This window comes from Mustela putorius, unplaced genomic scaffold, assembly GCF_011764305.1.
Source record: "Mustela putorius furo isolate JIRA1106 unplaced genomic scaffold, ASM1176430v1.1 tig00000127_pilon_pilon_pilon, whole genome shotgun sequence".
Taxonomy (NCBI): domain Eukaryota; kingdom Metazoa; phylum Chordata; class Mammalia; order Carnivora; family Mustelidae; genus Mustela; species Mustela putorius.
In genome coordinates this window covers 6,777,500-6,913,751 of record NW_025421288.1, presented here as the reverse complement: position 1 = coordinate 6,913,751, position 136,252 = coordinate 6,777,500, and the positions used below count along the sequence as shown (strand labels likewise).

General features: G+C 54.0%; 8 protein-coding genes and 1 long non-coding RNA gene across 16 annotated transcripts in view; 4 read left to right on the top strand and 5 right to left on the bottom strand.

The window, feature by feature from the left end:
- Positions 1-36,564, bottom strand: part of CD6 (CD6 molecule) — a 38,358-nt gene extending 1,794 nt beyond the window's left edge. Inside the window, exons 1-11 of one of the 3 annotated variants that reach the window (XM_004770379.3) lie at positions 36,306-36,563; positions 10,414-10,482; positions 9,459-9,809; positions 8,505-8,816; positions 7,532-7,834; positions 6,296-6,361; positions 3,776-3,916; positions 3,326-3,424; positions 2,150-2,272; positions 504-575; positions 43-297 (exon numbers count right to left, since the gene is read on the bottom strand). In XM_004770379.3, the coding sequence (XP_004770436.2) occupies positions 43-297; positions 504-575; positions 2,150-2,272; positions 3,326-3,424; positions 3,776-3,916; positions 6,296-6,361; positions 7,532-7,834; positions 8,505-8,816; positions 9,459-9,809; positions 10,414-10,482; positions 36,306-36,366 (1,852 nt within the window). In that variant the 5' untranslated portion in view covers positions 36,367-36,563. Of the gene's footprint in view, positions 1-42; positions 298-503; positions 576-2,149; positions 2,273-3,325; positions 3,425-3,775; positions 3,917-6,295; positions 6,362-7,531; positions 7,835-8,504; positions 8,817-9,458; positions 9,810-10,413; positions 10,483-36,305 lie in introns of all 3 variants that reach the window. The other 2 variants (XM_013044698.2, XM_045063152.1) reach the window with 2 other exon arrangements.
- A 12,709-nt stretch (positions 36,565-49,273) lies between these two features.
- SLC15A3 (solute carrier family 15 member 3) lies at positions 49,274-62,589 on the top strand. Its single transcript, XM_004770463.3, has 8 exons — positions 49,274-50,515; positions 53,452-53,741; positions 56,038-56,185; positions 57,578-57,688; positions 58,398-58,566; positions 60,194-60,352; positions 61,711-61,866; positions 62,305-62,589. The coding sequence occupies exons 1-8, from the start codon at positions 49,976-49,978 to the stop codon at positions 62,457-62,459; spliced, it is 1,728 nt and encodes a 575-aa protein (XP_004770520.2). The 5' UTR covers positions 49,274-49,975; the 3' UTR covers positions 62,460-62,589.
- TMEM132A (transmembrane protein 132A) lies at positions 62,509-75,584 on the bottom strand. 3 transcript variants are annotated; one of them, XM_013044606.2, is made up of 11 exons: positions 75,444-75,584; positions 72,322-72,536; positions 71,862-72,080; positions 70,787-71,118; positions 69,369-69,518; positions 68,054-68,252; positions 67,813-67,956; positions 65,681-65,883; positions 64,733-65,012; positions 64,200-64,391; positions 62,509-63,784 (listed from the first exon to the last, which is right to left on the bottom strand). In XM_013044606.2, exons 6-11 carry the CDS (start codon positions 68,111-68,113, stop codon positions 62,750-62,752), a joined length of 1,914 nt encoding a protein of 637 aa, XP_012900060.2. In that variant the 5' UTR covers positions 68,114-68,252; positions 69,369-69,518; positions 70,787-71,118; positions 71,862-72,080; positions 72,322-72,536; positions 75,444-75,584; the 3' UTR covers positions 62,509-62,749. The 3 variants fall into 3 exon arrangements, with proteins under 3 accessions (XP_012900060.2, XP_004770440.2, XP_004770439.2); XM_004770383.3 differs by lacking the exon at positions 75,444-75,584 and adding an exon at positions 74,925-75,214 and having other exon boundaries at positions 68,054-68,249; XM_004770382.3 differs by lacking the exon at positions 75,444-75,584 and adding an exon at positions 74,925-75,213.
- A 683-nt stretch (positions 75,585-76,267) lies between these two features.
- TMEM109 (transmembrane protein 109) lies at positions 76,268-89,167 on the bottom strand. 3 transcript variants are annotated; one of them, XM_013044607.2, is made up of 4 exons: positions 89,076-89,167; positions 79,354-79,598; positions 78,362-78,464; positions 76,268-77,922 (listed from the first exon to the last, which is right to left on the bottom strand). In XM_013044607.2, the coding sequence occupies exons 2-4, from the start codon at positions 79,588-79,590 to the stop codon at positions 77,531-77,533; spliced, it is 732 nt and encodes a 243-aa protein (XP_012900061.1). In that variant the 5' UTR covers positions 79,591-79,598; positions 89,076-89,167; the 3' UTR covers positions 76,268-77,530. The 3 variants fall into 3 exon arrangements, with proteins under 3 accessions (XP_012900061.1, XP_004770442.1, XP_044919072.1); XM_004770385.3 differs by lacking the exon at positions 89,076-89,167 and adding an exon at positions 84,322-84,476; XM_045063137.1 differs by lacking the exon at positions 89,076-89,167 and adding an exon at positions 84,039-84,168.
- A 118-nt stretch (positions 89,168-89,285) lies between these two features.
- PRPF19 (pre-mRNA processing factor 19) lies at positions 89,286-99,813 on the top strand. The gene is made up of 16 exons (XM_004770386.3): positions 89,286-89,530; positions 91,216-91,365; positions 91,542-91,618; positions 92,605-92,746; positions 92,830-92,903; positions 93,022-93,084; positions 94,157-94,198; positions 94,324-94,398; positions 94,693-94,768; positions 94,926-95,035; positions 96,636-96,791; positions 97,015-97,084; positions 97,312-97,397; positions 97,741-97,911; positions 98,035-98,140; positions 99,298-99,813. The coding sequence occupies exons 1-16, from the start codon at positions 89,512-89,514 to the stop codon at positions 99,393-99,395; spliced, it is 1,515 nt and encodes a 504-aa protein (XP_004770443.1). The 5' UTR covers positions 89,286-89,511; the 3' UTR covers positions 99,396-99,813.
- A 10,055-nt stretch (positions 99,814-109,868) lies between these two features.
- On the bottom strand, positions 109,869-117,661 carry ZP1 (zona pellucida glycoprotein 1). 2 transcript variants are annotated; one of them, XM_004770464.3, is made up of 12 exons: positions 117,137-117,661; positions 115,876-115,997; positions 115,349-115,664; positions 115,069-115,212; positions 114,084-114,271; positions 113,916-114,013; positions 112,374-112,501; positions 112,096-112,285; positions 111,871-112,015; positions 110,547-110,628; positions 110,291-110,410; positions 109,869-110,041 (listed from the first exon to the last, which is right to left on the bottom strand). In XM_004770464.3, exons 1-12 carry the CDS (start codon positions 117,327-117,329, stop codon positions 109,887-109,889), a joined length of 1,881 nt encoding a protein of 626 aa, XP_004770521.3. In that variant the 5' UTR covers positions 117,330-117,661; the 3' UTR covers positions 109,869-109,886. The 2 variants fall into 2 exon arrangements, with proteins under 2 accessions (XP_004770521.3, XP_044919055.1); XM_045063120.1 differs by lacking the exons at positions 114,084-114,271; positions 115,069-115,212; positions 115,349-115,664; positions 115,876-115,997; positions 117,137-117,661 and adding an exon at positions 114,936-115,054.
- LOC123387161 lies at positions 116,177-119,956 on the top strand. Its single transcript, XR_006601495.1, has 4 exons — positions 116,177-116,524; positions 116,834-117,008; positions 117,208-117,371; positions 119,639-119,956. It is a non-coding gene; the product is annotated as an uncharacterized LOC123387161 (long non-coding RNA).
- Positions 119,957-123,699: 3,743 nt separating this feature from the next.
- Positions 123,700-128,568, top strand: PTGDR2 (prostaglandin D2 receptor 2). The gene is made up of 2 exons (XM_013044534.2): positions 123,700-123,864; positions 125,963-128,568. The coding sequence occupies exon 2, from the start codon at positions 125,971-125,973 to the stop codon at positions 127,168-127,170; it is 1,200 nt and encodes a 399-aa protein (XP_012899988.2). The 5' UTR covers positions 123,700-123,864; positions 125,963-125,970; the 3' UTR covers positions 127,171-128,568.
- CCDC86 (coiled-coil domain containing 86) lies at positions 128,421-133,857 on the bottom strand. Its single transcript, XM_004770387.3, has 4 exons — positions 133,021-133,857; positions 131,073-131,202; positions 129,407-129,481; positions 128,421-129,243 (listed from the first exon to the last, which is right to left on the bottom strand). Exons 1-4 carry the CDS (start codon positions 133,770-133,772, stop codon positions 129,124-129,126), a joined length of 1,077 nt encoding a protein of 358 aa, XP_004770444.1. The 5' UTR covers positions 133,773-133,857; the 3' UTR covers positions 128,421-129,123.
- Positions 133,858-136,252: the final 2,395 nt, after the last annotated feature.

Below are 136,252 nucleotides of genomic sequence, written 5' to 3'. Positions count from 1 at the left end.
GGGATGCTGGGGTGTGCACGGAATCCTCCCGGCCCAGCTTACCTGAAAAAGTACCTCGGGAGCCAGCCAGCTCCAGGCTGGGGGGCTGCTCCACGAGGGGGCTTCTCTCCGCAGAGAACACCTGAGGCGTCCACGGAGGGATCCTCCTGCTGGGGCTATTACAGTAATCTTCCCCAGAGGAGGTGCTGGACCCACTGTTGCTCCTGGGACGGTGCTGAGAGCCCACGGATGGGGCGTCTGCCGTGTGGTGTCCGGTGCCGACCGGTGGGATCTCGGAAGGACGCATCTCTTCCAGTCCTGGCCCAGGAAAGGGGGAATGGTGAGGAAAGCAGCAGCAATGCCTCCAGAGGGCTTTCAATTAGACTCAAGGAAGAACTAACTGTCAAGAGGAACTTTTAGAATCAGGAAGGACCTGCTGGACGGAGGGACAGGGGTTCCCACTGGCATTTGTCGGGGTGAGCTGTTATCACTGTCTCCATGCGCCCCTCCCTGGCCCCACTCACCTTCCTCCAAGGGGGGCATCCGGAACCGGTTCTGCTGGGCCTCCTCCTCCGTCACGCGGTGACGCTGAGAATCTACAAGCAGGGGGTTGGTGAGGAGGGGTGCAGGTCTACCTCTTCCAGGAGCCCGGAATTGAGACGGTGACTTGGGACAGTGCCCTCAGGCTGAACAGTGTGCAAGGACCACCCCAGGGGTGCAGAGGGGCTTAGCATTTGCCATCAGACCCCCAGCTCTTGTTCTAGACCAGTCTCTAACCAGCCTGGGGTCAGGCAGCCACCCCGCCTTCTGCTTAAGGAAACAGGGCGAGTCCTGGCTTTGCGCCCCGGAGGTTCTGGGCAGATAGTGCCCCGTCTAGGATCCTTCCTGGAGCAGAAGCCAGAAGGTCTGGAAACCTCTCCTCCCAGGCTCTGGGGTACCCTCGCTTCAGAACAGAGAAGATGCCGTGCATTTGTTGCATCGTAAGGACTTGAGTGTCTGGGATCTTGGAGTCTGCTCTTGGGCCTGTACCACTGAATCTGAGTCACAGGGTTGTAGGGTTTTGGACTCTTGGTCCTGCCTCTTACAGGCCTGGGCGTGGAATAGCAGGTTCTCGGGACCTGCTTCATGGCGTGGCTGATGGAATTACTCATTTCCCGCCCCAGAGGCCCTGGTTCAGCAGGTGAGGCACAGACGGCTAGCTGTCCCCTATATCCATTCTCCCCTCCTGGAGCGGGAGAGCCTCTGGCCTTTATCTGGGTACATAGCTGCTCAGGACGGAGGCTTTGTCTGCCGGCCTCTGTTGCAGCTGGTGTGTTTAAGTTCTGGCCTGTGTGTGTGTGTGTGTGTGTCTATGAGTGGGAGTGATGTGAGTGTCTCTGGCATCCTGCCTTTTGGGGTACGCCCTACCCCACCTTCCCTTGCCCTCCTGCTGCCCAGGATGTGGGCATGGCAGTGAACCATTCTGGACCATGTGGAGGAGGGCGAGGTCCTAGGGACTGCACAACAACAAGAAAGCCGGAGCCTGGGGCCCTGCCGACTGCTCAGGGCACTGCCGTTTGGGGCTTCGGTCACACACAGTCAAACTCTCATCCCAACTTACATCTTGGGTCCTGGGGCGAGCTGGGAAGAATTGGACAAGCTCCCAAAGGAGTCACACCATAGGTGTGAGATTCTCTGCTCTAACCTCTGGCATTGCGGGGGCCCTGCCTTGAGTTCCGTCTGTCCTGCTCCGATCCCCGGCGGGCAGGGAGGAGAGCTGGAAAAGCCGGCTAAGAGGCTCAAGCTGGGCTCGCCATAAAGGGAGGGGGAGGGCTGAGGCGAGGGGCAGGATGGGACACAGAAGGGGTGTGAGCACGTGAGAAGCCATCTGAGTGTGGCTCTTTCCTGGACTTCCTGGTCCGACACAGACGCAGCCCCCTGTAGGTGAGGTCGGGGGCGGGTCTGAAGACCCCACATGGCCAAAGACAAAGGTAGAAAAAAATGAGGCTAGAGACATGGAGTTGTCTCTAGGGTCACAAAGCACTTGGAAAGCTTCCGTGCAGGACCATGTCTAGGTCACTGGGCACGCAGGGGTGATGAGGTGGACCCCACTGAAGGCCCTCAGCCAACAGGACCCTCTCCCTGGTTGGGGCCGGTGGGCCCCCTGGGGAGCCCCGGCCCAGGCACTCACTGTAGAAGGTGGTCAAGGCCACGGGAGGCTGGGCGCTGAAGTCATAGTGCTCATAATCTGAGTCCGAGCTGGAGTCCGAGTCCTTGGGAAGTGGGGCCTGGACCTGGACGGGCAGCTGGGGAACTGAGGAGAGAGCAGAGTCGGGGGCGTGGCCAGGTGGTGGCAGAAAGGCACAGGGAGAGGCAGCGGGGAGTGGCGGCCAGGGACAGAGGGGCAGGGAGAGCCCGTCTTGTACAAGACCATCCAGCCTGGGTTTTCCAAGCTCCCCCCACCCATTTCAAACACGGGGAACTATTAACATCTGTTTCTTTCCCAAACACAGAGCCGTCATCGCATGCAGGGCTCTGTTCTGACATTTAAGAAACCGTCTCATTGGGATCTCATAGTGACTCTATGAAGTCCATACATCCGTGTCCCCATTTTACAGCTGAAGGAACTCAGGCACCGGGGGGCCCTGGCCTTGCCCAGAGAGGCAGGCAGTGTCGCTCCTAACCCTTAACCTGTAATAGTCACAGAGCAGGTGCCTTGAGTCCAACCTGCGGGCAAGGTTCTGTGTTCATATTCTCCCCTTGAATACTTGGACACCATGCACGGGGGATGTTTATATTATTTGGCTGAGTTTTGTATTGGTTTTCCTGTCATTGAATGCTTTCAAATACGGGTGACTTCATACAGTCACAATGAAATGTGACTGAGCTTGACTAAGTTCCTTTACAAGAATTGCAAGAACCGCAAACCCCCATGTTGTAAAAGATGGATGACCGATTCCATTTTTCGTTCATTCCGAAGATATGAAATAAAATTATGTTCCAGGAAAATCTTGATGGGGCTCTGCAGGAAGGCCGATGGGGCGGGCCATTGGAAGGGGTCATACTGTCCCAAACCTACCAGCCGAGGAGCAGGGCGGAACTGTCCTCTGAGAAGTGCCCTGAGCCTGTATTGTTCCAGAACTCTTCAAAGCCTAGCCTGGAATGACTACCCTGGAAGGTCCTCTGCCCCTCAGGGCCCAGATTGAGACATGACACGTTCAAGGTCCCACACAGGCCCCAGTGGGCTGGCTAAGGTCTCCTCTCCAGCAGGGCTACTGTTTGGACCTAAACAGTACTAACCCTCCAGAAAGGATACCCTTCCTGTCCTCCCCAACCCTCCCCACACCCAGGGTGGGTGACATCTTACCTTCTTCTTTGGGAATGGTGATGGGAACATCTTGATAACTGTTGATCCCATCTGGGGTGGTGTTGAGTAGGCGCTGGTCGTTCACCATTACGGGCAGGGCTGAGGGAGGAGGGCCAAAGACTCTACAAGTCATTTTTTGCTCTGTCTCAGCCTTCTTGGTCCTATTCTCATTTAGACCCCTTCCTCCTCAGCCCTCACCCCAAACACACACTCATGTACACCCAGAGTCTGGTCGGTCCCTCCATGCACGGACCACTTCTGCTGGGCACGTGAGAAAATCCTTCCCATCAGGAGGTGCCCTTTGGGGCCAGGGCTGGGTGGCCATTGCTGGATCACGACCACTCCTGCTGGAGTCCCACAAGGCCCACCTCCCCCTGAGAGGGCCACACCTCAGGCCTGCTTCTTTCCCTCTCTGCGTCTTTCCCGTGGCTCCCAGAACTCTGAACCTACCGTATTTCCCCTTAACTTTCAAGAAGATGATGGCTGTGAAGATGAGTAAGCCAAGGAAGAGAATCCCCAGAATGATGCAAAGGATGAGGAGTATTAGTTCCCGTGATTTCCAGTCCTCTGTTTTCACGGTCACAGAAGATTCTGGAAGCAAGAACCCCACGTCAGGGAGAAAGAGGAATGGACATAGACTTCTCCTTGCCCTTCTTGCCTCTCCAGCCTCTCTGCAGCTCACCCTCTTCCTTTTTGGACCTATCTTCCACCCCTCTTCTTTTTTGCTTTTAGGAGCTTGGCCTATAATAGGTGCTCAAGAAATGCATAGTGAATGAAGAGTTGACGGAAGGAAACTTTCCCCTGGCCACCAGCCCACAGGGCTCTCTCTTTCTGCTCAACAGTTATTGAGTGCCTACTGTGTGCCCTCCAAGCCCTAGGGATACCAATGTGACATCGGCATCACAGGCCTTGAGGGCGCTGCCTAGTGGAGGGATCGATATGTCGGCTCAATCCACTATGGTGCCACACTTGCAGGGAGGAGGTATGGGCGGCCATGAGGACCTACAAGGGGCACCTACTTCTCTGGGGGGCGGACCAAGGCTGGCTTCCCAGAGAAGGTGACTTGTGGACATCTCTGGCAGTGAACAGGCCATCAGGAGAGCAAGATCTCCTTTCTGTGCCCTGGATGCCTCTTTCCTACAAGACCTGTATTCCCTGAGGGTAGGGGTGACGGCTGTGATTCTGGACCTCCCAGCCCTGCAGCCCTGGTGTGGCTCACTATCTCCTCTCTCAGCTGTATCCCTGCTTCAAAGAGCCCAAAGCCTGGACAGAGGCTGCAGGGCACAGGTGCACGGAGCCCTGGTCAGAGGGGAGACGGGAACCACCTCCTGCTCAGGAAATAAGGCCTGGGCTATGTGGCCCACAGGGCTGGACGGAGGGTAGTGACAGCATCACAGGGGGCCAGAGGGATGAGATTGCCCTGACTCCCTGGCTGGGGACAGTGTCTGCTCCTCCCCAGAAATGACCCCCTCCTTCTCATTTTCTTCCCTCCTCTCCGTCGGCCAAGGGGGTGACTTGGACCAGCCTGGGAATTGGACTTAGCAGCAGGAAGTGGGTGCACGAGAGAGGTTGGGCTGTGGGGGATACAGGGAATGGGGGCCCAGAAGGACCAGGGTTAAGGGAAGGGCTGTTGGGCCAAGGGCTAGATAGAGTGTGGTCTGGGGAGATGGGCTCCCTGCCCTGACCTCGGTGAGAGAGAGCATTCCAGCGGGTGCCTGTGGTCCTGGCTGGAGCTCCCTACAGACTGTGCCATGCCCAGCATTTTGTTCCCTCTCTGTGCCCTCATCCACAACCAGGTTCTCTGTCAGGACTAGGTGCCCCTCCACTCCACACACCCAAGCCCTCGTCCACCCTCCTCTGGTGGAAGCAGGGGATGGCATAGAGCCCGTGAACCTGGGCCAGCCCCTGTGGCCATCCTGGGGTTGCTGAAGGGCTCCACGCCTGGACTCAATAATCAAGAGAATAACTAATGCTCAGACACGGCTTATTGCGAACTCTGCCCTGTTCCAAGGGTTTTAGAATAATTAATTCAGGGGCGCCTGGGTGACTCAGTGGGTTAAAGCCTCTGCCTTCAGCTTGGGTCATGATCTCAGGGTCCTGGGATTGAGCCCCACATCGGGCTCTCTGCTCCGCAGGGAGCCTGCTTCCTCCCCTCTCTCTCTCTCTCTGCCTGCCTCTCTGCCTACTTGTGATTTCTCTCTCTCTCTGTCAAATAAATAAAATCTTAAAAAAAAAAAAAAAGGAATAATTAATTCACTGGAGACTCAGAGCAGCGCTAGGAGAAAGCTACCATGATTATCACTCCCATTTTACAGTCATGGGATCTGAGGCTCAGAGAAGTGGAGACTTGCCCACCATCCCCAGCTAGTGGGAGGCACGGCTGGAATTTGAGCCTCAGGAGTCTTCCTGGGAGGCAACCAAGCGACCAAGCCGCAGCTGGTAGGCAGACAGCGTGGTGCACACTCCAGCCAATGCTGGCTGGCCATGCCTTCACCCCCTGAGCCTGAACCTCTTTCTCTGTGTAAGGGATCTAAGGAGACCTCCCCCATGGGGACGCCAGGAGGGTTACAGGGCCAGGAAAGAGTGTCGGGAGAGCTCTGGGCCAGTGCCTGGGATGTGAGAAACACACTGCCTGTTACCCTTGGTGCACCTGCCACTGGCCAGGGGCAGACCAGACCAGCTCGGGCTTTCTTCAGCTCTATCCTCCCACCCCTGAGCAGGAGCTGACAGGAGAGTGGGCTCCTGTCCGTGAAGTACCAGGATTCGGGGAGCTGGGGCTCTGACAATGCAGGAAGGTGAGGGGAGAGAACCAAAACAGCCGTGCAGCAGGGTGGGGGCCATGGTCTGTAGCTGGGGGATGGGGAATCAACCTCCGGGCCCCTCCCAGGTGCACACACACACTCACACGCATGTGCACACTTGCACGCATGCACCCACCTCTCTGAGAAACCGAGAACAAGTGACGCTCACCTACAGTGACCGGCTCAACACTTGCAGGGACTTCAGGAGTGGACAGGTTGAGCAGACTCCGGGAGCCTGTCAGAAAGCACAGGTCATGCCCTCAACACATATTACAGAGCACCTACTGTGCACCAGCCCTTGTGTTAGACACTGAACAAGACAGACACATGACCTGGAGTGATGGGCATAGTTCCATGGGAAGCAGGGCCGTTGGGGGGGCATATAGTTAAGGAAACCTGCCTTTTCCACCCCTCAACAAGAAGGAAGAGCTCATGGACTAGACGCTGGGAAGTTTCTTTAGTTAGAATAAGAGGTAATAAAAAGAAGTATCTCTTCTTTCTGTAAAACTCTGCTACAGACCACAGATCCCTTTCTCTGTTAAGTCTTGGGTTCGCTCTTCCCATTGGCCTTGGGAGCCGCGAAGCCGACATGAGGATCATTACCACAATCATTTCACAGGCAAGGAAGGCATGGAGCTTACAAAGTCCCTTGGTAGATATTCCCTGATTTTCTCGCTCCCCTGCGGAATGGCTAGGATCGGTGTCCACATACTCATGGCACGGAAGCCTCCCCCTGGGTGAGCGACACAGCAGGAGTTCACGGCCACGTGCCTCAACTCCACAGGGACATTAACGCCATATTTCTTTGGGTCTAACACATTTTAACATCTCTGAAACTGGGGAGATGACATCAATTGCTACAATCGATGACATGCTGTGACTTTATTTTGGCAGCATTTTTGCCCTTTATGGTACATAAAATAATAATAGTGTGACATACCCATGCCCCCTTAGATCTAGTGAAATAGGGCAGGATCCAATTCATAACGTGGACATGAGGCTTTGATGAGGGAAGAGGTATCAGGTGCTCCCCCAGGGCCTGCCACGTGATCGGGGCTCCAGACTCTTGTCCCCCAATATTATTTTCCTATACCCACCTACGATCACCAGCCCAGCCCTGGCACAGCAGCTGGTTTCATCTCCTGAGCCAATTCCAGTCAACAGAGGCCACTGCTTAACATATGATAAAGCCTTAGTAAATATCTGGGGGCTGAGTTGAGGTTCTGTGGGCAAGAATGACCTGCTTGATTAGCCCTGTCTGCCTGCTCGTGGTAAGTGCCGGCAAACAATGGCCCCTCTAATGTGGGCACCCTTGTCATTCCTGACCTAGTGCAAGTTCTCAGGCTTCTGATTCAGGTGCAAATCTGGGGGAGGGGGTGAAGCGGGGGCGGGGAGGAGGGGGTACCTGAGCAGAGGACTCGGGCTGCGCTTGACTGGCTACAGAGGTTGGAGTTGTTGAACCGCCAGGAGCAATCCGACAGGGTGGACTCCTTCCCCGTGCAGGAGTAGTACATTCTGCCCGGCAGGGAGTGGGGCTGCCCGCTGGGGATTCTGACCACGGTGCCACAGCCCAAGGCCTGGCAGAGCACGTGGGCCTCCGGTGAGTACCACTCACTGTTACACACTGTGCTCCAGACCCCACGGAAATGTACCTCCACCTGCCCCTCGCAGGGGTCGCGGCCCCCAGTCAGGCGCCAGGACTGGTGCTCTGCAGGGGAGAGGTGGGGCACGGGGGCAGAGTCAGGTCGGGGTGCTTTGGGCCGAACCCCGCACCAGACCGGACTCATGAATGCAAACGCCCGCAGCCGGTCTGCCTCTGGATCCCGAGTGCTTTCCCTCCTCCGTCTAACCCCCCCCCCAATCTGCTCTGCCCACTCTGGTCGGCATGGCAGGCCGGCCAGCTACTCAAACTGTGGGCCGCGGACCAGCAGCGTCAGCATGGCGTGGACTCGTGTGAGAAATGCAGTCTCAAGCTCTGCTCGGACCTCTTGAGTCAGAATGCATCTTTCCCGAGACCCCCACTCCCCATTCCTACGCACATTTAAGAGAAGGTCTCACCGGACCGGAACTGCATCTGTCTCCCCTTGTTGTTCTGAATCAGGTGACCAACTCGCACTGGGGAAGAGTCTCCCCTCTCATGTCGTTTCCTCCAGGAGGTGGACAGGTTTGTCCCTCCAACTCTGGATCCCCCGCCACCTCTAAACTCCACCCGGCTTCCTTTCCCAGGTTCTGTCCCTCGGATTGCGCTTGCCTGGATCTTACCCTCCCTGGGGGACTGGACCTCTCATCAGCAGGGGCCATCCCTCCCCTGCACCCAGACCTTCCCTATGGGTTGGGGGCTGCCCCGAGGTTCTGACCCCCACCCCCCTCTTGCTGACCTGAGCACACCACTCCAGCGTCCTCCTTGTGGCCACAGTACCCGTCTCCTGGCAAGCCCGGGCAGTCCCACAGGTAGGTCTCTTCCCCTGAACAGTTCACCTGGTCCCGGTGGATGGGTCCTTGGCCAGGGGCGAAGTGCAAGCCGGGCACGGCCTGAATCGCCCAGCCGCAGCTGAGCTGCCTGCACACCACGTGGGAATCCTCCAGGTCCCACGTGTCGTCGCACACCGAGCCCCACTGGCCTTGCTCCAGCATCTCCACGCGGCCTGCACACCGACTGCTGCCGCCCACCAACCGCAGGGCGCGGTTCTCTGCGGGAGGAGGGGCAAGGGTTAGCAGGCGGTTGAGGAGGGGAGGGTGGCGGCTGTGGATCCAATGAGAGGAGCGGGTAATTCGGTGGGCAGGACTGGGGAGCCCTGTTAGGACTGGGGTCCTGATGGGCAGAGGTGGGGAACTCCTCAGAACTAGGGACCTGGGGGCGGAGCTGGACACCCATGGGTGGGCGGCCGGCGCTGGTGGGAGGGGCTAGTAACCTGGTGGGCGGGGCCTGAAGAGCAGGTTGGGGCTGGAAAGTGACAATGCTAAGGGACACTGCGGAACCTGTACGGGGGAGGTAGGGGCAGAGATCGAGGTCCTATCTGAGAGAAGGCGCAAGACCAGTAAGGACCAGAGACCCAGTAAGGATTGGGGACCCAAGTGGTCAAACGGAAGATCTAGTAGGGGAGTGGTCTGGGGCCTGATCAGAGGACGTGCTTGGAGTGGAGATGAGGCAATGCTGCAGTCCTCCAGCGTGGGAACCAGCTCTGTTTGCGACTGGGGTGGGGTGGGGGATGGGGGAATGTCTGGAGGGTAAGGCTTGGGCGCAGTGGCGAGGACTGGGGACAGGAGTGAGGGACAGTGGCTGAAGGCCTGAGGGTGGGGCGGGCAGGGCGCAGGGGGCGGTCCGCGGGTACCTGCACAGGTGACCTTGGCCGGCATCCCGCTGCTGTTGCACGCATGTTCCACCACTTTGCACAGCTTCCAGTCGGGACTTCTGCACAGGACGGCGGGCGCCAGGGCCAGCGTGGAGTTTGGGGCCGCACTGGAGTTCCCCACGCCTGGCCCAGGCAGCTTCTCCAAAAACGGCAAGGTGGGCTGTGTGGTTTCCCAGGCCCCCCCGCAGCCCAGTGCAAGACACACGGCTTCAGAGGCCAGGCTGTCCCAGAGCTCCCCGCACACGGGCTCCCAGGACAGCTTGAGCCAGACCTCCACGGTCCCGCTGCAGTGGTTGCTCCCATTCACCAGGCGGATTCCGAGCCTCTGTCCTGGAGGTGTAGGATGCCAGCTGAGGCCTCCACCCATCGGGACAGCAGGTCTCAGGGATGGGAGTGGGCATGCCCGGCTGCCAGGGGCGCCACTGCCTTATCTTGGACAATATCCCCTGGGCTCTAGACCTCAGCCTTCCAATCTGCAAAATGGGGCTGGGCTGGTTCATCCCTGAGCCCCCTTTTAGGCCTGAACCTGGTTCTCCTTAGAGTCAGGGGAAGGGGGCTAAGGGCAGCTATTGTGGCGCACAGCTTTGTTCAGAGGAGGAGCTTAATAGATATCTGTTGAGTTAATCAAGGACGCATCCCACCCGCACCAAGAGTCCTTTAGCTTGTTCGCAACAAATCCCTTTAAAAGGCTCACTGAACCTTATGCCCCTGCGTATGTGACCCTTGATCAGTGGCTTTTTGAAAATGGTGGCTTTAAGCTCTCAGAGTGAATGGAACTGTGGCACTTTGGGCATTGATTCAGGAAGAAGTGTTGTCTGAAGTTAGGGAGCCTCCCTGATCCCTTCAAAGTCATCTCCCTTTCCCATCACCCGGGACACCATCTGCTTGGTCTCCATAAGCGGGCTGCGGGCCCCCAGAAAGATTCTCTCCTCACCTGGCTCCAAGCGCTGGCTCTCTGCTTGGCTGGTGCTGGGCTGGTCAGATGGTGCTGGAGATGGGTGACCTGGAAGCAACCAGCAGCAGGCGTGGTGGGTGAGCAAGCTCAGGGGTAGAGGGCACAGAGGCCCCTTGAAGGTTAAGGGCCACTTTCTGGAGCAGGGGCTACAGGGGATTTTGAAACACCTCGGGCAGAGTTGCCTCCATTCAGGGTAGGGAAATTCTCAAGCTCTGTTGTTGCTGCCACATCTACTTTGTCTTTGAATTGAATGAATGCACTCGGAGATCTGAGTGGAGGAACAATGGTGGGCTTTGGGGACAGACCTACTTACTGGCTGAGTGACCATGGATGGGTTACCAACCTCTCTCGGCCAGAGTCCCAGTTTGTTGGCCACAACACCTAAGGAAGTTGTGTTTTGCTAAGAGAAGTCAATGTCTGTACTATCCTTGACATACAGAAGCTCCAAAATGGGGGTTATTGTTAGGAAACAATATAGTTAGGAAAAACATTTTCATTTGGGAAATCTGTTTGAGACACTCATGCCAGACTTTAGGGCAATTGGTGCATCCTGGGGTGGCACCATCCCGCTGTACAGCACTTTCAGATACAGAAAAACTCACAGTCACTGAGGGCCGAACACATGCCAGTACATGTGTTTTTTGCACGTATCATTCCATTTCCCTTCAACCACACCATTAGATAGGAACATTCACTTTTTACAAACGCAAAGCGAGGCCCAAAGACAGAAGTCCATCTCCTATGCCAAGGGATGTCCGTTCTTCCCTCCAGAGCCTCTGTCCACATGGCCATGATGGGCTGATTTTTTTTTTTTGGACTTTAGTTTCAGTTTGGCTCAGCCAATGGGGAGCCACAGCGGACCTAGGAGGGAGGGAGGAGAGGGGAGTGGCGGTGCTCATTCCCCTGACTCCTTCTCTGTGAGGTCCCCCACTGAAGGTGGTGGCTCCTCGCCTTGACTCTCTCCTTCTGGTCTCACTGACCACTCCCTGCTCTCGCCTCCTTGGGCCCTGGGTGGCAAGAGCTCCTTGGCTTCCAGTTCCTGCGGACCTCACCCTTTGTAAATAAGCCCCTTCAAATGCTCCTATCTTGATCGTGCCACCCATTTCCTCGTGGGTCCCTAACCAGTCCATGGCCTGAGGCCACCCAGCTCAGCAAGAAGCAGAACCTGGTTCTGAACTGTCTCCAGGGGATCGGCTCCACACTGGGCAGGGACCGTCCAGAGTGGAAGCACAAAGAGGGATCGACCGTGGCAGAGACCGTGGTGCTCCCAGAGGAGCTCGCCTGCACGCAGGGTCTCTTACTTAGGCGGGGCCATTGCTGTCTGGGAAGAAGGACGTGCGCTCCCTGCCATGTCGATGGAGGTAAGAGGTGGTGAGTGTCCTCCATCTCTTTTTTCTCAGATGTGCCCCTATTTGAGGCCCTAATGCGACTGCAAGAGGGCGGGGGATGCTGGCCACGCTAGAATCTTGCATAAGAAGTGAACCTGTATTCCAGTTCAGATCTGGGTGCCCCCCAAATCCCCCCAAACTAAAAAAGAACCCAAAAAAGCCTAAAACCAGAAAGTGAACCTTTGTGGGGTTAAGCCATAAAGATTTCAGCCTGTGCTTGTTACCGAGCCCAGCCTGGCCTGGCCTAACGGAGAGAAGCTATAGGCTCTGGCGGCTGCTACTAGTCTCAGCCCCTCCCCCCACCCCGAGCTGATACTTTGCGCTCAAACCTAAATGTGCTGGCAGGAGCGCCCACACCCCTGCCGGCTGGCGCAGTTCCCCTACAAGCATCCATCGGGGCCACTCCATCATTCAGACAGAAAGTAATCAGGCCTAGAATTGCCTGTCCTCACCAACTCCCTGGTTGGCTGCCCAGGCTGACCCCCTGGAGGGGACTCAGAATTCAGAGCACAGACTCCATGGCTAATGCAATATTCAGAGCAAGAATTCAGAGGCCCACAAATTAGGATGGCAGAATCCCGGTTCCCACAGCAACGGCCCCAGAGCCCCAGAGTGGTTTTCAATCCACGCACGGGGTGGGCACGGGGGAGACTAGGGTGCTGGCTGCAGTGTGTTTGCACATGTGTGTGTGGTTGTGTTGGGGCGTGTGAGTGCATAGCTGTGACCATTTGTGTGTGAGTGTCTCTGTGCGTCTGTGTGTGTGTGTGTGTGCGTGTGTGTGTTTCTGTGGAGGGCTCTCTGGGTCTGGGGAACCACTCTCTTATAGGTGAAAACTTACGCACCTTCTGCTAGACCACAAAACTCTAGAGAACAGGGCCCAAGGCTGAACCAGCCCTGTGTCCCCTCCCCTCACCCACCCCGCATGCCCACCTCAGTGATTGTTGATTGACTGACTGATGGAGGAGCCAGCAGGAACCATCAGTTGCAAGGAGAGCTGTCACCAAAGCTGTTTGTGCATACTCAGGGGTTTGTTTTTGTTTTTCTGGGTCACAGGCATTTTCCTGTCCCCATCCCAAGAAGGGATCCCGGCATTTGTGTTTTCTGAGCCCTGTGCCTATAGGAACAAAAGCAGAATTTACCTTCCCCTCCCCTTCCATCCGGGCCTCTGTTCCCCGAGGGCCCAATGTAGGATGGGCGCTCCCCCAGGAGCATTACTGCCTTTGCCGGCTTGCATACTTTACAGTTTTCTTTAGATCGAGTCACTTTTTGATGCACTAAATTTATTTAAAAAGGAACCGCTACCTTTTCCTGGGAATTTGCTTTACAGCGTTAAGATACTTGAATATAGAAACATTCATTGCAGGGGCATCTGGGTGGCTCAGTTGGTTAAGTGTCCGATGCTTGATTTCAGCTCAGGTCATGATCTCAGGCTCATGGGATCAAGTCCCATGTCAGGCTCTGCGCTCAGCCCAGACTCTGTTTGATATTCTCTCTCCCCTCTGCGCCTCCCCCGCAAATAAATTAAAAAAATGTTTTTTTAAGTGTTCATTGCTTTAAAAAAGCGACCATGGTTCTCAGATAATTAATCACTGGAAACAGACTGAGTGCTCATTCGTTGGGAAAATGGAATGAATTATGGTCCATTTACAGCATGTCAGCTTCTGTAGCCTTTATAAAGAGTGAACTGGAGTTACACCAGTTGGAGGGATTCCCATGCTATGTTGAGGAATGAAGCAAGATACAGAGAAGAAAATGTAGTCTGTTACAACTTTTCTAAAGCAATGGTCGAGAAACCCCAACCAGCGGAGCCACCAGGCACCCCTAAATATTTTTCTTACCACGCATTATTCAATACTAAATTCATCTACTAAGTTCCGTTATCCTGTGTGCCCCAGAAAATCATCTTGAGTTGTGCCCCCCATTCTGCAAAGGATAGGAAATGCAGGGGTGGGTGTCCACATGGGAGAAGAGAAAGCTTCCCCCCAGCCCAGGGGAGTGGCAACTTTTCAGGCCACAGCCCCAAGCAGAACAGAACAGGACCTCGGACTGGGTAGCCTGGGCAAGATGCCAAGGGGACATGAGACGGAGGTGAGTGAGGACGGGAGAAATGAAGTCACCTTGCCTGGAGCCTAAGAAAATGGGACACTCATCCTCTAGTGTCTCCCAGGCCCGTGGGATTCCATGGAAAGGAAGGAGGCATCAACACTGAAGGAGAGGCTGAGGCCCCCGTTGGCTGGCGGGGAAGCTGTCAGGGGCTGTCAGGGGCTCAGCTGAACACCGCCCTGGGGCCCTGTACACCACACCCAGCATGGCCATCCAGGGGTGGGAGAAGCACTTGCTGCCCCTGCTCCAACAGACGTGCTCAGGAAAGCATAGGCACATAGTCAACGCTTGCCGAGTGGCTGATGTGGGAGGGATGCTGCTGGGTTGCATTTGGGGGGCAAGGCAGGGTGCACAGAGTGGACTTACAGCCACGCGGAGGGAGGGCCCCACAGGGAGAACCAGCGTGCAGAGCCTAGCAGGCATCCCCTGCCACCAAGCATGTTTTCTTTTTAACATTCGTGTGGGGTGTCGGGAGCCCGTAAGTCAACAGCCCTAAGGACCGCAGCAACAAACAAAGCCCGTCTGAGCCAGCAGTTTCACTTCTGGGAACCTGTCCTCCAGAAATAACCGTGACGGCTGCATAGAGATTAGAGTCCACATGTCAGAACTGGAACGTTCTAGATTCCTTTCTCCAGCTGGATCCCTCTCAAACCGTGTGACTCAGGCAGATCATTTAATGTCTCCTAGCGCTGGGCACTCGCGCTGCAGACCGGGAACAATAGGCTCCCCACTGCAGCTCATCATAAACATGAAATGAGATGACTCCCGGGACCTTCCTGCGGCCAAGACTTAGAGACACTGCCCGGTAGACAGTCTTCCCCTGTCATTTCTAATAGTAAAAACATTACAAATCTCCCAAGCGGAGACAACGGAATTATCTTAAAAGCATGTGGGGGATTGCTTAGGAAGATCCACATTTAAAGTATTTGCAAAAAAGGTTCACAAAAAGGGACACCTGGGTGGCTCAGTCGGTTAAGCATCTGCCTTCGGCTCAGGTCATGATCCCAGCGTCCTAGAATCCAGTCCCGCTTGGGGCTCAGCGGTGAGCCCGTATCTCCCTCTCCTTCTGCCTCTGCCCTGCTTGTGCGTGCTTTCTCTGTCTCCCTCTCTCTCTGACAAATAAATACATAAAATCTTTAAAAACTATATTCACAAAGAGTTTTTAATGATGTGGGGAATGCTATAAACGGTTACGCTCTCCCCTCCAGCCCCTGCCCCCGCCCAGCCTGGTTTCAAGCTTCTGAAGGTCTTCCGGGACCTAGAGGGAGCCTGAGTTCGGTCCCCCATTCTGCCCTCTCCTCGAACCCTGGGACCTTTTCCCTCTGTGGCCCCGGCCACATACAAGTACGTTTCTTTGGGTGATGAACCGTGGATTCCCATCTATCCCGCTGGATTCTCAGGGCCACGGGGAGAGGGACTGTTTCTAGTTTCTATTTTGTTCACTCCCATATCCCTGGCACCTGGCACAGTGCCTTGCCCAGAAGAGATGCTAAAAGGATATACATAAATGAAACCCAATCTCTCCTACAGAAAAAAAAAAAAAGCTTCAGAAAAATATAAACACTAGTAAGAAATATACCCATACAGTGAGTTTTGGCGTTCTCCTTTTGTTGCTCTAAATTTTTAACATCTACAATTAAATGAAAATTAAAGGTCTCCAAAGAAACAAATGGGCCTTTTTTCCTGGGGATACAAGGCTATCCAGCAGCACTGGTACAATGAGTTTTAAGTCAACCGTCCCCACATTCTTCTCCCCCGAGCCTGCAGAGAGGGCCTGGCGGATGGTGTGGCCATGTCAGCCAGAGCCATCCTTGCTCCTGGGAGGTGAAATGAAGAGCTCAGGTGCTCAGTGGGCCAGAGTGTTTCCTCTCCTGTAAATATCAGCATAGGCAGAGCGGAGAGGTCACCGGGCTGAGCATTAAGGAAGTGGGTCTCAGCTGATTTCTATCATTAGTTTTCTTTGTGACCTTGGATTGGTCTTTTATACACCCCAGACCTGTTTTCTCACTTGCAAAACAACAGGCTGATAGCTTTCTGGTCTCTTCTAGTCCTTCTGTCCTTCTATTATAATTAAATAAAATATATAATGAAAGATGACGTCTGTTGAGCACTCACTGTATGCCCCTATAGAGGGTAGCCTTGTGCTTTATCCGCTGTACTGGTTATTTGAATCCTCACAACTCCTTGGTGAAGTGGCATAGGAGAGAGAACTCCAACACAGAGAGGTTAAGTAAGTCACCCAAGGTCACCCAGCTGGTCAGTATTGGAGGCAAAACTAGAACCTGGGCAGTCTGGCTCTAGAAGCCACTCTTTTAAACCACTACATTGTACAACTTCCAACATCTTATGGAGATAGATGGGAAATCTGTCCTCTTCCCTCAGTCTATCAGTTCAGGGGTGGGTTCATCATATGCAAAGAGTTTTTATGTATAAATGCAGCAGAGATATAGAAATCTGGACATGTTAGAGATTGTTTTGTCTGAAATGGAGGATTGTGTAGTGCTGGGCTGTCCAATATGGTGGAAATTTTCATTTTATTCAGTTCAATTCATTTAAATTGAATTTTAAAAACTGATGTTCAATCCAGTCATTGGAAAACGTCACTGAAATGTTCGAGCCACATTGACCTGCAAATCTACCTTTCCCATAGTAAATTTTATGAAATCTAAATCCAGATTAAGTCCTGCTGATGAAACTTTAGTGTCTGGATTGAGGTGGGCTTTAAGCACCAAGCATACACCATGTTTCAAAGACTTGGTAAGAAGAAAAACCAATACCACAAAGAATGTAAAATAGCTCATTGATAACGTTTTATATTGACAGCATGCTGGAAAGATATTTTGGACATCTGGGTTAAATAAATATATCATTATGTTAACTTCGTCTGTTGGTTTTTACTTTTTAAAATGTGGCTCCAGGAAAATTTTAAATGACAAATGTGACTCATCATATTTGCACCAGACAGCATGGTGTGTTGGAGACCATGGGCCTTGACAGCTTAGCCATGAGCTGCCCAAGTCCCTTTGGCACCAGGTCTCCAACACAGGCTGGCCCTCGGAAGCCCCTGTTTCAACTTGGAGGAGAAAGGGACAATCACGAGAGAACCAACCACCAACAGAAGCAGGGGCATTTGGGGGAGGTGTCCTGACAGGGAGGGGGCCGGGACCATGTGAATGTTTTTCTTTCAAGAACTTTCCTTGAGGTTGCTAATGGGGGGTGATCCATGGAACTGGAAAGAAAAAGGAACAACGTATAATTCCATTAAAATTGGAAAGAAGCGTGGTACAGGCTCACACAAGTAACTTCGAACCTGATCCTGAACAGCCAGCGGGGTTCTGTCTTTGAAGGAACTTGGAGGAGTTGTAACACCCAGCAGGGCTGAGTTTACTTTGTCCCAGAGACTGAGGCTGGCTGGGAGGCTTGGCTGGACGGCATGGCCCTCGTTCACAGAGGTGACTGGTGTTGGGCGACTGTGAGGAATGGACCAGGCTGCACCTGCTGGGAATCTCCAAGCCCAGGAAGGTTGGGGTGATCTCTCTCTCCTTGGAACCTGGAGACAAGTTAGTGACTTGGTGTTTTGGCCCTAGGTTACTTTATTTGACAGTTTTTGTTGTTTTCATTCTTTCCTCTCCTACTTAGGAAAAGCTTGGGGACACAAAGGAAACTCAATATGCATGCTATGAACGGGACCTTCGTGCCCCTCCCAATGCATGTATTGAAGCCCTGTTCCCCAGTGTGATGGGACTGGGGGGGGGGGCTTTGCTCCAGGGTGGAATTCCCATCCCCTCCCCCACCAAATCCAAGGAGATGTCAAGGGGAGGTCAAGGGCAACAGCAACTCATAACCTCCACTGAAAGAGAAGAAGAGCTATCATCAGAATAAGGCAACATAACCAGCTCCGGGGTCTGCCAGAGTTCTGGAACTCCCCGTCTCTCTCTTGCTCAAGAAAGCGAGGGAGTGTGAGTGACATTAGGCTGCGAGCCGAGAAATGAGTCTGCGGCTGACCTGCATTCAATGCCATGAACGCCCGCGGACCATTCACCACGTGTGTGACTAGAACAGGTGCCGGGGAGATGCGTGAGGCCGGGAAGATTCTGGAAGTGGGAGGGTCTGTGGCCTTTCCCACGCACGAGGACACCTCTCCTGAAATCCTTTTTTCATTATCCAGAATGCAGATTTGGGGGATAGACAGAATCGTGCCCCGAGCCCTCTCTGCTGATCACCGGCTATGTGACCTTGGGAAGTTCCCTGAGCCCTGCCAGACTTCTGCCAGGTATGACACCGTGTATGGACAGGGGAGAGCATCTGGTCCTCGAATGCACATTCCGTCCCAGGCGTAAAGATGACTCCAAGGGCCCTTCAGCCTTCTCCTCGGCAAAAGGACTATTCCAGTTCCCCCAGAGACTGCATTCTTTCCTCCTTCCTCCCCATCTTTCTTACAAACCTTCGCAGAGCTGTCCCACACTCACGTCTGGTGGCCCTCTTCCCTGGCTCTATAAGCATGGTGCCCGGTCGTCCTGGAGATGAGATGTGGCCTGCAGTTGCCATGGGAACAGGAGTTCCTCCAAAAGCAAAGGCTTCTGCGGTTCTGACCCCAAAGCTCGCTCACTCAGGCTCCCATACCAGACTATACCTTCTCTGCAGCTTCCAGACAGTGAGACGAGACACTGCTGAGCATAGAGAATCATGGGCAACTCAATATAAATCCCAAGGGAGAACAAAAAAGATGGGGTTCCAAGAGAGACCAGCAGGCCAGAAACACTGACTTTTCATGGGCTCCCACTGCTTGATTTCCCATAAAATTTGACCATTGAGTGCAGGAGGTAGAAGTCGAGCCCCTCCTCTAGAATTCTGATTCAGCAGGTCTGGGGTGGGGTGCTTGAATCAAACTTGCCCGGGTTGAACACCCAGTTTCCTCTGCACTATGGGGCTATCAGGCAAATCTCATTACATGCCAAGCTTGCTTCACAGGTGTGAAACCCTCCCAGGACTGAAGTCCCATGACAAGAAAGACCCAACACCCTGCCCACAGTAAGTCCCCAAGATCTTGCTGAGTCAACGTGTACAAAAGCGTGTGTGTGATAGACTTGGGTATGTGCACGTACACGTAGTAGATGGATAAAGCAGATTACAAAGAAATTATACGTGATGATCGTATCCTTAAAAATAGAATGAATAGTAACACGGCCAATAATACCTTAAAAAGTTGAAGACGGTCATGCCTGGACCCCAAAATTATATCTTTCCGTATATATCCTAGAAAAATTTCTCTGGCATATTCACATGCAGACGTGCACAAAGATTTTTACTGTGGCTCTGTTTGTACTGGAAGAAAATTAGAAGTAATCTAGCAGGGGTGCCTGAGTGGCTCAGTCAGTTAAAAGTCTGTCTTTGGCTCAGTCATGATCTCAGGGTCCTGGGATCAAGCCCCGCATGGGGCTCACCTCCATGATGGGGAGTCTGCTTCTCCCTCTCCTTCTGCCCGGCCCCCCGCCCCAGCTCATGCACTCTTTCTAAAATAAATAATCTTTAAAAAAAGAAAGTTAATCTAACAGCCCACCAGCAGGAAAAAATTAAAGATACTGTATTATATTCATAGACCGGATTGTTTAATTAAAAGCATGAACTATATCTGTATCCACTCGGATAGACCTTGGAAGCATAATGTATAGGAAATTCTCAACAAATCCTAGCTACCGTTATTTTTAATAGAAGTCTCTGTAGAGACTCACCTCCACCCACAGTTCTGGGATCGTGCCATGGCCAGACCTGCTCTGGGGTCTGCTGCGGGAAGGGGGCGGTGATGAGGGAGCCCCAGGCTGGCCTGTAGCTTGGAGACCAGCCAGGAAGCCCAGGTGCCAAGAACTGGCTGAAACCCTATCTCTCCGGCGGCATGAGGGTCCTCAAGGAACCCAGAGGAGAGAGAGTCTGGAAAGTGACTGCTGGGGAGGCGACCTGTGGCCCAGACCTTAATGGTCAAGGCGTGTTTCACAGGGGCAGGGGGAACCGACCCGACCCACAGTGACTGAGGATTTCCTCTGTGCCGCGTGTTTCACAGACATTGTTGTACAGAATCCTTGTGACAGCCCTGTGAGGTCCCCGCCCAAGGATCCAAAGCTGGGACTTGACAGACCCAGAATTCAAATCCAAGTTTGTTCCCCATATTCTGTCTTTCCCCTACTGCGGGCAGCCTCGCTGAGAGAAGGCAGAAGGGCATTCTGGGTAGGATCTCCAGCATGAGCAGAGGCCTGGAGGCAGGACAGGGACTAGTGTGCTAAGCTAGGGAGAATTCAAGAATAAAATCCCCCAGAGCTCAGCCCCCTGTGCAAGGGGCAGGACTGGGTTTCAGGGTTTCAGTGGAAGCCAAAACCCTGCTGGGCCACACAGGGTTTTCCAGGGGGCCTGTCCCCACCCACTGGCTCTCTGGAGGGACTCTGGTTCGAGTCTTCGAGAGCTGCTGGAGCAGCAGTTTCTGGGTGAATGAAGCTCAAGTGTGGGCACGGGATGAAAATCCCCCCCGCTCCTAGGGGCAGGGCTGGAACTTTCAGAGGTGGGCTAAAGCCCCCTAAGATAAGGGAACCTTGATATCAGGCCCCAGAGTTGCTGGGAGTCATCAGCCTCCCTCTGAGGAAGGAACCAGGGTTTCCCAAGCAGGTGACTTCAGGCTGGGACCAGAATACGATTTCAGGTCCAAGTCCAAGCCCACATTGTTACCTGCCAGACCTCACAGTCGCCCCATGTCCCCCTCCACAAGTCACATGCAAGGTGCTTTTTGAGGTGGCTCATTAAGACCTCCCACATTTCTGCCTATCTTAACCCTTAACCAAGAACATGCATTCATTCATTCCTTTATTCATTCTCACTCTCGGCCTGGCTCTGTGCCAAGCCTCCCACTGTGGTGGGGGACACAGATGTCCTCACAGCTGATTATAGTCAAGTATAATGGCGATCGCAGGGGTCAGAGCAAAGGGCGCTGGGAAAAGTAGAGGTGCGAGAAAATAACTTTGAGTCCAAAGAGGGGGGCACAATTGGAAAGGGTCTTAGAGGATGAGTAGGAGTTCGCAGGGATGAGAAAGTGATGGAGACAAAGAGTTATCCAAGCCTTAGATGACCTGGGAGACCTAACCGGCCCCTTTCCAGAGGTGAGTGGGTCAGGAGGAGCAGCGGTGACCCTCCTCTCTCTGCACACCACTAGTTCTCCCTGCCAGTGGCCTAGCATCACGGGGCTTCCCCATCATTCTCTGCAAAGGTGCTCGAGCCCTGACTTTAATAGGGGGAAGCCTCAGCCCCCTGCCCCAGTGATGGCTAAGATCTCCAGTCAATGCCTGTCTGCATGGTGTCAAGGCTTTAGACTTCAATCGAGGATGAGTAGAGGACTGGCTGAATGTTTGATCAGTACCAAGGTATGATGGACTCTTGGAAAGTTTTGCAGAGGTTTGACTCGAGCATCCCAGGCTCTGGCCACCAGCACCCACTGCTTTGGGCAGAGGGTCTGGCTCAGCCATCTCATCTCACACCTACTCACTCCCAGCTGCGCTCCGCCCTCCCAATCCATTCCTCTGGCTTGTGACTCGGTTTCCAAACTCCAGAGTCTTGGGGATCAGAGAAACCCAGAAGTCACCCCCATAGGGTTGGGGGGCAGCACGGCAAAACTGGAGGTGGGGGAGCCGTGGAGTCAGACGGATGTGTGTTCAAATCCCATCTCTTCCCCTTCATACCAGGATCTGGATTTCTTAACCTCTCTGAGCTCCGGTGGTCTTTCTCCACATAAATGGGGGTGGTAATATCACCTTCATGGAGCAGCCAAGAGATTGGCAGAGAAAGGGGGCACAGGTTTGCAAGCACAATCCCTTACTGCCATTCAAAAGCCCCAGAGACCCTCAAAGTAAAAGAGTTTTCATAACTCTGGTGGCGGCGACACGGGATGCAAGGTGCCCGTAGTCTTTGTTTACTCCACGTGGTATGGAAAATCATACATTTTGCTGCAGAAATATTAACGTATTTGGTTCCAGTGGCTGACCAGACTCTGGCCGTGACATTACAAAGTACCATGTCCCCTCTCTGAGATCCAAATATTGTAAATTCTGCGTTGTACCTGGCTGCGTGGACTCCAGAGAGAGAGTTGGAGGACCTGATGTGGTTTTCTGTTTCACAGTTACTGAACGGGTACCTGTGCGGGTCAGTCCTCCAAATCTAAGGCCAGGAAAGTTGTCCTAACTTCCCCTCCCTCTTCTCCTCTCCTTACCTTTCCTAATGCAAACCCTCCTCCAAAAAGAAGCTTGTGTATAAATCAATAAGGAAAAGGCAAGCAATAGAAAAATGGGCAAATGGCCGGAAGAAGCCTTTCAGGGAAGGGAAACACACAAGACCCATAAACTTGTAGAAGGGATCCAGCCTCACAGTCATCAGCCAAATGCAAAGTAAGGCCACAGGGAGATACGATCTTACACCCACTAGATTGTCTATAATTAAGAAGTGGGGTAACACTGAGTGTTAAGAATGGAGGTCAGCGGGGACTCTGAACATTGCTGGAGGAAGCAGAGTCAGGACAACCACTTTAGAAAACGTTGCCATAGTCGTGGCCCAGAAATCCCACCCTTGAGGTGTGTGTGTGCGTGCACACATGCACACACACACTGCTGGGTTGAATTGTGGTGTGAGTTGTGTCTCACAAAAAAGATATGTGGGAGTCCTGACCTCAATACCTAAGAATGTGACTTTATTTGGAGAGAGGGCCTTCGCAGAGGTAATCAAGTTAAACTAAGTTCATTAGGGCGGGCTCCAATCCGACAGGACTGGGGTCCTCATGAAAAGGGGTAATGTGGACACAGATGTGTGCACATAGGAAGAATGCCGTTTGAAGAAGAAAGCAGAGATCGGAATGGAGCTTCTTCAAGCCAAGGGATGCAAGGAACACCAACAAATCACCAGAAGCAAGCAGAGAGGCCAGGAACAGACACTCCCTCACAGTCCTGAGAAGGAACCAACCCAGCGGATGCCCTGATCTCGAACTCTTAGCCTCCAGAATTGAGACAATACCTTTCTGTTGATCACACACTGATCCGTGGTACTGAGTTATGGTGGCTCTAGAAAACTGAGTCACCCACATTTGTGACAATGGTTGCCTGCAAGAGGCAGGTGTTGGGGAGACCCTGTGAGAGCGTCTAGAGAATTCTGGGAGGGAGAAGAGGGGAACATGCAAGATATATGCATGAACCCCTCCTTCACTTCAGATGGCCAGACTCTGACCTCCCAAGTGCTGCCTGGGACCAGTTTCATGGCTTATGCTGATGTGGCTGTACCGGAGACCAGAAAGGTGGCTGGAAAGGGCCTGTGAGGCTCTTCGGGGAGGATATAAAGTCCATCCAGAATGTAAGAACGGAGGCGCTGGCATTTGGGTGGACCCGTTCTTCCTCAAGAGGGTTCAGGAGGTGCTGGCTCTTGGGATCAGACGCTCGCCTGCCAGACCCCAGCGTCCACGTTCTCACTGCCACCCTGACAGACATGGCTCAAGGCCAGCACCATGCCTGTCCGCACACCCCGCGCCCCCCCACCAGGCTGAAGGGACTGAACGCCCCCATCGCTCGGGGAACTTGCAAACTCCCGCCATCCAGAATGAAAGGCCGAGCTGTGCGAGATCTCTTTACAAGTGGTGGTGGGAACGTTTTTCCAATCAGGATGATGGGGGCACCTGGGTGGCTCAGTGGGTTAAAGCCTCTGCCTTCGGCTCAGGTCATGATCTAAGGGTCCTGGGATCGAGCCCTGCATTGGGCTCTCTGCTCAGCAGGGAGCCTGCTTCCCCCCGCCCCTGCCTGTCTCTCTGCCTACTTGTGATCTCTGTCTGTCGAATAAATAAATAAATAGATAATCTTAAAAAAAAAAAAATCAGGGGACGCCTGGGTGGCTCAGTTGGTTAAGCAGCTGCCTTCGGCTCAGGTCATGATCCCAGCGTCCTGGGATCGAGTCCCACATTGGGCTCCTTGCTCCGCAGGGAGCCTGCTTCTCCCTCTGACTCTGCCTTCCACTCTGTCTGCCTAGGCTTGCTCTCGCTCGCTCGCTCTCTGACAAATAAATAAATAAAATCTTAAAAAAAAAAAAATCAGGATGATGGGTGTGTACGGCGGGTGTGAATTTTCAGCTGGAATTGGGTGGGAGCCACCAGGGAAGATGGTGGAATTGAGACCAGCCTTTATTAGGACCTTAGGGACATCCCTGCCCCTTTCGGGGGCCTCAGTTTCTCCAGGCTAAAATGGGCCAGCTGTGGGCTGACTGCTGAAGTGGGAGGAAGCTCTCCGGCCTCTGCCTGCTCCTGGTTTGGGGGTCCTCCACGGACTGCCTTTCCCTCTGTCACAGCACTGCCCCCTCTGTCCACACGGCCCCCGCCCTGACCCAACTCTGCCACCAGCGCCTCGTTTCCCAAACCAGACCACTTAAATGGGTGAGCAAATAGCACTGAATCCCACGGCAAGCGGCTTCATCCTTTTGCAGCAATCCAGGGCTTGGGGTGTCAAGTCCGGGCTGATGCGGCTCAGCTTTGAACACCCAACACCCCATGCAAGGGGAGAGTGGCCTAGGCTTGGGGAGCAGGCTCTTTGACACCACCGTGTTTCCAGTATTTTGTTTATCACGGACATATTCTATTTACTGAAGTAATATTTGTTGGAGCGGTACAATGGTGATAGAAGGTTTCTAGGCTTAAACAAACTGACTTAGGTTGAAATATGGAGTTGATCATAGACAAAGGTCATTCAATAATTGTATATGCATAAAGGCAAATCAGATCATGTCCTTCGATACCTAAAACTCTCCAGTGATTTCCCGTTTCCCATGGGTTCATTCCAAGCCCCTATGTGCTCTGTGTTTGCCGACACCAGCAGCCTGTCCACCTCCCTCCTGCTCCCTCTCTGCAATCTTGTCCCGCATGCCCATGAGCCAACCATTCCACTTCAGGGCCTCCACGCCTGTGTTCCCTCCACCTGGAAGGTCCGTCCGCTGGATCTCTCCATCTCTCGGGATTCCAGACTAATCTCATTACTCACATCTCTGCTCAATGCCTCCCAGAAGCCTTATGGGGACCCCCATCCCATTCACTCTCAGTCTGCCTTGCTTTGTTTTATTTCCCTTGCTGCATATATCTCTCTAATATGATACTATTTTTTAAAAGATTTTATTTACTTATTTGACAGAGAGAGAGAGAGAGAGATCTCAAGTAGGCAGAAAGGCAGGCAGAGGGGGAAGCAGGCTCCCCGCTAAGCAGAGAGCCCAATGCAGGGCTCAATCCCAGGACCCTGGGATCATGACCTGAGCCGAAGTCAGAGGCTTTAACCCACTGAGCCACCCAGGTGCCCCCGATATGATACTGGTTTAAAACATGCTTGCTCATTTCTCTATTTTCCCCACTAGAATAGAAGCTCCTTGAAGTCTGAGGCTTTGTCCTGTATCTTTAGTGGCTGAAAAATGCTGCCCCACATGGAGCTGGAGCTCAACAAATCAATGGCAGGAATTGTAGGTGGGGAGAGAAGTGGCCCTGGGAGCAGAGAGGAGTGAACCAAACTCCAGTGTCTGAGGCCGGGCAAGATGGCGGCCGCTAGAGGCTCAACCCGAGGGGCCTCATCAGCTCCAGCCTTCCAAGCACTGAGCCAGTTGGCGCCTACTCCTGAATCAGCAAAGCAAGCCAAGTCAGCGACTAAACTTGTATTAGGAGTGATGGAGATCTAACATCACCATCCAGAAATGGTGGTGATAATAACCAGCTCAGGCCAGAATCACCCATCATGTTACAACTAGTGGGTAAAAGTCTGCAGGGGGGCTAAAATTTTTACATAGTCCCAAAGAATGTGCCCACAAGATACATATGTGTTACAAAGGAGAAAAGAGTAGCTTGACCTAGCAGACATCTTCTTAGCCAAGCACTCAAAATTAGAACACCAAGATGGGACAGGCTGATTCGGCGTGCCTCTTGATACAGCGCACTGAGAAGAAGAACACTGAGCATGTCTGTGCTATTCCTGCCACAGGAGGCATGACTAATCATGAGGAGCCATCAAACCAAATATGACTAGGGATATTACACAGATTAACTGGACTATTAGGGGCGCCTGGGTGGCTCAGTCATTAAGCTTCTGCCTTTGGTTCAGATCATGATCCCAGGGTCCTGGGATCCAGCCCTGTGTTTGGCTTCCTGCTCAGCAGGGAGTCTGCTTCTCCCTCTGCTTCCCCACCCCCTACCCCCGCATGTATACTCTCTCTCAAATAAATGTATAAAATCTTAAAAAAAAAAAAAAAAGGAGTAACTGGTCTATACTCTTTAAAAGGATCAATGTCATGAAAGAGAAAGAAAATCCTAGAAAATGGTCTAGGTTAAAGGAAAATAAAGACAAGAATAAAGCATGGTACACCAACTAGAATTTTCTTTTGCCTCGATGGTCATTATTGGGACAATTGGAAAAATCTGAAAAAGGTCTGTGGATTATCTATTAATATTGTATTGATGTCAACTACCCTATTTTGACATGTGTATTGCAGTTAGATGAGAGACTGTCCTTTTAAAAAAAAAAAAAAAAGACAGATGGAAGTATTTAGGAGAAAGGGGCCTTATGTCTACAACCTACTCCCAAAGAATTCAGGCCAAGAGTAAGAGACAGACAGACCCAAAAAACGGGTAGGCTGAGAAAATGTAAAGCAATTGTGGTAAAATGTTAACAGTTGGGGAATCTGAGTGACGAGCATATGGAAGTTGCAACTTCTCAGCTGGTCTGAAATTATTTTGAAATAAAATGTTGGGGAGAAAAAAAAAACAGAGAGAAAAAGAAGACAGAGGCTGAGAACGGGTTGCCATCGAGGTGTGCAGGAAGAGTGGGTGTAGGAAGCCAGCTCCTCGCCTCACCGAGCTGACATCTCAGAGCCCAGGTCACCTGTGCTCGCCTCAGACCATAGTGGACCACAGCCCGAGGCAGCAAGAGCACAGGAACCCCCTCCCACCCAAACCGCCCCTGCCCACCAGGCTGCCCACCCCAGCTCTGGCTCTGTGACCTTGGGTGGGTCATCCCCACTTCCCCCCCACCACCACCACCAACCCCACACTCTGCACCTTGGTTTTCTCCTCTGACAAAAAGGAGTCGATGACTGGCAGCCTTCTGGGGTTTCTTCCAACACAGATACTGTCATGATATTTCTAGCATCCTGTCTGGAGAGTGTGGCACATTTCTCCAAGGAGTTTAATTCGTTTGGAGAGTGCCTTTACTTTAGTTCAGCCGATGGAAGGAGGGGAAAGTGAATCTCCGGGCGCAGAGTGGGGGATGGACTTCCTTCCCGTCCGGGTCATGGTTTCCCACCTCTGCCCCCGGCCCAGCCCAGCCCAGCTCCCGTGCACTCCTCCCAGGCAAGGTAAGCACGCTACCAAAATTCATACTAAAGCATGGATAAAATCCTTCCCCTAAGCTCCATTTAGAAAGAGGCAGTGGGGTGGTGGGAGGGTGGGCCGTGACCAGAACGTGACTCTGGTCCCACTTCTGACAGGGCTGGAGCTCTCTGAGCACCGGTTAGTGCTTCTATAAAGGCTAAAGCTGTGCTAGGCTTTGTGCAGAGCTGTGAGGACAGGGTGACTTCTCTGTGTCCTGCCTCGCTCAGGGGTCCGCAGGTAACTTCCAAATTAGAGGTGGGGTGCTCAGGTGAGACCCCCAAGACATGTGGAAGCTCCTTGTCCACACAGCCTGTGGCCCCCAGCATAGGCGCCCTGGGCATCTGCCAGGATTGCCGGGAGAGCCCAGACCAGCTTGGCTATGATGGAGTGGTTGGGGGAAGCCTGGAACACAGGGTGGACCTCCTAATGTGCCCTACCACCTCCTAACACAGGTGGAGGCCAGGGAAAAGCCAGGGGGTCACTTTCCTATAATGGGATCCCAGTCTGTGTCTCCCCAGGGCTCTCGCAGCCCCTCCATGGTGCCTCCCTCCTGAGGCCGGCCTCCTCTCGGAGGCTCCCTTGGCGGCCATTTTCTGGCAGAAGGCATTCAGGCCACAGAAATCTACAAAATGGTGGGCGGAAACTGGGGCTTCCCTCTCGTCTTTCTCTGCTGTCCCCATGAGCTCTTACCGTGGCCCCAGGCCCATCAGCAGTTATGGCTGTGGGACTTTTCAATACCCCCAAGGAGCCCCAGATTTCCCCCCAATTACCTCATGGCCAATGTCTCATGGAGCCTCATCTCAGACCTGGTTCTGGAGGTTTCCATCAACCTTGTTTTACAGCTGGGGAAACTGAGGCTCAGAGAGGCTATTCATCCAGGAAGTGATTTCTGACTCAAGAGTAGCTTCATGGTTTTTTGTTCGTTTGTTTGTTTTTATCCCGGTTCCATGACAGCCCAGCGCGCAGTGGGTGAGAGGAAAGCCTCCAGAGAATGCAGAGAACTTTCCTGAGAAATCTTAAGGTGGATGGGGTCCATGGCCCAAACCCTGCCTATTTTCCAGGGCTGGGAAAGAACATAGATTAGGAGTCATAAGGTCCGATTAACCACCTACCAGCTGGGTATCTATTAGCTGTGTGATCTAGGAAAAGTCACTTCACCTCTCTGGGCCTCCGTGACTCCCTCAATAAAATGGAGGTAACGACTCACATGTCATAAGGCTGCATGAAGAGATACTTATGAATTTACAGAGTGTGGCCCAGGAGGCCGTTACCCCTATGATCGCCCAGCAAACCTCTTGAAAGGTATGGTTTATGTGTGTAATTTCTATGTGCCGGTCACTGTGCTTGGCATTCTCACGAGTATTAGCTCTGCGAAGCTTCCTCACACAGCAGTGCGGGTGAGTCAGGAGGAAGAAAACAGGCCGTACGGGACCAGCGGGGCGGGCCGGTCAACCCCTCCCTACAGCCAGCCTCAGTTCCGCTTTTCCATTGCCTGTTGAACCTCCAGGCTTCTACTCAAATCAGCCCTTCTGCCTGGAATGCTTTTCTCCCCTCTTGAACTGGACTCCCAAGAAGCTGCAAAACAGCACAGAGAAGGCCTGTGTACCTATGGGCCGGCCTCGCCGGAGAGTGACATATTAGGTAACTAACTAGAGTAAATGACCCAAACCAGGAAGTTCGTGTTGATGAAACACAGCTAACTAACCGATACACGTCCACTCAGACCCCAGCAGTTTCTGTGCGCTCTCATTTCTAACCGTCTTTGTGCCGTCCTTCTCTATCTGTCTAGCCCCCTGAGACATCCGTGTCCCTGTCTGGGAGGTCACCCTGTGTCTCCAGGAGGCCTGAGCTCTCCCTCCTCGGACCCCCAGCCCCTGAAGGCACTATAGCCCCGTGATGGACAATGTGGGTTTTGGAGACCTACGGACCTGGATTTAAGCTCCACATCAGCCACCAGCCTGGGACAAAATACATAAATATCTGAGCCTTAGTTGTCCCACCTGTAAAATGGGGGTGATTGTCCCAATGTCAGGGCGGGACGGGCTCAGCTTAGCTGCTGCTCAGAGAACGGAGAGTCCCCTGCAGTGGGTGGTGCTTGTAGCTGTCATTGGATTGTACCTGTCGCCGTTACCTATCCCAGGCTGACCCTTGGGTGTTTTATCGTCTTCCTCACGACACTTCAAGTGTTCAAGGGCAAACCTTCATATCTCACATCTCACTGTCGAATGGGGCCTGGCATACAGCAGGTGCTCAATAAATGGACCTAGATGGCGCTTCCTGCCGGGCAGGCTTTCCCGGGGCTCATAGCGCCTCTCTAGCTATGGTCTCGTTCATTTCTGGCCCAGGTAGGCAGGGTAGGTGCCCAGCAGACCCTGTGAGGGCTGGGCCTTGGTAAGAACAGCCCTGTTTGACCCCCTTTGTCCCCAAGAAGCCTTCCAGGGGACCTCAGAGGCCCCTCCGGCTGCAAGCAGGGGGCCATAGCAGCTGGAGGAGGTGCCTCATATTTGCATGGAGCCCCCAGGGCAGCCAGCCCCGAGACAAGCCAGGCCACTCCTTGTTAGGAAAGACTCAGAGCTGCTAGTCGGGACACGGGACACGTAAGCTGAAGTCCTGACACTAGCTACAGACTTTTGGGCCAGTCTCTCAGCCCTGAGAGCCCCTCCTTTCCTCATCTATACATGGGGTTGTGATGTGGGTAAATGAGCTTGCCGTGCAAACTGCGTGTTAACCACTAAATCCTGTATTCACACACGCAAGAGCCTTTTCCTTGGTCTGTAGCATTTATAAGCTAACATTTTAAAGCCCTGCTATGTTTGGGCACTTTCCGACGCATTATCTAAATTAACTTTCATACCATGGAGAGGGAGAAGCAGAATTTCCACTGAGCAGGGAGACCCACGCGGGGCTTGATCCCAGGACCCTGAGATCATGACCCAAGCTGAAGGCAGATTTTAACTAATTGAGCCCCCAAGTGCCCCGAGGTGGGTGTGTTTAGCTGCAGCAGGCAGGCAGACAGAAGCTAAAAATCACCCCTGGGTCACACAGAGCTGGGACTGAGAACCCAAATCTGATGGATGCCAGGTTCCCTGACTTCATGTGGCAAATGCAGGTTGGGGTTACCATGTTGTGCCAAAACGGGCTGGTTGGTTCCTTCCTTCCTTCCTTCCTTTTTAAAAGATTTTATTTATTTGAGAGAAAGAGAATGAGCAGAGGGGAGTCACAGAGGAAGAGAGAGAGAGACATAGACTCCCCGAGGAGCAGGAAGATGTGTGGCTCCATCTCAAGACCCAGAGACCATGACCTGAGCAGAAGGCAGATGCTTAACCAACTGAGCCACCCAGACAGCCCCACGGACTGGTTTCTAACAGCCGGATCTCCAAAGCCCTGCCCATAAATGGTAAAAACCTTATGGAACAGACACAGAGTACAAGGATTTTTCGGCTGGGTCTTTAGTGTTCAATGAAGAAAGCAGGGCCAGAGAAAGGAAAGGAATGAGCCTGCCCAAGATTACCCAGCAATCGAGAGTGAGAGTGAGTTCTAAGAAGCCACCCCCACCTCACCTGTCCTCCAGGTTCTTTCTCCCCATGCTACAGGGGCTCAGTTCCCAGAGCTGAATTGGGGGACGTGAGTCTGGGCACCCTCCCTGACTTCAAGGCTCACCAGGAATCCAGGGGCTGCCTAGGGGGTCTGGGGACAGCCTGATATGGGGCCCCCGTGTCCAGGGTGTTGTGCCCTGGGAAGGTGAACAGAAGGCTTCCCAGGGCTGTGTCCGGTAAGGGGAACAGACTGTCTAGCCCCATTGTCCTTTCTCTGGATCCGTGTTTCCAAGGTGTGAGGCACACGCACAAAGGTTTGAGAAAAGGTTTAGGGGGTTGCTGACCTGGTCTTACATTAGCAACATGAAGGAAGTTATGCCCTGTATTTCCTTTTCAGTCGTTCTGAGTATTTGGAGGAGAAAATCTCCCAGGGCACTTGTCCGTAATGCCTGACATCAAGAACCCCTCCCGTCTGAGCAAAGGGAAAGCAGCCACACGTCTGAATTTAGTGACATTGTTCTGTTTCCATGACATTTATTTTCACCATTACTACCATGAAGGTGATGTACAATGGCTTTATCTTTAAGGGAGCAACATGACGTTTTCTCTAAAAATGAACGTATTTACACTTTAAAAAAACCATTGAGAATATTAAGTCAATAGTCAGATAGATGGCAGATTTCGAAAATACTGGGGAGGGGCAGGAATGAGGGCCCCCAAGAAGTGCTGCCCTTAGTAGCTCTGGTTGCCCTGGCCCCGGAGGGTCGGGGTTGGTAGGTGGGAGCTATGCCAAGGGTGTGATGGAGGGTCTGGGGGACACGGTGAGCAGACAGGAGGTGGGCCTGGGGACTCCAGACCCAGTGCAGGGCTGAGCATGGCATGGGTGGTGGTTGATGGTTTCATGGCTGTCGAGGAAGCCTGGTCTTTTCTTTCAAGCCCCTGCCCCACAGCCTCGGTTAGCTGAATCCCTCCCTGTCTCCAAGGAAACAACTGATGCTTCAGTCTTGAAATCCAACAGCTGGGGACCTAATTTAATTCCTGAGGTTTCCTATCAGAAAGTGAGGCTGGCTCAGAGTGGGCCTCCATCAATACAAAGGAAACTACTACTTTTAAAGTAGTCAGTAGTCAGTCCTCGATCAATACAAAGGAAACTGTGGACAGTGTTTCTTACTCGCTCTAGATCCCTCTGTAATAACCCACCGTAGCCCAGGAGCTGCCTCGTCAAATCACCACGGTGGTGACCGCCAAACTAATGCCCCCGCCGGTCACTGGCGAGGGACCAGAGATCCAGACTGAGCAGGAAGAAATATACAAACGCCGGTCAGACATTATTTACACATCTGTCCGTTGCAGTCTTGCCAGCAGGGAAAGTAGTGAAAGGGTAGAAGAAAAGAATCATAAACACATTTGTTTCATTTAACCCAATGAAGTGGTCACGCCCCTTGAGTTGGACAATTAGGTCTGTAGAACTTGGGTCCAGAGGTCATGGGTTGAGGGACCAGCCCGAGCTGAGGGCAGAGGCTATCCAGAAGCACTGGGCACACCCGTCAACTGCACATGGGAATTATTTCTTACATTAGGGCAAAACAATAAAAAAGCTGACCTCACAGCAGTCCACAGTGATAGAGACACTCCCATTGGCTGGCAATCAGCCAAGTTAATGGCTATGGACAATCCTTTTCTCCATGGTAAGTGGCTTTGAAGCCTAAGAAGATTTGATTTTAAAAATAAAGGTGGTGGAAGTACATAAAACCCCCTAGTAATTACACATTCATGCTCAGTGTCAGATCAATTGCGTGGATCCCTGGATCGGTGATGTTTACCAACACTTGGCTGCTGGCATTTCTCATGTGTGTGACCGAGTAATTGACCTCGGTTGAAATTTTAATTTAAAAATTTAAGAAAATTTGGCAATGTCTGTAAACATTAGAACACTTAAGAGAACTTAATATTCCCTCCATTTAAACGTCAGTTTTTTAGATCGGAAAGTATTCCCTGAAATCCTTAGAAAAGGCTTGTTTCTTGGAGGTATTTGCAGCATTTATAGGAGAATCAGATTAATTAAATTTGCAAATGCAGTTCAGACAATCTAAGGCAGTGCTTGCCAGTGGAAACATAACCACAAGCCACATAGGTCATTTACAATTTTCTAGTGGCCATGTTTTTTACAAGTCAAAAAGGAGAAGGCAAACTGAATTTTAATAATAAAATGTGTTTAACGCAACCTATGCAAAATACCGTTTCAACACGTAATGCATATATAAGTTATTAATGACACACTTGATGTTCTTTTTTTGAACACAGCTTCAAAATCTGCTCTGTATGTCACCTTCCCAACCCTTGTTCAGTCGGACTACCGTGTTTCAAATGCCTAATCTGTTGGTCGCTGTACGGGATATCACAGATCTAAGGGCACTTAATTAGCTGCCTTTGTGAGCAGTATTTATTATTTAAGGACGCTTATTCCGTTCGAACTGATCTGCTGAAATATTAATCAAAGGCTCCCTGAGAGTCACTGTTAAAAATTACTGGACTTATAAATAAAAATGAGTTTCGGATTGTGAATTTACAAGTGAAGGAAAAAGCCAGATTTTTAAAAATTTGATTGTTCAAGAAACTTTTAAAGTAGTCACAAATGGCCTTCTTAGTGCCCAACATCGGCCCCCCAGGACCTCACCAACCACGGTTCAGATGGAATTATAGTCACCAACCTCAGCATGGCCCTCAGAAGAAAGGTCTGGTTATTTGTTACTATTTCACACACAGAATGTCAGATCTGATGAGCCCTTAGATGTTTTCTGCCCCAAGCAACCCATTTCACTGGTAGAAAAACCAGATCAGAGAAGAACGCGTGGTGAATTAGAGGCCAGGCCCAGGCAATGCCCCGGTCTCCTGACTCCACCCTGTCCTACCCAACCAAGGGCTTCACGTCTGTTCTCTCGGCCTCTTTGTCCCCAGTTGGCTGATCAGGAAATGGATGCACACACCTGGAGGGTAGGGGGACCAACTGGTCCTGGACCCAGGCCTCTAGGGAGCACCAGCAGAATGAGACAGTGTGGTCCCCCCAACCCCGCATCATTCATCAGTCAGCACACACCCGAGCCCAGAATCCAGGCCAGCCTGGCCCAAGAAATAGCTGTCGTGAGGCCCTGGGTGGAGCCTGGCACTGGGACTGCAAAGGAGAGCAGGCGAGGAGAGGCCATGACCGGGTCTGCCAGGGCCCCGAGGTCCAGGATAACCTGCCCAGGGCCCACAGCTCTCGGGGTCACACAGAGTCTCTCTCCTTCTCCCAGCTCCCTTTCCTCCCTCTTCTCTGTTGTTTTTCTTTCCTTTTTTTTCTCTCCTGGGAAGCCCTTGCTTCCTTTAGGCAACCTGATCTGCCCAGCACACTGATTTCGCCAGGAGGAACCCCACAAGCAGATCTGGGGTCCACCTTGCCCGCCGAGGGCTGGGTTCCGTTGGGGTTGGGAGCCTGTTGGACCTGGGTGGAGGGGAAGGACCGCCCGGGCAGGCGGGAGGAGCGGCCTCCCAACAGCGGCCCGCCCTGGCCTTCCCTGCCTCATTCCCCGGGCTCTGGAGCGCACGGTCCTGCCTTCCCGGCCCTTCCTGCCAGGCTGTAGTTCCCAGCAGGAGACACACACCGCTGGGGACCCTTCAGAGGCTTTAAAGAAGCAGCATTTAGTGCAATGAAATCTCATGGTAGGGAGGCTCCTCCCTGCTCCGAATGCTATCAGTCCCCCTGGAAAGTCAAGAAGAAAATGACAGTTTGGGGACAGGGTATCTCTATCGCCATCCTCCATGTCCCCTTCAACAGGGAGCTCAGGTGTCGGCTTCAGGGCCTTTGCATCCTTTTAACTTTTTGCTAGCACGTACTAGAAATCGGTTTCCATCCTCATTTATTTTTATGTTTACCTTCACCTCTTACTTAGGACATATGATGTCAGTTTTCCACTTACAATAGTGACATGAAGTTTCCTCTCAACACTTGTTAGTAATAAGGAAGGCCATTGACTATAAACATAGTTTCAGAAACATGAAGTAAATGTCCGTCCAGGGAGTGGGGTGGGCCAGGCAGGAGTGTGAGGAAGGAATGAAAAGGACTGGGGGTTAGGGACCGCGGCTCCAGGAGACCCTTCGTCTCGCCCTCCTGAGCTCTGCGGGGGCCCTGGGTTCCCACTTGCTGTCAGGCACCACTCCAGGCCAGTTCCCCGGGGCTCTGGCAGCAGACCCCTATGTCCCAGACTTCATTCTGAGCCGAGGCTGGCGGCTGGGGCTCATAGAAAAGGACAGAGGGTGGCAGTGATGGAGGTGGGGAAGGAGGGACGCCCCTCTGACCATCTGTCTGTCTTAGCTCGGGGCAGAAGATGGTTGGGTTCCAGGTGCTCTTGGCAGAGCCAAAGCCAAGCCACCCCACATGGAGCCGAAGGCTCACATGTTCCCGCTCCCACAGTGAAATGGCTTTCTCCGAACGAGTGTCGGGTCAGGAGCTCATGCCTCTAGATAGGGGTGGAGAGAAGAGCTGCCCGCACCCTAAAAATCTCCCCAGTTCTCCCCATTCTTCTAGTCGACTTGGGTGCCCCGCCTGATGGGGACTCTCTGGGTCTCCTTCTGAAAGCAAAGTGAAAACACTTGGTATCTCCACTGCCAGGTGGGCCCAGACTCTTGGGTCCAGAATTGTTTCCATGCATTCCCCCCATCCCCAAAATGCAAGCTTCTAACAGAGGCAGGATGGGCCCCTGCTCAGTTCCTGCCAGACTGGACCCCACAGAGGCCAATGTCCTCTGATGAGCACAGCCAGCCCCTGAACTTTCTGGCCACCTGATGTCCCAGCCCAGATTGCAAAGGAGGAGCCCAGATTGCACCCAAGAGGAGCTCAGGATGGGGGAGGAAGAGCTATCCTGTTCATTTTTGCCCTAAACTACCCCTACTCTGGCTGCACTGGAGCCATCGGCTGTCTTTAATGTCCGTTGGCTTCCCTGAGTTGTGTTTCTGGACAGTTCTTCTGTGAATGTAGAAGCCTAGTGAATCGAGAACCTCAGCTTCGGGGTTGAAAATACAATCCCCAGTGGTCCTACTTCTCTGAAAGGCAGTCTGCTCCCTCCTGAGAGTTGCCAAGAAATAGGGCTGGGGAGTTCCCAAATCTATGGTGGGAGGCGTCTCCCTCCTCAGACCCTGGGGCCCTCTGTGGAGACACCACTTCTGCTGCCCACACCATCTCATGCCTGGGAGTCTTCTAGCACTGTCCAGGCAGAGCCCTGGCCCCTCCGGGAGTTTCCTGGATCCTCTCCAGGTCCCAGTCGCCATTGCCAGAGCTGGGGCCTCCCTGGGACAGTCTTGGCTAGAAGGCTAGAAAGGTGAGTGAGAAAATGACCAGCAAGGGGGCCAAGAGGACATGACCCAGATCCTCCAGCACGGGTGGCAGGGGTGGGAAAGGGGTCCTACCTGAGAGGGCTGCTGTCAGCAATCCAACGATCACAGAGAAGAACCACATGTCTGGTGCCATCTCTGACTGCTATGCGTGCCTGCCCACGGGAAGGGCCATCCTGGGGTCCAGAGGGGAACGTGGCTGCTATGAGCTCCTCGTACCCACTCGGACCTTTGCTGCTCCTGTTTATAACTTTCTGTCTGAAAGACGGAGAGCACTCCTTTGCACGCATGCGACCAAACCCAGCCTGTGAGTGTCTCTAACGCCTCTGCGCTCTACTTGTGGTTTTGGTCTCCAGGAAGCCAGGCTGATATCACAGGGGCTGAGAGGGAGAGCCCAGCTGCCTCTGCTGTGAGCCCACCCAGCCTGGCTGAGCCCAGGAGTCACAGAGTAGGACACACACATACACATACACACACACATTTCCTCCTAGTGTCTCCTAAGGAAAAGGGAAGTGAGGGCATTCTTCCTTTCTGGAGACCTGATTCATAGTAGATGCTCAATCAATACATGTGGGAAGAGTGGACACATGACCCAAGGCCTCTCCCGGTCCCTGGAAATCCAGCTCTTCTGGGATAAAACCCCAAGACTTAACTTTAGTCCTTGGGTGTATTAATGGCTGGGCAGGAGGGTGTGGTCTTATACTTTTGAGAAGAGAAAGCCTCAGATTCCCTTAAGAGAATTGTAAGTGGAGAAGATCTGAGAGATGGTTGGTCCCCATCTCCTTACAGGCTGGAGGTGTCCCCTGAGAAGGCACAGGAGACTATAGGACCCCCCATTGGTGAGCACTGGGCTGGGTATTCGTTCCTCAGGCATGGGGGCTGGTCCAGGAAGGACAAGCAGGGTTTCAACAGACAGAGGTGGTGGAAGGCCTCTGGAAGGGCCAGAAGGAATAGCAGGAGCAAAAGTCCAGACTTCTGGGTAAATGCTGAGTTGTTAGGTTGGTCTGTCGTGGATGCTCTGTGGGTTTTTATTTTTTTAAGGTTTTATTTGTTATTTTAAAGAGGGGGAAAGAGCATGAGTGGGAGGAGAGGCAGAAGGAGAGGGAGAAAATCCCAAGCAGACTCTGAACTGAGCATGGAGCCCGAGTCAGGGCTTGATCTTACAACCCTGAGATCATGACTTGAGCCAAAAACCAAGAGTTGGACGCTCGCTCAACAGACTGAGCCACCCAGGTGCCCCTAGTATGTTTAATTTACCACTGTACTCCCTGTGAGGCACACTGTAGATGCTGTGTGAATGTTGCTGAGTGAATGAAGGGACATATAACTTAGTTTGGTTGTATAAGCAGGACCCTCAAAGAAACTGAGTCCAGAGGAGACTGGTTCCGTCCTGGCCCTTCCCTATAGGACCTCATCTCAGCTTTACCTGTCCTGGCCTGACACTTGCTTCCTCCTCGTTTGACTTCATTTCCCCATCTGTGGAATGGGAAGGATTTCTCCACTGGGTCCCAGTCCAAGGGGCCATCTGATGTTGCAGGTTTGGGAGCCACAGAGAGCTAAGCCCCTCTACCTTGAACTTGTGGGGTGAACCAGACTCTGGCACCAGTGGAGGCTGCCCTCTTGTGGAAGGTTACTGGTAGCACAAGCCGCCCATGGGGACCTCCATCCCCTGGGTTCGCCTCCATTCAACTGATGCTTAGGGGAGACTTTGGTGTGGGGAACTCTGGCATGGGCTCTGTGGATGGTGAAGACAGGAGGCCGTATCCCTGCCCTCAAGGAGCATGGAGTTCACAAACCCAGGTGACCAAACCACAGGTCAGTGTAAGAGAACACAGCTAAATGGGCTGGAGAGGATAGCTAGGCTTCCATTTCTGACAATATGATAAGCAGCATATACTGAAAGTTCTCCTGATACAAAACACACAAAAAAGAGTTGGGGGGACAAAAATATTTGTAAAACTTTTTAGAAATGCAAAGTTGAGGTGGCAAGAAAGTAATGATAATTATCAGAGCCTAAAATAACAGGAAAGCACAAATCCAAAGAGATCATTGAGAGCAGAAGCAGAGGTTGCCCTGAGGTGCCTGCTGATCGCAGGTGGCCAAGGTTTTCAGTGTAATGAGACAAAACCTATAGCCAAGCAAATGAAAAGCAAAATCAGAGGCCTATCTCCTACAGCAAAACAATGAAAAACAACACCCACAGTGAATGAATGAAGAAAGAAAAAAACTCTCAAAGGGATCAGACACAGAATGTGCTTGGTTCAGCATTGACTCTGAGTGGAAGAAAAAGAAATGCTAACCCTAAATGCTCTTAACCACAAATCCACCTGCAACAGGGTCTGAGAAGGAATTCACAGCCCTTGTGATCCAGAAACACCACCACCACCACCACAGAGAACAACAGGATAGTTTAAAGCAGATAGCATGGGGAGCCTGGGTGGCTCATTCATTGTCTGCCTTTGGCTTGGGTCATGATCCCAGGGTCGTGGGATCAAGCCCTGCATCAGTCGCCCTGCACAGTAGGAAGCCTGCTTCTCCCTCTCCCAGTACCCCCTGCTTGTGTTCCTCTCTTGCTGTCTATCCCTGTCAAATAAATAAAATCTAAAAAACAAAAATAATAATAAAGCAGATAGCAGTTCCCAGGGCACTTTGTAGAAATAAATGCAGAAATCCTTTATGAAGTAAAGTAACTCACCTTAAACTTATGCCTCAAAGAATTCCCACAGAAAAGTTCCCAGGAATATAAGCTCACATGTACAGGAAGAAATAAGTAAGTAAATAAATAAATAAATACAGGACACAAGTGTATTAATCAGGGTTTTCCAGAGAAACAGAATTAATGGAATTTATGTGAAAATTTTTTTAAAAGATTTATTTATTTGAGAGAGAAAGAGAGATTGTGTGTGTGTGTGTTTGTGTGTGTGTGTGTGTGTGTGTGTGTGTGTGTGTGTGTGTGTTGGAGGCAGGTGGAGGGAGAGAATCTTCAAGCAGACTCCCCACTGAGCACAGAGTCTGACACAGGGCTTGGTTCCATGACCCATGAGATCACGACCTGAGCCAAAACCAAGAGTCAGATGCTCAACCAACTGAGCCCCCATGGACACCCCATATGAAATATATTATAAGGGATTGTCTCAAGTGATTTTGAAAATTAAGTCCCAAGATCTCATTTGGCAAGCTGGAAACACAGGAGAGTTGGTGGTATCATTTCAGTATAGGTCCAGAGGCCTGAGAACCAGGAAAACAAATGGTAAGTTCCAGTCAGAGTGTAAGTCGAAAGGCAAGGGGAAGACAGGTGTTAACCTGCAGACAGGCAGAGAGAGACAATTCTTTCTTACTCCTTTTTATTCTATTCAGGCCTTCAACGAACAAAGTTTATCCACAGTGGGGAGGGCAATCTGCTTTATCCAGCCTATTGATTCAAGGCTAATCTCACTTCAAAAGCCCCTCACAAACACACCCAGAATAATGTTTAACCGGATATCTGGGCACCCCACAGATCAAACTGACACATTAAAGTAACCATCACAACAAGGCATTTTAAGTGAAAATTGCACAAAGCAGTAAGTAACAGATCCAGGCCATCAAACACTTTGGCTACTGGACTTACAGTATACATAATATAAAATAAGGATGTTTCATATGCTTAAAAAAATAAAGTTGGTAATTGAGGCTGCAGATAAGGAACAAGAGACTATAAATAAGGAACTAAGTGACCAGGAAGATTTAGAAAAAAAATACTTCTACAAATGAAAAATATAATCTTCAAAACTAGCAATCCCATGGACAGATTAAGCAGCAGATTAACATAGTAGAAGAGAAACTAGTGAGCTGGACAGTAGGTATGAAGAACTCTCCCAGAATGCCACACAGAGTGACAAAGAAGTGTCTAAGAGAAGACTATGAAGCAGAAGTTAAGAGACACAGAGGATGGAACAAGGTGAGTAGGTCAAATCCCAAACTGATGAAATAAATACATAGCCCTCAGATCCCAGAAGCTTCCCCCACTCCGCCTTGTTAAATAAAAAGAAATCTCTCTCAATAAAACTTTGGGGGGGTGGAATAATTTTAAAAAAGGAATAAAAATGCTTTCATACACACATCAATCAGTAAATAGATCTACACCAGTCACTTGTGGAAACAAGATTGCTACTCCCCGGAAAGAGGAACTGCAAAGTAGACTTACAGCTGACTTTTTCATCTTAGATAGAAGCTGGAAGACAATGGAACACCATCTCAAAGTTCTACGAAAACAGTCGACTTTAACTATGCTCCAGGAATGAGATAGAAAAATCTACAGAAAGGGAGAACAGATGTGCAAATCATATATCTGGGTTAATATCCATAATATGTTAAGAATTCATACAACTCAATAGCAAATGAAATAAATCTGATTTTTAAATGGGCAGAGGATTTGAAAAGACATTTTCCAAAGAAGACATTTGAATGGCCAACAGACACATGAAAAGATGCCCAACATCACTAATCATCAGGGAGATTTAAATTAAAGCGACAATGGGTTATTATCTCCCACCTGTCAAAATGCCCATTATCAAAAGGACAAAGGATATAGAGGATGTAGGGAAAAGGGACTGTCTGTATACCTTTGCTGGGAATGGAAATCGGTGCAGCCGCTATGGAAAACAATACGGAGTTTCCTCAAATAATTAAAAATAGAAGTACCATACAACCCAGCAATTCCACTTTGGGGTATTTTTCTGAAGGAAATGAAAACACTAACTCAAAAAGGTATATGCAGCTCCGTAGTCTTTGAGCGTTATTTACCAAAGCCAAGATACAGAAACAACTTGAATGTCCATCTGTGAAGGAATGGATCAAGAAATGGTTGGGTGCCTGGGTGGCTCAGTGGGTTAAGCCTCTGCCTTCAGCTCAGGTCATGATCTCAAGATCCTAAGATTGAGTCCTACATTGGGTTCTCTGCTCCGTGGGGAGCCTGCTTCTCCCTCTACCTCTCTCTCTGGCAAATAAATAAAATCTTAAAAAATAATGCCCTAAGAAGTCAGGACAGGAAAGGAAAAGAAATGAAGGACAAACAGAATGATGGTAGGTTTCCCGGCAGAGGGCACAGAGTAAGTCGAGGTGGGACAGCATGGGGGGAGTGTCCCTGGGAACTGATATGACACCCCTCAGTCACCCATGTTTCATGGATGTGACCCTCTGAGTAGGAAGAGTAAGACACACCCGGCTGGGTACCCAACTCAATGAGCTCTTATTTTTCTGAGAAGGGAGTGACTGGGGAGGGGCAGAGGGAAAGACTCTAAGTCTTAAGCGGAGTCCACGCCCTGCATAAACCCAATGTGAGGCTCAATCTCACGAACTTGAGTTCACGGCCTGAGCGAAATCAAGAGTTGGATGTTTAATGACTGAGCCACCCAGGTGCCCCTTAATAAGCTCATTTTTATTTATAACTTTTAAAGCCAAGACTCTTTTTTAAAGATTTTTTTTTTTTTTCAAGTAAACTCTGGGCCCAACATGGAGCTGGAACTTACAACCCCAAGATCAAGAGTCACATACTCTGACTACTGAGCTAGCCAGGGGCCCAGGAGCCAAGCCCTTTTGAACTCAATTTGCAAGGACACCTAGTGCTCCCCCATGCTGTAGACAGCCCAGGCATCTTTCATCCAGACTGTGTCTCTCTTCTGACCTTGGTTGAGCAAAATGAAACATGCAACATTATTGAGGGATGTAAGTCTGCCTCTCTGGCCAGAAGGAAGGGGAGCCCTAGACCTGCATCCCCCTCCTCCATATGGCACAGGGGAAAGCCTCCTGCTGACTGACCCTAGTGAGTGCACCCTATTATGACCCATGCTTCGAGTGGAGTCTGCCCTGATTCTCACAGCAGCACAGGGAAACAGGGGCTCTTTCTAACACGCCCATGCAGATCAGGAAACTGAAGTTAGAGACACGATTCGCTCAAGATCCCACAGCTAAGATGTGGAGTAGAGTTAGGCTCCAAACTCAGGTCTGTCCACCCCAAGACCCTGAACTCTTAACCACAGGCAGTTCAGCCTTCAGCATGAATGCTTTGGCTGAACCATGGCCTCTCAGACAGGAGGGCTCTGGCTGTATGGGGCTCTGAATCTTGGACCAGCCCTGCCCCACCTCGAGTCAAGCCCAACTCCTGTCTCTGGAGTCCTGAAACTGTCCCCACCACAGCACAGCCAGCTCCTTGTCTTTCCTGAGGTCCAGCATTTTCTTCCACGGTCTGAACATCCAGCGCCTAAATGTACATACATTAACTGTCGTCACTTGGTCACTCATTCAACAGAGATATCATGTGTTCTAGGTGCCGGGGACACAGCACTGAACAAAACACAAATGTTGCTGTCCTTGGTCACACCATAAACAATAGATGTAACAGATAAGTAAATTAGACAAGAAAAGGAGTGGAGCTGAGTCCCGGGTACTAGGAGGGCGTGTAAACAGGGGGTCGGCTTGCCCCTCTCAGAAGAGCCTTGCTTGCAGGCGGGTCACTAGGGAATGCGATCTCAGGGAACAGAGAGGAACACAGAGGGGTGACAGAGGAGGACAGTCAGCAAAAGGGCACACCATGGGGTTGGCCCCACTCTAGAGGGTACTACTGGATATCAGACTTAGGAGATGGTTCTCAGAATGGTCTGCCCCAGGGATAGCCCCATTCCTGCCCCCTGCTGCACCGCAGCTGAGGGAGAGAGAAGTTGGCATCCTGTCCCCCCGCTTTCTGGTGCCTCCCATGGGTAGACCTTCTCTGCTGGGCATTAACATAAGACACAGAGCATTGCATGCTTGGTCCCCAGGCCCCACCCAGGGGGTCATGAACAACCATGTCTTCAGCCCCTCTTCCACAGGCAGCAGAGGACCCCACGTACTTTCACATCTCTGCCTTGTTCTCCCACCCCTGGAGGACTTCCATTTCTGGTTAGGAACCGCCTACTCCACTGTCCCATTTGTGAACCAGGCCTGAGGTTTTCCTCCTCCGTCAATGGCAGCTCCACCGCAGCCCCTCAAGTCACATGATCTATGGGTCAGAGCAGAATTGCTAAGGATAGTCTATGCTCCAAATTCTAAACAGGCCCACTGCGTACTGTGCCCTGTTCTTGGTGCGAAGGGATGCAAGGCGCAAAGTCTGGGTCTTCTCCATAGAGGCAGTGTCTCGGCAGGCCCCAGACCTTCAGATACCTAAAACCTTCCCCAATACAGCAACCACCTTAATCTCTGTGGGGCGTCTCTCCCCCTTTCAGCCCATAGAGAGTAGCCGTTCTCCACCTCGTCAGTCTCAAGCCTCCTCTATATTCTTAAAAATTATCAAGGGCTCAAAGAAATTCGGCTTTTGTGGCTTGTACCTATTGATACTCATCATATTGGAAGTTAAACTGATAAACTTTGAACATTTATTCAATTCATTTGAAAATAACAACAATCGGGGCACCTGGGCCGCTCAGTGGGTTAAGCATCTGCCTTCAGCTCAGGTCATGATCCCAGGAGCCTGCGATCAAGCCCTGAGTCAGGCTCCCTGCTCCGCGGGAACCTGCTTCCCCTCTCCCTGACTCCCTGAGCACCACCCCCACCTCTTGCTATCTGTGTCTCTCTGAACTAAATAAATAAAATATTTTTAAAAAATAAATAAAAATAAAAATAGTAACAGGGAACTCACCACGTGTCAATGTAAATAGCACTTAAAGAAAAATCACTATATATTCCGAACCAAAAAAATTATTGGGAAGAGGAGCATGGTTTTACACATTTTCAAATCTCTTCAATGTCTGACTTTATAGAAGATGCTTGGATTCACATATCAGCTTCTTCAATCTGGTGAGAGGTGTTGTTTTGGTCAAAGTATACAGTAAAAAAATCTGGCCTCATAATATGCAATTGGGGAAAGGAGGAATATTTTCATACCCTTTTTAGGTAATTTTAGATATTCTCTGATAGTGCCACAAAATTTGACAAGTGATGTTTTCTAAAGGTTAGTTGTAGTATGAGATCTGAAACTGTATCAGTGAACTTTAATCCACTGTTAAATTAAAATCCATTGGCTTATCTTACACTTTGAATGGGTCTTTTATCCACGCGTGTTTCTGTAATAACATGCGTCGGTCATTCTGGAACATACTGGCTCGAAAAAGTTACGCGGATCTTCCGAAGGTTGACGTATTTCATTATACGGTATCAAAACAATCACAGTCATTAATATCATCGGTGAGCTCATCAGAAAACTTTTAAGTCCTGGGAAGCTGTCAAGAGCATGGTGGCAGATAAGAGTTTTTCTAAAATTCAAATTTTCACTTAAAAGCTCCAATTTCATCACTGGCAGCAAGTACTGTCTTGTGCTTTCTTGGAAATAACAGGCTTCCTTTGCTCGGTTTCAAAAAATTATCTGCCAAATTCTCCAGTCTGAATAACCATAGTTTTTGAGTAAAGATGGTCTTCCATGGGGGGATGAAAACCCCACAAACCCGGCCAGCTAGCTTGTTGGCAAACCAGAGAGCAGCAGCAGAATTCTGCTTGGTGGTGACAGCGGCCAGCGGAAGAGCACTCTGGCTGGTCTCATCCTGTCACACCGAATCCCAAGAAACTGGGCACACAGGGTTGTGCTCTAATCATGTTAATGATTTTAACTGCTTCATGGAGGCCATATTTAAGTAAAACTAGACGTTTTTCCCCCTGCTTGTACTCTGAGCAGAGGGTTGAAGAATTCAGTGGCTTCTAGAACAATCTTATGCCACTGCAGCTAGCTTTACCCATTACGGCTTTTGTACCAGGCAAATGAGGTCATGGAAAAGGCAAACGGTGTCTTCAGATTAGTACGAAAATAGTTCTGACCTCCTAGAACCCAGAAAAGGTCTCAGGGACCCATAGGATGCCCATGGACTCGACTTTGAAAACTTCTGGTTCCGCAGGAAGGGCTGTGGGGCTCAGAATCCAAACCTCACGCACCCTGAAACACTAGCTCTTCTCTGAAGTGCTGCCTGAGACACAGAATCCTTCTTCGTGGGGCACCTGGGTGGTACAGTCAGTTGAGCATCTGACTCTTGGTGTCAGCTCAGGTCCGGATCTCAGGGTTGTGGGATCGAGCCCTGAGTCAGGCTCTGTGCTCAGTGCAGAGTCTGCTTGAGATTCTCTCCCTCTCCCTCTGCCCTTCCCCCTGCCCTCTCTCTCGCTCTCTCTCAAATAAATAAATAAATCCTTAAAAACAAAAAATAAAAAGCCCCCTTAGAGGGGCAGCCTTGTGGACATTTGGCAAAAGGGACATGCTGCCAATTGTCTCTTCTCTCCCATGGGCAGGATTTCAAGATCTTTCCTTCCTCTGATCACTCCCCATTGGACTTTCAAGTGTGGTACCCGCTGGACACAACACTCTGTTGAACCCAACCTGGAGTTGAGCAGAAGGATACCCCCCAAACCAAATTTGATCTTTGCATAACAAACCCTTAGAACCACACTGAAGCAACTCTGGAAATTTAGGAAATGAAAACAAATCATTATACTCTCATCACATTGACAACTGCTGCTCTGTTGTGACCTCAGGTGGCCCAAACAATGTTGACTCATCCTGAATCTGTTGATGAAATCCCCAAGGTTTTTATTTTTTCCGTCCTGTTACCACTAAGCCATGTCATCTTGACCCTTTGCATGTGGGGCCGGGTGAACCATAAATAGACCCTGACATTCACATCTGTCCCCTGCCCTGTGGACATCTTCTGGTGTCTGGAGTCTAATGGCCAAAGTTTTTGTTTGTTTGTTTGTTTTGTTTTGTTTTTGTTTGGGTGAACTTTTTCAGCTTCGTGTGATCTGCAAATGAGTTCACTCTTATCCAATATCAGCAAGCTCTTTCATAAATTCTCGTATGGCCATTTGAATCTAGCATCAGAACGTTCAATGTTGAAACACACTCACTGATGATGTATACCTTCCCATTAGTTTCCCAGGGCTGTTATTAACAAAATACCACAAATCTGGTGACAGATGACAGAAGTGGATCCTCTCACAATTCAGGAGGCCAGAAGCCTGACATCAAGATATCAATAGGAACAAACTCACTGCAGAGGCCCCTTGTCCCCACATGTTTTATGGTGGCCCAAGTACCTTGGCATTCCTGGATTTGCAGCTGCAACATCTGCTGTCAGCCTCTGTCTTCCCAGCACCTTCTCCTCTTGGCAGCTCTGTGCTCTCTCCCTCTGCTTTGCTCTTATGAGGATGGTTGTAGATGGCCTTTAAAGCCCACTGGGATAATCCAGGATAAGTGCCTCTTCTCAAGATCCTTAATTTAGACGCGCCTGGGTGTCTCAGTTGGTTAAGCATCTGCCTTCAGCTCAGGTCATGATCCCAGGGTCTTGGGATCAAGTCCTGCATTGGACTTGCTGCTCAGCAGGGAGTCTGCTTGTCCTTCTCCCTCTGCCCCTTCCCCACTCCTGCACTCATTCTCACTCTCTCTCTCTCTCTGACAAATAAATAAATAAAATCTCAAAAAAACAAATAAAATCTTTAAAATAAATAAATAAATAAAATTAAAAAGCCTCCATGTCTCCATGTCTCATTCCAACTTTACCTTTCATTATAGCCTTTATTATATGTGACACTAAATGCACCTTCTGTTCAGTTTTATTCCCCTCTCTTTGTCTCCATGTCTCATTCCAACTTTACCTTTCATTATAGCCTTTATTATATGTGACACTAAATGCACCTTCTGTTCAGTTTTATTCCCCTCTCTTCCTTTGTTCCTTGTCTGTCTCCCTAAGCACTGGGACATCACTGCCACAAGGGCAGAGGTTGTGTCCTTTTTGGTCTCTGTTGTATCCCCAGCCCCTTGAACAGCACCCAGCACATCGTAAGCAATCTCTAAACACTTGTTTTCTTTGTCAGCTAATTAAGGTGCAGACATTTCCTGAGCTCTTATGACGCGTCAGCCACGGGCCTTGATTATCTCATTTTAATTTTTTCTTTAAGATTATTTATTTATTTATTTGACAGACAGAGATCACAAGTAGGCAGAGAGGCAGGCAGAGAGAGAGAGAGAGAGAGGGAAGCAGGCTCCCTGCTGAGCGGGGAGCCTGACATGGGGCTCGATCCCAGGACGCTGAGATCATGACCTGAGCCAAAGGCAGAGGCTTTAACCCACTGAGCCACCCAGGGGCCCCTATCTCATTTTAATACAAAAAAGCCTGTCATCAGTAAGAGACCACTTCATAACTCTTAAAATGGCCAAAATCTAGAGCAATGACCATAGCAAAGGCCAGCAAGAATATGGAGCAACAGGCACTCTTCATTCATTGCTGGGGAGAATGTAAAATGGTACAGTCACTTTGGACGACAGTTTTGCAGTATCTTATACAACGAAATATACTCTTACCATATAACCCAGCAATCATGCTCTTTGGTATTTACCCAAAGGAGTTGAAAGATTACATCCACACAAAAATCTACATGAGGAAGCGGATAGCAGCTTTATTTGTAATTGCCAAAGCTTGGAAGTATCCAAGATGTTCTTCAGTAGCTAAATGGATCCACTGTGGTCCATCCAGACAATTATTCAAAAGAAATGAGGTCTGAAGCCATAGAAAGACATGGAGGATTCTTAAGGGTGTGTTACTAAATGAAAGAAGCCGAGCTGTCAAGGCCACCCACTGCACGCTTCCAGCTATGTCATGACCTTCCAGAAAAGGAGCAAAGATAGTAAATTCAGTGGTTACCAGGGTTTGGAAGTGGTGGGGGTAGGGAGTAGGCACATAAGGAAGAGGAGCACAGAGGATGTTTAAGGCAGTGTAAAATATACTCTATTGATGTTAAAATGACGGCTAGGTGTCGTCATACAGTTGTCCACGGAATGTACAACACCAAGAGTGAACCCTAAGGTAAATGATAGACTTAGGGTGATTATCATGTGTCCGTGTCAGCTCATCCTCGGTAAACAATGTGCCATTCTGGTGAGTGACGTTAGCAGTGGGGAAGAGTGGGACAGGGGGTGTATGACGATCTCTGTACCTCCCTCTCAATCTGGTTATAAACCTAAAACTGCCCTAAAAAAATTAATTTTTTTAAAAGATTTTATTTATTTATTTGAGGGCAAGCAAGAGCAAGAGAGATCACAGAGGGAGAGGGAGAAGCAGACTCGCCACTGAGCAGAGAGCCTGATGCAGGACTCGATCCCAGGACATCAGGATCCTGGCCTGAACCAAAGGCAGATGCTTAACCCACTGAGCCACCCGGGCGCCCCTAAAAAAGATTAATTCTTTAAAAAAGAACAAAAAAAGACAAAGTCCTTGACTCAGTGGAATATTATATTCTATCAGGAAAGACAATAAATCCGTAACTGGATGAGTATTGTATGCCCTGAAGACACGAACACAAGACAGAGTGACAGATGGAGAGTGCTGGGGATCCAGCAGGCAACTACTTAGGACCACCAGGAAGGTCTCTATGAAGAGGAGACATTTCAGCTGAAATCTGAGTAAAGAGAAGAGACCAGCCATGCGGAGATCCGGAGGAAGAGCAGTTCTGGGAGAGGGCAGAGCTCAGCAGTCAGGGAAAGAGAAGGAAGGGGCCTGGGGCCGGACTTGAGCGGCTGTGGGGCTGTCCTGAGGTTGGAGGAGGGCAGAGGCACGCACTGCAGGGCTCTGCTGAGCCTGGGAGTGCTGAGCCTAGTCTAGATGAAGTCTGAGGGCCGACCCTTCCCAATCTCAACTCACTTGTGGGCCCTCTATGATGCCACATGCTTCCTGAAGGTGACCCCACTTCCTTCCTCCCAATAGCAGTTACACAAGGTGAATTGCATTGGGAGAGCTTCCCATCACTCAAGAGCCCCAGCAGGGGTTTACCCTCAGCTCAGTCATCAACAGTCATCCGCACCCTCCCTTCTTACAGGTTCTCTGGGCCTCGGTTGCTGCATCTGTAAAGTGGGCAGGGACAGGGAGGGGGGAACCAAAAAACCAAAAAAATGCAAATGGCCTTTCCAGTTCTGTTGCTGTTGCTTTGGACTGTGATTGGAAGAAGATGCAGCCAAAGCGGGATGGCGGGATGAAACGAAAGTGAAAGATAGAAACAATTCCTCAGGCTCCGGAGGCGGCGGGGGTAGGAAGAGTAGGCTGGGGAAGAAGGGCAGTTTTTAGAAAGCTGGGCAGACAGGGACCCTGTGACCCAGGCTTTCATTTCTCCTGTGCAGCCCACGGCACCATGTGACACAGCCCAGCCACAGAAAGGGGAACCGAGAAGAGACCAGAATTTCCCAAGAAGCAGAAAGCTGGACAGAGGCTGAGCGGGACAGAGAGCCAGAGGGGGCCAGGGAGGAGGGGGGGCAGCGGGGGAAGCAGAGGGGGGGGGCAGGGGAGGCAGTGGAGGGGCCAGGAGGAGGCGGTGGGGGCAGAGTGAGCCCTGTGGGAGGGTCCCCTCCCCAGAGTGTAGGCCAGGTGTCACAGGGATAAGGGACGACACTTAAGCCGGGGCGACCGGGGAGAGCAACAGGAAAGGAGGGGGAGGGGCAGAGAGGCGGGGCGAAGAAGGGTCGGCCGCGAGGGCAGCGGTGTTGAGAGGAGGGGGAGAGAGGGTGGGGGGTCAGAAGAGCCAGGGGGCGTGGAGGAGAGAGGACAGAGCCGAGGGTCAGGGCCGGGGAGGTAGAGGCTGGGTGGCCACCGAGGCCGGAGGGGGAGAGAAGGCGAGGCAGAGAGGGCAGAGGGGCAGCCACAGGGGCTGAGAAAGGAGGGCGGCCCGTCCGAGGGTGCGGGGCCGCAGGGCAGGGCCGCAGGCGGAGGATGGCCGCGCGGGGAGCCCGGGAGGAGCGCCGGCCGCTGGTGGCGCGCAGGCCGCGGGCGCCCCGACGGTGGCGGCGGACCGCGGCGGCCGCGGTGCTGCTGGTGGAGACGCTGGAGCGCGCCGCCTTCTTCGGCGTCTCGGCCAACCTGGTGCTCTACCTCAACGGCGCCAGCTTCAACTGGGACGGCCAGCAGGCGTCCCGCGCCGCGCTCGTCTTCCTGGGCGCGTCCTACCTGCTGGCGCCCGTGGGCGGCTGGCTGGCCGACGCGTACCTGGGCCGCTCGCGCGCCATCGCGCTCAGCCTGCTGCTCTACCTGGTCGCCTCCAGCCTGCTGCCCGCCACCGCCTTCGTCGACGGCCGCCGCTCCTTCTGCGGGGAGATGCCCGTGTCGCCGCTGGCGCCCGCCTGCCCGTCGCCCGACTGCACGCGCGTCTCGCCCACCCCGTACTGCGCGCCCACCCTCTACTCCGGGCTGCTGCTGCTCGCCCTCGCCGCCAGCTCCATCAGGAGCAACCTCACCTCCTTCGGGGCGGACCAGGTGAGTGGCGGGCCGCCCCGCGCGCCCGGCGAGGTCCAGGGAGGGCGCAGGGCCTGCGCGGTTCCTGGAGCCGAGACCCAGAGCCAGCAGCGACCTCAGGCAAACCACTTCCCCCCTTCTCTGCTCCCGGTTTCCTTACTGGAAAGAAGAGGGGGCGCTAAGTCTAACAACAATAACGATGGCCGCTACGGTAATAACCGTTGTTGGCTTCCTTGGACCATGTGCTGCTTTCAATGTTTTAACTCCTTTAATCCTCTGAACTACCCAGGAGGAAGGTGGTGTTGTTATGCCCACTTTACAGATGAGGACCCTGAAGTTTCAGTATATGAATCAACCCGTCCAAGGTCGCATAGGGAGCAGGTCAAGGGGTGGGAAGGGTAGCTGGAATTCAGGCCCCTCCAGGAGCCCCATCTTTAGGTGTCCTAGGGAATCTGGGGGCTAGGGAAGGAGTAAGCTCCTTCCTAACCAGCAGAGCCAGAGGTGGGGTCCCATAGACTGGTTCAGATCCCAGCTCTGCCTCTCACTAGCCATGAGCACTTGGGCAAATATCTCAGCCTCTGAGGCCTTTCTCTCTGCTTTTGGACAGAGCGTCGCAAACAGGAGAAATTCAATAAACATTTACCAAGTGAATGAGTAAGTGCCTAATGAAATGGCTATATAGTTTTTCTTTTTTAGAAAAAAAATGTTTTAAAAGATTTTATTTATTTGACAGAGAGATCACAAGCAGGCAGAGAGGCAGGCTTGTGTATGTGGCGTGGTGGGGGTGGGCAGGGAGCAGGCTCTCTGATGTGCAGAAAGGCCGATGCTGGGCTCAACCCCAGGACCCTGAGATCATGACCTCAGCCCAAGGCAAAGGCTCAAGCCACTGAGCCACCCAGGCACCCCTGATATGGCTATACTTTGATAGCTTCACTCAGTGGGATATTAGACAATAAGTTTAAGTAATATGTAATATGATTAAAACAACCACAGAGGGTGTTAGGAAAAGCAAGGCAGTACTGAGTACAGAATATGATTACAGCCCTTTGAAAAGACTAGGAGTCAGCTAAAATGAGAAACAGGAAAAGGCTGTCACAACAGTGTGATCAGGCCACAGAACTTGCTGTACTTCTTCTCCCTTATTGCCTCTGTTGTTCAAATGTTCTTTAATTGTATTTATCCACCATCATAAAGGGGATATTTTAAAAGAATCATTGCATCCTACCCAGTTTCCATTGTCCCTGCCAAGGACTTACTCATCCAGGCTATTGGGGTTCCTTTGATGACGGGGGACTTGGTGCCCCCAGGGCACCCTCTCCATTCCTTGGCTACTGTTGACTTTCCTTCAGACTAGGAGACTCCCGACATCTGCCGATAAGAATCTCTCTCCTTCCCTTCATTCTGCTCTTTCACTGATGTGCACTACACCCCCGGGTGCCCTAGGCTGCCCTTGGGAGTCTGAACCTGACCCATAGGACAAGATTGGAAACACTGAAATGATTCCAGGCAGGGGTGGACATCACTAGATTTGAGTTCTTTAAAAATGTCTCTGGCTGCAGTGGAGAGTGGGTGGGGACAGCAGGAGCAGATACCCCCAAGCAGTGAGGGACTGCTGCAGAATTCAGGAGGGCAGTTAGATGGAGGGTGTGTGGGTGGGAAGGGTTCGCACCATCTGGCAGATAGCCATACCCAGAAGCCGTGTTTTTAACACACTTGCTGATTTCAGAAAGGGCCATCATCATTCTTGACAAAGTGCTCATTTTGGGAGAGCTCATTTATATCCTGAATGGGCTGCCTGGTCTTCCCTCTTAGAGCTGCAATTGTCATATTAATTTACATCCAATTAATAAATGGAAGTGCCTGCACATAATGGGGCTTATTCAATTTTCTGTTTGAAAGTCAACAGCAAAAATTCTCATGCGGACATGGTCTTTCCCCTCTAATGTCTAGAGGAGCCCTCAGAATCTCTAAGACTATAATTTTACCTTTAGAAAGGCAAAACAAAAACAAAAACAACTTACCTTTTCCCCAACACCATCACAGAATGTCAAGCTTAACAGAAAGGAAAACCAGTGGATTTCGAGATGTGGTGGTTTGTTGAAAAGGTGACGGACGTAACAGAGTACAGAATCACCTTGAAAATTGACCTCTAGTCTTCACTGCTTTTTAGAAATGCAGATGCCTGGGCCCAGCCCCAGACCTGCTGGGGCAGGAACTGAGACCAGGGTCTGGGAGAAGTAGAATCAGCCAGCACTACTGACCTGAACCAGCAGACCGGAAGGGGGCCTGGGGCTTGACAGTTGCAGATTGATCCAAATCCTGGGTAAAGATTTTCAGTCTTTCTGCCCTTGCTGGGGGGGACTGATTTCTTTTGTTGTCAGGCCAGAACCCGCTCTTGGGGCTGTGTCCGAGGCTACGTCTGCTTTCCCTGATAGGCCCACCTTGCTTGACTGGCCTTAAATCAGAAGGAGCAAGAGGATGGGAAGGGACGGGCCGACGGGTCACAGGAGAAAACTCAGCATTTCCAAATTGCAGAGGAAATTCTCAATTAGACTTTTAACTGTTCACCACATTTAATAATGTGAAATAGACCTGATCTTTATGGGCTTTCTTCTAATTATAAAGGTGATGCATACTGTAGGCCATTCAGTCAAAGACAAAGGAATAAACCAACCAGAAATGAACAAAGTGACATCAGAGACATCTGTTGGGTGCACTTCTTGGTGAAAATTAAAAAAGCACGGTGTGCCATGGGCATGAAAAAACAGCTGTGCCAAACTATCTTGGTCATTAACAAGTGACTCCCAAGGGAAAGGCTTATTCATTCTATCAACCAATATTTATTTAGTGTCTATTTAGTGATCAGGGACCAGGAAAGTGCCTCTGTGGGAGAGGGGGTGCAGGACCTCGTGGCAGGGTGCCCCCGGTCCTCCCTTATTCTCACCCCTGCCCTGCAGGTGATGGATCTTGGTCGCCATGCCAGCCGTCGCTTCTTCAACTGGCTTTACTGGAGTATCAACGTGGGTGCCGTGCTCTCGCTGCTGGTGGTGGCTTTTATCCAACAGAACATTGGCTTCCTGCTGGGCTACAGCATCCCCGTGGGCTGCGTGGGTTTGGCCTTCTTCATCTTCCTCTTTGCCACCCCCATCTTCGTCACCAAGCCCCCCACAGGCAGCCAAGTGTCCTCTATGCTTAAACTCGCTCTCCAAAGCTGCTGTCCCCGGCTGTGGCCCCAACACTCTGTCAGGTGAGAAGGGGGCTCTTGGGGAAGAGCGCCATGGAGCATGGACATGTGCTGTGCTCCTCCGGGGGAGGCATGGGCCAGTTGGAAGGGCGTTTGGGGTCAACTCCCGTGGTAGTCCTCTAGGACGGCCTGCTGTGCTGGGGGCTGGAGTGGCAAGGGTGACTCGGGATGGTGACCGAGGTCAAGGTGGCAGCAACAGTGGTGCGGCTGATGGGCTCACTGTAGAAAGTGGGAGGCTGTTTGTGGCCCTGATGGTGATGATCGAGGTGGAGGTGTTTGTTAGCAGCCTCGGTGAAGTGAAGTCGGCGGCGACTGACGAAGGCAGCAGGGCTGGCTGGTGATGGAGACAATGGTACCAGTGCAGGCTGTTGGGATATAATATAAGTAATCCAATGCCACACTGGTATTAGGTGTAAGAAAGTCTAAGAGGGCACCTGTGTGGTTCAGTAGGTTCAGTGTCTGCCTTCGGCTCAGATCATGATCCCAGGGTCCTGGGATGGAGTCCTGCATTGGGCTCTCTGCTCAGCAGGGAGTCTGCTTCTCCCTCCCCCTTCACCCCTCCACCTGCCCATCCTCGCTCTCTCCTCTCTCTCTCTCAAATAAATAAAAATATTAAAAACAAAAGAAAAGGGGCACCTGGGTGGCTCAGTGGGTTAAGCCTCTGCCTTCAGCTCGGGTCAAGATCTCGGGGTCCTGGGATCAAGGACATCAGGCATCAGGCTCTCTGCTCAGCGGGGATACTGTTTCCTCCTCTCTCTCTCTCTCTCTGCCTGCCTCTCTGCCTGTGTGTGATCTCTGTCTGTCAAAAAAATAAATAAATTCTTTGGGGGAAAAAAAAAAGAAATCCACCAAACTTGCTCCCCCTGAGTTAGCCGGCAGCCCAGGGAGGAAGGTTCTCAACAGCCTCTCACAGGCACACCGGCTTGCTTCAGCACCTGTCCTTCCTAAAGTTAATTGACGATTTATGCTAAGCAAACCTGTGTCTAGACCCTGGAACCGGTTACGGAGCCTGTCAGTAGGATCTAGATGGAAAAGGGGCAGCACATGTTTGTCCGAGCTGGTGCACTGCTTTGCTGTGGGGTTTCCTTTTAACAATCCAGTGTATCCCAGCAGACTGTCCTGGAATTCAGTGGCTGAAGCCACCGTGTTTTCTTACCTGTCACAATTCTGTGGCGACTGGGCTCAGCCGGGCAGTTCTTCTTCTACTTGTGATGTCATTGTGTGTGTGTGTGTGGGGGGGGGTCGGTCATCTGGCCAAAGGGGTTATAACATCCAAGATGGCTCACTTACGTTGCTGGTAGTCCACATCTCTTCCCCCATCATGTGGCCTCATGCCTGTGGCTGGAGCTCCTCATGGCAAGGTGGGTTGTAAGAGAGGGGGCTTTCAAAGAGTGAACGTTCTGAAGGAAAAGAGACAGAAACTATTGGTCTTAGAGTCTGATATCGGGCTTGGGGTCCCCGAGCCACCATTTCTGCTCATTCCGTGGGTCAGCCACAAGGCCAGCCTGGATCCCAGGCAGGGGAGCGAACCGGCCGTTGGTGGAGGAGTGGCATCCCACCACGGGAGGGGAGAGGCTAATAGTGGCCATCTTTAGAAATGACTGCACTGGTGTTTCCCTTTTTGGCATCTCAAAGGATGAGGCAAGGCTCTAGATCAAGAAGGGATTAGAAACATGCCCAGACAAAGGGCAAAGGGGGAAGGTCGCAGCAGTGGTTAATCTATCCTGTTTCCTGACCATTTCCCCTGCACCCCTACCCCTCCGCTGCCTCCGTCCGTAGGGAGAGGGCTGTAATGTTGCCTGTTGAGGAGGATGGACTTGGTGATGGCAAATGGGGGTGCTTTGGGGTATGTCAGATCTGGGCCACCCTTTCTCTCTGAGTCAGGCTTGGACTGGGACTTTCCTGCTGCCCACGGGATGCCGGCTCTGAGGCCAAAAGTCCCTCCACACTCCGCTGGCCGCAGTCCCTGGTCTTCCTTCTCCCAGACCGCTGGGCTCCAGCTCCAGGAGGGAGGGCTCTTGATCAGCCACCTGTGCGAGAAAGGAGGGGACAGTAAGCACAGTGACAGGGAGTGTAGTGAACAGTTGGCAGGAGGTTGGCTTTGGGGGGAGATCGCCTCATCCACGACGATGATGGCGAAGATGGTGATGACAGTGATGACCGAGAAGGAGATGCTCCTGGTGGAGGGAGGAGATGGGCGGGCTCAGAGGTGACCACTGGTGATGGAGGGGCAAGATAATGGTGGCCGTGGGGGTGGTGATGGCTGCTACTTTATCTGCTGCACCCCATCACCCCACAGAGACCCTCAAGGCACCCAGCCACTGCCTAACCAGAGGTCTCCCCAGCCTGGTCCTTCCCCCCAAGAGGACATGGCCAACTTTCAGGTGCTGGTGAAGCTCTTGCCGGTCATGGTGACCCTGGTGCCTTACTGGATGGTGTATTTCCAGGTGAGCATCCGGGTCTTAAGCTCTGGGAGCGCAGGCTCCCTGGTCGCCTGACAGGCCTCCGCTCTCACCATAGAAGCCCAGAGCTTGTGGAAGAGGAGGCAGGGGGTCGCAGCATGACCTGTGGCTACGCAGGGCCTGGCACAAAGCCATCCCGGTAATGAATAGCATGAGGAACTCTGGAGACGGGTTTGAGGCCCAGTGCCCCGAAGGTCACCCCGTCTGTCTGGGCCTCATGTGCAAAACGGGGGATGTAGAGCCCCCCCGCCCCCAGCTCAAGAGCAGTCAGATCCTCTGATGTGGCAACGGAGGCCCAGGGTTGCCCAACGCCACATAGCCAGTCAGGGACGAGCTCTGTGGGTTGAGTCCCCCACCCGGGCTGTGTCTCAGAACCGCCTGCAGAGTTTTTGAAACTGATTCCATGTCCCACCCCAGACTGTGGGGGGAAGGCTCTAGAAGGGTAAACTTCTCAGGTGAGACTGGTACCCAGCCTGTCTGAGAGTTCTCTGCTTCCCACCATCTCCTCAGGGGAAGGCTGGTGGTGCTGGGGGCAGGGGGGGCGGTGGGCAGCAGCTTATAGCCCCAACTTTTAGCCTCCAGAGGACAAGGCCTTTGCCTTCCATACCCCCTTCCTAGGAAGCTTGTTGTGCATTTACCGAATATGGGTGTCGTGTGGGGCCAGCCTGCTACTTGGGGTGACACAGAGGCGAGGGGACAGGGACATGAGGAGGGTATGTGCATGCGTCCGCGGCTGATTCTCAGAATACGGACATCCTCACACATCCAGTTGGTGCATAGCTGCTGTCCTGAGCACCCTGAGTGCCCTCTCCTGCCCCAGGCCCTCCTGGGGGGATTTTCCCGGTCCCCCAGTTTTATAGAGCAGCTAAGAGGGTGATGCCCAGTGTGGCAGTGGGTCCCCTAGAGCCTGCCCAGAGCCATTCCGGTGGGCCAGGGCCTACCTGGGCCCTGTGCAGTGTCAGCCCGTGGGATGCAGCTTGGTCTCAGTGTCAAGGGACAGCTCCCCGTGGGGACAGCCATGTCATTATCTTCCCCATGTCAACAGACATTTCTCCACACCTCCTCTGTGCCAGGCCCTGGAGACACCAAATGTGAGTCAGACCAGCTGTGCCCAGGCTCTGGGATAAGGCTGCACACAGGGCTCATGGGCCTGGAAGCAGAGAGAAGGAGGTTCCCTGACCTGGCCTGGCTCCTGAGAAGGAAGGAGAATGGGGGAGGGGGTGGGGTTGGTCACATCCCCTGAGGCTGGGAGAGAGGACAGCTGTCTGCCTGCCCGGTGCTCCTTCTGAAGAAAGCCCATGGAGGAGCTGGCCGGCTCCCGGGCTGAGGGGGAGGCGGCCAGCTCTGTGCCAGCCACAGCTCCGCCCCTCTTGGCAGATGCAGTCCACGTACGTCCTGCAGGGTCTTCACCTCCGCATCCCGAACATTTTCCCAGACAATCCCGCCAACAGCTCCGCGGCTCTGGGAGCTCAGCTCGGCGGCTACAAGGTAAGAGGCCGGGGGGGGGGGGGGGTTCAGCCCCCACGGCAGGTGGTACAGGGTGTCTCCTCTGTAAACAGAAGGCAATGAAGCTGTTTCCACGCCCAGGGGTAGGGGGTCCTCAGGGAACATAAAAGCACCTGGAGGATGGGTCAACTTGTGCCCCAGCCCAGGCATCCTGCCAAATTGCTCAGCTGTTCCAGAGAATTCGGGGCCAGCTTTGCTCCCACTCACTGCCGCTCTGAGGCAGCCCTCAGCACCTTCAAGGTGCACTTGGGTCCCTCAATTTCACCTTGACTTCCCTCACTCTCTGGGACGCCTGGATGCCCAGATGTCTGTCTTTCACCAGAACTTTCCAAACCAGTTCCTTGGTGTGTCAAAGACTCATAACATCAAAGACCCTCAGAGCTGAGGGTGTGACATTTGCCACTATACCTTCATTCCTTGCCCAGGGCAGACATCACTAGTCCATCTTCACATGTTTTCATGTGGAGCCCGAGAATGTTCCAGACAGCCGTTACCCACTGATAGAAGCCAGAGGAACCGATTTGCCATCCTCTGATTTAATCCCACCCCTGACTTACCCAGCGGAGGAAAGTGCATTCCAGAGAGGGGAAAGGGGCAGATCCTGGATCACCCAGGAGGCCAGCACTCCCCACTCCTGTCCAGAGCTCCTTCTGCACTGCTAGCCTGTCTTGCTTGGCCCCCTCTTACCCAGATCCCAGAAGCCTGGCTCCTCCTGGCCAACGTCGTGGTGGTGCTCATCCTGGTGCCTGTGAAGGACCACCTGCTGGACCCTTTACTGCTGCGGTGCAAGCTGCTTCCCTCGGCCCTGCAGAAGATGGCCCTGGGGATGTTCTTCGGCTTTGCCTCTGTCCTTGTGGCAGGTGTGTGGGCCTTAGTGGAGGGACATGGGGAGGGAGGCTGGCTCTGCTTTGGGCTGATGCTGGAACCGTGGGTCTAGGCCATGTACACCCTCTCACCGTGGGTGTCAGTCTTGGCTTCCCAGGGGGTGTGAACTGAAGGGGACCTTCCTCCTCTAGCCCCGTCTCTGCTCGTCAGATGAGGGAACTCAGGCCAAGAGATGCAAAAAGATTTTCTCCAGTGTCGTGGAAGCTCCCTGAAGACAGGTTTTTTTTTTTCTTTTTCATTCATTGCTATGAATAATGCACATGGCATCCAATCAATGTGTTGGAGAATTTTTCAGACACTCAGACACTTGAAAAAAAAGAATTTATTATTTATTCTCTTCCTTCTTCTAGTTCAAAATGATTTGAAGCCATTTATGACAAAGGGGTCCTGGTGACAAAGCCTTTCATGCTACTGCACAAACCTCCGTCCCTTTCACTCAGCAACTCAGTGATCCCGAGGTTACTAAGCATCTTTGAGCTCCGTCTTTGCAATGGGGATAATAATTCGTTCAGCCCCAGAGCAGGACCCGAGTTCTGCCTCATGGAATGTAGTCTAGCCGGAGTGTTGTGCGGATTAAAAAAAGGCGAAGTCTGTGAGACACCCAGCACTGTGCCTGGATTATGAGGAGCCAGGGGAACCAAAGCTCAAAAACCAGGATTGTGTTGCAAGGACAAAAACAAAACTAGGTTCTTTTTCAACCCCTGCTTTAATGCAGTTTGTCCTAGTTCATTCCCATAGCAATCCTGGCTTTTTTTTTTTTTTTTTTTTTTAAGATTTTGTTTATTTATCTGGCAGAAAGAGACAGTGAAAGAGAAAACACAAGCAGGGGGAGTGGGAGAGGGAGAAGCAGGCCTCCTGCTGAGCAGGTAGCCAGATCCGAGTCTCAACCAGACCTGGGATCATGACCTGAGCTGAAGGCAAAAGCTTAATGACTGAGCCACCCAGGCGCCCCTTATCCTGGGATTTTTATTCCTACTTTTTGCATAAGAGCACTGGGTCTCAGGGAGCTTAAGTGATTTGCCCACGGTCACACAGCTAGCCAGTGCCCGGGCTCAGGACTGGAACCTACACCATCACCTCCTACCACATCCAGTGTTCATGCCACAACAGCACAGCTGCCTCCTAAGCAACGAAGGGGAAGGAGGTAAAAATAAGCTTGAGAGCCAGGTTAAAAACTCTTCTGGATTTCCCGTGGTATCAGGGAAATGGGGCTAGCTGTGATACCAGATGCTGGCTGTGACATCAAATCCAGTGCCAACTCCTCATCAGCTTGGGTGACCCTGGGCTGGTTGCTTAGCCTAAAATTGTCTTTCTTCATTTGCAAGAATGCATATTAAATGCCCAGCACATAACAGGCTCTCAAGTAACACAAGCTGTTCCTGTTTATGAGTGCAAAACTGCATTCTTAGCAGTCATGGCAAAAGTCGAAGAGTTGAAGCTCAAATCTCGGACCTCCAGCCTGCTCCCAGGCCCGTGTGCTTTTCCTTTCCTGCCACTAGGTCCCTGGGGACTTAGTGAGTACCAGCCACGAGACAAGCTCTGCCCTGGGCTAAGCTGGGCCTGGCTATTTATATTCCCCACCCCCACCCCCTTCCACCCAAGGAGGCCTGGAGATGGAGCGCTTACAGTACATCCATCACAACCAGACGGTGTCCCAGCAGATCGGGAAGGATATGTACTACGCAGCTCCGCTGTCCATCTGGTGGCAGATTCCTCAGTACCTGCTCATCGGGATCAGTGAGATTTTTGCCAGTATCCCAGGTACCCTGGCCCCCTCCCCTGCTCTCGCGCCAATGACGGGCTCTGCCTGGTGCTGCCTCGAAGTCGGATGTCTCACGGGTCCAGCTTCTGGAGTTCATGGGGGTAGAGGAAGGCCAGGTTTTCTGGGTGGGGCCGAGTTCACCCAGGGGAGACTCACCAGCTCCTGCTTTGTGCCAGGCAGTAGACTAGGCACTGGAGGTTTGCAGGTGGTTAAGACATTCCCTACCGACTTCCCACATGGTCCCTGGTGCTGTGTTCTTCATCCCCCATGTCTGTGCGGGTGCTGTTCCCTGTGCCTCAGGTTCAAAGTGAACCCTGCTTTCCCCATCACTGCTGAGCCGAAATGCCAACTCCTCCATAAAGCCCTGGGCAGAGGGAGTCCTTCGAACCTTCTTTCCTTCATCTCTGTTGCGGGTCTCTGTGCTGTAATAACGCAGGACGTTTGCAGCCCCCCGCCGGGCTGTGAGCCAGAGCTGTGGAGTGGAGGTTGGCTCTTTGCTCAGCCAAGTAGCAGGAGCAACTTGGCCGGAGGCCCACGGCTAGGCTCTTGGGGGACTCACTCAGAACTGGGTAGGGGGGCGGTCACGAAGACAGTAAACCCAGGGGAGGGCTATAGTGGTGACTCCAGGGTGTAGGGAGAGTCCCTGGGTCGAGGTGGGGAGCCGGCAGGTGGGGAGGGAGGGCAGAACTCAGCTGGTAGCAGGAAGGATGTTTGCAGGCAGGGGGAACAGCAGATGCGGAGAGCTAAGCCTTGTGGGGAGTGTGCAGGGGCTGGGGAAGGTCGGGGCCAAACCTGGATGGATGTTGCCGTCTCTCCCGAGGGCAATAACAGACCCCCCACCCCCCCCAACAGGGGACTATGGCAGGCAAAGGATCCCGATCCCATTAGAGTTTTTTTTTTAGACAGACCCATCTGGCTGTGTGAGGAGGAAGACAGGAAGCAGGGGGGTGGTTTAAGAGGCATTTGCAGGGGCCGGACAGTAAATGACTGGGGGCTGCGCTTTGGCCTGGGGCAGAGGGAACAGAAAGGGGGGCCGACAAGAAGTTTCTCAGGTTAAATCAAAAGGATTTGGCGATGATGTTGAAGGACGGTGGAGAGGGCGGGGGAGAGAGAGGTGCTGTCCCTGAAATGGGAGACCCAGGAGGAGGGGCGACAGAGCAATGTTGGGAGGGCATCCAGGCGGAGGTGTTCAGCCAGGGGACTAGATGAGCAGGGCAGAGGCAAGGGGGCACGGGGGCACGGGGGTCATCCTAGCCTCGTGGTGGGCAGTCATGCCGGGGAGGCCAGGATGGAGGCTGGGCAGGCCCCATCTCTGCTCCTCCAGCGGACGCTTGGGTCTCCCCCCATCCCTCTGCAGGCCTGGAGTTTGCGTACTCGGAGGCTCCGCGCTCCATGCAGGGCGCCATCATGGGCATCTTCTTCTGCCTGTCCGGAGTGGGCTCGCTGTTGGGCTCCAGCCTCGTGGCACTGCTGTCCCTGCCCAGGGGCTGGCTCTACTGCCCTAGGGACTTTGGTGAGTGTGGGGCCCTCCCTGGGGAGTGGGACCTGGGTGGTGGGAGGCTTGGAAAGGAGGTGGCAACTAAGTGCTTTGACCCCAGGCCCAGTGAAATAGCAGCCTGGACTCAGAAGAACCGGGTTGTAGCCCCACCTTGGCCAGTTGCCCATGTGGCCTCCCCGCCTCGGGCCTCAGTTTCCCTAACTGTCAAAAGGGAATCCGTGTACTCGACAGACCTCCAAGCTCCTTCCTGCTTCTGGAAGTCTGTCGTTCTGGCTGAAGGGTCACCTTTCTCTGGGGTCTTAGTGTTTTAAACCCCGGAAAGAACATCTGATGGGGACTCACAGGCAGCACAGGACGAGAGGGCTGTCTGTCCACCTACTCCCCACATGGCTTCAGCCGCCAGTCCCTGGGGAGCCCTGCTTGACCCAAATGCCAACCCCTCCTTTCCCCCAGGGAACATCAACAATTGCCGGATGGACCTGTACTTCTTCCTGCTGGCCGGCATCCAGGCCGCCACGGCCCTCCTGTTTATGTGGATCGCTGGCCGCTACGAGAGGGTAGCTCAGGCCCCAACTTCCCAAAGCTGTCCCAGCAGGGACAGGGGCTGAACACCTTCCCCGCCCTGCTCTCCCCAGGACACAGACAGTCCAGGCCCAGTGGAGGTTCCTTGAGTTTATTCTGTACCCAACGTTAGGATGAAATGGTTCATAAATAAGGGGCATAAGCCCTTCCTCACGAGCATGGTCCATGATGGGGGTGGGGCAGGGCAGAGGGGACCTGGGTGGGCGTCCTTTGGAGAGACCAGATGAGGGACTTGGATCCGCAAGCACCAGAGGGTGCTCCGGAGGCTGCCTGGGCTGGCGGCTGACGAGGCGGAGCCAGGCAGGCTGGGGAGGGGTCAAGAGCTGCCCCGGATCCTTTCCATGTAGCTGCGCAGCTCCTCGGGGTCCTTCAGTCCCATGTCCTCACATACCCAGCGGATGTCCTCCTCGCCCGCCACCAGGATGGACTGCACGGCAGGGGCCCCTACGGGCTCCTCAGACGGCTGGGCTGGGGGGGCTGTCGCAAACGTCACGAACTCTACGCGCTTCCGCCGCCCCCCGGCTTCCTTCCGGGCCAGGGTGCTTGAGGAGCTGGTGGTGCCCCCAGAAGGGGCCTGGGCCATGGTCAAGGCTTCCCCTCCTGCCCCAGTCTCGCAAGGGCAGCCCCCCTCCCCCTTGGGCAGGCCGGGGGACTGGCGGTCCAGCTGGCGGCTCAGTTCCTCCTGGTCAGTGCCCAGCCAGACCCAATTGTGGGGCTGGGGGGAGGCAGGGTCGGTGGCACCGTCAGGAGGCTCCTTGCGCTGGTAGCGCAGCACGAAGACCACACCGTTGACCAGGAAGATGAGGATGGCCAGACAGAAGATGCCCAGCAGAGCGTACATGCCCAGCTCTAGGTCGGTGACCCGCTGAGGGGCAGGGACCATCTCCTCCTCTTCCTCCTCCTCTCCAGCCTCTGCCTCCTTCCCAGCCTCCTCCTCCGCCCGCTCAAACTTGCCCCTCACACCCCCCTTGTCCCCAATTCCACCCGCCTCCCATCGTCTCCCTCCCGTGCTGGCCTTGGTGTCTGGTGAGCTACGGGCAGGGCTGGATGGGAGGGCAGGGGCCAGAGTAGGAGCAGGGGGCAGCCCCAGCCAGGCAGTGCCAGAGGCCAGGGGGACTCGGTGGCGGCCCCGGCGGCAGGGCTCCGGCGGGTGCAGAGCCACGTGCAGAGGCAGCCCCTCGGCCCCTGCCCCACTCACCACCACCCCGAGCTGGGCACCCCGCTCCTCGGCTGGCAGGACGGCACCGGGCTCCTCGGCTGAGACAGACAGTCCCAGGTCATGGTGGTCGTAGAGCTCAGCGGGGGCCAGGGTGTGATCAGAGAAGGACAGCCAGAGGGAGAGGGCCACCTCCTGTGGGGCACACGGACACAGGCAGAGACACGCGAAGGCACGCACGCATGCACACAGAGACCACTCCCACAGAGACAGGCCACACGGAGGAGGAGAGATCAGAAAGAAAACAGACACAGGCAGATGGACAAAACACAGGGAGAGAGGGGACGTGTGTCAATCACCTGTCTGCCACTCAGCCCTGGGGTCTGAGTTATCGGGAGGGTCCTCAGAGCCATCTAACCAACCTCCCACTGCCACACTCCAGCCGGCCACTGCTTGATCACCTCTATCCACAGAAAGCTCACTACCTCACAGGGCAGTCAGTCCTCATTCTGAAAAACCCTAAGGTGAGGGGTCCAGGTGCCTCCCATCCCCCTGTCATTAGCCCCCACTTGGAGATGTTGACCTCATCCCCCTGACCCCTGGCTGTCACCTGCTTTGGGGCGGGAAAGGCTGACTGTGCCCAGCATGTGGCCGTGACCTCCCCGGGGTGGGCAGTGCCCCGGCTCAGGGCCAGTGAGATGCCCATCACCGGCTGCACCCGCAGCTCCAACACCGAGACCTTGTCATCCGTCACAGCCAATGCCTGCTCTCCCAGAATGGAGTCAGTGAGTGGGGAGCGCACCTGAGGGTGAGAGGGAGCTGCAAGTTGTGGGGGGCCAGGAGAGTACACAGACAGCCCCTCCCCTCCAAGCCCCATCCTCTGTACACTGCGTTTCCCCACCCTTTGCCCTCCATACGACCAATACATACCAGGACCCCGATCCCATGCCTCAGGAACAGTTCCCTCCTCTCTCAAGTCCTGGCCCCCACATATCCAACCCCAGCCCTTCATGCTTTGAGGGTGTCCCCCATTACACGGGCCATCACTGGGTTCATACCTGCTCAGGTACACCCGGGGCCCATTCTGACATTCTTCACACCTACCCATGAACATTCTGGGGGCCTTGGGTGGGCTCTACCCACCTCAATGGAGGTGACACCAGGCTCCCGGCCCACTAGGATGCGGCCGCCCTCCAGCGAGGCTACGCGTGGGTCCTGCACATGTGCGTGTGGCGCCACGAGGTGGGACACGTCCAGCAGCCAGTCGGGGCCAAGCAGGTGGGTGAGGCGGCGACCGCCGTCCAGCGGGTGGGCCGCGAAGGGGACAAGGAAGCGCACGCTGGCCCGCTGGTACTGCAGGCGGCAGCCACGGGCTCGCCGTTCGGCCTCCTCTGCCACCCCAGCGGCCTCGGGTTCCGGTACCCTGGGGGTGGGGGTAGGGAATGGACAAACCCGGGGGAGGGCTGTCGGCTCAGGCTCCACCCCAGCCGCAGAGGGTCCCGGTCTCTGGAGACACGCAGCTGCCCCTCTACTGTCCCTCTATGTGTGGGTGCCCTGCCGCAGTCCTATTCCTAATTGGTGCTTTTGCCTGTCCATCAGGCCACCCTCCTCTTGCTCCTAATCTGAATTCCTGTCTCCGGGGGAGGTGGAGAGATCATCTCTGAGTGGGGAGACCTTGGGGTGCTCATTGTCCAGAAGGCCTGGCTCAGATTCCTGAGACTGCCTCACCATTGGGCTCTGGTGGGACCCTCTCGACCTTTACTGAGCTAGGTGCCATCTTAGGCTTTGAGGACCCAGCAGTGAACAGAATAGGCAAAATCCCCCGCCTTTAAGGTCTTACATTCTCAGGGAGGAGAGTGAAGACAGGTGGGGTTAATCAGGCTATCCAGTAATTAGGAAATGATCTGGACTTCGGAGAAGGGGGAGAGGGAGCGTGGAGGTCCGTGATCACAAAGTGGTCATAGGCCGGTTGGTGACAGGCAGGTGGGTAGGAGGAACCAGAAACAACGGGGCTGGTTTTTTAGACCCCTGGCCATGTTCCCTGCACCATCTCTCCGGTCCCAGTGCGACTTCACCAAGGCCTCCACTCACCCTTCAGCTGCGCCGGGGACCCTCCAGCCTCGGACCTGCTCCAGGGTGGTGTCGCTCAGCTCCACACGCAGGGGCAGCAGCGGGGCCCACACTGTCAGCCGCAGCGAGGCCCTCAGCCGGCGCCACCAGAAGTCCACCCGCACCCCGCGGGCGCCCCGGCTCTCCTTGCCAGACACAAACACAGCATCACAGGTCTCCGACACCTACGGGAGGGCAGGAGCTGGGCTAAGCCTTGGAAGACAGGGCTTAGCCATGAGGGGCAGGGCTGAATTTCATCCTGCATTTTACTGGCATGTCTTAAGAGTAGGAAGATTTCAGCAAGGGGCACGTAGGTGTCTTAGTTGGTTAAGGGGGTCTGCCTTCAGCTCAGGTCATGGTCTCAGGGTCCTGGGATTGAGCCCCATGTGGGAGCCTGCTTCTCCCTTTGTCTTTGCCCCTCGCCCCTGCTCATGCTCTCTCTCAAAATCTTGGAAAAAAAAAAAAGGTGGGGGGTTCACCATGCCTCCAAGATTCAATCTGGAGGAACCACCCATTCCTCAAGTTCACCCAGGGCTCAGCTGGGGAAACCAGCTATTTGCCTACAAAATCATTCTCTTGGTAGTGGAGAGTTCAAACCACGAATTTGGCTCCTCGTTAGTGCTGACCTCTGACTTTTGTGTGGGAGCCGCCTGGCAACCATCTGCAGGCAGAGGGCAAGACAGACCTACCCACCCGAGAGCCCTCAGGAGGGAGTCACTCACATAGGGGCAAAGTGCCATCGTAAGTGGCAAGACATCTTTTCCAGACTGGCAGCCAGGAGCTAGGACATGCAAGCTCTGGGTTTCCCCTCTTAAAACTTCAAAACGGGGGCGCCTGGGTGGCTCAGTGGCTTAAGCCTCTGCCTTCAGCTCGGGTCGTGATCTCAGGATCCTGGGATCGAGCCCCACATCAGGCTCTCTGCTCAGCAGGGAGCCTGCTTCCCCCTCTCTCTCTGCCTGCCTCTCTGCCTACTTGTGATCTCTCTGTCAAAAAAAAAAAAAGCTTCAAAACGGAGTAAGTTGCCTACCCTTTTTTTAATCTCATGGATCATTACAAGGCTCTAATAATTACCATTTTTAGCATCCTATAAGTATTACATTGCATTAAAAGCTGCCGTGGCTTCAGCTGCTGCTCTCTGCTGCTTCAGTGTCTTAGGGTGATTTTAATTCATCTTTTTCCTTTTTTAAGAGAGGGAGAGAGTTAGGGAGCGGCAGAAGGAGGGGGAGAATCTTAAGCAGGCTCCATGCCCGGAGCAGAGCCAGATGTAGGGCTCAATCTCACGACCCTGAGATTTTGACATGAAATGAAATGAAATCAAGAACTGAGCCATGCAGGCACCTCTGGGAGCTTCTAATTCTTACAACAGTCTAATACATTCCCATTTCAAAGCTTAGAAACTGAGGCTCAGAGAGGTGAAGAGACTTGCCCATGATCACACAGCTAATTGATAACAAAGATGGGTTTTCTCCTCTCTCTCTCTTTCTTTCTTTCTTAGATTTATTTATTTGACAGAGAAAGCGAGAGCTAGCGCACAAGCACAGGGGGAGCAGCAGTCAGAGGGAGAGGGAGAAGCAGACTCCCCACTGAGCAGAGACCCCCCCCCCCAGTGTGGGGGCTCAATTCCAGACCCCCAGATCATGACCTAAGCTGAAGGCAGATGCTTAACCATCTGAACCACCCAGGCACTCCCAGAGATGGGTTTCAAACTAAAATTTGTGGGTCCCAACATATATACTCTCCCTCTTTTTTTTAAAGTAGGCTCTAGCTCTGTGTCCAACATGCATCTTGAACTCAGGACTCCACGATCAACAGTCACATGGCCTACTGACTGAGCCAGTCATGTGCCTCCAAAGTATGCACTCTTAACCCTCCCACATCCGATCATTTGTCAATGAACGTGGAGGTGCCTAACCTGGGTTGCTGGGGCGACACAGCTCCCACCTGACTATGGAGAAAGGTGGTGGGAACGAATGAAGTTGAATCTGTTGCTTACCTCCACGAAGTTTCTGGTGTGAAGAAACAGCTGTTCTCTTGGGGACCCGAGTGGGGAAGGGGTCCATGCACCCCCGTGCACACAAGGGTATACTCACACGGGGCTGGCACTCGCTACTCACCTGCAGGACCTGGGTGTTGGCTGACTCGCAGCCGATCTGCTCTGTCACCTCCACCAGCGCCCCCCCGCTGTCCACCGTGACCAGGCGCACGGGTACACGGCGCGGCTCTCCAGTCAACAGAGCTGTGTTCACCAGCTCCTCGGCCTAGGGGCGGGTGGGAGGGGTGCAGGAGGAGCTCAGCTCCTAGCTCTTCCCCTCACTTGGCCCCAAGCCTGGCCAGGCACAGGAGGGGACTCCTTACCTTGGCCAGTGGGACAAGGGCTCTTATATCCCGCTCTGACACCAGGATCTCCCACACCATTTTGTCCTTCTCTGCTTCGGGGGCCTGGCCTGCATACTCCAGCTGCCATGTGACAGGGCGAGTGACCGCCACACCCCCACTCGTGCTATTCTCCACCAAAAAGTCCACCCACAGGAACTCTGATAGTTCGAGGGGGCTGCTGGCCGGGAGAGAGAGAGAGAGAGACTGAGCACTTGCTAGTGGCCAGGTGCTGTTGTCAGCACTTCTAGATTGTGAGCTAGGTCCTAGGATAACCCTCAGTTTGCTGGGGAGAAAACAGAGGGACGGAAGTCATATAACCTGCCCAGAGTCACAGAGTGAAAAGTGGCAGGGCTGGGATTAAACTCAAGCAGCCCGGCTCCAGACCCTCAGCGCTCATACACCCTCGGCCTCTAGAAGATCCACGTAGCCACTTTGCCACCCTCCCTGGAAAGCCTGCTTGCCTTCCTGTCTCCCTACTCCCCTCCACTCAAATATCCACCTTCCACAGCCATTGGGTGGTCGGGGAAGGCATAAAGCAGCCGGGGTCAATTTCTACCCAGGAGGAAGAGTCACTTCTAAGGCCCAGGACTGGCACTTGACCCCCTGAATCATAACCCTTGCAGGTTCCTTTGATCAAACACTGGCTGGGTGCTTGCTCTATATTTTATTTTCACAGACTCTAGGGTGTATATTATCATCCCCACTTTATAGGTGAGGAAACTGAGGCTCCGGTCAGGAGAGGAAGTTATCGGGGGAGGTTAACCAGCTTGCCTGTGGTTATTCATCCAAAATGTCAGAAACAGGATTCAAACCTGAGCTACCACAGTCATGGCCTTGGCCTAGGCTCAGAGCACCAGTAAGAGTTCATAAAGTTTAACCATAGCTGAACTGTTTCTGAAATAGTAATGGCCCCAAAAAGGGGACCCATTTCATGTGGCTGTGGGAGACAGGGTGGCAGCTGTGAGGGCTGTGACTGAGCGGTCAGGATGGGCTGGCATCCCCTGGAACTAGATCATAGACACTTGCTGTCCAGGGGCATGGATACACAGTAGCTGAATAACTTCGCTGTACTGGGGCATGGATACACAGTAGCTGAATAACTTCGCTGTACCCAGACATGGATACACAGTAGCTAAATGAATTAGTATCTGCTCTGTGCTGCTTCCTTGAAGGAGTGCTCTGTGCATGCTCAGATGGGAGGAGGGAGGGAGGCAGCCCGGGAGCCCCCTTCCATTGGGCCCCAGAAAAAATCTGCTCTCTCCTTTCTCTGGCACCCAGGGAAAGAGTTGCCCACCTGGAGTCTGGCCCTGTGGTTCCGGCACGGTGGCAGGTAATGAGGGTTGTATGGTGCTTGGAGCCCTTAAAGCGGTCCAGCTTGGCAGTCCAGAGGCTGGGCTGGGCTGGGCGGGCAGCCGTCACATGCAGCCCCTTCTTCACCTTGATCCTGGGAAGGGGACAGAGGCCCAGTGTGTCAAGCTGGGTGCTGAACCACGGACTGAATGAGGGACACAAGTGTCGAAAGACATCTGCCTTCCGTCTGGGCTCCCCAACTGCGCTCTGAATATTCTCATCACCGTCCTCCGGTCCAGAAGGACCCCATCTCAGTGCAGGTCAGGGCACAGAGCTCTCCCTGCCTCAAAGACCCACTGCCCACAAGGTCAACTCTAATCTGGGCATCGAAGCCCTCCAGGATCTGGTGAAGTTTTGTCTTTAGCTGTGACATCCCTCTGTCACTCTGCTTCAGCTACACCAAGTTCTTGCCCCTCCACACAGCTCATTTACGTCTCTGAGTCCTTGCTCAGGCTGTGCCTTCAGTCCACCCTGCCCTTCCTTTTTTCGACTGCTCATTCTTCAAGCCTCCAGCAACTCAAATACTGTTTCCCTTAGAAAGCTTTTCCTGTGCAGGATGAATTTCCCCTCGCCTCCAGCCCTCACCCAGGCCCCACCACACCTGGGACCTCCACCAGAGCACATAATCCAGTGCGTGCCATATAGCTCCTTCCCCTACCGCTGGGGCCCTGCAGCACCAGGTGGGGACTCGGCCTTGTTCCTCTCTGTAGCTCCAGAGTAGAAGGAGACACAGGGCTGGGCACGTTTTAAGTGTCTGAGAAAGATCTAATGAGTGTGCAAGTGGGCACAGGAGAGTGGGAGAGGCACCTGACACAGGACACACACAAACCCAAACATGGGAGAGGAGATTCATACTCTGCAAATCCTTGTCAGTGGAATTGGGTTGGGGGGCCACTTTGGGAGAACTTCCTGCCAGGAGGGACACAAAAAGGAGGGCCTTCCTGTGGGGAGGAGTGAAAACGACGTGCAGCCAAGGGGCAGGCGGGAGAACATGCAGATGAACTTGACTGGAGCAAACACTGTTCCTGGGGCATTAGAGCATTAGTCACTCCCAGGTACCGCACTTTCCAGTTTCTAAGTCCTCTCCTGTTTTCCCTCCCCGGAGCCTCAGAGCTGCCCTATGAAGCAGGCCGTGTTAGCCAGGGGAAGGGGAGCTTCCTATTTCTGACTCCGAGTTCAGGGCTGTGCCCATGGCCAGGTCTTGCCGGGCCTGGAGAGACTGGGGTGGGCCCGTCTTTGCAGAGATCAAGGATTCCAGTAAGAACCCCTGAAGGAGAAAGCATCTGTCCAGTCTCCCTGCAGAGGTTCCTGCCTTCAAACCACCGCCCCCACCCCCAACCCTTCCAGGAGCCCAGAACTCACCGCAGAGTCAGGACACTGGCTGTGAAGTTGTGCCGAAGCAGGACAGTAGCACTGAAGAGCTGGCCGGGCCGCACGGGCACATCAGGCACCCGCAGAGTCACTGCCTCGTCCAGGGGCACCTCCTGGTACTGCGGGGGATCTGCTGGGCGCAGCTCCACAGCACCCACTGGGAGGGCCTGTTCCCTGGGGTCCTCCTCCCCACCAGGGCCGCAGCCCCCAGGGCCCTCAGCGGCGGGCTCCAGCGTGTAGGCCAGCTCGGCCCTTGTGGTGGAGCCCTGGGAGAACCAGTGGGAGGGAACCTCCAGCTCCACTACGCAGGCACCTAGGGAGGGCTGCAAACACACAACGGCCACGGTTGACCCGGGGCAGGGGAGCGGTTTCCAGCACCCACAGCAGGAAATGCAGAGCTGGAGGGGGTTCATGAAAGGCAGGACCAGCACGGGCCAGAGACATGTCCCAGGTGACTCAGTGACTGGGGCTGGGTCTCCGAACCCGTCCAAAAGCCACACTTCGACTTTGGGGGACAGTCTCATTCCAAAGTGAGCCAATCCCAATGCCTCCCCCTAACAATGCCCCAGGATCACCTAGACAACATCTCAGGTTTCGAAGAATCCCGAAGCCCGCAAAATACCTCTCCCTGGCGGATCCCGGCACCAAAACAGTGCAAGATGCAATTATAAGAGCAATTCTAACAATAGTGCAAACACTTGCTGAGGGAGTACTCTGGGCCAGGCATTGGCATTGTACTAAGCTATTGCACTCATTTCATTTGCTCTTTATTCCAGCTCCATATGAAGTATGATCTATTATCACCCCATTTTATAGATGGGGAAGCTGAGTCCCACAGAAATTAAGTTACATGTCCAAAGTCGTATACAATAGCCCGACTTCCTTAAGGGGCCCTCAATAACCCTTTCAAAGGGTCCCCATGAAAGCTAGCAGAGTGGGAATGGAGTCAGCTTGTCTGGGACTCTGAAACCACCCAGAAGTGGTAAGCTCTTTCTTCCCTCGCCCAGGACTACCCTCTGGCTGGCACAGCAGGTAGGGCAGGCCTAGGTAGGGCCTGCCCACTCACCTGGAAGTGGCAGGCGCGGTGAGCAGTGCCTGCGGGGTGTGTGGCGTGGAGCCGGGCGCAGGGCAGGCTGCCAGGCCCTGGTGGCCAATCCTGCCCTTTGAGGTGGAAGAGGACTCGGGCATGGGGCTCCGCCGGAGTCACAGCCGATTCCACTGACACAGCCCGCACATCCCAGGGCACTGGCCGTTGGTGGGGCTCAGTGACCCGTGGGGGGACCACCTGGAGGGAGAATGGGGTTGCTCAAGTAAACAGGGAGTGCAGGGAAGCAAGACCTGGAAAAAGGGGATCCCAGGCTTCCAGGCCTGGTGCGGCAGAAGAGAGCATTTACAGGCCTCAGTTTCCCCCTCTGGAAAATGTAGAGCACAGCTGGAGCTGGGGAAGAGCCTTGAGCCACGCACAAGCAGACCTCAGCTCTGAGTCCTGTTAGCCTGGGAGTCCGTTCCTGGGGTCCTCTCCTTACCTGCTGAGTGGCGAACGGTGGGTAGGAGGCCCGGAGAAGTGGCTGGGCCCTGGGCCATGGCTGCAGGAGCAGAAAGGTCTCTGATCGGGAGCCCAGAGAGGAGTTGGCGGGTGGATAGTGACCCACTTGCTGCACACGGAAGTGCTCAGGGGCATCAAGGAGCTCCAGGGCTGCGGGCAGGTAGACGGGGCCCAGGGGGTCCTGGTCACAGCCCACTGCAGAAGGAGAAGGCGTAGCGATGATGACAGCTCCAGAGCTGGCCAGGGCTGAACTACGCTCCAGCCTGGGGCACAGTAGCAGTGGGCAGTGGAGGAAGAAAAGGTTAGAAATGTCCCATCCCCCCAGGATGGGGGGGAAGTTGTCCCATTTCACAGAAGGGGAAATGGATCGTAGCACAAGACAGGACCAGGATGTGAATGTATATCCTGGCCCAGGTGCCAGCTTCCAAACCTTTCCTTCATCCACCTTCCATAGGCTCAGGCCTTCCTTCCCTGAGGAGAACCTTCTCAGCATCCCCTCCCCATGCCTGCTCTCTACCTACGTGCCTCTGGTATCAAGCCATCTGTGGGGCAAAGTTCTCCCCAGACAGGGTCTGCGTAGTGAGATGGTGATGAGGGGAGCTTTGTAGAAGCAGAGACCCTTTCTCTGTCCCTGGGTCCTTGGCCAGACTTATCCAGGCACCCACCCTCCACTTCCATCATCACCATGGAAACCGCACACTGGTTTCCTGAGCTTGCTCCCTTCCTCTCTGTCAACTGGGTACCGCAGTGCAAAAATGGGATTGGGACTGGGACTTTGGGGGAGGGGGGGACCATGACCCTGGGGAGAGCCAAAATATTCAATGAGTAGGACGAAGGACTCCTAAGACCGCATCTGGTTTGTACCAACTATTGGTTAGCCCTAGTAATAATAAACACTTTCGGACACCAACTATATGCAGATGACTATTTAAGACATTTACATATATTAACGCTTCAATTTGTGTAATTAACTCTGAGAACTAGGTTCTATTGCTATGAATTCCATTTTACGGATGTGGAAGATGAGGCTGAGGTTAAGGGACTTGCCTGGGGTCCCCCAGCTGGAAAGTGGGGAAGCTGGGAGTCAGAACTGATATTACACCCAGAGGGATACCCTGCTTCTCCCCGTGGCTGTTTTCAAGGGTGAGCACTTCCAGCCTCACTCCCCAGACTGTGGGTCTCTCCCCTCGCCCTTAAGGTCATGTTGTCTCCTTAAGGAAGCCCTTCTTGATTGCTTGCTCTCCCACCAGGCCCCTAATTGCCTCATCTGAATTGGCTGTCTTCCTGTCTATTGACAGGGGGACTTGTTGTACTCATTCTTGAATCCCCCAAGCGGGGCATCTCTCCCTGGACAGGATGTTCTGGGAGCCTGGAGGACTGCGTTTACATCTTAATTCTGTCTCAATAAAGCCTGGGTCATTTAACATCTCAGAGCCTGAGTCCTCACCTGTAGAATGAGCATTTAGGGACAACTGTGAGTAGGGGAGGGCTTTGTAAAGTGTGGCGGCAGTCTGGAGGAGGGGTTATCGCTACTGAATAATGGATGCGACAAGGCTTCCCTCAACTCTCTGTGTAAGAGGATATTAGGGCTCCTGCTGGGTCCCCTGGGGAGGGGAGCAGGTGGCTGAAAGGAGCCCTTGAGCCAGCTCCCTCTCTGCCCCATCCTGGGCTGGGGCACTTCACGGTTTCAACCTCTTTCAAGATGTCCCCATCAAGGAGCTTGTATCTGAGACAGTCCACACATCCTGCCCCCAAGTGTTAACAGGTGAGTGACTGGCTTCCTGGGGGCAGCCCTTGACCTCGGTTCCTCCTCCTGTTCCACTGCCTGGATAATTACAAGACGCTCTGTGGCCTGACTCCCACGGACTCCCAGCACTCAGTGCTCGGCTCTTGCGGTGAGAGTGAGGGGGGCCTAGAGAAAGCCTCACTATCTGCCACCCCCCCCCCACCCAGTTCTCTGGTGTCATCCGCCTGGTCTGACCCCCATCCTGGGCACACGGGAACCGCTCCCCCTTCCTCCAGTGACAGGGATCCCCACAGAATTCAGGAAGGCACGGATGGGGCAATCCCGGGAGATTCCAAGGTCAGATCGCTCCTGGGGGCAAGGGGAGGGCGGCTATGCACCTCGCTGGTCCCAGGCAAAGGGGTTGCTTCCCAAGCCCGTGGGGGCAGGTCGATGGTGGGTGAGTGGGTGGGGGAGAAGGCTAGGAGCTCTGTGGACCGCAGATTAGGGAGCTGGTGCGCCTGAGCCAGGGGTAGCCGGGTTAAATGCCCGGGCGGGAGGGGGAGCTCGCGGAAGGTGCGTGGGCTGGCGGTGAGAGCCCGGGACTGGCTGGTCCTGGATTAGGAAGAGTTGCCAGGTTCTGGAAGTGAGGGAAGCAACAGAGGAGCTCGACTGGAGGGAAGATCCGTTTGGGGGCGGGGCGGTGGTGAGACCTCCGGTCCTCAGGGCAAGCTGCGGGGCGACCCGCTCCGAGCTTAGTCCGGGAACCCGCAGCTCCCCGCTGGCCGCATCCCTCCTAACCGGCCCGGGCCGGGCCCTAGCCACGCCGGGTCCCGCCCATCCCCTCCCCTCCCGCTGACCTCTCACGACGTCCAGGGCCAGGGCCACCAGGAGGCAGAGCCAGGGGCCGCAGGGCCCCCGGGGAACCCACGCCGCGAGCGCCGCGAGCCCCGCCATCCCGGCGCACATCCTTCCCGCGGAGGGCGGGGACTAGGCGGGTGGCTCAGGTGGCCCCCGCCCGCCCGGCATCTCCCGCGCCCGCTCCGCGCCGCCCGGAACCCGGCCGGCTGGATCCCCGCCGCCGCCTGCCCGGTCGCCTGCCCGCGGCCGCAGCTCCCAGACAATGGAGCGGGAGCCGGAGCAGGAGGGTGGGAGGGAGGGAGCGCGGCACAGGGGCTGCCCCTCCGCCCCGCCGGGTCCTAGTGCCCCACGGATCCCAAGCCCCGCGCGCCCCCGCGCTTGAGGTCGGGAAGAAGGCCGCTCCCCTGGAGACTGACCCGCCTTACTAAGAGGGCCTGGAGGCGTTCAGCTGGCTCCCTCTTGCCCCTGGAGAAAACAGCCACTTCCTCTGCCTCATGCCCGCCCCACAAGTAACCCACCTGTAAAGGCATCGCACTCCGGACTCTGAACTGGTATTGGGGAAGATGGGGAACCAAACTGCGGGGGCGGAAGGGCGGAAAGGCAGAGAAAGCGGCCAAAAAGGGCTGGGTGACAACCACCTGGGCCTGCCCGGACAGAGCCCTAGGCCACGCTGGTGGAGGGAGGTCTCGGGCGGAGTTCCTGCCCAGCCCCACCCCTGGGAGAGGCCCCTCAGCCCCTGAGGAAGTCCCACCCACCAGGTCTGGCCTCTGGGCCCAGCCTTGGCTACCAGGCAGTTAGGAGAGGTCCAGACGAGGGCACCTAGCAGCACGTTAGCATCTTCGTGGCGGCTTAAAAAGAAAAAAGCAAAAAACAAAAAAACCAAAAAACAAAACAAAAAAACAACCCACCAAAACAACCACACCTGGGACCCTAGAAAACAACCGATTTAACCTATGGGCCAGTTGGAGAACCACAGTGCAGGAAACTCCCATCTGGTGAGGGAAGGAGGGAAGGCAGGCAAATCTCCTGGCTGTCTTGGGGCCAGCCTTTCCTACTCTTGCACACAGCGGCAGGAAGGGGTACCCTTCCTTCCTCTCTCCCACATACACACTACTCCAGCAGTGCGGGTCAGTTCCTGGAAGTTTTGTAAAGGGGGCAGGACTTCCTCATTCCTCACACTCCAGGAGGGAAGGGTACCTGGCACCAGCCGCCTTCTTGCCCAGCCCCGCTTCTCCCGCCCTTTCCACCAGCTTCCCGCAGCCCCTGCTGGGAAAAGTCGAGAAAACTGAGCAGCTCTGCAGAAAAGGATTTAGCTGTAGGGAGAAATGAAAGCCATCCAGACTTTGAGTAAATACATTTTATATGGAACGAGATAATAAAATAGCGTGCATTTTATTTAAAACCAACCAAGCGCTGATAAAAATACGTATCACTGCAGCTGTGATTCCACATCAAACCTTGACAGTAAGAACCGGGCACTGAATTCATTCTTCACATGATGTGCTGGGCCTGGCAGAGGATGCCCACCTCCACCAGAGCCCCAGAGGAAGAATGAGACCCCTGGTGGAGAGGGCTCGGGTGACAGGCACCCAGCTCTGTCTTGGAGCTTGGGAGGGGAAGGGGCCATGTGTGCAGCTCTGGTTTGTCTGCCCTGCACTCCCCCTGGGCCACTGGGGCCAGCGGTTCCTTAGTGGCAGTGAGTGGAGGGAGACGGGTGGAGAACTGTCTCGAGCGGCGCAGACCAGAGGCGTCCTCCTCCCTCCTTCAGTGTCTCTGAAATCCCCACAGGGGATCTGATGGCCACTGCAGGGTCCTACTTGCAGCCATAAGCCGATGAAGCAGTCACCTTTTGCTGTGGCTGAAGGGGAATCAAGGTTCCGAGAGGGACAACTTCTCTTCTTGACACAAAACAGCCACAGTGCACTTTCCTACATACAGTACAGCAGCGGGCAAGCAGAGGGCCCTGCTGGCTCGGATTAAGGCACTTAATGAAACTCAATGTATATCCTCATTCCCAGCCCCCGTGGGGAACTCCACCCCCCCCCCCACAAGCCCTTCCCCTCAGGTCCATATGCCTTGCCTCTTCCCCAGGGCTAGGCAATGAAGAGCACAGGAACATGCCTTGAGGGGCAGTGGTTTGGGCAGAGTGCTGGGCTAGAAGAAGACAAACAGGAAGGAAGCTGGGGACTTGGCAGAGGAGGAGATCCAGAAGGACAGGAGAGCAAGAGCATCAGGGGGAAGGCAAGGCGGCAGCAGAGGGGAGCCGGCTGAGTCACGGGAGGACCCATGGCAGTGATGTCCACTGAGAGCAGATGCACAAGCCACAGGGGGGGGGCCCTTCCAAGCTGGCCTCACTGAGGCAGGCAGGGAGCAGAGAAAGGGTTAAGACAACCAATCCCAGACAACCTCACAAGACAGGGCCCCTGCGGACCAGCATGGGGCATGGTCTTCTTCTTTCTCAGCTAAAGGGTCTGGGGCAGGGTTGAAGGCTCTGACAGTTCAGAGACAGGGCAAGAAAGGGGCGGGGGGCCGGAAGGAGTGCTAGGGGATCCAGAAGCAGTGCAGCTCTTTGGTATGACGAAGGTGTCCTCGTCCGGCGGCCTCCTCACTCCTCCTCCACACTCCGGGGCCCCTTGGCCGCCCGCCTCTGCCGCCAGCGCAGCTCTTCCACCTGCCGCTCCAGCCCCCGAACCTTGGCCTCCAGCTGGGCCCCAGAGGCCCGGGTGCCAGTGAGCCGGCTCAGCAAGGCGTAGAGGGTCAGCAGGGCCAGAAGGAGCAAGGCCCGGGTGGAGGGGTCGGGCACAGACCTCACCAGGGCCACAAAGCCGGCAAGGAAGAGGACAAGCTTCAGGCCCCACAGGATCCGCCCCAGCAAGGCCAACACCAAGCCAAGGAGCAGGGACAGAAGCCAATAGACGACTAGGGCCCCTGCTCCCCACAGCAGGAACGTCTGGACCTGGCTGGGGCTGAGCTTCAGGCCCTGCGTGAGGTGGTCTCCTGGAAAAGGGAGAGTCACAGAATCAGCCAACCTGGGGTGGTCAGGGCCCAGGGGGCCAGGGCCAAAAACGGGGGAGGGGCTAAACCCCCTTTCCCACAGGGCCACCAAGATAGGAGCGTGAATCTCAGCGCCTGCTGGCTGGGGGTAGATTACTTCTCTTGGTTGAACCAGTTCCTCTGCAAAAGTGGGAGTGATTCTCTGGGTTGCGGGTAACAGTTAAATGAGACACTGTGGCTTAGCACCGCGCTCTGCCTCACATGAAGCAAATGCCTGGTAGGTGCTGGCAGTCATTAGCCCGTTCTTAGGCTTGCCTCTGGGGAAACCTGGCAGGAAGGTCAAGCAGCTAGGGAAAAGTCTGGGCCCTGAAAAGATAAAGTCCCACCAGCAGGAAGTGACAGGCTAAGCTCCTGGAGCCCTGAACAGTTCTCTGGCGCTCACCATCCAGTCCCAAGGCATTCAGCAGCTGCGCAGTGATCCCGGACAGTGCGAAGAAGGCCACTGAGATGGCCGAGGAGATGGCCCACATCACCTGAGACAAGGTCTGTGGAAAGAGCAGGGCAGGAGAGGAGTCTGCAATCAGTCACGCTCCTTCTCCTTCAGGCCTCTCGACCGCACTGTGTCAAGGCCTAGAAGAACATGTCCCACCTCGCTCTCAGCCAGGGCTTTGTCCACCAAGCCTGGACAGCAGGCCATGTGTCCTTCCTGAACTGGAACTTGGGACCTCAGGACATCTGGGCCCTCATTCAACTGATCTACCAGAATACTCTGGTGATGGCAGTGGGTTAATGTGCGTGGGGAAATCATCAAATCTCTCCAGTGGTCGCCCTGTGAAGCTGGGGTCCTCCCGGGGAGTCATGAAGTTGTGTGAAGCAACATATGCGAAGGGCTAGGACTTTTCAATGAAAAAAGCTCAGGTACCAGCTCTCTCAGATGCTGGGTTTTATAAACGATCATTTCAACTGTTTAGAACGTCCTATGGGAAGTATGCGATGCCATACCTGGGATGCCCTAAGAGAGAAGAGACAGCCCTGCCTTAAGCCCCAGAGTCAGACCTACTTCTACCTCTACAGGGGAAGGAACGGATTCAGGTCTTGATATTTTGCCAAGTTAAGACTTCAGGTCAGATTTAGACCAAAGTCAGACTCTATCGTCATCCAGCAACATGGATTTATAAAGACTGGCTCATTTCCCAGGCTTTCTGACAAGAAAGGGCAGGAAGAAGGGAAAGGACTAAAGGCTCCAGGGCAGGAATCAAACAAGGCGACTGCAAAAAGCAGGTACTGGCTGGCTTCATTTTGTGGAATGAAGGGACTCTCTGCACCAGGGATTGTGACACACAGAGGATGTGGAGCCAAGATGGGGTGACCATGAACGTCTCCTCCTTTCTGCTCTTCAATGTGTGTGCTCACAGCAGGGACCACCATCCTTACCTCGGAAACCAGGTGCATGGTCTCTGGCCCAAGCCAGGCATCCAGTGTTCCCCGCATAGAGCGGCCCATCTGGCTCAAGAGATCGACTGGGGCCTCCTTCTTCTGCTGGCCTGGGGGCACAAAGTCTGCATGGGACTGGGATGATGCTGAGTGGAGGAGGACGAGGGCCACTAGGACCATCAGGATGACTTTGAACACATGCTTGCCCCACGGTGAACTGCTGCCTGGGCCTGCCATGGCTGGGTCTGCCAGGAAAGAAGCACAGGGTGAGCAGGAAGCCAAAATTGGCACAGACAGTGGCTATCCCAGCCATGACCTGCCCCAACACCCTCCCCGACCCCCCTGTTAGCCGAGAAAGGCAGAAGTAGGCCTTTCAACTTCAGCTGGACACAACCATCTGATTCACGGGTTCCTCCTTCACATTCTTTTACCACCTGCACATTAATTAACCAGCAAGTACTCTTCAGTGCCTTCGGGTGGGTGAGAAGATCTAGGATTATTCCAGTTCTAAAAATCCAAAGGCCCATCTCTGGGTCTTAGGTGCTATGAGTATAAAAGAAAGCATAAGACTATAAAGCTTTGTCCCAGAGAGGTTATAATCTACTTAAGATAAAGCTGATATATATTAAAAAAAAAAAAACAGCTTAAAAAATAGCACACAAATATGATTACTGCTGTGTACTGATGTAAAGGGAAGCGCTCAGGGACGTGCTCAAGCAAGAACCCACAGCATATATGCCATCTGCTCTGCAGGACCATCGTGCGAGGTAGGTATTTAGCCTCCTCACCCTCCCGGTGACAATGAGAAGAAACTGAGACTTAGGAGTTAGGCATCTGCCCAAGGTCACTGGGCTAAGCAGAGATGAGAGGATTTGAACCCCGGCCTCTGCTTCCAAACTGCGCACCCACTGGGGGTGAAGGGAACACAGGGGATCTCAACTGGGACTGCTCAGCGGAGTCACCTGGGAGCTTCCAAACTACCGATGCTTCTTGTCCCGAGCCCAGAGGTCCTGGTGTCACTGGGTGTGACTTGGGCTTAGACCTGCCAAAGCTCCCCAGGGGATTCCACAGCACCAAGCTGAGATGCGCCGACAGGGAATGGTCTCAACTCCCCAGCCTCCAAGGCAGGCAAAGGGTTAAAGTGCAACCTTTAGGGAGAGATTTTTTTTTTTTTTTAAGATTTTATTTATTTATTTGACAGAGAGAGATCACAAGTAGGCAGAGAGGCAGGCAGAGAGAGAGGAAGGGAAGCAGGCTCCCTGCTGAGCAGAGAGTCGGATGTGGGGCTCGACCCCAGGACTCCGGGATCATGACCTGAGAAGGCAGAGGCTTTAACCCACGGAGCCACCCAGGTGCCCCTAGGGAGAGATATTAATAAAAAGTGAACCACGTGCCACCGATTTCACACAAGCACCGCCGCAACAGGGAGGCACTGTCACTTTCCTCCATTTGACTGAAGAAACCGAGGTGGGAGAAGCAGTAAGTGGGGAAGTCAGGATTCGAACCCAGGTGCACCTGATAGCAGCGCCCTTGCACATGCCACCCAGCTGTGTCATCTCCAAAGTCAGTCTCTAAAGTGATTTAGAAAGTCACACAATAGATTATTCACGAGCTACAATCAACTTGGCATCTGCCAGTCATCTCCGTGAATTATTGGTGACAATTCACTTAACCGCTTTGTGCTCTGTGCTCGCCCAACGGGATGCTACAGGCAAGTTAAGGCCCCAGCAAGTACCGATTCATTGAAGCAGGTATGGATTAGCCAAAAAGAATGTTCACCAAGTCTATCTTCCCTTTGCCACTGTGCTTGAGAAATGTCAAACAGCACCAGCAAATCCCCTGTTCTTTCAGGCTGGGCAATGAACCTGTAGCTCCAGGGAGTCTCCATGATTCAAACGCGACAATCAGAGGCTAAACCATGCCCCTGACACAGGGGCAGCTAGGAATCTAGAATGTTTGCAGTTACCAGAAATAGCCAGAAATGAGAGGCACTGGGACGGAGGAGAGGGAAGATGTGCCCATTCTTACTTAGTGGGAAGGAGAGTCCGAGAAAGAGTTATAAAAATATCACATCGGAGCATTTTCTGGCCCAGAAACAGCTGCCCTAAGTTCCTCTTGGGGTCTGTGGAATCAAGCAAGTCTGCAAAACACGCATTCATGGGCAGCAACCTCAGGCTGGGAAGCCTTTTATTCTACTCTTTGGCATAAATCAAGAACCAGATGGTTCCTGCCTGCCAGTGGTCAGACAGGAGGAAAGCACAGGTCAGTTCCTGAGCTATCTGGGTCATAACCACCCTGGGAACTTAAAGAGCAGGGTTGCTATCTTGGGTTGGGTCCTATATCCAAGGACCTCCACCAGGACGGATCAGATGTCGTCTCCTCTGTTCTAGAAGGTCAGGGTGATGCGAGCTGCTCCCCCCAAGGCAGCCTCCGGCACTCTGTGCTAGCCTCAACTTTCAGGCAACCATCTGCCCCAGTCAACAGGAGCTAGGGGACCTTGGAATAAACCCTCCCCACGAGGCCATCATTGCCTTGCCAGCTGATCTTTTGAAATGCACCAGAAACCAAATCTAGCAGGATTCTAGAGCATGCCCTTTGCAGATAAGGGTGCAGATCACTGGCTGGTCCATTTCTTCCAGTTGTTTTATTTAACAGGCTTCCTTCTCATTTCCTCTAGGTCATTTCTAGGCAGCAAGAATCAGACTGACTGTCATTACACCTCCTCACTGCAGCCCAATCAAATACTTTCAATAAAGAGAAGCCACGGCAGTCAAGATCTGACTCCGTCTCGAGCTCTAAGGCGAAGTAGGTAGGTCTTAAACATCATCTCCTGCAATGCCTGCCCTCAAATGGTAGGCATTCAACAACAACAAAATGTACATGTGTGATTGTGTGTATTCACATTTATATATGCAAGCGGCCATCTGCCCCAGTTGAGTGTGTCTGTATCTTGTTAAGCATATGTTTGTGTATGAGTGTAGTGCTTTATAATTTAAAAGGGGCTTGTCTGTTCTTGTCATTGAACTCTTATGACAACCTGATAAGTTTCTGTGATTCCACATTTTACTCAGAAAACCATGGCTTACAGAGGTCAAGTGACTTGTTCAAGCTCACACAACAGAACTGGGCCTTGCCTGCAGAACCCAGGATCTAAATCTTGCCTCTTGGCTTGTTCCACATCCCTCTGCTGCCTCAGACAGACACAGTCCCTGCCCTCAAGGCACTGAAAGTTCCACCAAATACCAATGAGCTCAGAGTGAGAGGACATCCGGATTCCTAATGGGAATGAGGACGGAAAATGATGAGGACGGTAAATATTGAGGGAGACCTGCCCCTTCTGTCCAGGTATCTATAAGATGGCTCAGGCAGGGCCAGGAGAACCTGGCTCAGCTAGAAAACTGCTTCACTTAACTACGGTAGTGAGGAGGCATATATGTTCAGCTGTGGTTTGCCAAGAGGGCAGGGTGGGGCAGCCCACACACCCCCTGCCAAGGCTCTTTCCTCTGGTTAGCTTCCTTTCACACCATGAATCACTACATGGCAGGAGGGGCAGCTAATTCAGTGCCCTCTGGTGGCCCTGATTTTCCCCATCATTGCCCAGAGCTGCCCAGGTGGGGCAGGACTTCTGGGCTCTGGTTGCTCGTGGAGCCTATTCAAACATGGATGTCTGTCTCCCGAGGGGCCACCTTAGACTCTCCCAAAGATAGGGCTAAGGATTTTGTTTGTAGAGCCCCTGGAAGATTTCTGATGCATAACTAGACAGCTGCCGCAAGCGACCAGCAGCGCAGGAAGTCTATTCTAGGCAAAGCCTCCAAAGTGTGGCAGCAGACAAAGGAACTGAGACTTGCATCCCAGACTCAGTTCTGCCACAAACTAGAAGACACTGCCTTATGCCTATTACTTAATCTGAGTTTCAATCTCCTCAATGCAAAATGGGGTTAAGCAGGGTTAAGAACTACTGCGGATTTCTGCAAAGCTTTGTAGACCTTAAGGGTCAACAGAAATGTTGCAGCACACAGACTGCCAATACACCACTCATTACTTTGTAGCATAATCTAGCAGTTTATAGGCCAGCCTCCCCCCAGGAGACTTTGAGCGCCTCCGGTTAGACTTGTCAACTTTTTTTTGGAATCCTCAGTGCCTAGCACAGAACAATGACTAATAGATGCTTGTGAAATGAATATTAGAAGCCCGCCAAGAAGCTGCGAGAGTGGCAAGGGAGAGGTGGGAAGAGAAGGCTTATTTTAAAGTTGATCCAAATAGGCAGCGGCCACCGGAGAAGCACAGCTGCGTTGAAAGGAAGCTCCTTGATGGGGCGAAGCTGCCACTGAGGAAAATGAAGTCAGCATCCCAGCAGGTGGGGGCAGCCCCCGCTAAGCCCCTAACAGCTGCTGCCCAGCAACTGTTCATGGGGGCAGGGCGGCGGGCAAAGGGGCAGCTTCCTCCCCAGGGCCCAGCCTCCCACAGACAGGGTGTCAGTAGCATGTGCTATTTCGAACAGCAAGTCCCCTGCCAAGCCCTGCTGGGTGGTGTCGCTGGCAAGGGACGCGGCGCGGCCCATGGGCTCGGGGTACCCCCAAGGGGCTAGGGGTACCCCGAGGGGCTCAAAGCATGGCGGTGGGAAGTTGGGCCGGGGGAAGCTGGGCCATGGGGTGGGATCGAGGGGCTCAGCGCTAGCCTCCTACCCCAGCCTGGCAGCAGCCCCGCCTCAGCCGGACCTCTGAGCAGAGAGCGCCGAACCCTCTTCACCCCGGATACGCGTCCCTCCCTGTTACCTAGTAACGACGCTCCCTGTTGCATAGCAACCAGGATCCGGGTCCCCAGTTTGTTTCCCCCGCCGGGCGCCGTCGGACCCCTCCCCACGTGTGTTCGCCAGGCCTCGAGGCCGCGCCTTGTTCCCACCTGCAGCGGTTGCCGCCTGCCCGTCCCACGTTCTGCCCCTAAGCCCCGGTCTCCACTGGCACTCACCCGGCTCCGGCCACTACTGCCCTTCACGTGCGACTTCGCTAAAACGCGCCACCAAACCCGCGCCTCAACTCCCGGGCGTTGGTTTACCGTCTGCGCACGCGCAAAGCGGGATGAGCCCGGGACCAACCGGTCCCCCTCCCAGCCCAAACCCTGTGCCTTGGGCGCATGCGCCCTACCCTCTTGCTCACGATTCCCACCCCACCCCCAAGCATTCCCACCGAAAAAGAGTGAGATCGGAAGTTTCTGGCAGGAACGGGGGAAGAAGTGACTATAACTGGGGTGTGAAGTAAATAAAGTGGATCTTCGAAATTCGGAGTCGAAGCCTATCCATCTCTTCGATACCTCAGCATCCCGGGCAATGTAGTTTCGGGCTAATCAGTGCCTCGTGGGGCATTGTGGGAGATGTAGTTCTAATTTAGAGGTACCTGGTCTCTTGAGGAACTTTCCCGCTAAAAAGACACAAAGGAAAAAGGTGTTAGAGGAGCCGTAAGAAGTACTGGAGCTGGGAAGTTGCATCTGCCCCTCTGAGAGCAGTTACACACCCAAACCCTGCAGATGGCTCCCAAATGTTCATTCAATTTTAGAGAAGGAAAAGAAGTAACAGCCAGACCCCATTTCTACGAAAAAAAGGCAAGATCGTGAGGGCGAACAAACAGGAGTTTGGGATGAGATGATCCTTTGCCTACTTTGTCATTCTAGGCACTTTGCTTCATCCCTCTTGACCTCAGCTTTTCAGCTTTCCTACACAGTCCTAAAAGTACCACTTCATTTCACAGTAGGGTGTGGAGAGTCCATCAGTAATGAGAGTGAATATTAAAAAAAAAAAAAAAAAATTCCAAGTCACTATCTGAATACCTCTCTCACATTGGCTGTCTTAGGGAAGCTCCCCCTTAGATGCTAAAACAATTCTCGAAGCTCAGCACCCAAAACAGAACTCTTTTCCCCATCCTTCCTGGATCAGCCTTCTAACTGTGCCTTCTTCTCAGACTACACAACTCACCAGCAACCAGCCCATCACCTCCTCCAGTTGTTTCTTCAGATGTTTCTCAGCTTTACCCATCTTCCTGCCTGAGCTAAGGTTCTCTTTCCTGGGCCTCACCTTCCAGCTTTCCTAACAGTTACAAATTTACATTTGTTTGTGAAATGTTTTTGATTTGTAGGACTACCAAACTCGTCACAGACTCTTGTGCAAGAAATGTAACTCCTCACCCTCACCCCCATCCCCACTATTTCAAATCACTTTGTTTTCAACTCTTTTTCATCTGAGTAGTAGAAACAATTCTCAAACAGTTTGGGGTTCTTCCCACCTTGGTTTTCAGAGTGTACACCATGTTTGGAAAAAATGGGGCCGAAGTGCCAAGAATCCTGTCAGTTAAACTGCACTGTCTTGCCTACTCTTCAGACACTTGTCCACACAGGTTGCCACTAAATCTACCAGAGAAATGGAGCTTTTTCTGGGTTACTGGCCAACATGTCCCCTAAGTTCCCTAAGTTCTGAGTAGCAGCAGCCTTGGCCGAGGGAGCAAGGCATAGAGCTCCTCCCTTGGGGTGTTACCTATGGCTATCCATATATCCCTTTTTTACTATGTCTTCCTTCCCTGCCTAGGGGATCTTTAGCTCCCTTGTGGGAGTTTGAGCCTGGAAGAGTGAGGAGGACTCTGAGATCAAGTTCTTATCTGTAATATTTACTCCAAAATTTATTTCCCTATATCTTTTCTATCCCTGAGGGGCTGGCTTTTGAAATTCACAAGGCTTGAAAGGACTCCCTGTTTTCTCCCTTCTTCAGTCACAGCCCTAAACTCCCCAGTATCGGGACACCTCTGCTTTCACTCACAGTGGTATCCCTAATGCCCACGATAGTGCCTGACTGGCACACAGTGGGTACTCAACAAGGATTTGTCCAACAAATGAATTCCTGGCTCTCTTCCTCCACTCTGGACTCCTCCAAGCCATCCAGGGTCTTCTGGAGGAATCTTTGGGAAGTGTAGCTAACACTCCACAGTTCAGCTCCTGTTCTGCTACCAGCCAGATCAAGTCTAACTAGCCTCTGGTTCAAGGCCCTGACTAAATGGATCCATTTTATTTCCTATCACTTCCAAATATTCAAGACACTTGGTGTCGGACAGCCTGTCATTCAACCAACAGCAGCTATGAAGTTCCCGCTGTGTGTCAGGTGCTGCGTTAGACTCTGAGGGAAACAGTGACCAGAACAACAATGGTTCCTGGTATCACAGAGTTTACAGTCTGATGGAGAGCACAGAGATCAGACGCCTGTAAGCAATTAAATCATCAAATGATTATAGCGTCCAGAACGCCTTGAAGGAGAATTACAGGGTGCTGTGGGGGTGTCAACTTCAGTCGGGGGTCAAGGAAAAGGCCCCAGGGGAAGTGCCATTTAAGATGAGATGGAAGTTCACTTTGGAGGGAATAGGTGGGGAAGAGAGAGGAGGAAGGTGTGCCAGGCACAAGTAGTGGTACTGAAGGACCCCAGGTCAGAACTATAGTATAGCCTATAAGTTTTAACATTCTTTATATAACCAGCTTATGCTAACTAAGAAACTGTGGCCAGCTGACCATAGATAAGGGAGTCAGCAAGCAACATAACAGGATAACGAATAGCAAAAATCTGTGTTTAACCCAGCTGTTTCTGGCTTCTGTATAATAATGCTTCTAATGCTTTGCTAAAAAATGAAAAATTGCTTAAACCCTCGCTCGCTGTGTAATCAAATAAAGTTATACCCTTCCCCTGTTAAGAATTTCCCCTACTACTAAATAAAATTGATAAGGGTTGCCTCCCGTACCAAGGCCGGAGACGTACAGTTCAGCACGTACGCTAGCTGGAGACGTGCGGTTCAGCATGTATACAGATAAAGGTTAGAAACGTTCAATTCAACACGTACCCTCTACTGTACACTACCTGAATGGTGACTGGCCAGAATGTATGGTGGGTTTTAAAGGATTGGCTACCTATGTGTAGGCCTTACTGTAATGCTTTGAAATTACTGGCTAGAAAAGTGAGGGCTCTGATGTAATGGACTGTAAAATCCTATATTAAGGGACTCCCGAAACAGATCGGGGCTCTCAGACACTGACCCATCCCTCGTGGATTTCATGGTCAAGTGTCCCTGGGAGTCTGAGCATGCCTGAATAAAATCCTCTTGCTTATTGCATCCAGTGGTCTGTGAGTGTGTCCTTGGGTGCGGGTCCTCTAGGGTCTTTCAGTACCAGCCAGAGGGGCTAATTTGAGGACTTGAAAAGCCAGTGTGGCTGGAGGCAAGATGAAGTGTGGTCAGTAGGAGCTAGATGATGCAGGACTGGGGGGCAAGTTTTCTCTGCCAGAAACACTCTCCCTCATTCAGTTCTTGGCAAAAATATCACCTCCTCAGAGATGACCTCCCTGAATACCCTGTTTAAAGCAGCCCATCTCTCCCATCCACACCACCTCCTGTCCATCTTTCTCTGATTTGTTTCATTCTTAGTACTTACCTCTCTCTGGAATTTTTTTCTGATGTGTTGACTGTCTTTGCTACTTCATCCCCCCCCCCCCAAAGAAAAAAGAATGTAAGCTCCAAGAAAGCAGAAACCTTGTTCACCATTTGTATCTCCAGTTATCAGAGCAGAGTCTGGCACTTAGGAGGCACCCAATTAATATTTGTTGGATGAATTTGGAAAGCCTGGGGAGTAGCAGGAATAGATTTTTCATGGGAAGAGGATCACTGGCTGTTCTGTAAAAAGTGGATTGGAAGGCTAGGCTGGAAGCAAGACCAATGAGGATGTTAATTTACTGCTGCAGGGGAGACATAATAGTTTGTACAGTCTTGCTTGGATTCAGGGATAGTAATAAACACAAATATGTATATCGTACTTACTATGTGCCAGGCAATGTCAAAGCTCTTTTTATTTATTTTATTTATTTTTAAGTAGGCTAGAAGCGGGGCTTGAACTCACAACCCTGAGATAAAGACTTGAGCTGAGATCAAGAGAAGGACGCTTAACTGACTGAGCCACCCCAGCGCCCCCCAAAGCACTTTTTAAATATTAACTCCTCACAACAACCCTATGAGCTAATTTAACCTTTGGTATTATTCCCCCTATTTTACAGATGAAGAAATAAAGGCCGGGAAGTTCATACAGTTTACTAGCTGGGTGGGCTGGGATTAGAGTACAGGCGATCTGGCTTCAGACTTCAGACTGCTCTTGGCTCTTACGCCATGCTGCCCTTCATACCTGCAACTTGTTCTCTTCTCTCCAAGCTTTTCCTCAAGCTCTTCCTCTTCTTGGGATCCTTGTTCTTCCCTTCTATCTAAGTATTGCCTACCTGCAAAAATCCAGCTCATTCACCCCTCTTCAGCCAAGACGACGTCACTGATTACACTTGGATCCCTTCTAGCCCACACCACGTGTTCCGTCCATGATTCCTTAGAACCTCTTACAGACAGCCACTTAGAACCCGACAGATCTGAGCTGGAAGGGACCTGGCAGTCATGCGGGAAAGGGGCACAGAAGGTGATGACTTGCCCACGATCCCAGCGCAAATTGGTAGTAGAGGCAGGGCCAGAACAGTTTTCCCCTCAGGGCTGGTTTCTCTACCCCTCTGCACCTGTGCTTTCTTTTCCGGCCACCTAGCCGCGTGTTTCAAAGGGTGGCCGGAGATACACCTGCCTCAGAATCACGTGGGGCACGCACTAAAAATGCAGACTAAGGCAGATCCCAGGAAGATGCATTTTAAAAAGTGTGTTAGGAAATTCACTTACACTCCAAAGTATGTGCGAGATAACGTCCCCATGGACCAGCACAGCACAGGTCTCCCCAAAGTGTTGTTCAACGTAGTGGCTTTAAATTCCCACTGCATCGTGGGAAATGTAGTTTAGAACCTCCTCTGCCCCCGCCCCCGGGAGCGCTTTACGGAAGGCGCCGAGTAGGTCCGGAAATGGCCGAAGGTTCCGTGGCGGGCCCTTTCCTGCCCGGTTGCATTCTGGGAAAGGGCAGTTTCCGTTAGGTGGTGGAGGCTGAGGCGCGCGAGCGGCCGCAGCCCCACGTGAAGCGCTACGCGAACATCGCTCGGCGGGGTCGCTCCCCGCTAGTCGCGGAGCGTCCCGGAAGCAGCGGGGGACCGGAAGCGGCCCGCGGGGGCGCAGAAGCGAATCCCGGAGCCCGGTGTGAGGCGCCTGGGAGCGCAGCGACGGCGCCATGTCCCTGATCTGCTCGAGTGAGTGTCGGCTGCGGCCGATCGCGGGTCGCAGGGGGCCGGAGCGCGGAGCGGGAGGAGCTGCGGGCCTCTGCGGCGCGGGGGTCGGGACGGAGGCGAGAACAGGGCTCCCTGGGGGCAGGGCGGCGGCCTGTCAGCGCGGGGGTCCTCCTCCTCCCTGACGTGGGGTGCATTTGCGCAGCGCTTCACAGTTTACATAACGCCTCAAGTTTATTGTCGCAGACGTCACTGAGGCCAAGCGCCTCGTTTACGCAGTGAACTGAGCCCTGGATGGAGGGAGCTGGTGCAGGGAAGCAGCTGCGGTGTAGGAATCGGGCTTGTGAGGATCTCCCTCCCGATTGGCTTTGTGATCTGGCGCAGGCTCTGGGCCTCAGTTTCCACACCTGCAAAAAGAGGGTATTGCACTGCATGACGTCTGAGGTCCCGCTCCGGTAGTCAGAGATTCTGCAGTTTGCGAAGGTCACACGGCCAGTTAGAGGCAGTGACAGGGCAGGAATCCAGGCCCCTGGCTCCCAGCCTCCCAGGCTCCCTCTGTACCAAACACAGCGCACATTTGTAAAGCCTTTGGTCGACGCGGCGCTTCCCAGTCGGTGATCTCATTTTATCCTCACAAGAATTCTCCAAAGCAGAAAGGAAGATGGGGGTTTTACAGATGAGGATGTAAGGCTGGGAGAGGCTGTGGCCGAGCTGGGTGGTGGAGGTAGTTTCTCCCACCCCAGATCCATGCTTTTCCCCCTTGCCGTGTAGGGGCCTTCCTTTTGGTATTTTAATGCGGCCCGCGGATGTTTTCCATTCTGTGTCCTCAGGTTACTAGAGCATCCCTTTCTCGATTTGCTTCCAGCTTCGGGAAGCCCTGTGCTCTTCTCAGAACCTCTCCGTGAATCCAGAACGAGGGAGGCAGGAAGAAAGGGAAATGAGGGCCAGAAAAAGGAATTTTTCATAGTGAAGAAATTGAAGTTCGCAAAATATTTTCACACTGATTGTTTTCTTTCAGTGTCGAGGAAGGTTTTTTTCCCCGATATTCCCAGCACCATCCTTCTTTTCATTTGATTGTGCTTAGATGTTTTTGTTAGATGTTGACTGGATGCCGGCTGGGCATCTGCATTGTGCTGGAAGGCCGACCACCTGGAATCCCTGTCCTCAGGGGTGCATAGCCTACCGAGGCAGGCGCGCCCATGGTACCTCTGTTGGGGGTTGTTGTGAGGATGAGTGAACCCACAGAAAATGTTTACAATCAGGCTTGGCACTTGAGAATGCAGTTGAAGCGTTTCTTCTTAATGTGACATATTCACAGTGCTTTGTAATTTCGCTGTCTGATTATCCATCTTGGTTCTAGACTGAGATTGGAGTGGCCATGTGTCTTTCTGTGTCCCAGAGTATAATGGGTGCTTGTCTTTGTTCCAAACGGAGATGGGCGGGGATTATTGACTGCTCTGGAGGTATGTGGCCCATAGTAGTAACGCAGTAATTGTTGGTTGACTCTCTGTCAGGGGAGTGATGGAGAAAGAAGCTAGTTATGTAGCTGGAAAGATGCTGAGGACATTGCAAAACTGGTGTCATGTCCTGCTTTCTGTTAGTTGAATGTGGGGAAGTGTGGTTTTGTCGGGGCCAATTGCCTGTAAGGCATCCCTTTGTCCAAAGTCCCTTTCACCACCCCAAGCTGATTGCCTGCCTTTTCTCCACAGTCTCCAATGAAGTGCCAGAGCACCCGTGCGTGTCCCCCGTCTCTAATCATGTTTACGAGCGGCGGCTCATTGAGAAGTATATTGCAGAGAACGGCACAGACCCCATCAACAACCAGCCTCTGTCTGAGGAGCAGCTCATTGACATCAAAGGTGCCTGGTGGCTGGCCTCTGTCCAAAGCTTTTAGCTCAGAGCTTGAGAGGCTGGGAGGTGGGGCCAGTGCACTGGAGGAGGAGATGCTGTTCTGTTAACATAGGGGAAACGGGTGGGGGAGAGGAAGAGTCCCTGAGTTAACGATTCTTCATACGCGCTCTCCCTCTCTTGGCAGTTGCTCACCCAATCCGGCCCAAACCTCCCTCTGCTACCAGCATCCCAGCCATTCTGAAAGCCTTGCAGGACGAGTGGGTGAGTCCCTGGAAGAGAACCGATGTCTCTGTACTTCAGAGGGGATCACTGCTATAGGACTTGGGGTGGGAAGGGTGGAGTCTTGTTTTGTTTCGCTTTATTTTGTTTTTTGAGGGGCAGGATGATAGTGGAGGAGGAGCCTGGTTGTTGAACTCACACAGATCTGGGTTGCTCACTTAGCTCCCTTCCTCACTTGCCATATGACCTTGGGCAAATTGCTCATATGTGAGTCCCAGCTTTCCTGACTAAAGGACAGAGTTTATACCAATCTCTCAGGGTTTGGGGGAGAATTAGAATAAGGTTAGAGTAGAAGATGACATCAGGGATTTTTTTTCCTTAAGATTTTATTTGAGATAGAATGAGAGTGAGACAGCGAGAGAGAGCAAGAGCACACAAGCAAAGAGAGCAGCGGGCAGAGAGAGAAGCAGGCTCCTGCTGAGCAGGGAGCCCAGTGTGGGGCTCGATCCCAGGACTCTGGGATCATGACTGGAGCCAAAGGCAGACGTTTAACTGACTGAGCCACTCAGGCGCCCTAGGGATTTGTTTTGTTCATCAGTGTATCCCCAGCACCGAGAGCCGCACTGTATGTAGAAGGCTCTCTGAAAGACGAATGAGTGAACACATCTTGAGCGACTGTCATGTACGGCACCCGACACAACGAGGGCAGTCAGTAAAAGGCAACAGCGGCCTTACTCTTCCCCTGTTGGGGAGGAGACGGCATGATGTTGAGATTGGCCAGGGAATTGGAGAAGATGGGGTGGGAAAGAGTGGGCTCCCAGTGCTCCCTGTGCCCAGTGTTTGGTGTGCGGTGGCAGCTCCTGAGCGGCTGCTAGCATGCTCCTGGCCCCTCCCGGACCTCTTGGGTTACTGATACTGGTCCAGGCTGGGGGAATACGGGGCAGTATGCTCTTGGTCAAGGGCTGACTCTTCCACCGGGTGCTCCCTGCTCCTCCCCACCCACTCACGGTGGCGTTTCCCTTCCCCAGGACGCAGTCATGCTGCACAGCTTCACTCTGCGCCAGCAGCTGCAGACAACCCGCCAGGAGCTGTCCCACGCTCTGTACCAGCACGATGCTGCCTGCCGTGTCATAGCCCGTCTCACCAAGGAAGTTACAGCTGCCCGAGAAGGTGCTGCCCCTGCCCTGCCATCCCCCTCTCTGGGCCAGTCCTGCTCTGTGACACCCCATTTCTAATGTATTCTTCTCTCTCAGCTCTGGCCACCCTGAAGCCTCAGGCCGGTCTCATCGTGCCTCAGGCCGTGCCAAGCTCACAGCCAAGTGTCGCGGTGAGTGGACCCCCGCCCCCCACCATGAGCAGCCCCCGTGTGCAGTGTCACATGTGGCTCTCTTGCAAGGGTTTTTGGCTTTCTGCGCCTCCTTCATCTTTAACTTTCTTGTCTTCAGGGTGCAGGCGAGCCGATGGATTTGGGCGAGTTGGTGGGAATGACCCCCGAGATTATCCAGAAGGTAAGTTGTGGGAAGTCACTTGGTTGGAATGTTTGTGGGCCCTCACTTCTCACCCTCTGCCTTGAGTCCTGTCTGACTAGAAATCCCAGCCATGTGGGACTCAGGCAGAGGGGAGCAGAGCACAGACTCAGGCTGCACCGCCTGTGTTCATGCTGTGTTGTCACCTCTTAGGAGCTGGCTGACCTTGGGTTGACTTAACCAACTCTTTATTTCATTTTCCTTGTTTCTAAACTGAGAGTAACAGTGTCTACTTTATAGACTTGTGAGAATTTAAAAGATTGTAATTCCTGGTAAGTGCAGCTTGTAGCTTTTACTGTTATGGGGGTTCTTTGCAGATTGTGAAACACTTTGTTACACATTCTCATGTGTTTTCTCTGAGGGAGACAGAATGGGAATTACCATTTTTAGGTTTACAGATAAAGAACCGGAGACTAAGATTCAAGGGCAGAGGGACGCGTGGGTGGCTCCATTGTTAAGTGTCTGTCTTTGGCTCAGGTCAAGATCCCAGGGTCCTGGGATCGAGCCCTGGATCTGTGGGAAGCCTGCCTCTCCCTCTCTCACTCATCCTGTTTGTGTTCCCTCTTTCACTGTGTCTCTCTCTGTCAAATAAATAAAATCCTCAAAAAGGAGAAAAGATTGAAAGGCAGAGCTCACAAGAGGCAGAGCGGGCGGGATTCCAGGGCCAGTGCCCTGCTGTACTCACAGAACTCGCCTTTTGTAGGAGTTGGTGGTTTGTGTCTTGTCTGTGCTCACCTTGCATCTCCCCTCTCTCGATGGTGTCGACCTGGTCTGGGGGCTCAGAAGAGCTGGTTCAGGTGCTCACTTTGCCATTTGTCACTGCTGAGGCCTTGGGGAAGTGCCCTCACTCCTCGGAGGCTCAGTGTCCCCTCTACGAAGTAAGGTCAGCAGCGCCCCCCCTCATCAAATTGGGGTGAGAGTAAGAAGAGGGAATGCACGTAAGCCCTTAGCTCAGAACTGGCAGATCGTGAGTGCAGGTGGCTCTTGGAGATGGGACCGACATCCAGCTGGCCAAATCACTTGTCTCAGCGTTGCTGTTCTCTCTCTCGCCCAGCTTCAAGACAAGGCCACTGTGCTCACCACGGAGCGTAAGAAGGTGAGTCTTCCCAGAGCCAGGGAAGAGCTGGTCAGTGGAGGCGGCGGCCGCCTTCAGGGAAGGGGGGCGTCGCTGCATCCTGCTCTCACTGGTCCTCTTGTTGGGGGCCTTTCGCTTTTGCTCAGAGAGGGAAGACGGTGCCAGAGGAGCTGGTGAAGCCGGAGGAGCTGAGCAAATACCGGCAGGTGGCCTCACACGTGGTGAGTCACCGGGTTCCTGCTAGCTGTGGGGCAGGGTGCCCCTGTGGTATCGGGTGGGCAGCCAGCGTGGAGGGCGGTGGCCATAGAACTGCACAAGGGCCCCAGCTTCTTGCCCCAGTGCTGCCCTTCACAGTAATGCCACAAGGGCGGCGCTGTGTCCAAGCAGAAGGCCAAGTGCAGTGGATGAGGGACAGGGCCAAGTGCAGGGGTGGGGATGGAGTGGGGGAGTTGTGTGGCTCTCTGGCAGGTTTGGGTTCGGCCACAGCTGGGTTTGATGTCGTACTCTCTGCTCAGGGCTTGCACAGTGCCAGCATTCCTGGGATCCTGGCCCTGGACCTCTGCCCTGCCGACACAAACAAGATCCTTACTGGTGAGAGCCGGCTGGGCCCAGCAGGCCAAGGCGGGGAGGGTGGTGGGGAAGGTGCATGCTCCTGTTCTCTGCATGGCCTGGGGACAAAAGTACCTTCTTCAGCAGAGGACCCAGGTGGGCGTGACTCATTTTTGGATCTCATCTGGGTCCTTTTTAGGTGGGGCAGATAAAAATGTTGTCGTCTTCGACAAGAGTTCTGAGCAAATCTTGGCCACCCTCAAAGGCCATACCAAGAAAGTCACCAGTGTGGTGTTTCATCCTTCCCAGGTAAAGGGTTCTGCCAGTCACCTGGGCTCCTCCTTCCTGAGCAGTGGTTGCTGTTGCAGTGGTCTGGGTCGTGGCCCAGTTATCCAGTGCCCTGCTGTGTGCTCCTGGAAGTGAATCAGGACCGAGGAAGAATGCTGAGCCTTTAGAGTGGGCACTGGGCCTTTGTTTGCAGTCATGGGGTTGGCCTGTACTCTGTAGAACCTCCTAGAGCAGTGGCCTTCAGACCAGGGGGAAGAGAGGAAACGGAGAGCTTGAATAAGCTTATTCATAACCTACATTATGTTAGGGAAAGGAAAAACCCTACGCTGTTTGTAGTACGAACTGGAAAACAAAACTCAGCGAAGTCTTGCCTTAGCATATGTGGGAAGGACAGGTGTGTCCACATTCCCACGGTCCTGTGGGGTTGGGGGGCTTGATATTGACTGTTGAAAGTGGCGTGGGCTAAAGTAGATGAAGAGGTGCTGGCATAGAGGGCAAAGACCGCTGAGTAGACCAGATTACTGACCTTAGAGGATTTGAGTCTTGAGGTCTGGGACAGTTTGGGTCTGAGACTGTAGGAGAGCGGCTGAGTCTGTGCTTCCCAATTAGCCTTTTCCCTATTCCTTAAGGAAATTAGAAATAGATGATGAACATGAATTTTTTGTGAAATTAAATGTATTTATTTGTTTTTCATTTATTCTCTTCAGGTTTTTTAAATCTAATCTCAACGTGGGGCTCAAGCTCCTGACCCTGAGATCAAGGGTCACATGCTCCCCTGAGTCAGCCGGGCACCCCAAAACTAAATGTGTTTCAGGTGGAAAGCATTCCTTCTTTGCTGACTGGGTGCTGTTATTTCTCTTCATGAGATCATACTGACGAAATAGGGTAGTTGGTCGTACCTTACAGTTTTTAATGTCCTAACCCAAATAATTGGTGGCTGACACTATGGAGGTTCTCTCTGCCCCATATTTTTCTGAGGATTAACTTGCCCCTGCAGAGCTGAAGTGGGGGGGGGGGTGTCCTGGTCCTGTGGCCCCTCCCAGACCCAGTGCTCAGACCCATGCCACCCGTGCCAGTAGCCATTAGCTAATGTGTCTATTTAAGCAAAGTAAAATAAACTAAAAATTAAAGATTTTTAAAAATATTTATTTGACAGATCACATGTAGGCAGAGAGGCAGGCAGAGAGTGAGAGGGAAGCAGGCTCCCTGCTGAACAGAGAGCCCGACACGGGGCTCGATCCCAGGACCCTGGGAATCATGACCTGTGCCGAAGGCAGAGGCTCAACTCACCGAGCCGCCCAGGTGCCCCAAGTAAACTAAAATTTAAAAACTTAGTTCCTCAATTTATTAGACACATTGCCTGCTCTGGTCTTAGAAACAGGGCGTGGGAAACTGCTCTCTGGTGCAACTGTCCTTCTTAGCACTAGATAGGCTTCCTCATCTAGGCCGCTGCTGTTTGAGTTACCATTTTAAATAGCATTTACTGTCAGCTCCGTTAGGCATCACTGGGTGGATGGATGGTGCTAGGCAGGACAGGACTGAAAGAGTAGCAGTTGTTGGGGTTGTGGCTGTCCCCGGTTTTGTAAAATTGTACGGTCCATTTCTTCTGTTTTCCTTTCAGGAGCTGGTCTTTTCTGCCTCTCCAGATGCTACTATCAGGATTTGGTCGGTCCCGAATGCCTCTTGTGTGCAGGTTGTTCGGGCGCACGAGAGCGCTGTGACAGGCCTCAGCCTTCATGCCACTGGGGACTATCTCCTGAGCTCCTCTGATGACCAGGTGTGGTGCCAGCCTGGACACTGCAGAGGCCTGCTGGTCTCCGAGCTTAAACATCCTGGGAGGAGGGAGCATCTTGCCAACACCAGCTGGTTCCCCAGAACCCCAGAGGAGGACGTTCCTCTGCTCGGAGGGCCTACCTTGGCCAGGGTTTGCCGAACAAGGGTCCCTGCCTTCCTGAAGGGCACCCACTTTCTTACTGGCTCCATTGTCTCTGTTTTTTCAGTACTGGGCTTTCTCTGACATCCAGACAGGGCGTGTGCTCACCAAGGTGACAGATGAGACCTCTGGCTGCTGTAAGTTGCTTCAGAGGCGCTGGCTTCTGTCTTTTGCTGCTTCTCATTTAGTTTTATGTTTTATTTTGTCATTTGTTCATTTTTTCTTAAAATACATTAACCGCTAGCACCTGCCAGGTGCCAGGCATTGTGCTGGGCACAGTGTGCAGCGTGAAGAGTGAGGGACTTTTCTCTGTGCTTGTCTGTCCTGTGGGCTCTGACCGCAGCTCCGTCTCCCTCTCCCACAGCTCTCACCTGTGCGCAGTTCCACCCCGATGGACTCATTTTTGGGACAGGCACCATGGACTCGCAGATCAAGATCTGGGATTTGAAGGTAGGACATGGCAGCCTCCATCTAAGGCCCAGGTTCTGAGCCGTTGACTACGCAGTGTGATTAAGTGCTGATGGCACCTGGCCCTGGAGTGTGTGTGTTGTGTGTGTGTGTGTGTGTGAGAGAGAGAGAGAGAGGTGATGTGATGTGATGTGATGTGATGTGATGTGATGTGATAGGTGTGGTCTGGGGTTCCTGGGCTGGGCCGTCTGCTTCCGCCATTCCTGCTCATGGTCCTTCCCTGAAGCGTGGAGAAGGATGGCTCAGAGGTGGGCATTTGGCGAACTCCATCTTCTCCCTCTCGTGACCAGTGGGTAATGTTGTGCTACCCATCCTCCAACCATAGGAGCGCACTAACGTGGCCAACTTCCCCGGCCACTCGGGCCCCATCACCAGCATTGCCTTCTCGGAGAATGGCTACTACCTCGCCACAGCAGCCGATGATTCCTCTGTCAAGCTCTGGGATCTGCGCAAGCTTAAAAACTTCAAGACGCTGCAGCTGGATAACAACTTCGAGGTGGGCCCCTCCCGCCCCTGCTCTGTCGCTGCGGCTACTCGGTTGTTGCTTATTCACCGAAGTGATCCAACTTCTGTGTATCCCTGACTGTTCTCGTGTGACCTCTGTCCTGTCTTCTGGCAGGTGAAGTCGTTGATCTTTGACCAGAGCGGCACCTACTTGGCGCTCGGGGGCACGGATGTCCAGATCTACATCTGCAAACAGTGGACAGAGATTCTTCATTTCACTGGTAGGGTCTGAGCTCTGGGCCCCCAAGGCCCCTGGGTGCCCTGGCCCAGGACAAAGAGGGCAAATTCCACTGGGCTAGGAATTTCTAGGGGGCATGACGTGGCCTGGGCAGCTTTCCATCACCACCTGAGACAGCAGAGTTGAGTGGCTAAAAAAGTGAACTCAAGTGTCAGACTGCTAGGCCTTGAATGCCAGCTCTACCACTTCAAGTGCACTTCAGGCTGTGTGACATTGGACAAGTTGCCTAGCCTCTCTGGGGAATGCTGACAGTGTGTACTCCACTGGGTGGCCATGAGGTTTAGGTGAGTTCGTACACATACGGAGTTATCTGTTTAGGCGTGCACACATCCATATATAACAGGAAGTAGCTATGTATATGACATGCATCCATGTGTATACACATGTATGGTTGTAGAACGTAGAACAGTGGCTTGGAGTAAGGATTTGCCGTTGCTCAGCACTGCACCTGCCTTGGGAGGGAGGTGGGATGGAGGCCGGAAGCACAGCCTGGGCTCTGTAGTCGGGGCTCCAGGTGTTATCCCTAAATTTAGAAGGAATTTGCTTTGTTGCTCACGAACTACCTGAATCCAGGGCTGTGTGTCACCAGCCTCTTCTGCCCTCGGCCCAGTGCTGCTCTGTGTTGGGGGCCCAGGTTCCCTAAGTGGGAACCCTGAGCTAGAACAGGCTAACGGACTGTCCCAGTGATAAGCAAGGAGTTAGAACTAACTACAAAGTATAAATGTACACCAGCTGGCTGAGCAGTGAGGTTTTAAACCGAAGTGAAAACTTAGCTAAATCTGTAAAACTGAGGTGGTGAGAAGGCAGAGAACCAGACTGCGCCCTCTGCCAGCTCTCAGTGGCTTCTAGCCCTTGAACGGAGCAGAATTGCAGTTGCCCCGAGAGCTCAGGTGGGGGCGCTGACGTTCCTCTCTGCATTCAGCGCACAGGTGCCTGCTGTGTGCCAGACGTGGAGTAGGACCTGTGATGTGCAGGTCGGACTAGCACCCTGCCCTCAGGGGCGTAGAGGTGACTGGGGAAAGAGTACGCGAGCACTGACCCCGGAGCGCTGGATGGGTTTGGGAGCGTGTCCTCAGGGTCAGTGCTCGACCCTGAGTGAGCGGGAGAAGCCTCACTACTGCCTCTTGTTTCTCTCCTCAGAGCATAGCGGCCTGACCACAGGCGTGGCGTTTGGGCACCACGCCAAGTTCATCGCTTCAACGGGCATGGACAGGAGCCTCAAGTTCTACAGTCTGTAGGCCCTGGCCCTTCGCATCTGGGAGCCAGGCCTCATCTCAGTAGAGGGGTAGAATTAGGGTGGGGGGGTGGGGGGAGGAAGGGGAGAGACTACTGAGGGAGGGGGGTCTCGGGGGCGGGGCATTCACATCATTTCACTCTGGTCCGGGTGGTGGCCTGAGAGCCACAGCGGCGGGGACCACCCTCATCCATGCCACCTTCAGCCTGACAGGAAGGATCATGGGCGGTAGAACTGTCACCCTGGGAAGGCTCGGGTCGGAGCCCAGGGCCTCTCCCCTCATGGCGTTCATGAGCTTCAGTCCCTGGGAGATGGGGAGAGGCTGAGCCAAGGGAAGTGTGACGGGGATGGGCATGAGGGCTCTTGCAGGTTTTTGTAAGCAGTGATTTAGTTTCATTAAAAAAAGAAAACAATAAACAGCACCCCCCTGTGTGTGTCTGTAAGAGGAAAACCACGCTGGGAAGGGCGGGGAGGGAGCACATTTGCCAGAAGGACACTTTCACGGCCCTGCAGGCCTTGACCTTGTGTTTCAGAGGGTCTCTTGTCACTCTTATGCAGCCACTTCCTGTGGGGTTTCCTTTCACAGCAGCCAAGAGGGGAAGGGGACGTGAGGGCAAAACAGCCTTTTTTTAACTGGTGAGGAAGTGTGAGCAAATCATGAAGGCATCATTACTGTGGGTGCTGCAAAACCTGCCCCAGGCCGGCTTAAATCTGAAGGATTTTCCAAACTCTGGCTTTTGAACATTGGGAGTAGAGCCGGTTCCAGGGAAGACGGCCAGTACAGTAAATAAACACAGATCAGGTCGCTGATGCCTCTCCTGGGAGAGGAAGCAGAGCTCCTTGGCTGCTGAAGGCGGGGTGGCCTCTTTCACGCGATGACGAAGCTAAAACCTTAATGCTTATTTGCCAAAAGGGAGGAGGGGTGTTGGCAGGGGAGGTGTCTAAGGGGGAGTGATGGAGGTGTGCGGAGGGGAAGGAAGGAGAGTGTTCGTGGAGGGGCAGGGTGGTGGGCTAGGGACGTCTTCAGGACCCTGGACAACGACAGTCCAGGAGCCTCTTGAACTGGAAGCTTGATGGGGGCTTGTGTGGGAGTGGGGGGGGGCATGATTTGGTGAGGTACTGCGCTGGGGCCGGGGGCAGTGGCGCAAAGCACAGGGGATCCTGTTAGAGCCACAGAAGGCTCCGCGTGTGTTCTGCTGGGTCAGCGTTCAGTGGTCCAGAAAGTTCAGGCATGCTGTTCTCTGCCTTGGAGGCCCACAGTGCTTGCTAGGCTAGTGAAGCCTTTGAAAACTGCGAGAAAGAAACCTTTTAACTTATTGCCCCAGTTTTCACAGGTATTTGACTAGCACAGCCTTTGTGTGTGTGTATCTGTGATTGTCCCTGGAACTCGCCTTTGGGACCCATGGCAGAGTTGTAGCTGTTGGCAGACGGTGCTGCTGAGGGCGGCTCTGAGCGCTGGCCTCCTGGTAGTTCGGGTCAGTTTTCACAGGAGATGCCCAACAGTCAGTGACGAGGCGGCGTTTGAACACTTCGAGCTTTTCCAGTATTTGCCAATCAAAGGTCAATTTTGGATATTCTGGTTTGAAAAATGTGGGATTGTCCCTTTTAAAGAAAAGAGCGTTCATGCAGTTCTCCTGAGACTGTACACCCTACAAAAGGAGGACGGGTTGGAGCCGCGGTTTGCAGGTGGTGGGGCCTCGGGGCCTCGTGGGCAAGGTGGGGAAGGGCAGAGCCGGGCCTCCCCTAGCCCGGCCCTGAGCCCTTGGTTGGTTCCTGGCTAGACTTGAATGGGTGCTGTTAGGTCGGCTTTGTTGCCTGGAAAACCACTGAAGAGATAAAGGGAGGTTCTTGGGGAGTGCGGGGTTGGGGGGGGGGGGCGCTATGTTGTGGAGCCTATGTCGTGTCCTCGCGTATGTGCATTTTTTGGTGGCGAAGGGGCTTGGAATACATCTCAGAGGATCTCAAAGGGACTATAGTCCCACCCTCACCCTGCTTCAAACCCCCGTCCTGGACCTGGAGCCTGGCCCTGCTCTTCTGGCCTTGGGAGCCGCTTGTTTGGTTAGAAACCCTGAAACGCTTTCCACGCCGTCCTGCCATCTGTGCCTTCACATCAGCTGTGTGCTGGACACGTTACGTCCGTTCTCTCATTTTATTCTCGAAACAGCCTGGCTTCTGGCTGTGCAGCCAAGCAGCTTACCTGCACCCCCCAGGAACCTCAGGCTGCTCCTTTGCAGTCCAGGATAGAGAGAGGAGCGCAGAATCCCAGCTGTGGCACTTAGGAGGCTGGGGCCCTCGGCCAGATTATTTGACTGACTGTCTTTCTTTCTCCTTTCTCTCTCTTTCTTTCCTTCTTCCTTCCTTCCTTTTTCTTTCTTTCCTTCCTTCCTTCTCTTCTCTTTCTTTTTTTTCTTTCATTCTTTCTTTCTGTTATTAACATATAACGTATTATTTGCTTCAGGGGTACAGGTCTGTGTTGACCTCTTTCTATTCCAGTTTCTTCGGAAGTTGGGGATATTGTAAAAACGGAATTAGAGCGTAGAGGAGTTTGTAGAATGGTGGGTGCACGTGGTACAGGCTGTATGCATTGTGCCTGCTGCTGCCGCTCCAGCTGCCACCCCCGCTACCGCTGCTCCGCCTACTGCCGCCCCCGCCTACTGCTGCTCCTACTACTGCTACTCCTCCTACTGCTGCTGCTCCTTCCGCTACTCCTCCTACTGCTGCTGCTCCTTCCGCTACTCCTCCTACTGCTGCTGCTCCTTCCGCTACTCCTCCTACTGCTGCTGCTCCTTCCGCTACTCCTCCTACTGCTGCCCTCCCTACCGCTGCTTCTCCCCCTACAGCCTCCTTCCCCCTACCGCCACCCTTGCCCCTATCGCTACCACTTTTACTAGGGCCAGCACTCACTCTGACCGCCTCCTGCTACTAGCACTCCTCTCTCCTGCTACTCCTCCTCCTCCCACGGCTGCTACTGTGACTTTTATAACCACTGCCACTCACCCTTGAACAACTCAAGTGGGAATTGTGCACATCCACTTACACAGGCTTTTTTCATTAAACATGGTACGTACTGGGAATGTATTTTCTGCTCTGATTTTCCGAACAACGCTTTCTTTTCCGGAGCTGACTTGGTTGTCAGAGTATAGTAGACAGGATGTCTGCTTGTAGATCTCAGGCACCTGTTGATGTTATTGGTGAGGCTTCTGCTCAGCACACTTCTAGGCTAGTAGTCGTTAAATTGGGGGGATGTCAGAAGCACAGATTTGCAAGTACTGAGGGTTGGTACCCTCTCCTCTGCGTTGTCTGAGGCTAGCGTCCACGCCTCCTGCCAGCACTGCCGTCAGCACTGTGACTGTGTCTACTAGCATGTCTGCTTCTGCTCTGCTGTTGCCTTTCCCTGACGACTACTTCTGTCCTCCACCATCTGCTGTCCTCCACAGTCCTCCTCCCCATGGTCAGGCTCCCTCCAGGAAGTCTCTGCTGCCCACCCTGGGCCCCGCAGGGGAGCTACTTCCCGGCTCTGGCACAGCTCTGTGATCTTGGAGGGGTTTAGGCATTCGTGTCTCAGCTAGATTTTCATTTCGAGGGGCGGGCCCTGTACGCAGTGCTGTCGCTCCCCCTTTTACCTTATGTCACGTGGCTGCTAAGTGGCAGATCAAGAGAGTCAACCCTGGGCCTCAGAACGGAGCCTGGTCTCTGACTCTCTTCCAAACACAAAAGCCAGGGGATGACAGACCTGGTTGTTTTGGCCAAAATGGAATGGACAGCCGCCACCCCTGCCACATCTCTCAGACCGGGCTCAGCTGCCCTGCAGGCGAACCTCTGGGCGGTCGGTCTCAGCTGGTGGATTCTCCGGGGTCTCACCTTTTCTGGACCCGTGTTATCAGGCTCGTGAGCTCGTAGTTAGGGTCCAGAAGCAGATAGTTCTAGGTGTCTGAAGGGAGATCGTTCAGCGGTGTCACCTGGGCTTCTTGCAAGAAGCCTGCATGAACTTGAGCTCTTTGATAGTCTACACATGGGCTTGTGTCTGGGGCCAAGGGTCCAAATTCCTTTTCCTTTCCACTGTAGAAGGTTGCTTGGCCTTGGAGCCCCGACCAGGGCGGCCACCTGGGGGCACTGTGGCTATATTAGTCTCTCCAGGAACACTGGTGCAGGACATCTGGGTACAGGCGGACCACCAGTGGGTGCTGTTATCCCCATTCTACAGACAGGAAGCAAGCTCAGAGAGCCTTAGCTCCCAGCCACCCAGTAAGTAATGAGCTGGGACTTTAAACCATTCGGCTTCAGAGACCAAGCTGACCACCCGTCCTCTATGAAGACAATGGGCAGCTGACAACTGGCTGTAAACTTTTCTGGGAGTATATAGAGTTGTGGCCAAATGCGGGCTCTGGAGTCAGAAGCTGAGTTTGGATCCCAGCTCAATAGCTCTCTATGACAGCGTCAGTGTCTCAGTTTCTGCATCTGAAACCCTGACCAGCAGGTGCCTGTTTCATAGGCTTCGCAGGGGTTAAGTGAGTGAACACATGCGGAGAGCACACAGTGTTGGCTGTGGTTTTCCCTGCTTCTCTTGGCACTGGCATCCAGTGACACTCTACGGGTCACGGTGGGCTGTGGTGCTTGACACCTGCCTGTGTTACAAAGATGAAGGCCCTGGAACCTGGGCCAGTGAGGGAGGTGGCAGCGCACAGGTGGCTAGGCCTACGGGAGGAGTTCTGAGAGAGGTGCCGATCTGCAGGAGGGGGTGTGCCGCTGTTCTGCACGTCAGGTCGGTCTGGGGAGAGGTGACAGTTCATTCGGTGGACCGTGGGCAGAGGAGCAGAGTGGGAGTGGCTGGTGAAGGAGGGGACACTGCAGGCCCCCTGCCTGGCTACAGGGGGAGGGCTGGGAAGGGAGAACCAACTGTGTGCACGGTGGGGGACAGAAGATTGGAGAACTGCCCAGCAAATTGTATTTAGGGGACAAAGTTGCCGGTCTCAACCAGCAGCGTGAAGTCGAAGATCTCCCCTGATGCTTTTCAACAGCGGAAACAGGTCTTTAATATTTTTTAAATTTCTTCTTGTGAAACATTAGACAAGTGTCTCAAAAATACCTTTGCAGTTCAAAAAATAATAAGCACCCTTATATCCAGCACTGAGCTTAAGAAGGACAGTCTTGGGGGGGCCCTCTGTGTTTGTCCATGAATGCAGAGGAAGCCACTACCTGAGATTGGGGTGATCATTTCTTCACTTTTCCTTTGAATTTTACCTCTGTATTGTGTGTGTGTGGGGGGGGGTTGCTTATTTTTTAACTTTATAGCATGAAATCATCAGCTTGCTTGCTTTGACTTCATTTGCTCAGTATTGTTCTTGAGATGTGCGTGTGTTAACCCACGCGGTTATGGTTCACTCACGGTTGTGCGCGTGGGCACACAGAACTCCTACCAGGATGCTGGAACAGCGCTCCTTGGAGATGCGTGCATCCCACCCGTGCATCGTGTGGCCCCTTCATCGCAGGGCAGTGCGCTCTGGGCGGGGAGTGCCCGTCGTGGCGCGGTGGTGCATTGAGGTGCGTGATCATGAGGCACAGCTCCACCATTGTCGCCAGGGGAAGGCATACAGTAAGTATGATGTGGCCGAACCTTGGTTCCACCCTAATCTGCCAGATCGTTCGCTTGGGGGAGGCTGCACCAACTCTGCCCCTTGATATAGTCCTAGATCTACAGTCCAGATCGTGCTCCCGCAGCTGTCTGACATAGCTAGCCAGTGGCAGGATTTACTGCATTGCCTGCTGGCCTGGAGAAGCACCCCCTTCTGAACTAATTAGGGGGCTGGGGTCCAAGCTTTGTAATTGGTCGGTGCCTTGGGCACTTGGCAATGACTGGACTCCATGGAGCCTTGTAAGAGGCCAGCTCCGTGTTTGTGGAGTTTAACACTGCAACTGTTACACCCAAACAGGTTGACCCTTCTCGTTCATCGGGGGAGTCCATCATCGGACTACACCACAGTGCACTGATGCATCCGTTGATAACAGACACATCGATTGTTTCTAATTTTTCTGCTATAAACAATGTTTCTGTGAACGTTCTAGAGCAAAGGTTTTTCCTAGGATGCTAACTTAGGAGGGGATTTGTTATATGGATAATCCCGTCGACAATGATGAGCTCTTTGTCGACACGGTTCTGTCAGTTTGGACTGTGAGTCCCTTGCGGTTGAGCACTCCTGGCTTCATACCCTTCACCAACCCTTAGTATTTGCTCAGTTTTAAAATTTTTGCTGGTCTGGTGGGTATATAATGTTACCTCGAAGTTCAGTTTTCACATCCAGGATTACTAATGAGGTTGAATATCTTCATATCTAGGCCATTTATCTTTTACCAATCGCCTGTCTTGCTCTTTGGCTTGTCTCACTGATGTGTAGTTTTATACATACAGATATATATAGACACATATTTTTCTATACTAATCCTCTCTCTGGGTGTTGGAACTGTCTTCCCAGTGTGTGCCGTTTTTCACTCTCTAGTGTCTTGTGATTTTGGTTTGCAAAGTGCTCATTGTATTGTGACCATGAGAATTCTTTGAGACTGGCTGAAATCACATTTTTTTTTTCCAGACAGGATTTGCATTTGCTTTTGTCCAAAATCCAGGGATCACTTTAAATTCAGTGGTGGAGCTTTTTCCATTGAAATTTAAGTATTCCCACTCCTGCTGCAGTCTAGGAATTTGGACGACACACACCAGAGAAGAGGGAATTCTAATCCCCAGGGGAGTACTTTTGTTTTTTTTGTTTTTTTTTTTTTTTTTCAAACGATCCAGCATGGATATCATGATCGGCAAGACCCTTGCTGTCCCTCTCTGTGCAGTGGCCTTCTTTCTCCTTCCCTCTGCAAGGAAAAAGCCCTCTGAAGCCCCAGTTTCCAGAGACCTAGAGCTGGACTCCCCACCTTCGGCAGTCTGTAGTCCCATACCCTCATTAAAGCAGAATGTCAAGGCCACCAGGGTTCCACAGAAGCCCCAGAATAGAATCTGGTTTTACTTCTCAGATCTTTTGCTTTTATTTTTGGCTTATGTGCATGACTTTTTTTTTTTTTTTAAACCCCTTTTGTGTTGCTCAGCAACAATTTAAACAGGTTTTTAAAGTGTGTATATAATCTAGCATTTTAGTTATTTACTTCCGAAGGTTAATCCGGGCACATAGGCTTTCTGCTGCTCGGACAGAAGTGGCACTTTTATAGGAAATGCCCTTACAGAGAGACCCAGGCATGTGGCCACACTTCAGAGAGTCACGTTTTACTGGAGCTGAACTAAGACTGAAGTAGTCTCCCCCTTCCTTGCAGGCAAAGCTCATGGACTTCATCTCCATCAAGTGTGGTGGAGGCTGAGGGTAGGTGGAAAGGTAGGCGAAGAGGTAGGCGAGACCCTGGGGCCTCACCTTGCCGCAGCCATAGCCCTTGCCCCCGCCCCCCACACCCTCCAGAAGGGCAGGAAGAGAGCGAACCTGAGAGGCCCCTGAGCAGCTCTGCTTCCTGCTACAGGTCAGCACAAGTGGCTTGTTATCATCCCCATCGGGCCTGACCCAACTGTTCTCAGGGCTCAGGTTCCTGCACACACTGGGTGGCGTAGGGGAGGGAAGAAACGTTACACTGGGCAAGATTTGCACTAGATTTTGAGGCTAGGAAAGTCAAAGCGGAGACTGCCCCCCTCTCTAGGCAAAGCAACGGAACCTAGTGTGGCAGGGACCCTCCCTGATCATACACTTTGGGCATTTGTTTCTGCCAAGAGAACCCTCAGACACAAGGAGGGACAAAATCTGTGTACAAGGCCTGACTGCCAGAGGTATCGAAGTTCTCATGCCCGTGTACCCCGGCCAGGAGAGAAACCGCCGCAACACCAGTCTCCCTGAAAGCTATGGCGACTTTAGGGTTACATAGGGCAGTGCCGCGTTTGCCATATCCACGGATCAAAATCCCAGGGGAAAATTACAGAGACCTAATCCTCTGGAACAAGATGGAAGAGCTCCCCCACGGGGAAGGGCAGAGGCCAACTTGGCGGGAAGTCTGGGAGACGAAGATGCCCCCGGACTTAGGAGAGCTCTCCGCAGGCAGGCAGAGAAGTTCAGGAGAGCAGACGCAGAGTGCAGTTTGGAAGACGCAAGTGGCTCGAACCACGCCTGTCTTCTAATCAAAGAGGCATATCTAAAAACATTTTGAGAAAAAAATCTTAAAAATAAAGAAGGACGCCTGGGTTAAGCCTCTGCCTTCGGCTCAGGTCATGATCTCAGGGTCCTGGGATCAAGCCCAATGTCAGGCTCTCTGCTCAGCAGGGAGCCTGCTTCCCCGCCCCCAGCCTCCTTGTGATATCTGTTGAATAAATAAAAATAAAAAATAAAGATTTTTATTTATTTATTTTTAAAGATACTAAGTAATCTCTACATCCAAAGTGGGGCTCACACTCAATCCTGAGGTCGAGTCACAGGGTCCCTGGTGGAGTGTGCCCCCACAGAGGTATAGTTCAGACCAGCAGTGCTGTTTGTCTGACGAGGCTCGGGAGGCAAAGCTTTACAGGACACTGATCTATGGGCGGCCAGGCTGTGGGGGGCCGGCATCCCGGTGTTCCCACAGAGACTGACACAGGACTGACTGCCCCATCAAAAGCCGTGCCCCTTTTAAGAACTTCTGAGAAAATAATCTACAAAGAATTACAGGCTTCAGTGAGGAGAACCAGCGTTCAGCACCAGTAATAGATTTGGTTTCCATCAAAAGGAGATAAAATATATCACAGTTTAACTGCAACATGGAAGATAAGGCGTCTATTAAAAGTGATAGTTAACAACACAAGATCGTCTACCTTTGTGGTAAAACACACCCGGGCGAGATGAGTCAGTTACATGATGGGATTCCATCTGGTATCTACACAATCAGGCTTCGTTTAAACACAGCATCGGTGCAATTCACAGAACCAGCCTTCCGTGCAGTCTGAAATGCTTGCACGAGCTGGGATGCTAGAGGCAGTGGTGAGAAGAGGCAGAGTTGGGGGTAGAAGAACCGGCTCCCTGACCTCGTAAGAGCCAGTCAGCCTGGCTCCTCCCATCACCAAGCTCCGAATCCTTGCGCTTTCACACCAGCCCCGAGAGTACCGCCTGGGGCACAGGCCAGGAGGAAGGTGGACTGACCCGGCCAGCCCCACTCACAGATGGCAGGACGGGCCCAGATAAAGGAAGCGATGCAGTTCCATGCCAGAGCAGGTGTCTGAGGCTTCCAGCCCCAGTGTTCTGCCACCTCCGGCTAGAAAAGCCCAAAGCACAGCATTTCCCCAGCCCCTCCTCATCTGGGCTATAAACTGGTCTTCATATTAAAAATAAATAATTAAGAATTTAGGGAAGCATGAAGTTTGGCATAGGGGAAAAAAAATTCTAAGAAACAGTCAACATTTACTGAATGCTAGGGACCATTCTAAGGACTCTTACCTGTTAGTTTATCTAGCATCCCTGTGCGGATGGGTATTCTCCACATTTTATGGAGGAGGAAACAGGCCTAGACAAGTTCAGTAATTCAACATCGCACTGCTAATAAGAGCCAGAACCAGGGTTGTAATGAAGCCTGGCTTGGGAGTGGCTGGAGAGGACCAGTATCCTAGAGACGGAAAAGCTGGAGCAGGCCCTAGCTGAGGAGCCCCTACCCAATGTCAAGGCCACCGGCCTGACCTGGGCTCCTCCACTTCCTCTCGCAGCTCAGCCCACCAAAGACAGACCTTCAGGAAAAAGTCAAAGGCCAGGTTTTGACCCCTTACCAGATTATTCTCTCTTCAGAGGCTGAACCCCACTCCTACCCCTCACCCTTTCCAACTTGCTACCCCTTCCTATCCTAGACCTACACGTCTGTCTGGAAAGGTCTTTGCTGCCAAGTCCAAGGTGAAGGCCCAAGTCCCACACGGGCAAACGAAGGTCAGCAGCACCGACCTGTCTGGTGAGCGTGCCCACTGTGCCAGCGTCAGGTCCCCACCGGCTGCTGTGCCAACAGGGGGCAGGACCTAGTCCTGGGAGGCTGAGGGGGTCTAGGACTGAGAGCAGTAGCCCGTATCCTTTAGTGGGACACTGGGAGCTCAGAGCAAGAATGAAGAGCTCTTTTAAGTTGGGCTCAGCCCTTTTGGTCCCAGGAGATCTGGGCTTCCCCTAGTCACAGGGGAGCTGAGCATCGTGACTGGAGGATGCCCAGGACCAGGGCCCCATCCTCCGGGTTCCTTTTCTTCATTGGTGCTCTGACTCAGCCAGCATTTTACCGCGCTCTACCTTCACTTGTCCAGTTTTCTGTCTGGAATGCCAGTTCTCCTTGCTGAGAGACGAAGTCTCCCAAATTCAGCCTTGGGAGACCCCAGACCCTACCCCACTTGTGGCACATATTACCCACAGAAGAGGCCACACTTCTGAAAAGACAGAACTGGTGCTAAGGAACACGCTTCTAGAAAGAAATCCTTCCAGTTGCCACAGACCGCTCTCACACGTGCTCATGTGCTTGACACAATGGTTTATTGAGCCCCTTCGCCCTCTGTGGCCTTCCTGGAGCTTCCGTGCTTGGCTTGGTGCAGGCCCACGAAAACACCGACCCCTAGGACCAGGGCAACAGCCGCCAGCAGAAGGACCACCCAGAGGAGAGGCCTCTGGTTGACGTTCCTGGGGGAGCCTGCCAGAGAAAAGGGGTTTGAAGGCTTGCGGGGCTGAACGAGGCCCCCCAAATGGTCTCCACCCCCCTGGACCTTTGTGACCACGCCTGGCAGAGCCAAAGCTGCCCATCCACAGAGAAGTTGGACTGCATCTCTTTGCCTCGTTCCCCACTGAAAGCTGTTCCACCCTCTCCTGCCCGCACCATGGCCGAGCGCCCCCTGGCAATACACAGGCCCAGGGCCTGAGGGCCCGTCCACAGTGCTGGTACCTGTGGGCCCCAGCGCAGGCTCCTGCCTGTAAGAATCCTCAAAGCCCACGGGCCCTGGAGAGCTCACAAGGTTCTGGGGCCCAGCAGCAGTGCTGCGGGCAGCAGAGGATCGTCGCTGTCCTGTGAGGGGGGAGTGACAGCACCTAGCCTCCTCTCCAGCCCCTGGTTGCCCAGAAGGCGGGAACAGGCCTGCAGACAGAAGAATAAAGGCCGGCCCCCGCCATGGCCCCCTCCAGGTGTCCTAGCCCAGACTCACTCGAGGGCCCAGAGCTGCACATAGTGGGGCAGGTCTCCAGCCCCGAAGGGGAACAGGCAGAGGCACTGCAGAAGAAGTAAACCTGTGGGGGAAGACAGAAGGTCAGGGCACGGGGCCGGCTCGGACCTACAGTGGGAAGCACCAGGCCAGGCACCCAGGGTCCAGGACCCAGGCCAAGTCCACACTGCTGCCAGCCGGCCAGCCAGAGGGAGGTCTGGCCACGTGGACCAAGACCAAGACTGCAGCCCCTCCTGTGGAGACTCAGAGCCACAGGTGTGCCTTCCTCCATCCCCAGGACCCACGTCTGTAGGGGAGTTCCTTGCCAGCAGGCAACCCTGCCCATGACCGAGCCCCTGCCTTTGCCTGCTCCACCAATGCTCGCCTGACTGCAGGGACCCCTGGGCGTGCTGGCCTCCAAGAAAGGGGCCCTTCACAAGGCAACAGGGGCAGAGGTCCCAGTGACTGGGCGCAAAGCAGGAGACAGGGTACCCCCGATTCTGGAAACAAGAAGGAGTAGAAGCAGGAGGAGTGGGAGGAGCTGAACCAGTTGAACCAACCAACTGAGGTGCCTTCTTCCAGTAGGGGAGGGTCTTGGCTCCTGGAGAGGTGCGTGGAGGAGCAGAATTAAGCCACAATGAACAGGGCTCCCCAGTGAAGTCTGCCCACATCCGTGTACTAACAAGCAGCTACTACACGGAGGTCTGTGTGCAGCAACGTGAGAAACAAGTATTGTTCCACAGAACAAGTTATAGGGTCGCCCATGGCCTGGAGGGACCGTTTGTGTATTCTGAGGAAAACCTAAATATAGGAGTGCTAGCGTGGACTCCGTCAGTTAAGCTGCTGCCTTCGGCTCAGGTCATGATCCCGGAGTCCCAGGATCCAGCCCGCATCCGGCTCCCTGCTCAGCGGGGAGTCTGCTTCTCCTGCTGACCCTCTCCCCTCTCATGCTCTCTCACAAATAAAATCTTAAAAAAAAAAAAAAAAAAAAAAACTTAAGCGTGTACCCGAAGTTTATCCATTTACCTACCAGAGAAGCTGGTTGGTTCTAAACATTTAAAGCAGATCTATGTTGAACACAGTTTCTGGAGTCAGAAGCAAAGCCCCTCTAGAACATGGTGACCGGGTTCAGATGTAGGGGTGGTCGCATCTACTTTCCTTCTTCCTCTTGAACACTTTGCGGGTTGCCTCTGGGCTGACTACCCTCCAGGAAGCCCCGTCTGGGACCTCGGTCTGCTCTAGCTCGCAGGGCGCTGGAGGGCAGGGGGGACCAGCTTCGACTGAACCGATGGGGAGCAGGCATGAAGGGGCATGTGGTGCTTCTTACCCATCCCCTGAGGGCCCTCTGGGAGCCAGGGTGCAGGAGGGCGAAGGTGGCCACGGTGAAGCGCCGGTAGTGGGATGGGAAGGAAAGCTCTGCCCCGTCCAAGGCTACCAGTTGGGTCCTGTAGCTGTCGCCATCAAAAGGACACCTGGGAAGGAAAGTTGAGGAGGCTGCAGAGGGATGGGACGGCAGGTGCAGGGCGCCCCTGGGAGCCCTACTGCTACTCACCCTTCAGACAGAATGGGCCACTGAGGCTGCTGGAAAGGGCTGGCCCCGGGAGTGGCCCAGCACTGGTGCAGCAGCAGGACCAGACCGGGGTCTGTCCTGTGTAGGAGCCGGACCTCCACTGGGACAGGCTCACGCAGCAGCCTCACGAGGGGGTAGTCCCCTTCCTCGTAGAAGGAGCGGAAAGTCTCATCTGTGGGGTGAGGGGCTCATGAGCCTCAGTGGGCTGGTTGGGGGTGGGAGGAAGCGGGGCAGCGAGAGAAGACCCAGGGACCACGTACCTTTGGCGATCCGAAGCTGGAGATGCAGGGGCCCGGACTGGGTCACAGGGGCTGGAGAGGGTGGCGGGAAGATGGATGCCTGGAGCGGCAGGAAGTCACTGGCGTTGAAGATGCAGCGCATGTGAAGCCTGAGGTCAGGTGCGAGAGAGCACGTGGGGGAGAGAACCCAGTGTTGTGGAGGCCGGCTCGCTGGGCAAACCAGACGTCAGCTCCGAGGATGCAACGGGGCGCAGTCCAGCAACGCAGCTGGACGCCACTGAGCACGTGCTAGGGGGACCCGAGCCCTGCCGGCCTCATCTGGCCAGGACCACTCAGGCTGGTCCCAGACAGTCCCCCAGGGTTGTCATGGTCCACTGGGACTGGGGTCTAGCCTAAGAGCACACACTCTTAGTGGGGGCCCATGCCTGGCGCCCCGTGTTCTGCAAGGGAAGCTGACCCCATCCTACCCCAGCCATCTTCACCTCCAGCTCCTAAGGGCTCTCCTTTGACCTGGGAGAGGAGCATTCCAGCCTGGGTGGGGTGCTCCCTGGGAAAACACGCTGCAGCTGGAGACGGGGCCTGGCACAAACCAGGTGCTGACCGGCATCGGGATCCTGGCCTGAGCTGGAGACCTTGTCTGAGGAGCCACCCGCCGACTTCTGCGGGCTCGAGTTGTTTCCCTCTCGGCTCCCTCTCTCTGAGAATCCCTGGCGCCCTGCTGAATTCTGGCTAGCGCCCCCAGCTCCTAAATCCCAGGGTCGAAAGCACAGTGGACCTATCCCTCCAAAACCGGGCCTGTAGGTTCTTAGAATTTTAAATCAAAAGACATTGGGACCCGCACACGAGCAGCCCACCCCAGCCCTCCTGGCAGGGCAGCTGGGGAGAAAGACTCTGGGCAGCCACGCGGGGCCAAGCAGAGTTTTGTGTACGGATGCATTAGCTCTGTCTGACAGGGTGACCAGGCGGAGTCCTGGCTGGGGCCCCTAGACTTCCAAAATGGGTGCGACAAGCACAGGTGCCCTTGGGGCACCCCCACTGGCATCCTGGGCACCGAGGGTGGTTCTGCCACCGGAGTCCATGGGTCCTAGTGGCCCCTTTCAGCCGGAGGTCCTCCCTCGGCTCCTGCCCCATCATACCCTCAGACAGCTTCTGCCCCCAGGTATCTTCTGCCCCATTAGTGGCTCCGTGACCTGAGAGAAAGGGGTTGCCACACCCACACACATGGACCCCACTGTTTCTAGGAACCTCGATGGGGGTGCTTGCTGCTTAGTTTCCGAGTTCAGCTCTTGGCAGGATAAAGGCCAGTGCTCCTGGGGACCCCTGCCTGCTCATGCACTGTCCAGTGTAGGCAGACCCCACTTTGTGCTCCTATCAGAGGGCCATCCCCCCACCCCCAGCCTGGTAGGGGAGGCCTAGAAGAGCCCAGAGGCTCTCCTGACATCACACAGCAGGGAACAGCTGGGGCGTGAACCCAGATGGCTCCAAAGCCTGTTCGAAGCTCCCTTGTGCTCTCTTCACACCGAAGCCCACAGCCCAGCCTGTTCCCGAAAGGCTCCCCCTCACCGGAAGGTGCCGTCCCTTGTGATGGAGCCCTGTGGCCCCGTCCGAGCCTCGATGTCAGACACCAGCTGATTCTCATAGACGAGCTGGTTGCCAGCCACCTGTGGGGGCGACAACTGGGTGAGCCCTTGAAGGGGCGGTCCTGGGCGCCCACCCTGACCCCGCTCCTACCTGGGCTGTGGTCCCACAGTGGGAGAGGGGGAAGCGGAAGACCACGAAGGACCCGGTCTCCTGGGTGGGGGAGCAGCCAGTGGGGGCATAGGCCATGTGGAGGTTGGCCAGCGTGATCCCGTGCGCCAAGGCAGTTTCTTGGGACACCACCAGGACAAAGTGGCCATTTCTGAAGCACTGGACAGTTGCTGGGACAAAGGTGGGTCAGAGAGGCCAGTCAGGTCCCACAGGTTAGTGCCCGTGCAGCGTGGACATGGGGAATGGGCTGGGGGACAGTATTTAAGTGTTGCCCTGGGACTCGGGAGACCTGGGTGCTCATACTCTGTGCCAGTGTTGGCTCGAGGAACCCCCGGACAGACCCAGACCTTCTCCCACATGACAACAAAAGAAACTACAGAAGTACGAGCGCCACTGAATTTCTCTCTAAATTGGGCTGTTCCCGGGACACTGGGCTGGCTCAGTCGGAAGAACATGGGACTCTTGTTCTTGGGGTTGTGAGTTCGAATCCCACAGTGGGTGTAGAGAGGACCATAAAAAAAAAAAAAAAAAAACTTCAGAAAATAAACTGGGATGCTCTAGATAGAAAGGTAGGGGTGCACGTAAAGAGAGCTACGACAGGATGCCTGGGGGCTCAGTCACTTAAACGCCTTCGACTCAGGTCATGATCTCCGGGACCTAGGACCCAGCCTGGAGTCAGGCTCCCTGCTCAGCGGGGAGTCTACTTCTCCCTCCCCCTCCCCCTCCCCATACTCTCTTTCAAATAAAAATCTTAACAAAAACATGAAAACCCAAACTATTGCTAGTTCCCTGGGATGATGGTTATCAGCAAGCTGGGGTGTATGGGCACCCCACCTAAAGGTCCCTTCTGCAGCCACTCTGGGGCTCAGGCTGTCCCAGGAACAGGGTAGGCAAGGCTGCAGTGCTGGAGAAGGAGGGGGAAGAGGAAGCCCTCTGAGGCTTCAGGGTTCAGGTGGGAGAGCTATACCTGTGTTGCCATAGTAACAGGGAATCGCTCTGCTGTTGTCATAGCAGCAGCCAGCCTGCTGGCAGGCTTCCTTCGAGCTTCTTCCCACTCCACAGGAGATGGCCCTTGAGGGCACCTGGCACAGCTCTGGAGTCAGAGGTGCACCTGGGGGTGTGACAGAGCCGTGAGGACAGGAGAAAAGGCCGCACCGGGCAGCTGACTTCCAGGGCAACGGAGGGACTTGGCTTCCTGTGCCCAGTCAAGGGTGATTAGGCTGCCCAGATACAGAAGTCCTACATACCTGAGTATGGTGGCTCGTCAACCCCCCAGGGTCTCAGGGTGCCCCCCTGGGGTGGGGCCTGGGTGGCATGGGAGGTGGGTCCAGGTCCGAGGGACGGCAAGGCAGGGGTCGCATGGACGAAGCTGTGCTCTGGGTTGGGGCGGAGGGACCAGGCCTGGGGGGTGGGGCGGGAGAAGCCTGTGCGTGGTGCCAGGTGTGGGTCCGGAGTCCAGGTGTGGGCAGGTTTAGGACAAATCAGAGTGACATCTCCTGTTGCCTCAACTTGACCGTTGGGCAGCACGGCTTCGATGATCACCTTCAGGTGGGAGCGCCCGTCCTGCAGGTGAGGAGATAGGGGAGCGGCGAGGGGAGGCCTCCCAGCATCCCAGGCAGGGGCAGGGGAGGGGGTGGTCAGGCAGGGAGGGGATTTGCGAGCTGGTCCCGGGACTCAGTGTCCCTCCCTACCCACCACCTACCCAAAGGCAGGACGGATCCTGAGCTCCCTCTCCAGCCTGAGGCTGTGCGAGGCTCCCCTGGGCAGTCCCTACCTTCTCCAGCACGTGGCAGCCTTTGTAACCAGCAGAGAAGACCGCGTGTCCCGGGGGCTTGGTGGTGACCCAGTGGTAGCAGGCAGAACAGTTGTTTACCTCAAATTGGTTCCCAAATTCATCTGGGGCAAAGGGGAGAAAGACGGAAGGAAGCATCGGAAATGTTTAAGGGTGCAGGGGCGCCTGGTGGCTCAGTCGGTTCAGCGGCTGCCTTCGGCTCAGGTCCTGATCCCAGAGTCCTGCGATGGAGCCCCGCATCGGGCTCCCAGCTGGGAGCCGGCGCCTCCCTCTCCCTCTGGCACTCCCCCTGCTTGTACATACTCTCTCTAGGTCAGATAAATAAAATCTTAACGTGTTTAAGGGTGAAGCCAGAGGCTGTTAGCATCTGCTGAGAAAAATCACACTTGGGCGCAGGAGACCCCGGCTTCAGGCTAAGCTTTGCTACCGGTGGACTGACTGTAAAGGAATAGCTTTAGCGGGTCCGATCTTTCCAGCCACGCTTCCCGCCTGACAGCACACAACAGCAAGCAGGAAGGAAGACACTGGTGAGGACAGGTTAGCAGGGTCTCAGGCCCCAAGGTTTCTTGTAAACTCGGCTCTCCACATTCAGTGCAAGAGGCTGCTCAGACGCCGAGCGGAGCTTTCCCAGGTGCGCACGAGGAAGGTCCGAATGACGGGAACTTGGGCTGTTGTAGCCGGGCTGGGGCAGGCATCGGGGAACACACGCTAGGTACGCAGCCCCCCAGGTCAGCCCAGAGCACCAGGGCGCTCTCTGGGTGCCAGCAGGCTCCTGAACTCCTGTTTAGTTCATACCTTGCCCAGGGCAAGGTTGGGGTCACCTTCCCCATCTTACGGTTAAGGAAACAGGGGTTAAGAGAGGTCAGGGGAGTTGCTGAAGAACACAGAGCTTAGAAGATGCAGATTCAGGTCCTTTGAAACTCCCTTTTCTCCACACCAGGTCAGGCCCCCGAGGGCCCTGCCCCTCAGAACAGCCTGGGGGCCAGCAGCCTGGGTGTCGGCTGGGGTCCCAGATGCAGAGCCTGGGCTGAAGCAAAACCCGCATCTCAGCAAGAAAGCCAGCGCACACGTACCTGGGAGACCAGGGAAACTGAGGCTGACAGCTCCCCTTCATGGTGAGGGAGTGGGGGCCCAGAGGCCTCTCCTTGTCCTGTTCCTGGTGCAGGGGAAAGGCCCTAGCCACCAACCCTCCCCCGGTCATGCATTCCGTGGAAAGTGCGGACCGCGGCTTAGCCACACTCACCTACCACCTTGAAGCGGATTGTCTGGCCTGGCCCCGGGAAGGCCCATAGCTGCATGCCCTTGACCCCACAGTCATAGCCGTGCCACAGGCCTGAGGGACCAGGTTCGGTGTGTGGCCGCTGCGTCAGCCCCAGAGCAGCCACCAGCAGCAGCGCCACGCAACCGTCCCGGAGCCTGGCCGAGATCCCTGCCATCGGACACACCAGGGCAACAACCCACCCCACCCTCAGCCCCAGGTGAGGCCCAGGACTTATATGGCAGAGGAAGGCAAGTGGGAACTTCCAGGGGCAAAGGGCGCCCACCTGGAGCAGCTCTGCCAGGCTTGCTCCCAGGGGCTCTGGTGAAATTCCCACCCTGAAGGCCAGGGAAGGCACCTCCCAGTCAGGAAGCTGCCACTCGCCCTCACATCCTGCCTTACAGCTGGGGCTTGAGGCCGCCTCAGTAAGGGCGTAGGGTGGCAAACAGTGGCTTTCAGGCTGACTGGGGTCCCTGGAGGGGGAAGGGCTGGTGAGGTGGGTCTTTCCTAAAGGACAATGGAAAAGCCTTTAAACTTTTTCTTTTGACATAGTTTCAGACTTACTGAAAATATTCCCGTATACCCTTCAGCCAGATCCCTCAGATACTCACGGCTGTTAAAACAAGACAGCAGACTCCCAGCTAGAGTCACTTAGGCTAAGCCTCACGTCAACAAACTAAGACTTAATTACAGTTTTGGCTCTCCCAGAAACGGAATCTCAAACCAGCCAAAAAAAGGAATGGCCTGATGAGCCCTAGCTGGTACTCTGGCCCACATACCCCTGCAACGAACCAACCCCCATTTTTGCCAGTGTAAGTTCCTTGTTCCCACTCCCTTCTGCCTATAAAGGTCTTTCTGGAGAGTTCCTATCTGCTAAACTGGAGGCTAGATAGAGTTCCTATCTGCTAGACTGCCTAGAAAGGTCATTCTGGAGAGTTCCGATATCTGCTAGACCACAGGCTGCCTGATGGACGGTTGCACAAAGCCAGGAGACTGAATAAAATTCACTCAGTTGAATTTTGTTTCTTGACAGTGTCTTTTTACACATATTTTCTCTTTTTCACTCCTGGTCTGTACACAGACGCCCACCTCCACACTTTCTTCCGTAACATTTGAGAGCTGTTTGCAGATGGTTCTCCTTTTACGGCTGAATACTGCAGTGTGTTCTTTCTGAAATACGAGTAAGATGCTCAAAACCAGGAAGTCAACACTGGTGTCACACAAATGCCCAATTTACAAACCTTATCCAATTTACCAATGGTCCTAATCAAGACTTTTAGAGCAAAGGAGGAAAGTGTTTTTTCCCTAGACCAGGATCTAGCGTGAGACCAGGATCAGGCTTCTTAAGCTCCTCCAGCCTGCGACCGTCTGTCCAGCTTTGTCCCTCATACCCTTGATGTCTGGAGGAGTAGGGGTCGGTTACTTGACAGAATGGCCCTCATGCGGGTTCATCTGGAGCTTCTTCCCGATTTGATTCAGGTGATGCCCTAGGGGCAGGTGTATTAATTTTCAAGGACTAAATAGCAGAGCCGCACAGGTGCCTTCGCCAACAGACATTCTCACACAGCTCTGGAGGCTGGAAGTCCAAGGTCAAGGTGTCAGCGGGCCTTGTCTCTTCTGCCGCCACTCTCCTTGGCTTGAGATGGCCACCTTCTCCTTGTGTCCTCACGCGGTCTCTCCTCTGTGCGCACACATTCCTCATGGCTCTGTGGGTCCACATTTTCTCTCCTCGTAAGGACACCTATCAGCTTGGATTAGAGCCTGTCCTCACATGCCCATGTAACCTTATCACCCCTGAAAGCCCCACCTCCAGATATGACCACATTCTGAGGCTCTGGGGGATCAGGCTTCCACATACGAGCAGAGGGCACAATTCAGCCCATCCCAGGCCCGAAGAGTCCAGAAGTGACGCCTTAACCTTCTCAGGGCATTCTAGCCGGAGGCTCCTCTCGCTGGTGGGTCCCATGACTGCGGATATAAATTTGAAAACCTGGGTGAGGTGCGCTCTGCTGTCTGTCTTTCGACACAGGAAGTCCTTGATGGGAAGACCCTTGGAGACTCCTGTAGGGGACCGTCCTGGTCCTCACCCTGGAGGTGGCCATTCCCTTCCCCTGTCATTCCCTCCACACTGCTTGCTTCCTGCTGTAGCAGAGCGCTCGTCCTAAGGGGAAGGGGGGGATGGCTCAGGTGGCGGAGAGAGCCCCAGCCAGAGGAGCCGAGAGCCTGGGTTCTATTCTCCCTTCTTGCTCGGGAGCCCAGGGACCCCCCACCCCCGCCCCCGCTCTGTAAAGCAGGTGGGGACTGGAGATGGTGTGGTGGGGATTAGATAGAGGGCGGGGTGTCTCCCAAGGCCCTGGAAAGATGAAAAGAGCAAGGGAACCTCCTTCTGGTTAAGGGCAGAAGGATGCCTTCGAGACAAGTTGTGCTATACTGTCCTGGGGAGGGGGACCCCTGAACCCTGGGTTATGAGTCCAATTCTTGCAAAAGCCCACAGGTGCCAGAGCTCACCAGCCTGGAAAGGGTGCCAGCTCCCTCCGCTCCACCACCAGAGACCTTAGAAAAATCACTTACCTGCTCACCGACTCCATTTTCTCATCTGTGTAATGGGGCCAGTAACTGCACCTAACCTGCAGGCTTGCTGCAAAGAGGAAATACGAGGACCCACGGACAGTAGGGAGGGCAGAGCCTGCCTGGCGTGGACACAAGAGCAAAAGAATCCATGGTTGTTTCCACGGCTGAGGAAAGAGGATCAGATCAGAGCAAACTGACTTGCAGGTCTTGGCTTCCCACGTGGTCTCTTTCTAAACAGGTTTGGTCTGTCTCTTACCTTTTCTATTTCATTTTTATCTTGTTAAAATGGGGGCTTCAATTCCGTAATCTATAGAATGGAATTAAGAGCAAGAGCAACCTCGTTGGGGTGGCGTGAGCCTGAGGGGCTCACTACGTGAGCTTTCCGCCCTGTCTCGCCTGCTCTGGAGAGCCAGGGACAGAAGGAGGGTGCCACAGCAGCACGGGGCCTCTCTGGGCTGGAAAGACCAGGTTCTGTCCCATTGCCTCTCTGCTGCTTGGGGGCTTTGCCAGGGCCTCGCGAGTCGGGGAGTTTGAGGACTGTAGGGCAGGTCCGCCCTGTTTCCTGCCGTGCGTCTCACTTCCTCTTTGATTAACTTCTGTAAAAATGTCAGAAAGGAAAATGGAAACCTACTTCCTAAGGCAAGAGCAGAGGGAGAAAACTGGGGAGAACTGGGGGACACATTCCCTTGGGGCCCATTCCCTGGACCGTTGGTTAAACACAGCTGATGTCCTAGGCATCCTCTTGGGAGCCCGAGACACTCCGGTCTGGGAAAGAGGACCTGCAGAATAGGCAGGTGATGGGAAAAGGGCCTTCCAGCCAGCAGCCATGCAAAGGCACTGGGGTAGGTGGAGAGGATGGGGAAGCTGGGGATGAGGGGCAAGGTGCAGGCTTGTGGGCCATGTGTTGGATCCGAGTACAGCACCCAAGGCCCATGGAGACCCAGCGGCGGTCTGTTAGGCTCCAATTTGTCTCCTGCCTGGGGTAGCTGAGGTTGACACCGAGTACCACCCTGTGATGAAGCCTCGCTCTTCCCTTGGCTCCCGTTCTGACTGGCAAGGCATTGCCCCACGGAGGTCCACATCAGCATCACTGCAGACAGTCACAAGGGATAAGCCTACGTAGACTCTGGAGCTGGGGGTAGACTTTTCTTTCCTGGGGATTCTGGGCTTCACCTCTCTCAGGAGGGTCCTCACTTGCTTCCAGAATACGGATTTTGGCAGATACGCGCGTGGCAAAGGCAAATGTAGGGTCTGGAGTCAGGAAGAGGTTGACATGGAAATGCAGCACACTAAAAATAACTAAATAAGATGCAGCTGGTTTTTGCCTTGTCACTCGGTGGCCTGTGGCCGACTCTGAGCAGAGGGCTGGGCTTACCATCTCCTTGGACTTCCACAGCGGGGAGGGGAGGCATTCGGGGAAGCCCCGCAGCTAAGTGCGCTCTCCCAGGGAGAGCTGCTTCTCCCTGCTCTGAGCACCGCAGGCCCAAGCATCCCAACTCTCCTTTCCAGCAGGTCAGCGTTCTCTGTGTACCCCAGAGCCAGCAGCAGGGGGATCTGCGGGGGAACCTGATGGAAATGCAGATGCCCAGGCTGCACCCTTGACCGGCTGGGAAAGAGATCCAGCAGCCTGGGTTCGGCCAGCTCCCCTGAGAGGTCCCGATGTGCACTTGGTGAAGAGTCACTGGTCTGTATGCATTTAGGCCCTTCCCATAGGCCCCGGTCACCCTCCCCCCGACTTTCCCCTCTGTGAAGGCCCATCGGCAGTCTTGGTGTCCTCCTGGCAACACCAGCCTGACACCATGGAGGGCTCCCCTAAGGGTTCTCTGATTTCTAAACTTGGCCTGAGCTCTTGACCCCTGGCCACTGGAAACTCCTGTCCTCTGTTTCCAGCCAGCGAGCCCCCACCCAAGTCTCCTTCTGCTCCCGTGTACCCCCAAGGCTCTCTCTGATGGGCGACGCGGGCTCCTGTTTCCTGACACTCTTGTCTCTCTGTCCCAGCATCCTATGCCTGAGGGCCTAGGGACTGTGGCACTGGGGAATATGTGCAGAGAGGTTCGCCTCCACTGTGAGAGTACAGTTGGGGGGGCCCCCTCAAGAATAGACATCACTGCCTTCTTCTTTAGAAAATGTCTCAGGGCCCTGCCCATTGGGACTACATTTTTGTTTTAGCAAATTTCATAAATTATCCTCAGGAAGGGTTGGGGGGGCATCTACAGTGATTACAGGATGGGAAACAGGGGTTGGGGGAAAGGTCTGAAGAATGAGGGTTTCAGGGAAGAAGCCCCTTAGCAGGGCCACCATGAGAGGTTGTGCAGGATGTTCACTGCACAAGGGTACCTGCTGGAGGAGGCAAGGGAGGGCTGAGGTCCTGAGGGATGGAGGGCTGAAGCCCGATACTCCCCTGCCAAGATGTGTCTACAGGAGGGAAGGGGGGATTCCTTCTTCGCCCCAAGAGCAGTCTATGCACCAAACCTTGCACTTTGAGGCAGGGGTTTGTGCAGAAGGAGTCCTTATTAAAAAACCCTCCTTTCCTGCTGTGAAATTATTTGCCCAAGGTCACAAAGCTTGGGAACGGCAGTGCCTGATCAAAATGCAGTCCAGCTGCAGAGTTCCTGAGCTCACCCCTCCCACAACTGAGCCTGCATGTCCTTGGAGGATGTCCATGGGCCATCAGGTTGGGGCTGGGGGTGGGTAGGGATGGGAGGACTTCCCCCAAAGCAGAATGGCAACACCTGCCTGTTTTCTAGGGAGGGCTGCAGGCACTTGTCTTTGCAAGACCAGGCGCTCCGTGACCGCCAGGAAAGAAGACTTCCCAGCACTAACATTTTGGCTAATCAAGCTGCTTACTGCTTACTGCCATCTTGGGCTGCAGTGAAAAATATCTCCATCCCAAGGTCGCAGTATTTTAGGCATTCTTCACTTGGGATTGCAGGCTTCTTGCAAGTTTATTATGTGCCATGCCAGGCCCTGTGATGGAGCCTGTGTCCAAACAGAAGATTCTGGTAGAGTCAATCCCATGGGAGCGGGAGGACTTGCCTCGATATGGGAGTTTGTTAACATGTTCTACTGAGCCCTTCCTAGGTGCTGTGACGCTGAGTTTGGAGGAATGCTTCCTGACCCCGGGAGGCTTGGTCAGCAAAGACTTGGGGAGCCATTAAATGCAAATTCAGTTTCATCCACTCATCCGTAAGGCTCTGCGTCCATTTCATTTTATTTTTTCAAAGATTTTATTTATTTGACAGACACAGATCACAAGTAGGCAGAGAGGCAGGCAGAGCGAAAGAGGGGAAAGCAGGCTCCCTGTTGAGCAGAGAGCCCGGGATGCGGGGCTCGATCCCAGCACCCTGGGATCACAACCTGAGCTGAAGACAGAGGCTTAACCCACTGAGTCAGCCAGGCGCCCCTCTGCACCTATTTTAAATAAAAGCTGTATTGCCCTTGCCCTGTGGTCTCTCCCCCTTGGCCCCTGCCCTGGAGGAGAAAAGGACTAATTTCTGTGAGCACCTACTGTTCACCTGGCACTCTGTGATTGAAGGTACCGTGCTGCCAAGTCTTTGGGACAGACACAGTGGCTGCGTTAGCAGATGGTCAAACCCCAGGGGAGGGGCTGCACGGGCAGCTGGGGCTCTGCTCTTCCAGCTGCGGCGCCCTGCCTGCCTCAGGATTATGGGGTCAGGAGAGGGCAGCCCAGGGCTGTGGACCCATGCACGAGATGTCCTCCCTTTCATGGACTTCTCCTACACAGCAGTCGCCATCAACACAGCCCCGGAGGCATGCTCCCACTCCCCCACGCCCTTGCAGGGACCTGTGGCTCTTGCAAAATCTCTGGGGCTTACAGGAAGGGGGCGGGTAGGGGCTGCCAGCAGTTTTGTCCCTTTCTCATCCATGGAGACCAATGTTACTGGAATCCTGGTGGGACAACTCACCCTCCGCTGTCCCCGCCTCCCCCAACCCCACCCCTAAGCATGCACGCGCGCGCGCTCACACACACACACACTGGGGTGGAGGATAGCCATTTCCTCCCTCAACCTCACTCCCCTTCCTCTGCCTGCCCTGTGCGGTGCTTCATTGCCTCCTGGGCAGGCTGCCACCGGGAGCTGACTGTCTCCAGGGCCGGAATCCTGTGCTCCTCCTGTGCCCAGGTAAGGGAGAAGTAGCCCAGGGGCTGGGCAGCATCAGTGCCCTCTCTGCACCCACAAAGGAAGGCGCAGATTTGCCAGGGGAGATGCCCCTAACAACTAGGCAGAGGGATGGGCTTACCAAAGACTGGAGGGGAAGAGCTGCTCGCAGAAGGGAAGGCGCTAGAAGTCAGGCGCGGTGGTAAACCACAGAAGCTTCTCTCCATACTCACAGGCAGTCTGGGGTGGGGTGTCTTAGGACAACTGACCCCAAAAGCTTGTATTCTCTGCCCCTGACCCCCACTAGAGTAGGACCCTAGCTGCTGGGCTCCCAGAGAATCCCAGGAGGCTGGGCGCTGGCTCCGTGCAGCCAGAAAGCCCAAATTGGGGTGTAGCAGGACTGTGCTCTGCAAGCAACCCCAAGGGACCTGGCTAAGAGGCTGCTGGACTGAAGGGAATGTCCCTGCAGAGAGGGGATGGCACTCATCTGTTGGGTAGAGTCTCAGACGTTGCTCTGAGCCTCGGTATCCTCTTCTTGAAAAATGGGGTCTCACTGGGTCACTGTGGGTGCAACTGCTCAGCAAGATCTAAAGCTTAGGAAGCATGAGCCTGCTCAGGGAACACAGGTCCAACTGCTCCCCACTCCCCTAACTGCGATCCCCAGCTCCAAGGGCTGGGCTGCGTGGAAAAGTCTAGTTTGAGGTCCTGGAGCCTCACCTCACAAAGAACCGTGGTACCCGGAGAAGAGTCTGGGTTTTCTCGTTCTAGTCAACAGTGTTTCCCCTGGAAATGTGAGCGCTGAAGACCACCTCTCCACCTGCCCCCCCACCTCCACCTGTGCTTGCTTATAGCCGCCTGGTGTGGGAAAGGGAACAGGCTGACCGCCGCACTGCTGCCACTCCATTCGTCCATGTTGCGTGGGTGGCCCGGGCCTCAGTCTCCTCCCTCGTAAAAATGGGATGAAGTGAAGTTCCAGCACCTTTCTTCTCGAGTCCTGAGCAAGAGAGCACCTATGCAAAGGACCTATCGTGGTCTCGGGCACATTGTGGGGCCCCAGGACAATCTGAGTCTCTAACTCCTGCTCCCCATCCCCTGCCTCCTGCCTGTAGCCTCCCACCCCTCCCCCTCAGCCCTCACCCATCTCAACCAGCTTCATATCAGGTGGGCTCGGGTTTTTTATGAGGCTGGGGTGTGCACATCTGGGGTTCCTGCACATCTGCCAGAGGCTGGTTTCCCCAGCCCTTACCTGAGAAGTTCCTGAGTAACTATTTGACCAATGAGTGCGTCACTGAGCAAACAAACAAGCCGGCAGGATTTCCCCTGGGGCGGGGAGATGGGCTCGGCTGCCCCCCAGGCAGGGGAACAGTCCTCCAGCCACACTGGGCCTCCAGGGCCCCAGTCCGATAGTTCCTCATGCCCAGCTCTCTCCTTGCTCTTATCTTATTTCCTCTCCAACTACCAGAGGAGGGGCCGGCTTCATGGTTGAAGGTCAACACACCCAACCTGCCACTGCTGTGGGAGCAGAGGGCCACCCAGACAGGCTGCGGAGGCTAGATGGGAGGGTGCACCCGTGGGTGCGGAGGCTGCATCCCTTAAAGGCAGAGACTTCTCCCACTCCCATTGCCCGGACCGGCTGACCCCTGGTGCCCTTTAGGTGGGACCTGGTTAGTGCCCTAGTGCTCCGGGGATGGGGAAAAGGAGTCCTGCTGGGCCTTGTCTCCTTTCTGTTTCTCCATGTGACCCCAGGGGACACCTGATTATTATAAACAAGACGTATGCAGTGTTTCCTGCACACCCCGGGACTCTGCTCTAAATGCTTATGTATGTAAACTCACTGAACACTCCCAACAGCCCTAGGAGTCCTGTTAGGGCAGACATCCGCATCACAGAGGAGAAAACAGGCTCAGGAAGGTTCAATGGCTCGAGCAAGTTTGCAGCGAGCGGGCGTGCAGCTGGGATGCTATTCCCCCACCTTACTGTCTCTGCTCAAGTTCACTGATCCCTGGGCCAGGGGGTGGAGGCGCTCCTCTATCCCACTCACGGGTAGGGTTCAGATCTCCTGCGGAGGGTCCCCTGCTGTCCCTGCCCAGCCGACCTCAGCACCTTCTTCTCTCCACGGCAGAGTTCACCATGTCCGCCAACGTCACCCTGAAGCCGCTCTGCCCGCTCCTGGAGCAGATGAGCCGCATTCAAAGCCACAGCAACTCGAGCATCCGCTACATGGACCACGCGTCCGTGCTGCTGCACGGGCTGGCCTCGCTGCTCGGCCTGGTTGAGAACGGACTTATCCTCTTCGTGGTGGGCTGCCGCATGCGCCAGACTGTCGTCACCACCTGGGTGCTGCACCTGGCGCTGTCGGACCTGCTGGCCACCGCCACCCTGCCCTTCTTCACTTACTTCCTGGCCGTGGGCCACTCATGGGAGCTGGGCACCACCTTTTGCAAGCTGCACTCCTCCATCTTCTTCCTCAACATGTTTGCCAGTGGCTTCCTGCTCAGCGCCATCAGCCTGGACCGCTGCCTGCAGGTGGTGCGGCCAGTGTGGGCTCAGAACCACCGCACGGTGGCCGCCGCCCACCGAGTTTGCCTGGTGCTCTGGGCCCTGGCGGTGCTCAACACGGTGCCCTACTTCGTGTTCCGGGACACCATCCGGCGGCTGGACGGCCGCATCATGTGCTACTACAACGTGCTGCTCCTGAACCCCGGACCCGACCGCGACGCCACGTGCAACTCGCGCCAGGCGGCCCTGGCCGTCAGCAAGTTCCTGCTGGCCTTCGTCGTGCCGCTGGCCATCATCGCCTCGAGCCACGCGGTCGTGAGCGTGCAGCTGCGCCACCGCGGCCGCCGGCGGCCCAGCCGCTTCGTGCACCTGGTGGCGGCGGTGGTGGCGGCCTTCGCGCTCTGCTGGGGTCCCTACCACGTGTTCAGCCTGCTGGAGGCGCGCGCGCACGGCGACCCCGCGCTGCGGCCGCTCGTGTGGCGCGGCCTGCCCTTCGTCACCAGCCTGGCCTTCGTCAACAGCGTGGTCAACCCGCTGCTCTATGTGCTCACCTGCCCCGACGTGCTGCACAAGCTGCGGCGCTCGCTGCGGAGCGTGCTGGAGAGCGTGCTGCTGGACGACAGCGAGCTGGGCGGCCCGGGCAGCAGCCGCCGCCGCCGCGCCTCCAGCTCCCGCGCCCCCCACGCCCCCCGCGCGCCCCCCGTGTCCTGGCCCGCGCGTCTGCTCGCCTGGGTGCGGGGCGGCGGCGCAGAGTCCACGCGGAGGGCCAGCTCCCGCTCCCAGGACGAGAGGGGCCCCCTGAACAGGGTGCTGAGCACCACATCTGGGTAGAGGATGGCGCGGGGGTGGGGGTCGGCGATCCAGCGCGAGCGCGTCCCGCAGGCGGGGTCAGGCCGGACAGGGAGCTGCCTGTACAACACCTCCCGTGACTCGGTTCCCCTCACGACCATCAGCGGGAGGGACGCCGGCCGAGATCCCGCATTTCCGCCGAACTCCCAGGAAGCAGGGCAGGGCTGCTGGTCAGCCGACCCGATGCGAACCAAGGAGGGGTTAAATGCACAAGATTTCTCAAACTAGGGTGCAGGGGATGCCCCTTCCAGGAGTACAACTTTACCAGCTGGCGGGAGGGGAAAGGGAGGTAAGTCTTTTTCCATGAAGCCAGGGATGCGTTTTGGAGTAGAAAACAGAGAACAAAAGTTTGGGAAGCACTGGTCCGGTCTAACTCTCCATGTAGTCCCCAGCCAGCGCTCACTGAGCTGGATGCCTGATCCTGCAGTCTACCCACGATACAGCTGCGATACATGGGCTTAATCCACTTGACCCAAGTATAGCATTTGCATACTCACCAGTAACCATCATGCGGTTCGATTACCGTCCAGTAAGTGAAACAACACTCCCTCCACCCCCACCATACCCGAGGTACTGAAGGTCTTGGCTGTGAGAGGCCTGGTCTCTACCCCACCCATCCAGCACCAGCCGAGGGGTTTCTAAGGTAGAAAGAGCAAGGGCTATAGCCGTTGGTCTGGGCTAATCCAAGTGCAGTGGGCATCTCTGCTGAAGGTCTAATCTGTGCACAGCAGCCTCTGAGACCATAGCGTATGACATTTCCTCAAGAATCTGACATCTGTACAGCCCTGGTACTTCACGGGGGTGCCCTCTGGGCAATGCTGGTAATCCTCAAATCTTTCCAAAGCTCACCTCCTGACCACACAGAAGCTGGGCGACTGTCCCAATCTGTAGCAGCGAGGGCTCAGTCGGACCTCCATACAGCACATCCAACTCTCCTCTGCCCACCACACATTAGAGGACGAAGACCACTGCACTTGGGTCTGTCCCTGGGCCCATGGGCAGAACTGTGGCTGATAACTGGTTAGTGGAATGTCGGTCCAGCTCGGAAGCGCGTGGCTGGGGTCCTGAAGGCTGGGCTGGCCGGCTCACTGTTCATCACCGCACCGGGCCTTGCTCACAGCAGGCGCGCAGCGGTCGGCCGGATCCACCGCTGGCCGAACCAATGTCCATCCTCACACCTCCCCACGTTCCCTGCTACCTTCCCCTTGCTTCACTCTTGGCACTTCCCACTGTTTAACTCAATACGGTTTCCCTGTTTATTATGTTTTTTCCATCAGAATGAAAGCTCCTTAGGGGCTGGGGCCTCTGTCTGTGTTCCCCGGTACGTACATTTGTGCCTGTATAAAGCGGGCGTCCAATAAATGTTTGTTACAGACAGGATGGAGTGAGTGAATCAGATCTGTGGGTCTCCTGCAGAGTCCGGCGCAGGTAGAGGGAGCTGGGGGGTAGGGGCGGGAGGTGCAGACCTCACTTCCTGAAACCTCCTTAACCTTTCAGTGTTGAAAAGTCGGGGAAGCCGGGTTCAGCTGGCCGGGCGACTGGGCCAGTGGGCTGCAGAGACACCCCAAGGAGCCTTTGGGATGGTGTGAGGGAACCTGGTTCCTGACTGCAGTCTCCTGGCCTGGGTTGGACCCATGACTTTGAGACAGAAATACACATTTTAGGGAGTCCCCCTCCAGTTGTCAGCTCCCAAGGAACCAGAGAATTTACCCTTCTTGGCTGCAAGGCACTTGAGGAAGGAGGAGAGGGGAGGAAGGAGGTGGGGGTGGGGCTGAACCTCTTCCCTCCTCCAGTCTCTGCCAGGCCCCAGGTTCCTCTGGGCTTGTGTGCCCTTGAAGACTCAGAAATCCCCTGGGGCAGAGTGGCATGGCGCTAGCACTGGAGGGCCATGGCCTGACAAATGTGAGTCCGACACAGCAGCTGGCCGCAGCGCAGTCAGATCTTGGCCGCTGGCCCCTGGGGTGGCTGCTTCTGCAGCAGTGCCAGCGTGTCCCGCTTCTGAATGGAGCGAAGCTGCTTCTTCTTTGCCCGCTTGAGCTTGGCAGGGTTTCGGATCTGGGGGTGGTGTAAGGAGAGGGCATTAGTGTGGCTGACATCTTTGCCCTGTGCCCTGGGGACAGGGAGGCCACTTCGTGGGGGTGGGCGGGCGGGTGAGGCATCTTGAGCACAGCGCCTAGCCCAGCCACGGTTCAGATCCCCCCAGCAAGACAACACTCACCACTTGGACAACCTCTGCCCTCCGCTCATTCTCCAGGCGGCGTTTCAGGTTCTCGGCCCGGCGCTGTTTCTTCTCCTGGAACAGAGGCGATGGGGATCTGAGGCTGGGAATTGGGGCAGCCCTGGTCTCTTAGGCCTCAGAGGAGTGAGAGCTGGCTGAGTTCCCAAGGACAGCAAAGACCCTCTCGCCCCCGTGCGACTGTTGCTGGTGGTGTGGGCCAGTGAGGCGATACGCCCTTGGCCTGGACTGCGACCGAGACAGGATGGTGGGTGGGAGGAGGGAAGACGCAGGTGTCTCCCCACCTGGAAACTCAGGCACAGGCACGACGGCCCCTGTACCATCCCCCACCCCGCCATCAACTTCCGGGGGGGGGGGGGTGGGCTGGCGCTTTCCCTCAGTCCCACCCTCTCAGGGTCTCTAAGGTTCATGCAGGTGGGGAGTGGAGGCTACAGGGAAGAGGCTCCTGGGCTATCTGGCCCTGGTTCAAATCCCAACTCTGCTGCTTCCAAATGAGTGACCTTGGCCAAGCTGACAAGCCCTCTGGGCCTCAAGCCCCATCTTGAATGTGAAGAGGCTTCCACAGAGCTGTTCCGAGGAATAAGTAAACACACGCCTACACCGGCCTCGGGGGATAACCTGGCCTGGCGGGCACACTTCAAACATGGATTCACTGGGGTCTGTCTTAGGCGTGGGGAGTCCAGTGGCTCCGGCTATGCCGACTGCTGTCCCGGGGCGGCCAGGTTGGGGGGGTAAGTGGGTGTCGGCTCCGAGGTCCCTGCATGGTCAGGGGCCTCTCCTGGTTTTGACAACTCAGGGGAGAAGGGGTGGCCTGGGCCCCTGGGGAGGAGAAAGGAGAAATGAGATTTGGGCTCCTGTCCGGGGAAGGGCCGGTCTGGGGGTACTGCCAGGGGGCGGTGACAAGAAGTCTGTCTTGCCCAAGAGGTAGTCAGGGCTGTACAGGAAGTAAGATAAGGACCCGGCACACAGCAGCAGCCACACAGGCAGCAGGGCCTTGGCCACAGCTGCACAGGGTGACTCAAAGCAGAGGACAGATGACTGAATTGACTGGCCCTGCCCCTTCCCTTGCTGGCCAGGCTCAGGGTGAGAGGTCTGACTCCTCCTGTGCCCTGCGGATCAGTAGACAAGTGACATCCCTCTGATGACCACCGTCCTGAAGGGGTGTTGTGGAGGACCCCATGTTCTCTGGGTGCTGCCTACTGGGGCTTCCTGGAGCCTGAAGGGGGGTTAGGGGAGGATACCTCTAATGGGGCATTTCCGGCCTGCGGATCAGCAGCAGGGAGACAGCTGGAGGAAGGTGTGGGGTATCCACTTTGCTGATGTGTGGTGGCTGTCTCTTGAGGAATGACGGCACCAGTACCAGGGAAAAGGCTCTCCTACCCGACTGACGACCCTGAAGCCCGTCTTGCCAGATGCTTCCATCAGCAGTGAGGGCCACTGCGGGGAACGTGGTACGGGGCTCCTTCCCACCCTTGAGTCTCTTATGGAGCCCTGGGCTAAACTGGGCGCCGCACTGGGCTTCCCCACCTCGTGGTCCTACATGGCACTACTGCTTCTGGCCAGGCTCCCCGCTGCCCCAGGTCCATTCCAGCAGTCACCGGCTCAGCCCCCTGAGCTCCAGCCTCAGCCGGGATGGCTGGTTCCTCACCTGCCGCCGCTTCTCCTTCTCCTCCTCTAGGTGCCGGGCGAAGTCCTTGGCCAGCTTCCTCTCCTGTCGTTCCTTCATCTTCCGCTGCCAGGATGTGCGCAGGGGCTTGTCCTGCACCATTTGGGAGAACCTGGATGGGAGCCAATGGGTGCTCGCGTCGTCCGCGGGAGGGGCCCGTGCCCACTTCCCTCTCAGCTCTGGGCCTTCCTCCCCAGAACCCAGGCAGAATTGCATCCTCCCCTGCCCGTTTGCCAGGCAGTCACCCCTCTGGGTCTGCGGGACAGGCCCTAATCATGCTGCCATTTCTAAAGCCCTAGTTACGTGTCCCTACGATGGGTGCTCTTGTTCCTCCCATTTTAAAGAGGAGCAAATCAAGGCTCAAAGAGGTTAACTGCCCAGGTCACCTTCTACCTGAACAGCCATCAAAACTGAAATCCCTGTCTGTCACCAGAGTCCTGACCACGGAGCCTTTCCGTAAGGTTCTGCTGCTTCTGCCCAGCAAGCTTAGCTTGGGCGCTAATGTTAGGGTTCTCTCCCTCTGGGGGTGGCCCGTTCCATTCCAGAACAGTGTGGGGAGGTATGTGAAAATGTACTGGGCATTAGAGGATATTGGGGGACATCCTAATTTTTGTAAGAGCAGCGCTGCCAAGCAGAACTTCCTGTGACGGTGGAAAAGCTCACTATTCACTGGCCGGTAAGGCAGCCCCTAGTCACACCGGCAGCTGAGCAACTTGAGATGTGTTTGGTGTGACGGGAGGAATTGAATTTTAGGTTTTTAAATTTTAATCAACTTACACTGAAGTTGCCACCTGTGGCTGGCGACTACGCGATTGGGACAACACAGCGCCAGAGCATCAGTTTTACCGGGAGGTTGAGGGCAGAGAGGCCTGGCTTTCAAGGCCGGGGTTTGCCTCCTACTACTTGGGTACCTTGGGCAAGGAGCCGGAGTTTCAGTGACTTCCCACGTTGAACAGAAATGAGAATGGCTCCTGTTCCAAAGGGTGGTGGGAGGATGAGACAAGGCTGGACAAGCATTTAGCACACGGCTCTGCGCAGGGGAGAGAGACGGCACACCCGAGAAGCACTGTGCAGGGGGCATCTGGCCTGAGCTCGGAAGAGAGGGCCGCAGCCGGGCTTTCCCAGCCCACTGCAGGTGCTGTGTCCACTATCTCTGGGCTCTGCTCACCATCTGCCGAAGCTGCTTCCTCGAAGGCCCTGAACATCAATTCAATGGCCCTTTGGCCCTTATCCACAAGACCACCTGAGGCTTCCACATGTGTTTTAGTTCTACCACAGCTGCAACTTTACTGGTCTCTCTGCTTTCACCCCTGACGTCCTACTGTCTAATAACCCCTATTTCTCTGCTTAGCCTTGAGTTCCCCTTATGTAAAATGAGGATAATCCTAGCATCAGCTGCTTCATAGAGATGCGTGCAGATTCAAGGCCATGAGGCATGCTGGTCCCTCTGTCTGTCCCTTTGTCCCGTTCCCTGTCCCATCCTTACCAAGATGCTCAGCAGCGTTCTACACGCTCAGTGCTCCATAATACTTTCTAACACAAGGGCAAATAACTGTGATGGATACCAGCTGGTGAAGACCTCATAGCTTTTTATCAAGTTACGGCTGGTTTACCTGCTTCTGCTTCCCTCACTGGAAAGCAGGCAGGCAGAGGGAATGCTTGTAGAATGAATACGTAACTCAGGTGCTCTAGGAGAGGTACACAGGTACTCTGAGGAGGAAAGCATCACAGAAATAACCTCTGAGGGCTGGTCTCACCCACCCTGGGATCCCAGAACATTTTACCACAACCTGATTATAATGACCTGTTTGTGTGAGACCCTCCCACCCCCAAATGTGAGCTCTCTCCATCCCTGGTCCCATCACCAGGTTGCACTGGTGCCCCAACACCACAGAGAACCACACTCCTGCCCAACTGTCCCCAGCTTCACCTTTTCTTGGAGCGGTCCTTCCACACCCGCCCCGATTTGGGCTTTCCCATAGGGATTACAGGAACCGCCTCCCCCGCCTTCAACTTCTTGGACGCTGGGGTCTGGGCTGAAGAACTTGTCCGCTTCTGCGCCCCGAGGCTACTTCGCACCGTCTTCGCGGCCGGAGGTGTCTTGCTCGGCTCGCGCTGACCCCGGGGGGAGGCGGGTGACTGGGCTGTCGGCTCCTGGAGTGGCCGCGAGGGCTCCGGACCCGGCGCTTGCTCAGCCAAGTAAGGCTCAGGGGATCCTGGGTGCAGATGATGTCGGGGAGACCCCGGGGCCAGCTCCTTCTTACTCAGTGACAACTCCGAGTCCGGTTTTTCCTGGGTCTGGGAGAACTCTGTGGACTCCCCACTTGGCTTTGGCTGAAATCCGGGGGGTTCTGGACCCGACTCCGGAAGTGTTTGGAGCGACTCCAGGCCTGGGTTCTGCTGGCGCTGGAGGGACGGTGGGCCCGGCTCCGGCTCCCTTCCGGGGGTCCCCAAACCTGCACCCTTCGGTAGAATAGGTGACCCCGGGCTTGTCTCCGGCTGACGTCGGGGGGACTCCAGGGCGGGTTGCTGAGCACACGGAGACTCGGGCTCCCCCGTCTCTTTCGGGTCCAACTTGAACTCCACAAGGGCCCGTCTCGCCCGCAGAACTGAGCTGGGGGTCTCGGGGGATTCAGGGTTTAGGCCTTCCAGCCTCCGGCTGCGCCTGAGCGGCGTATCCATGGCGGGTCCTGAAAGTTTCCAATCTCAGCCCACGTGCAGCCTCCACCTTGTCGGGGACGACCGGCGCGATCCTATGACGTCAGGAGCCGCCCTGCGTGAGGGAGGAGGGGCCGTTGCCGGGGAGACCACGTTGGTGATGGGCAGAGAGGCGGGGCCCGAGTCGGCTGGGCTTACAAAGCGCGTGCGCAAAGCGCTGCGGCGCATTTACTCGCCGGGGAGATCTAGCTTGAGGTCTGCGTTTTTCTTTCGTGCAAACTCATTGTCCGTGGTGAAAAGAGTGCGCAAATAGAGAAAGGAAGGGGGTGGAGGACCCACTTCAGGGAGAGAAGAAGATTGGAAAAAGGTCCATGGAAACTTTCTTTGGGCCTCGGTTTTCTCATTGGTGATCCGGGTAATTCTGCACAAGCTTAGTGTGTCCAACGTGATTCTCTCAGAGTCCTCTTAACTGCCAGAGTTCATGCTACCTGGCGGATCCTGGAAGCGGGAAATCTCTTAAGGCTTGAGTTATATGATAAATGTAACCCCTTCCTTCCCTTCTCCCCTCCTGCGCTTAAATATCAAATCTACAGCTCTCTCTTTTCAACATTTACACCATTCATGCCTGAAGCTGAAGTGCTTACCCTTTGGTAAGATGCACTAAAAATTTGTGTCCGGGACCATTCAGCCCCAGTTCTGGAAAGAGCGATCAAATCACCACTGACCTTCTTTTCAACCAAGACCGAGCTCCCTGCCCCAGCGTGTGAGCCAGCCAGCCTTTTCCCCTCTGCGTGAGACCCAGGAGGAACTTTTGATTCACTCACAGCATGTATCTGAGGAAGGAAAGAACGTCTTGGAAGCTGCCCAACCGTATCCCAGTGCTTTTCAGTGATTCCTTAGAACTGCAGGGGGATGGCCTTCAGGGATCCCAGGACCCCTGTCCAGCTGTCCCAGGGACTTCTTTTACAAACCGCTGTTTCTCCCAACTGAGGGGTTATGAGAGGGCCTGGGAAGCTGTCCAAGGGTGTTCAGGGGACAGAGAAAGAAGGCGGCCCAGACAACCAGGCCCTTAGTCTGTCTTCAGGGGGGGGGGGGGACGCCTGCTTCTACCTGCTGAGTCACTCCACTACTGACACTGAGCAGGAGTGAGGTCAGATTGCCCCCCTACCCCCCATGTCTGGAGTGCTGATCAAGGAGGAGGTGAGGAGGAGGAAAACCCAGGCAAAGGTTCCTGGAGAACGGAAAAGTGGGCTGAGAATCCCTTAATACCTCTCGCCCCTGGGCTGGTGCCACAGCACAGAAAGGGCACCCTGATGAGTTCAGTCTGTTGAAATCTCCTGCCTAAGGGTAAGGCGATGGCACCTCTTCTCCACTGTCCCTTCATGTCATCGGAAATAGTTGCACCCCTGTGTAGTAATCTCGGGTCAGCCTCCACCTTTCTGGCCGTTCTCTGAAGCTTTGTCTGTAGCCTCAGTGCCCTCCTCCTGTTCCTGGGCTATGGAGAGCCTGGCAGCTCAGCTTCCCCACTGCAGAAGCAGCTAGGACCTCTCCTTGCTCAGCACTCCGAGCCCCCAGCTCTTGGCTGCTTGAATTCTCTGCAGCAGCCTGGAGGCCAGAACGGCCTCCACTCCAAACCAAGCCCAGTGTGCATTACCAGGAGGGCTGGAAGAGACTCTATACCACTGCTGGGCGGCTGCTCTGCTCCAGGCCACTCTTGGCTCCCTGCTTCCTGAGCTCCTGTCCCCCGCTGGAGGGGTTGCTCACAAAGGCCAGGTGGATTGTATACCAGCTTAAAATACTTCAGAAGGGGGTCTCAGATCCCTGCCAGGGTGGTGTGAGGAAGGGAGGTGGGTTTTTTGTTTTTTTTTAAAGATTTTATTTATTTGACAGAGATCACAAATAGGCGGAGAGGCAGGCAGAGAGAAAGGGGGGAAGCAGGCTCCCTGCTGAGCAAAGAGCCTGATGCGGGGCTCGATCCCAGGACCCTGAGACCATGACCTGAGCTGAAGGCAGAGGCTTAACCCACTGAGCCACCCAGGTGCCCCGAGGAAGGGAGGTGTTTTATAGACATTTTTTGAATCAGGGTGGAGACATCGAGCAAATTGTGACCCCGAACCCTCCACTCCCTCCTGAGCTTGGTGTGTCAGTATCATAATCAGTGGTGTTCAGGGACCCAGGGGAGACGCCTGCATTTTTCAGAAAAGCCCAATGTGACAGTCAGTGCTGGGACTCCTTTGCTTCTACTGCAACGGTCCCAGCTTCCTTGCCTTTGGGCATGGGGAAGGGCTGCTGAAGGGTTCTCTACCCTCCACAGAGCCCCCCCCAGCAGGACCAAGCAAAGGCAACCTGGTTGTTCATGCACCTTTTTTTGGCTTCTTCCCGGTCCCTGCCTCACTTTCCCACTTCCTTACAGGTATGTGCTGGGGTCATTTTCCGAACAGACTATTTGCGTGTAAGTCCTGTCTCTCAGTTGGCTGTGGAGGAACCCAGCCTAAAGCCCTGGG

Excerpts from the sequence above, each read along its gene's own strand:
- SLC15A3 (XM_004770463.3), top strand. The coding sequence starts at position 49,976 with ATGGCCGCGCGGGGAGCCCGGGAGGAGCGCCGGCCGCTGGTGGCGCGC. Across the intron at positions 58,567-60,193 it reads TGCCTCTGTCCTTGTGGCAG|GAGGCCTGGAGATGGAGCGC; the intron begins GTGTGTGGGCCT and ends CTTCCACCCAAG. Across the intron at positions 60,353-61,710 it reads GATTTTTGCCAGTATCCCAG|GCCTGGAGTTTGCGTACTCG; the intron begins GTACCCTGGCCC and ends ATCCCTCTGCAG.
- TMEM132A (XM_004770382.3), bottom strand. The coding sequence starts at position 75,033 with ATGTGCGCCGGGATGGCGGGGCTCGCGGCGCTCGCGGCGTGGGTTCCC. Across the intron at positions 71,119-71,861 it reads ACCGCGCCTGCCACTTCCAG|CCCTCCCTAGGTGCCTGCGT; the intron begins GTGAGTGGGCAG and ends GTGTGTTTGCAG. Across the intron at positions 68,253-69,368 it reads ACCACAGGGCCAGACTCCAG|CAGCCCCCTCGAACTATCAG; the intron begins GTGGGCAACTCT and ends TCTCCCGGCCAG.
- TMEM109 (XM_045063137.1), bottom strand. The coding sequence starts at position 84,153 with ATGCAACAGGGAGCGTCGTTACTAGGTAACAGGGAGGGACGCGTATCC. Across the intron at positions 79,599-84,038 it reads GGGGCTGCTGCCAGGCTGGG|ACCCAGCCATGGCAGGCCCA; the intron begins GTAGGAGGCTAG and ends CTTTCCTGGCAG. Across the intron at positions 77,923-78,361 it reads GAATGCCTTGGGACTGGATG|GAGACCACCTCACGCAGGGC; the intron begins GTGAGCGCCAGA and ends TCCCTTTTCCAG.
- PRPF19 (XM_004770386.3), top strand. Across the intron at positions 92,747-92,829 it reads AGTTACAGCTGCCCGAGAAG|CTCTGGCCACCCTGAAGCCT; the intron begins GTGCTGCCCCTG and ends CTTCTCTCTCAG. Across the intron at positions 97,912-98,034 it reads AGCTGGATAACAACTTCGAG|GTGAAGTCGTTGATCTTTGA; the intron begins GTGGGCCCCTCC and ends GTCTTCTGGCAG.
- ZP1 (XM_004770464.3), bottom strand. The coding sequence starts at position 117,329 with ATGGCAGGGATCTCGGCCAGGCTCCGGGACGGTTGCGTGGCGCTGCTG. Across the intron at positions 112,286-112,373 it reads CCAGCTTCGGATCGCCAAAG|ATGAGACTTTCCGCTCCTTC; the intron begins GTACGTGGTCCC and ends CTCACCCCACAG. Across the intron at positions 112,016-112,095 it reads TGGCCCATTCTGTCTGAAGG|GTGTCCTTTTGATGGCGACA; the intron begins GTGAGTAGCAGT and ends TTTCCTTCCCAG.
- PTGDR2 (XM_013044534.2), top strand. The coding sequence starts at position 125,971 with ATGTCCGCCAACGTCACCCTGAAGCCGCTCTGCCCGCTCCTGGAGCAG.
- CCDC86 (XM_004770387.3), bottom strand. The coding sequence starts at position 133,772 with ATGGATACGCCGCTCAGGCGCAGCCGGAGGCTGGAAGGCCTAAACCCT. Across the intron at positions 131,203-133,020 it reads AAGGACCGCTCCAAGAAAAG|GTTCTCCCAAATGGTGCAGG; the intron begins GTGAAGCTGGGG and ends GCTCCCATCCAG. Across the intron at positions 129,482-131,072 it reads AGAAGGAGAAGCGGCGGCAG|GAGAAGAAACAGCGCCGGGC; the intron begins GTGAGGAACCAG and ends CCTCTGTTCCAG.